Genomic DNA, 120,198 nt, shown 5'->3' on the forward strand with positions numbered 1-120,198 from the left:
TAATCAAATGTATTTATTAGTCTGCTCAGTGGTCTTCTCGGTGCACCCTGGCTGTGGCCAAGAGGCTCACGGCATCGTTCTGCTGAAGGGTTTTGCTTTCCTTACTAGTAAAAGTGCTTGCTGCAGACAAGCCAGTGCTGTCAATCATCAGTGATGGAGTTGAAGACATGCAATATCAGTGGCCAGAGTGGTATATTGAGCCACTTGGCCACACCAAGGGTGCCCCAAGCACTGAGTCTGTTGGTCTTGTCAAGGTGGCACCAAAAACCCTAATTAGCAGAATAGAGGCAGTAATTAAAACATTAATGATACGATTTTTATAGGGGTGTTATTCCCTTCAAGGCAATGTGCTGAGCTTATAATGTCAGTTTGGGCTGAATGACATTCTTTAAAGGGTTATTCCCAAGATAGTAAGTTATCCCTTTTCCGTTGGATGATGGTACTCTCAATCATCCTAAATATGGGGCCCTGGAACCAGGGATGCTTGACCTCCGCGCTATTCATTGTCCTCTGTTCTTTATTTCAGTCCCACATAGGATGAATAGAATGGAGGTTGAGCTTACACACATCCGCTCCATTCAAGATGGAGCCCACTTTAAGGTAAATGAATGCACAGAGAAATAATAAATAGAAGGTGCCGATAATCAAACTTTCAAATTATCCTGCTTTCTCGCCAGCACATCATCCAATTTAAACAGGACATGGGCTGCCGAGAACAATGACAGTTGACCTCTATAAAACGGCCATTAAATGACCACCAATCGGCTTGCATGTAGCTAATAATTAAATGCCCCCTAAATGGCCCCATACACATTAGGCTAATATCAGCCAAACCTGCCGATATTGACGGATTCGGCCGACAATCTACCGTACGTGGGAGCCTCAGACTATCTAGTATCGGGCTAGATATCGACTAGACATGCATTTGTTCTGCTGGAGATAAGCCGCCATACTTGACTCTCACACAAAGATAACAAGACCACTCGGTCGAACAAGCGCTCTTGTATATAGAAGAGCTTGCCGAAATGGCTGCCTGTCGAACAATCGGCCTAAGTATCGTTCTGCCGAAAGCCGTCTCATGTGTATGGTAGGCTGTGTTTCCTGTGCTCATATGAACAGTACCCAAGCAATAACGCTGATCTGTAATCACTGATTGACGATCTCTTCTTGTAATCGGGTAGTTCCGCGATAAGTTGTGAATGGCTTCCTTTGCTTTACAGATAGGACATATCATCGTACTTCATAAACTGTACTAAAAAGTTCCCGTTTATAGAAAATTACTCTACAGAATTTGGATTTTTTTTAAAATATGGCTAACAACCCTGCAGGTCCAAATGTGACACCGATCAAAACCAAGTGACTTGTAACCTGGTATCTCTTTGATATATGGCCCTCGTTAGAGCACGCTTATTGAGCCACGGAGCATAAAATGGCGCCATGAAGTGTGTAAATTGACCATAAAGACTCTAAGTAAGGACACGGCCCATTAAGTTATTCTCCAAAATCTGTGAAAAGGCTTAACCACAACATCTTTATGGAAATTACGTGTTGGGTAGAGTCTGTCTGTCTCTACTCTAAGGAGCAGTGCAAATAATGAAGGTCGAAGGAAGCTTTAGTGCGGCATCATTGACTTATAAATTATAATGACCAAATAATATTCAGGTGATTTACCCATGAAACTAAAGCAAGAGGCATAAGGAAAAAAAAATAAAAAAAACAGAATTAAACTGGAAAATCTAACTGTTTAATTAATGTATTTCTCTGGTAACAGACTCCGGAGCATTCGTGTAATGTGGGGATCCAATAGAGGAGATGTTCTCCAGCACCGATGGAACGGTAGATAAAACTCAGCCTTTAATCATATAGGATAAAAAAAAATGGCAAAATGTGCACATATTAATTTTATTGTTTAATTCTTACGCATTTCGGGTCAAAAAAGCCTTAATCACAGATTTGATTAAGGTTTTCTCTACCCGAAACGCGTAAGAATTATGGTTCTTTTTTTAACTCGTGCACATTCAGCCAATATTTTAATTCCACATGATTAAAGGCTATGTTTTAACTATCTTTCCCCTAGTGCTTGAGAACATCCTCACTTTTGGACTACTGAGAGCTATTTGACCTGGAAGCCAGACCATTGCATACTCCTGTGCACCACACCCAGACCCCAAACTGTCTACCATGGGATTCTTAGTGATCTCTTAGGCTGTGTGCACACGTTCCGGATTTTTCAAGTTTTTTCGCGTTTTTCGTAATAAAAACGCAAAAAAATGCTCACATTAAGCATCCTATTAAAAGAATGCAATCCGCATTTTGTATGCACATGCTGCGTTTTTTTTTCCTGAGCGGAAACGCATTCCGGAAAAAAAACGCAGCATGTTCATTAATTTGTGGAATCGTGGGGATTCCGCACACATAGGAATGCATTGATCAGCTTACTTCCTGCATGGGGCTATGCCCACTATGTGCAAAGTAAGCGGATCATGTGCGGTTGGTACCCAGGGTGGAGGAGAGGAGACTCTCCTCCATGGGCTGGGCACCAGATCACTGTTAAAAAAAAAGAATTAAAATAAAAAATAGTGATATGCTCACCTTCCGATGGCCCCCGGAGTCCTCCCATCTCTCAGCAGTGCACGCGGCGGCTTCCATTCCCAGGGATGCTGTGTGCGAAGGACCTGGGATGACGTCGCGGTCACGTGAACGTGACGTCATCCCAGGTCCTTCGCACACAGCATCCCTGGGAACGGAAGCCGTCGCATGCACCGCTGAGGAGATTGGGGGCCGTCGGAAGGTGAGAATAACCATTTTTTTAATTTTTTTAATTATTTTTAACATTAGATTTTTTTTACTATTGATGCAACATCAATAGTAAAAAGTTGGTCACACTTGTCAAAGACTATTTTTGACAAGTGTGACTAACCTATCAATCAGTTTTCCAAGGGATGCTACAGATCACTCGCAAAACGTTAGCATTCTGCAAGCTAATTATTCCTGTAAAACGCTAGTGTTTAGCGGGAATACGCATGCCAATTCCGCATGCGCTATTCCAGCTGCAGGAGTTGCAAAATTGACGCGTAAATTTCCGCGGAAATTCTGCAACGTGTGCACTTAACCTAATACTGGAGTGGTGACTTAAACTAACACTTTTTCTAATTCATTGCAATGTGGGGTTATGCCCTGGTCACCAAATTGTAAGAATTTTAAAATTTCAAAAAGTAGAAAAAAAGAAAGTAGCATCGAAATTTTCCAAGATCCAGAGCAGTTCAGTGGGGGAACCCATCTGGATGTCCCGGATTTCCAGATGGGTTCCCCCACTTTGGCCTATCTCGGTGGTGGCATGACGCTGACTTGATACAGTTGTTTTCATTGGCGGAGCAGGGGGCTTCAGGTTAGCCAACCACTCTCAGATATATTGGGTGTCCCTATAGTTATAACGACCCGCACAACACAGCGATCAGATTATTTATGGGGATCGGTAAATGGCATAAAAAAATGGAATGATTGATATTTTTTCCTTGTTATGACCATAAAGAATGTAATAAAAATGTAACACTGAGGCCGTGTTCACACGTAGCGCAAATGCTGCGTATTTTCCACTATATTTTTTCCTGCACGTTTTCTGCAGGTGTCCGCACCACACGACACAATAACAATCCTCTCTCGTTACTGTGTGCTTGTTGCCTTTCTTTTATGCGTGTTCCCCCATATTTGATGCATTTTTGGTGTTAAATGTGAATATGCGTTTTTAATGCTTTTTTAATAGTACAGAAAAGTACTTAAAAATGCAGAGGTGTTTTTTTTTTCCCTTGAATTTTTTTCAGGCTCCACATGGAGAAAAATGAACCAAAACCCCATAGTTCAGCGGTGTCCTTAGACCACAGAGGGTGGAGATTTCATGGAATCGCATCCACTGTGCTTGGTCATTTAGACCTTGTTCACATGTAGGGTAAATGCTGCGTATTTTTTTGCACAGAAATTCTGAAATCTCTTCCTGTGAGGAGAGAAAGAAAAAGAAAATAGGTGTAAATTGCACTTGGATGTCATCCGAGTGCAGTCCAATAACTGCAGATGCCGGCAATCGAGAAGATGGAGAAATTACTTTTTCCGTCTCCTCCGCACTTGTGATCTGATTCTCTCATGCGAGAGGATCGGAGCACAGAGCACTGAGACTCAGATCAGACGCTGACAGAGTGTCATTTGCATAATTGTCCCGATTCTCTCACATGACAGAATTAACGACCGTGTGACCTCGGCCTAATACAGCGGCTATAGGAGGCAAACTCTGCAACATTTTTAATCAAACCCAATTGCATAAATGATTTTTAGCCATGATTGCATGCACTCAACTAAGAAAGAAAAGGCTGTCCCCAAAGATGGACAACCCCTTTAAGTAGCTTATATATGGGACCCATAATTACTTCACTGTCACTAATAACTAACACTGTAATAATAATAATAATTACATATAATAACAAAATTATAATAGCAATAATAAATCGTAATAAATTGTAATAATAATATCAATAATGAAAATAATAGCAATAGTATATTATAAATAATAATAATATAAATAATAAATGGTAATAAATAATAATCACTATGGTAGTAATAATAATAATAATAATAACATATAATAAAAATAATAATAGCAATAATAAATTGTAATAAATAATAATAACAACAACAATAATACCAATAATAAAAATAATAACAATAGTATATGATAAATGGTAATAAATAATAATGCCTATAGCAATAATAATAATAATAATAATAATAATAAAATAATAATATCAATAATAAATTATATTAACAATAGCAATAATAATAATAATGATGATGATGAAGATGATGATGATGATGATGATGAATCGTACCAATAGTAATTATAACAATATCAATAATAAATTATAATAAATATTAAAGCAAATAATAATAGCAATAATAAATGTAATAATAATAATGAAAATATTAACAGTTACAAGAATAATATCTCATTTTCATCTCCATTCGTATTCCCTGCCTTCTGCTCGTGAAAGATGAAGCAGTTTTTCTGTGAATTGAGTCCCAACTCCGCTTTCCATCGTATCACTATTATTATTAATTCTCTCCAGTTCTAGGTTATTATAGCCCTCGTTTATTTGTCGTTTCCTCTTCTGTGACATAAAGATCAGAATCATCAGCATAAACCGCCATAATTACTGACTATAACCATAAATATAACACCAGCGACTCGCTTTAATCAATGCAATTGGTGCAATATACAGGATGACTTCAGATACAGGGATAATTGTCCAGAGATTTATGGTGATCAAGTTATTATAAGAAGGTGATTCCTAAATCGATGGCTGCACTCTGCTACTATTATCAGTCTCACGGTTACTGTTATTTTCTTTGTTACTACATAAGCACATTTACAAAAGCAAGAAAGAAATCCCCAGAGGAGAAAATGATATCACCCAGGGGCTCCTTAGAGCCAAAAAAGGTCTTGCCCAAAGAATAGCAAGAAATTGAGCTGACGTCTTTAGGACTTAGCGCCCATTCAGACGTCAGTATTTTCCACGATTATTCTGGTCAGAGTTTGATCAAAGTGTGGTCCAAGTGTCATCAGTGGAAAAAATAAATAAAATCTCCATCTTCTCCTTTCTGACAGTCCATGAAAATCGAACCGCTTTTTTCATGGATCCATAGATTTGAATTGCAGATTTTGAACCAACACTTGGATCAAAATTGGACATGTCTTTGATATTTTCCACTGACCACTTGGTCAAAGAGAATAATCAGACACATGCTCAACCGCATACTGTAGGTATAGAATATCATAGGTACACGTACTATCACGAAAACCATGGATAGCTCTCGTAAGAGAACATCGGGCGAGTTAACGAGCCTTTATGCACGGTACTATACAACTGCTCCATGTTTTGAAATGGCACCTATAGACATGGGCAGTTGCCCTGTGTGCAACATTATAAAGCCCCCCAAACACTGGTTATTATACAGTGGTTCAGCTGGCAGCTATCTCGCCCAACTCTCCATTTCACGAGAGCGCTCCCTCTGTCATGTGCTCCTGTAATCTCAACAAGTCAATACCCAGCACTTTCGGTGGCACTCGGAACTGCATGTATTTCTATGCAGCCGCACGCTCCGGTCCCGAGTGCCGGCGACAGTGCCGGGTATTGATGCAAGAGACTGGCGCGAATTTCTCGCATTGCACACGCAAATGTGACCCCGGCCTCGGAGAAATGCTAGACTCTGGCGTTGGATTGTCTCTTAAAGAACACAAGGATTGAAAGTCCAAAATCTGACACGTCAGATTTTTATATGTCAGGGAAGAGTCGGGAGCCCCTATACACATTACACAGACGGACTAACCTGTTGATGTGAGTGGATTCTGCTCACGTGAGTCTAAGGTATATGAGGTCCTTTGAGGGTGGAATATAATTTTTAAAAAAGAGCATACATTCATGGCCGAAAGTGTTGGCACCGTTGAAATTGTTCCAGAAAAGGAAGTAATTATCCTAGAAAATTATTCCTATTACACGTGTTTTGTAATACACGTTTATTTCCTATTTGTGTATTGGAACAACACAAAAAAATTAGAAAAAAAGGCAAATTGGACACAATATCACACAAACCCCTAAAATGGGCTGGGCAAAATTGTTGGCACTTTTCCAATATTGTGGGTAAACAACTTTGTCTCAAGCATGTGATGCTCAATCACACTCACCTGTGGCAAGTAACAGTATAAAAATCACACCTGAAACAATCAATCTTTGCATTATGTGTCTGTGTGTGCGCCACTCTAGCATGGAGAACTGAAAGAGGAGCAGAGAACTATCTGAGGACTTGAGAACCAAAAATGTTGAAATATATAAACAATCTCAATGTTACAAGTCCATCTCCAGAGATCTTGATATTCCTTAGACTATGGTGTGCAATGTAATCAAGAAGTTTACAACCCATGGCACTGTAGCTAATATCCCTGGACCTCAGTGGCAGGGAAAAATTGATAAAAGGTTACAGCGCAGGATAGTCCGGATGGTGGATAAGCGGCCCCAATCAAGTTCCAAAGAATTTGAAATGCAGGTTAAAGGTACATCATTGTCAGCACAAACTATCCTTCGACATTTGAATGAAATTAAATTATATGGCAGGGGACCCAGGAAGATCCCACTACTGACATAGAGAAATAAAAAGCTAGACTGCAATTTGCCAAAATGTATTTGAGTAAGCCAAAATCCTTCTGGGAAAGCATCTTGTGGACAGATGAGACCAAGGCACAGCTTTTTGATAACGCACATCATTCTATTGTTTACATAAAAGAGAATGAGGCCACAAAGAGAAGAACACAGTGCCTACAGTCAAATATGGTGGAGGTTCAAATATGTTTTGGGGTTGTTTTGTTGTCTCCGGCACTGAGTGCCTTGACTGTGTGCATTTGGATAAAGTAAGTGTAAGGCCTCGCCAACATGAGCATATACAAAGTTGGTCCCAGTCTCATCCAGGAGAGTGGGTGATTTTTTTCCCACTTGTCATCCGTATACAATCCGTTTTTGACTCAGAAGCCATTAATCTTTTACTGGACCATTTACAGTTTCTTATGCTACAGAATTGTAATGTTTCCTTACAAATCAGACACCATACTGATGGTCCACATGGCATGTGATTTTTTTTTCTCACACCCGTTCGATTGTTTCCTCAGATTCCAGCTGAGAAAAAATCTGCATATCTGCACTGCCTCATTGAACAATATTGGTGCGAAAGCAAACAAGTGTATGAAGCGAGGACGAGCCCACTCGTCGATACGATGTTTTGTAATTTTAATGGGGCAAAATGGGGTGATTTGAACTTTTGCGATATTTTTATTTTTTCATACTTTTAAAAACTTATTTTTCACTTTTTACTTTATGTAATAGGACACTTAGGAGACTTGAAGCTGCAATAGTCTGATCGCCTGTGCTTTGCATAGCAGCATGTATAGTGAAAATCATGGTATCCTATGAAGAGCATCTAAATGCTGGCTTTCAAAATAGTTTCGTAATGATAGGTCCAGAGGTCTTCAGTAGACACCCGGCTGTCATGGCAATCTATGCGATCATGTCTTGGGCGCGCCAATGGGTGGATGGAATGACGCTCACCCCTGCTGGCGCATGTTAAATGCCACTGTCAGAGATTGACAGCAGCATTTAACAGGTTAACAGCCGCAGGCAGAGTTTCGGGGAAGGATACAGGAAAAGATGTGGGCTCAAAGTGTGAGCCAACATCAAATTCAGGGACACGACTTTTGACTTGCATGTACGTCAAAATTAATTAAGGGGTAATTTAACAGCTTCAAAGTTTAGAAACCATAAAGCAGATAAAAGGTGTTTATTCCAAATGAAGCTCTCTGTTCTGTATAGTTCAAAATATAGAGAAAAGACATTGGTGGCAGAGCAGCAAAAGTCAATGACAAGGTCGGCAGCTAAACCGTTCTGGGAAAAAGTCCACTAGGTTTTAACTGACGTGCAGAGGCGTAAAAACCTTGGTCACAGCAGTCGCGACCAAGTTCAGGCCATTGCGTGTTGGGGTCTGTGCAGGCCAGCGGTCTACAGACGACTGCAGAAACTTTAAATGGATGTCCATTCTTGGACACACATCCAAATGAAGTGTATTGAGGTGCACAGACTCATCGGAGGCCAGCAGTTGATGTTGGCATGCACATGACTGGGGGCAAATGCTAGAGATATCATGTGCTCCTGTAGCTTGCCCTCTGAAGTCATCTGCCGGGTTCAGAAGAAGACGCCGGGCTGCAGGGGAGGTGAGTATAATGGTTTATTTTTCTCTGTAAATTAACGAACAGTGGCATATATATGTCAGGATAAAGGACATATTACCAAGATGGGAGATAAAAATATATACATACATATATATATATATATATATATATATATATATATATATCAGCAAGGTGCCCAGGATAAGGGACTTATATACCAGCATGAGGGATATACAGTATATATCAGTATATATATAAAAAAATAAAGGGAACACTTAAACAACAGAATATAACTCCAAGTAAATCAAACTTCTGTGAAATCAAACTGTCCACCTAGGAAGCAACACTGATTGACAATCAATTTCACATGCTGTTGTGCAAATGGAATGGGCAACAGATGGAAATTATTGGCAATTATCAAGACACCCTCAATAAAGGAGTGGTTCTGCAGGTGGGGACCACAGACCACATCTCAGTACCAATGCTTTCTGGCTGATGTTTTCATCACTTTTGAATGTTGGTTGTGCTTTAACACTCGTGGTAGCATGAGATGGACTCTACAACCCACACAAGTGGCTCAGATAGTGCAGCTCATCCAGGATGGCACATCAATGCGAGCTGTGGCAAGAAGGTTTGCTGTGTATGTCAGCGTAGTGTCCAGAGGCTGGAGGCTCTACCAGGAGACAGGCCAGTATACCAGGAGACGTGTAAGGGACTGTAGGAGGGCAACAACCCAGCAGCAGGACTGCTACCTCAGCTTTTGTGCAAGGAGGAACAGGAGGAGCACTGCCAGAGCCCTGCAAAATGACTTCCAGCAGGCTACAAATGTGCATGTGTCTGCACAAACGGTTAGAAACTGACTCCACGAGGATGGTCTGAGTGCCCGACGTCCACAGATGGAAGTTGTGCTCACAGCCCAAAATCGTGCAGGACGCTTGGCATTTGCCACAGAACACCAGGATTGGCAAATTCGCCACTGGCGCCTTGTGCTCTTCACAGATGAAAGCAGGTTCACACTGAGCACATGTGACAGACGTGACAGAGTCTGGAGATGCCGTGGAGAGCAATCTGCTGCCTGCAACATCCTTCAGCATGACCGGTTTGACAGTGAGTCAGTAATGGTGTGGGGTGGCATTTCTTTGGAGGGCCGCACAGCCCTCCATGTGCTCGCCAGAGGTAGCCTGACTGCCATTAGGTACCGAGATGAGATCCTCAGACCCCTTGTGAGACCATATGCTGGTGCAGTTGGCCCTGGGTTCCTCCTAATGCAGGACAATGCCAGACCTCATGTGGCTGGAGTGTTTCAGCAGTTTCTGCAAGATGAAGGCATTGAAGCTATGGACTGGCCCGCCCATTCCCCAGACCTGAATCCGATTGAACACATCTGGGACATCATGTCTCGCACCATCCACCAACGTCACGTTGCACCACAGACTGTCCAGGAGTTGGTGGATGCTTTAGTCTAGGTCTGGAAGGAGATCCCTCAGGAGACCATCCGCCGCCTCATCATGCCCAGGCGTTGTAGGGAGATCATACATGTGGAGGCCACACACACTACTGAGCATCATTTGCTTGTCTTGAGGCAGTTCCACTGAAGTTGGATCAGCCTGTAACTTCATTTCCACTTTGATTTAGAGCATCATTCCAACTCCAGACCCCCGTGGGATATTAGTTGTGATTTACGTTGACCATTTTTAGGTTTTATTGTACTCAACACATTCCACTATGTAATGAATAAAGATTTACAACTGGAATATTTCATTCAGTGATATCTAGGATGTGGGATTTTAGTGTTCCCTTTATTTTTTTGAGCAGTGTATATACAAGAATGGGGTATATATACGAGGATGGAGGACATATATATATATATATATATATATATATATATACAGTACAGACCAAACGTTTGGACACACCCTCTCATTTAAAGACTTTTCTGTATTTTCATGACTATGAAAATTGTACATTCACACTGAAGGCATCAAAACTATGAATTAACACATGTGGAATTATATACTTAACAAAAAAGTGTGAAACAACTGAAATTGTGTCTTATATTCTAGGTTCTTCAAAGTAGCCACCTTTTGCTTTGATGACTGCTTTGCACACTCTTGGCATTCTCTTGATAAGAATTTAGATTCCACAGTGTAGATCAATTTCTGGTAATTAATTTTTCACTGTGTTTGGATAAGACTTCATAAAAAATTGTCCACTTTTTCGCTACTCTAATACGCCATGGATTTTTCACCCGCAAATCAAAACTTTCCAGCGTATCCACCACGTAGGGCAGCTAGGGTGGTTTATAAATCAGTAAAGCCTCCAGTTTGTTTTCTGTAATTACTGGACCTTTTCGCACTGGAGTACATGCACCGATAGAGCAAGGGTTAGCCAGGTGTCGACAGCATGGATGACACGTGGAACAATATACAGTATTTAATTATGATCCATAAATTCTATAAATATCATCGGGGAAATTCCAGGTAAGAAATCTCTTGTTATATTCAGATTTCTTCATATGATTTACACAGGACTGTAAACTATGTGCAATATTGTGCCGAATGGCCTTTAGTCTCGAACTAGATGGCAACTTCTGCTGCGCGACTTATGTAAGCCGGGAACGTGGTGCTGCACCACAATGGGAAAACACAGTAGCAACCAAACCAGCAGGAGCAGGAGCTGAGCCTGCTCCACACTGTGCAGGTGATGGCACCCGAGAATAAAATGTGCTTTCGAATAATATTGGAGGTATTTCCGATCACAATATTTTACCACTTGCAGCTGTCAACCGGGAGAGCAGTATTTAATTTAAGAGGTCGAAAATGGGATGGCACCTGTTCTTTTGACCATGCCACCCGAACGGCATGATAGAGGAGTACTAATGGCATTGTCATGGAGGCTGGAGATTTTTACATTGTTGAAGCTTGACCTGTAGCTGGACGTCATAGGAGATTGGTAATGAATGATCCAATATTAAAATACTATGGACATCGCAGGTTCAAGCCTACTAAGGGGATTAGAAAAACAAAAGCATTAAAAATTTGTCAGACATCAAATAAAAAGGCTTTTCTTGCTTTTTCTTTATTTGATGTCTTATTACTTTGCCAGAAAACTTTTAATCTATACTTTATTTTATGTTGTTTTTGCACTTGGTATGTTAATTGTTGTGGTGCAACTATGTTAAGATGATCTTCATTTCCCTTAATTTTCCTTCTCTCCTCTTCCTCCCTAACCCCTTTCCTCTTTTCCTTTGTTTGGTTGCCTTCCTTTCCCTTCATTGCTTTCCTAACCCATTATCCCCTATACTGTAAAAATCCCCGTAATAAAAAGAATTTTGAAGAGAAAATATGTGAGAGATCAAATCAATCAACTTTTTCCAAAATGTAAATACGGTAGCAATTAATTAAAAATATACAGTGGGGCAAAAAAGTATTTAGTCAGTCAGCAATAGTGCAAGTTCCACCACTTAAAAAGATGAGAGGCGTCTGTAATTTACATCATAGGTAGACCTCAACTATGGGAGACAAACTGAGAAAAAAAAATCCAGAAAATCACATTGTCTGTTTTTTTATCATTTTTTTTGCATATTATGGTGGAAAATAAGTATTTGGTCAGAAACAAACAATCAAGATTTCTGGCTCTCACAGACCTGTAACTTCTTCTTTAAGAGTCTCCTCTTTCCTCCACTCATTACCTGTAGTAATGGCACCTGTTTAAACTTGTTATCAGTATAAAAAGACACCTGTGCACACCCTCAAACAGTCTGACTCCAAACTCCACTATGGTGAAGACCAAAGAGCTGTCAAAGGACACCAGAAACAAAATTGTAGCCCTGCACCAGGCTGGGAAGACTGAATCTGCAATAGCCAACCAGCTTGGAGTGAAGAAATCAACAGTGGGAGCAATGATTAGAAAATGGAAGACATACAAGACCACTGATAATCTCCCTCGATCCGGGGCTCCACGCAAAATCCCACCCCGTGGGGTCAGAATGATCACAAGAACGGTGAGCAAAAATCCCAGAACCACGCGGGGGGACCTAGTGAATGAACTGCAGAGAGCTGGGACCAATGTAACAAGGCTTACCATAAGTAACACACTACGCCACCATGGACTCAGATCCTGCAGTGCCAGACGTGTCCCACTGCTTAAGCCAGTACATGTCCGGGCCCGTCTGAAGTTTGCTAGAGAGCATTTGGATGATCCAGAGGAGTTTTGGGAGAATGTCCTATGGTCTGATGAAACCAAACTGGAACTGTTTGGTAGAAACACAAATTGTCGTGTTTGGAGGAAAAAGAATACTGAGTTGCATCCATCAAACACCATACCTACTGTAAAGAATGGTGGTGGAAACATCATGCTTTGGGGCTGTTTCTCTGCAAAGGGGCCAGGACAACTGATCCGGGTGCATGAAAGAATGAATGGGGCCATGTATCGTGAGATTTTGAGTGCAAACCTCCTTCCATCAGCATGGGCAGGGCATTGAAGATGAAACGTGGCTGGGTCTTTCAACATGACAATGATCCAATGCACACCGCCAGGGCAACGAAGGAGTGGCTTCGTAAGAAGCATTTCAAGGACCTGGAGTGGCCTAGCCAGTCTCCAGATCTCAACCCTATAGAAAACCTTTGGAGGGAGTTGAAAGTCCGTGTTGCCAAGCGAAAAGCCAAAAACATCACTGCTCTATAGGAGATCTGCATGGAGGAATGGGCCAACATACCAACAACAGTGTGTGGCAACCTTGTGAAGACTTACAGAAAACGTTTGACCTCTGTCACTGCCAACAAAGGATATATTACAAAGTATTGAGATGAAATTTTGTTTCTGACCAAATTCTTATTTTCCACCATAATATGCAAATAAAATGTTAAAAAAACAGACAATGTGATTTTCTGGATTTTTTTTTCTCAGTTTGTCTCCCATAGTTGAGGTCTACCTATGATGTAAATTACAGACGCCTCTCATCTTTTTAAGTGGTGTAACTTGCACTATTGCTGACTGACTAAATACTTTTTTGCCCCACTGTATATATCTCATGTGGTGAATGCTGAAATATTAAGGTTTTATTTTAAATTGCTGTTTTTTTTGTCACTTTACCTCCCATCTCACCCCCTTACAAAAAACGGAATGAAAAATAATTAAAAAAAATCAGAAAGTTGTATGAACCTTAATAAGTACCATAAAAACTACAGTTTGTGTTGCTGTAACCAAGTCCCTATATAATTCTGTCACCCAAGAGATAAAAAAAAGTTAAGGCCCTCAGAACATCACAGTGGAAGCCAAACGTCTTCTTTAGCAATATACTGTATATAGTAAATACAAATATTGACCAATAATTTTTAAAACAAAATAAGCATAAAAACAAAAATCTTAAGCCAACATAAAAAAAACAATCAATGAGTCCTTCCAGACCACAACCTGTCCTCAAAACAAAACAGATAAAAAATAGATATGGAAGAATAAAACTGTTATTGCTCTTGGAAGACTAGAAATAAAGTGGGAAAAAAGTGATCTGCTTCTCTGAGGGTTTAGCTGAAAAGTAGACCAACACTAGGCTGACTTCTGTGGCACAGGCTGCCCAGCGACTTGCATATTAAAGGGAACCTGTCACCTGATTTTGGCGGGACAGGTTTGCGGTCATAAGGGCGGGGTTTTCGGGTGTTTGATTCACCCTTTCCTTACCCGCTGGCTGCATGCTGGCCACAATATTGTTTTGAAGTTCATGCTGTGTCCTCCGAAGTACACGACTGCGCAAGGCAATCTTGCCTTGCGCATGCGCAGTATGCTTTGCCCAACTGCAGGCAAAGCCGAAAAGCATTAGTGCGCATGCAGCCAGTGGGTAAGGAAAGGGTGATGCAAACCTGTCCTGCCAAATTCAGGTGGCATTCAATTCCCTAATGACATAAGCAATTTTAGTGGCATTCAAAAGCTACAACTTTTGGCACCTCCTATGCCTATGCATTGTATCTAAGGGGTAAGGTTTCTACTTGGGGAGAGTGACAAGCCAGGCCTCGTGTCACAGAGTGAGGAGACTTATATGCCATGCATGCTCCTCTGCGAAATTAACTATGCAAATTGCCTCTTCAAAGAAGAAAAATTGCTATTTCCAATAGGTGGCGCTATAGAGTTCAATTCTTCTTCCTGTCTGAAGAGGCAATTTGCATATGTATTGTATTACCTAACTGACTGTCATCGTCTTTCAGGTTGAGCACCTTATTTATCAAAAACATGGCTTCTCTCTTCCAGAAACAGCGCCACATCTGTCCAAAGGTTGTGTCCGGTGTAACAGATTACCATCACTGTAGCTAATCAGCAATACCACTTACCATTTGTAGACAGAGGTGGCGCTGTTATTAGTGGAAAGCAGGCACAGTTTTTTCTAACCCTGGACAACTCCTTCTGTTCTCTGCGTAGATAGACTAATATTATAGTTGTCTCCAATTAGGCCTCGTTCACACGTCAAGTTTAAACACATACAGTTAGGTCCATATATAATTGGACAGAGACAACATTTTTCTAATTTTGGTTATAGACATTACCACAATGAATTTTAAACAAAACAATTCAGATGCAGTTGAAGTTCAGACTTTCAGCTTTCATTTGAGTGTATCCACATTAAAATTGGATGAAGGTTTTAGGAGTTTCAGCTCCTTAACATGTGCCACCCTGTTTTTAAAGCGACCAAAAGTAATTGGACAGATTCAATAATTTTAAATAAAATGTTCATTTCTAGTACTTGGTTGAAAACCCTTTGTTGGCAATGACTGCCTGAAGTCTTGAACTCATGGACATCACCAGACGCTGTGTTTCCTCCTTTTTGATGCTCTGCCAGGCCTTCACTGCGGTGGTTTTCAGTTGCTGTTTGTTTGTGGGCCTTTCTGTCTGAAGTTTAGTCTTTAACAAGTGAAATGCTGCTCAATTGGGTTGAGATCAGATGACTGACTTGGCCATTCAAGAATATTCCACTTCTTTGCTTTAATAAACTCCTGGGTTGCTTTGGCTTTGTGTTTTGGGTCATTGTCCACCTGTAGTATGAAGCGACAACCAATCAGTTTGGCTGCATTTGGCTGGATCTGAGCACACAGTATGTCTCTGAATACCTCAGAATTCATTCGGCTGCTTCTGTCCTGTGTCACATCATCAATAAACACTAGTGACCCAGTGCCACTGGCAGCCATGCATGCCCAAGCCATCACACTGCCTCCGCCGTGTTTTACAGATGATGTGGTATGCTTTGGATCATGAGCTGTACCACGCCTTCGCCATACTTTTCTCTTTCCATCATTCTGGTAGAGGTTGATGTTGGTTTCATCTGTCCAAAGAATGTTCTTCCAGAACTGTGCTGGCTTTTTTAGATGTTTTTTAGCAAAGTCCAGTCTAGCCTTTCTATTCTTGATGCTTATGAGTTGCTTGCACCATGCAGTGAACCCTCTGTATTTACTTTCATGCAGTCTTCTCTTTATGGTAGATTTGGATATTGATACACCGACCTCCTGGAGAGTGTTGTTCACTTGGTTGGCTGTTGTGAAGGGGTTTCTCTTCACCATGGAGATTATTCTGCGATCATCCACCACTGTTGTCTTCCGTGGGCGCCCAGGTCTTTTTGCATTGATGAGTTCACCAGTGCTTTCTTTCTTTCTCAGGATGAACCAAACTGTAGATTTTGCCACTCCTAATAATGCAGCAATTTCTCGGATGGGTTTTTTCTGTTTTCGCAGCTTAAGGATGGCTTGTTTCATCTGTATGGAGAGCTCCTTTGACCACATGTTTACTTCACAGCAAACCCTTCCAAATGCATGCACCACACCTCAAATCAACTCCAGGCCTTTTATCTGCTTAATTGAGAATGACATAACGAAGGGATTGCCCACACCTGTCCATGAAATAGCCTTGGAGTCAATTGTCCAATTACTTTTGGTCCCTTTAAAAACAGGGTGGCACATGTTAAGGAGCTGAAACTCCTAAACCCTTTATCCAATTTTAATGTGGATACCCTCAAATGAAAGCTGAAAGTCTGAACTTCAACTGCATCTGAATTGTTTTGTTTAAAATTCATTGTGGTAATGTCTATAACCAAAATTAGAAAAATGTTGTCTCTGTCCAAATATATATGGACCTAACTGTACGTCAAAAAATGGTACGGTGTCATTAGTGTTTTGGATCAGTGTGTCATCATTAAACTGTCCGTATGTTTTTACCATCATTGCTTTTTTCAGGGAAGGACAAATAAATAAATTCTGATATACTTTGCAATGTTAAAAACATACAGCAGACGGATGGCGAATAGGTGCCATCCGTGTGCTCTACGTGTTTTTCACCGACCCATAGACTTGTATTGGCCCTTTTCATTCATGATACCAGAGAAGCACGGACTTGTCTCCATGAGTTTTGTGTGGACAACCTGTCCGTGAAAAAACCCGGAAATGTGAATAGAACCATAGATTATAATGTGTACGTCTTCTATCCGTGGAAAAAACGAACGTGCAACACGAAAGTTTGAATGAGGCCTAAGTTATCAAAACCTACCAATTTCTGCAGAACCAGCAACCTTCTCGTGTACTGATTGTCCATATATTTGGAGGGTAGTCAGAAGAGAGGCCCATGAATTTACAGATAGATGGATATCATAAGAAATTTAATCTAATACCCCATCGTTTTCACCTTTTTGGAGATTACTATACATTTCTAGTTCTGATTTGCAGTGGAACATCGGCATTGGCACCGTTGCACATCACTAAATGAATTTACAGAGTCAAAACCAGAAAATTCTTAATTGAATAGACAAGTAATTGACGTGGACCCTTGTATTGTACAGGCAAATGATCCCAAATCCTGATCTGAGTTAAGTGAGTGGTTTGACTTGTGCCAGGTGCCACATTATTGTCCATCCTGTTCTTCTGGCCAATATTCCCCACCTCCACCTTTCACTCCTCAAGACCTCCCTGCCCCCTCCAGTTGTTTCACCTTCATAGACTATCAGGCTCCTAGATATCTGAATCTAGCCTTACAGACAAAGAGGTCCAGCCCTTATTCCTCTAGGACATCCTTTCATCCCTGGTTCCACCTCACACCTCAGTCTTGGGAGCAGTTTGTCTGCTATTGTTCAAGGGTTTTCAGGAACTGGGATAGTCAAATAATAAAAACAAAGAGCCAATTGCTTTCCTCCATATCATAAAATGCAAAATATTTCCCATCCCCTCCGCTCTCTTGCCATTCATGGCTTTTCTTGCAGTATATTCTGGTTCAAAGGAAAATACTGAGTTTCATTAAAGACTCTAGGGTTAACACAGACATTTTTTGAGGCGTTCAAAAACGATGAGTTTTTCAAGCAGAAACCATTTTTGAAAACTATTTCCTATAGTATTGTTACTGAAGAATTTTTGAATTGTTATGGATGAGGTTTTTTCCTTATGCCCTTTTTGTAGTCTTTTACTTGGCAATCAGGATCAGCCTCGAAGACATAACGTGCATTTTTTTGCAAAAATAAAAAACTCAAAATTCTCTTCATATTAACAGCATAGAGGATTTTCCATAGACATGAATAGGTAGAGTTTTCTCAGCGTTTTTTTATAGCAGTTTTTGAGGAGAACTCTTGTTGATATAGAATTAGGCTATGTACAAAGTTTTACGTGGGATGTTTTGAGCAAAATTGAGAGAAAACTCAAAATTTTTCAAATCGCAAAATGCCTCAAAAACAGTGCGTTTCCACTCAGGTTGTGCTCTGAAAACTCAGCAAAAAAGACTTCGTGTGGTCATAGCTTCAGGGTATGTGCACAAAACAGCTTTTTGAGGAGGATTCAAAACAATAAGCTGCCTGAAAAACTGCCCCGTAAAATGAACATAATGCACAAAAATGTCAATATGATACAGCTGCAGAGTTTCTGAACGGTGGCAAAGCCACCTGCGAAGTTGAATCGGGAAAAGGACCATTGGTGTTTTCCTGAAGAAGTTTCACCTGGGAAAACTTGGCCCCTGTGGCGGCATCTAGATGACACCATAGGCACATCCCCAAAGGGGGGTGTTAACACTTAGTCATTTTGCTGAGTTTTTGTATGGAGCGTTTTTTTGTATGGAGCGTATCTGCACCATAAGACGTAACAACAATCTTCTCTGACCTTGCGTTTTTTTTGTGGCATTCTTCCCGTTATTTGATGCTTTTTGGGGGGCAAACAGTGTTTTTAATGTAGCGCAGACAATCCTTGAAATGAAAATCCTGAAAATGCATCTGCATTTTTTTTTATCTTTTTTTCAGGATCCTCATAAAGAAAATGCACCAAAAACAGCATAGTTCATAGTGTCTGTAAAAAGGCAGTGGTCTGAAGATTTCATGAAATCACCACAGCACAAAAACACTGAATTTACGCTACATGGGAATACGGCCTTGAGCCTTATTTTTACAGCACTATGCACAGTGTTAGACGGACGCGAGACGGTAATGTTTGCCGGTCAACAGTCCTTTAAAGGGAACCTGTCACCCCCCAAAATCGAAGGTGAACTAAGCCCACCAGCATCAGGGGCTTATCTACAGCATTCTGTAATGCTGTAGCTAAGCCCCCGATGTATCCTGAAAGATGAGAAAAAGAGGTTAGATTATACTCACCCAGGGGCGGTCCTGCTGTGGTCCGGTACGATGTGCGTCGCGGTCCGTTCCGGGGTCTCCCATCTTCTTACGATGACGTCCTCTTCTTGTCTTCACGCTGTAGATAAGCCCCTGATGCCGGTGGGCTTAGCTCACCTTCGATTTTGGGGGCGACAGGTTCCCTTTAATAACCTGTTTATGCAAAGAGACCACACTTCTGATGTGCACTGAACAATCTGTAATAAACCATTCAGTGTGCATAGACTGTCATTGTGAATCTCGACAGCACAGATCCAGTTTACACAGGACAATGTGCTGCCGATAATAATGATCTTCTTTTGCGCAAGCCCAAAAAATCATTTCACAAACGAACAGCGTTTTTCTAATTCGTTGTGTGATCAGCAGCCTCTTTACGCCGCCTGATTATCATGAAACGAGCTTTCACGATAATCATACAGTGTAAATTCCCTTTAAGGCCACGTTCACACATTCAGTATGTGGTCAGTATTTTACCTCAGTATTTGTAAGCCAAAACCAGGAGTGGGTGATAATACAGAAGTGGTGACGTGTTTATGTTTTACTTTTGCTCTGATTGTTCCTCTCCTGGTTTTGGCTTACAGATAGTGAGGTAAAATACTGACCAAATACTGAACGTGTGAACGTGGCCGAAGACAAGAGGCTCGACGTGGTGTACCTTTAATAAAAATATGGTAGGTATAAAAATATTGGATCATTATTTTTTATAAAAAAGAAAAAGAATTAAATGGAAATCAAAACCAAGATTATATAACGAAAGTCTGTGCCAGCTAGAAACCTGTCGGGGACAAATAGCAAGAGGATTCCGGAAGATCTCAGCTAATGCTCTGGAGTGCCGAAGTGGCACATTTTTATCAGTTATTAGACCTGGTCAAAGTATCAATGCGTGAAAAGAAAGTTCTTTAACTGTTTCTCACCTGGTGCATCACATTCAGTAAAGTCACAGACATGTATTCATAGAATGTTCTATCACAGAGGCCTTCTTAATCGTGTAAGAATTTTGTTGATCAAAAAATTCTGTATACTTTAGGAATATATATATATATATATATACATATATATATATAATATTCAACAAAGTCTCATAGACATTATATATATATATATATATATATTAGATTTTATATATATAATATAAAATGTATTACATATAATTTTTGACAGATATAACAATATATAATATAATATATAATATTATAAATTGCTATATACATACATACACATTATATAATTATATATACATAGATATTATTTTGATGTATCCCAAAAAACTATATATAATATATATATATATATATATGTATATTTATATATATATATATATATATATATAAATATAATGTATGTGTGACTATACTGAATATTATATATTTATATTTTTTATAAAGCATGTAAAAATTTTGGGGAAAAAAATTCTTACACGATTACAAAGACGTCTGAGATATAACAAACTGACGGCTATTAATTTATTACAAGAAGTAGAGTATTTGTATTAAATTCCCATAATTTAGTTCTCTATGACTTTATCTGGCAACTACGTTGCTGACTGCCAAGCAAGAATTACAAAAATTGCATGATCTAGTTACATGAAGACATACAATAAAAAAAAAGAAAAAATCTAATATTTGGAGAGATACATGGACATTATTTTACTATCTATTTAAAAATAAAATGTGACCAGAGAAAACATTTACTGGGGGGATTAGGGACGCTCTGCTGTTTTCACTTTGCTAGACAATAAACTATTTTTCTTTCTATAGTTTCTAGTATATAAAAAAGAAATTCTAAATAAAAGGAATGAAAGTCTTATTTGGAAAATAATTTTGTGTTCTTTGTCATCAGGGTTTTTATGGCCACTGTTTTGTTTTTTTTTTTGTAGATTAGGTTTGTACACAGCGAAGTATGTGCTCTGTGCTTTATATAGTAAAGGGGAAAAATGAAAAAAAAAAACTCACAAAATAAAAAAAAAAGAATAACACAAATAAAACAATAATCGTTCTTCTCAAACCTTAATACTCAAATAGTAATAGTATTATTATTATTATTATTTTATGCACATTATGGTTTCAGAAGAACGATTATTGTTTTGTTATTTGTGTGCAGGATTTTTTGTTATTATTATTATTATTACTAAAGCATCAACAAGTAAAACTTCTAATATTACTACTATTAAGATTATGATTATTATTATATTTTTGCAATTAAAAATAATAAGGTTTTTCACTCATTTTTATTTCATTTTACAAATATTAATTGCTTTAAGTGTTCTTACAAATTTTCAACAAAAGCTTAGTCATAAGAATTCTAATTTTCTATGTATGCAGACCAAATATTTCAAATAAGTCAATTTGAGATATTTCACATAATTTGACTATTAATTTTTCAAATTAAGCTTTAGTTTAGAGAAACTTTTTTTTTACGTTTTGTGAACGGTTCATGTGTACACTACACTGCACAGCACAACACTACACTGCACAGCACAGCAGAGCACTGCACGGCATAAAACAGCACAACACATTACTGCACAGCACAACACAGCACAAAACAGCACTGCAGTGCACTGCACAACACAACACAACACAGCACAATGCAGCACAACACAGCACTGCACTGCACTGCACAGCACAGCACAGCACAACACATCACAACACAGCACTGCACAAAACAGCACTGCAGTGCACTGCACAGCACAACACAACACAGCACTGCACAGCGCAACACAGCACAACACATCACTGCACAGCACTGCAGTGCACTGCACAGCACAACACAGCACAGCACTGCACAAAACAGCACTGCAGTGCACTGCACAGCGCAACACAGCACAACACATCACTGCACAGCACAAAACAGCACTGCAGTGCACTGCACAGCACAACACAGCACAGCACTGCACAAAACAGCACTGCAGTGCACTGCACAGCGCAACACAGCACAGCACTGCACAAAACAGCACTGCACAGCACAATGCAGCACTGCACAGCACGGCACTACACAGCACAAAACAGCACTGCAGTGCACTGCACAGCACAACGCAGCACAGCACAAAACAGCACAACACAGCACAGCACTCCACATAGTCAGCCAATCGGTCAATTCAGATGGACCAGTGTTGGATGTGATTTTTTTGCACATATGAAATGTAAGGAAAATCATTGTGAAATGGATAATTTTTCACACACTCTTCTGAACCCACTCTATATTTTAGGGTCTGTTCTCACATAGCTTTTCTATGCATTTTTTTCTGTGCATTAAAAGCTATTTATTTAACTATAAAATGCAATCTATGAAAACGCTTGCAGGTAGAATGCTGCGGAAAATGAAGTGCATTTTTGATTCTTCCTTGACACATTTTTTGGTTCATTTTTAATGGTCTTTTTTGGTGCTAAGCCATGCTGATTTCAAAGGAAGAAAAGAACAATAAAAATGTAAAAAAAAATTGGTGTGTTGCATTTTTAAAAGAAAAAATGCACCACAGTTCAAAAACTGTAAAAAAAATTGCACTACGTGAATGAGATTTTAGAAATCTCATTTATTTTGCTGTTACTGTAAAAACCTGTTTATTCTGCACAAAAAAACAGACAGAAAAAATGCATAAAAAAGGCTACAGCTAAACAAGCGCTGAAAATACAATATTCTCACTAATAGAGACCATTCACATACAGTGATTAAAAAGTCCTGTCCTGAATCCTCTGGGGCCAAAAGCAGGTGGTCGTTTAACTGCGATTTGCATACTTCTGGCCACATTCCGACTAGACGTGTCCAGCATGGCTCAATGCTCTTGCAAGGAGAAAGGCTGGGCACGTCTAGTGAGAAAATATTCAGAAAAATTCCCACGCTAGAGTTCATATGAGTTTATGCCAGCAGGGGACGCTGCACTGCAAGTCTAGGTAGCTACGTTCCCCTGCTTCCATTCATTCCCCAGTTTGTACAGTCTGGAGCACAGCTGCATTAGCAGGCTTCTGGCTGTAAAATTATTTAACCCCTTCTGATGGATTTACAGCGTGGGACAAGACTGAACGACGGAAGGTATGGGATATTGTTGCTTTTTTATTTTAACTTTGTTTCAGGTGACAAGGGTCTTCAATTGGATTAAGAGTATAATAAACTATTACAACACCTTGTGTCTTTATTTCATTAAAATACTTTTTTCCTAATGTGTGTGTGTGTTTTATTAACCATTTACTACTATTGGATTAATAATGGATAGGTGTCTTATTGACGCCCCTCCATTATTAACCAGACTTAATGTCACCTTACAATAGCAAGGTGACATTAACCCCTTATTACCCCATATCCCACTGCTACAGGGGAGTGGAAAGAGAGTGGCCAAGTGCCAGAATAGGCGCATCTTCCAGATGTGCCTTTTCTGGGGTGGCTGGGGCAGATGTTTTTAGCCGGGGGGGTGGCAATAACCATGGTCCCTCTCTAGGCTATTAATATCTGCCATCAGTCACTGGCTTTACCACAATGGCGGAGAAAATTGCGCAGGAGCCCACGCCAGTTTTTTACGTGATTTAACCCTTTATTTTAACAGCTACAGGGATATGAAATGGTTTACTGTATGTAAACCATGTCTCATATCCTGTCAGGTTTGTGAAGGAGATAGCAAAAGCCGGCAATTGAATTACCGGCTTTTCTGCTATCTATCTCTGTATTAAATATAAATAGATATATATAGGTGTCTCACTGACATATATATATATATATATATATATATATATATATATATATATATATATCTACTATATAAAGCTGAATGTGTGTGTGTGTGTATGTGTGTGTATGTCCGGGATTGGCATCTGCACCGTCGCAGCTACAGCCACAAAATTTTGCACAGTCACACGTCTGGACCCCGAGAGCGTCATAGGCTATATTGTGAGGCAAAATTTTAACCCCACGCGTTCCAATTCACCAAACAATTTTGACCCTATCTACATAATGGGGAAAAAAGTGAAAGGAAAAGTGTTGGAAGCGTCGCAGCTACAGCAACAAAATTTTGCACAGTTACACGTCTGGACCCTGAGAGCGTCATAGGCTACGTTGTGAGGTGAAATTTTAACCCCGCGTGTTCCAATTCACCAAACAATTTTGCCCCTATCTACATAATGGGGAAAAAAGTGAAAGGAAAAGTGTTGGAGGCGTCGCAGCTACAGAAACAAAATTTTGCACAGTCACACGTCTGTACCCCGAGAGCGTCATAGGCTACGTTGTGAGGTGAAATATTAACCCCGCGCTTTCCAATTCACCAAACAATTTTGCCCCTATCTACATAATGGGAAAAAATGAAAGGAAAAGTGTTGGAGGCGTCGTAGCTACAGCCACAAAATTTTGCACAGTCACACGTCTGGAACCCGAGAGCGTCATAGGCTATATTGTGAGGCAAAATTTTAACCCCACGCGTTCCAATTCACCAAACAATTTTGACCCTATCTACATAATGGGGAAAAAAGTGAAAGGAAAAGTGTTGGAAGCGTCGCAGCTACAGCAACAAAATTTTGCACAGTTACACGTCTGGACCCTGAGAGCGTCATAGGCTACGTTGTGAGGTGAAATTTTAACCCCGCGTGTTCCAATTCACCAAACAATTTTGCCCCTATCTACATAATGGGGAAAAAAGTGAAAGGAAAAGTGTTGGAGGCGTCGCAGCTACAGAAACAAAATTTTGCACAGTCACACGTCTGTACCCCGAGAGCGTCATAGGCTACGTTGTGAGGTGAAATATTAACCCCGCGCTTTCCAATTCACCAAACAATTTTGCCCCTATCTACATAATGGGAAAAAATGAAAGGAAAAGTGTTGGAGGCGTCGTAGCTACAGCCACAAAATTTTGCACAGTCACACGTCTGGAACCCGAGAGCGTCATAGGCTATATTGTGAGGCGAAATTTTAACCCCGCACGTTCCAATTCACCAAACAATTTTGCCCCTATCTACATAATGGGGAAAAAGTGAAAGGAAAAGTGTTGGAGGCGTCGCAGCTACAGCAACAAAATTTTGCACAGTCACACGTCTGGACCCCGAGAGCGTCATAGGCTACGTTGTGAGGTGAAATTTTAACCCTGCGCTTTCCAATTCACCAAACAATTTTGCCCCTATCTACATAATGGGAAAAAATTAAAGGAAAAGTGTAGGAGGCAAATTGACAGCTGCCAGATGTGAACAAGGGGGACTTAAAGAATGAGAGCGATGGCGCCAAAGAGTATATACCGTACAGTTGCTAAGGTGGGGCCTCGACATGGGATACTCACCACACACGGGGATATGAACACACACAAAATGCGCCACACACTACCACGTGCTTGAACACATATTACCCTCAGCACACATAATACACCAACCTCGCCACATAAAAGTCAAAACACAAAAGTCGCCACTCAAAACTCGCCACGCGCAGAACTCGTCACATGCAAAAACTAGGCTCTTGCAAAACTCGCCACAAGTGCAAAATTCTCCTCATGAAAAACTCGCCACACGCAAAACTTGCACACGCGGAAAAATTGCCACATGCACAAAAGTTGCAATACATGCAAAAGTTGCCTCACACAAAACTTGCACATACTCAAAAGGCACCACACATAATACTCGCAACGCGCAAAACTCGCCATGCGCAAAACTTGCTGCACACAACTTGCTACACTAACCTGTCACATGCAACTCGACACACAAAAAGTTGCTACACGCATGTTGCTACACAAAACTCATCTCACAAAAGTCGCTACATGCATGTCGCCACACACAACTCAACACACACAACTTGACAAACGAAACTCGCCCTAAAACACACACAAGTCAGGTATTATCCTTCAAAAATAAAAATCTGATTAATAAGCAGACAAACTACAACAATTGCACCATATAGGAAATACGGCAGCTGTCAGTCACATGACCTGTCTATTATGTGTATGTGTGAGCTAATATATACTGCCAGGGGGAGGGCTTCCTGTTGGCTGGGGATTTATCAGGCTGCCAATTTAGCTTACAAATACTGAGGTAAAAATACTGAGCAAATAACGTGTGAACGAGGTCTAATACAAGAGGAGATGACACACAGGTACATACTATATACAGGGGAGATGACACACAGATATATACTATATACAGGAGAGATGACACACAGGTATATACTATATAGAGGAGGAGATGACATATAGGTACATATATATACAGGAGGAGATGACATACAGGTATATACTATATACAGGAGGAGATGACATACAGGTATATGCTACATATAGAAAATGACATGCAGGTATATACTATATGCAGGAGGAGATGACACTCAGATATATACTATATACAGGGGAGATGGCACACAGGTATATACTATATACAGGAGGAGATGACATACAGGTATATGCTATATATAGAAGATGACATTTAGGTATATACTATATGCAGGAGGAGATGACACTCAGATATATACTATATACAGGGGAGATGACACACAGGTATATACTATATACAGGAGGAGATGACAAACAGGTATATACTATATATAGAAGGAGATGACATTCAGGTATATACTATATATAGGGGAGATGACACACAGCAGGTATATACTATATACAGGGGAGATGACATACAGGTATATACTATATACAGGAGATGACATACAGATGTATACTATATATAAGGGAGATGATAAACATGTATATACTGAGGTGATGAGGTGAAAATGAGAGGTGTGAGGTGAAAATGAAAAGGTGTGAGTGCAAAATGAGAGGAGTGAGGAAAAATAGTGGAGTGATCAGAAAATGACAGATGTGAGGTTGAAATGACAAGTGTTAGGGGGGAATGAGAGGAGTGAGGGAGAAAATGAGAGGTGTGAAGGAGAAAATGAGAGATGTGAGGGGGAAAATGAAAGATGTGATTGGGAAAATGAGAGGCGTGATGGGAAAATAAGAGAAGTGAGGTGCTATAACTAACCACAGATATTTACTATGCCCAGGCAACGCCGGGCTCTTCAGCTAGTATATGTATATATACCTATTCTATGTGTATATATCTATTCTATTCTAACCTGTCAGTGTGATTTTACTGTACACTGCACTGAATTGCCGGCTTTTCAAACGACACCGGTGCGTAAAAATCGGACAGCACTCGCATGGTCGGAGTGCTGTGCGATTTTTTTCTCGCACCCATTGACTTACATTGGTGAGTCTCGTCCGAGAATTGCAGCAATACGCAGCATGCTGCGATTTTTTTCTCAGTCCGATTTCAGCTGAGAAAAAAATCGCAGATGAGATGTCACCCATTGAATAACATTGGTCCGAGTGCAATCCGATTTTTTATCAGATTGCACTCGTCCGTTTTTCTCGCAAGTGGAAAAGATGCCTTAGAGGTGTACATGGATCCGTTTACCTCTTAGGCCCCTGTGTGGCTGAACAGATTGCACCACTGATATGTTCACCACTGGAACTCATTGACAGCATTAGGTCGCATTCACAAGTTGAGTATTTGGGCAGTTTTTTACCCCTGTATTTGTAAGCCAAAACCAGGAGAGGAACAATCAGAGGAAATGTATAATGAATACACTACGACATTCTTACCCACTCCTGGTTTTAGCTTACAAATACTGAGGTAAAATACTGACCAAATACTCAATGTGTGCACGTGGCCTTACTTGTAGAAGGTCAATCTGACTGGAATTATCAGCCTAAAAATAAAAATTACCGATGCATCTTTCACTGTAGATAAAAGTATTGTATTATTATGCAATATTCAGAAATGTATTTAGGATTGGCAGATTCGAAATGGGCCCTGTGCCACCCTCACATGCAAACCCTATGGTGGCTGATTCTACTGGTAGTCTATTCTCTTATGGAAGCAATAATAAAGTATTATATTGTAACGTTACATGAGGGTAGCCATGGGCGAGGTACTCATCTCTTTCACCCCAGCACGTAAAATGAAAGTGGGGGTCCTGACTGAATGTTTTGAGTGTGCTGTGAGGGCGCTTCGCCCATGCAGGTCACATGCAACCTGTGTTGCTGGATGGCCAGGACCAGATGTTTCACAGTTCAATGAGAAAGGCCACCAGGTCAAAATAAACCTTGTGCTGCACATTACCTTGTTGAGGGTTACATACAGTAGATAGAGGGTACATATCTTCTCAAATGTTTCCATCATAATGCTTAACATTTTCATCACACAAATTCAGTTCCTTTCTTTTTCCTCTCTTTTCTTGAACCCTCTCTTCACTATTCCTCACTACCTCACCACAACATAGCTCGACACTACAGTTCAGCTAGCAAGAGTCCTTTGCTCAACCCACGGTTCTGTGTCTTCTTTCCTCCCTAAGGAATTATGGCACCAGTGTGTCCAGTACTTATCTTCTCCCTCCCTGGGCATTTTCTTTGTCTTGGGTACTCTGTCCTGTCTAGGACCATTACTGTTACCTTTAGGAGCTATAAACTCTGGGCCATACTACTAGGCGTCCTCCCCTGGACCCGTCTCTGGTAAATCACTCTGTCTCTCAGTCACTCTTCCTCATTTCTGCTCCAGATCATGCTATCTATTTCTCCTGGTCTCCTCTCATTAATAGGGACACCCATGAAATACGGAACTGCTCACGCCAGACCTTAAGTCTGTTCTCTGTGCACTCCGGGCCCTTTCTGCCTTCCTGACAGGAACTGTCTCTTGTCACTTTAGCTTAGCCCCTCCCACTCTCAGTTAGTCCCAAACATTAACTCTTTGGGTCCCTACTCTCAAGTAATTCACAATACTAACAACATTAACTCACAACAGAGTTCACATTACAGAATAAAAACGTTCACATGCTCTTCAAGGAGGAACATGGGCAGTATGTCCATCTTCTTACAGTATTATGGGTCCATGAAAATAATAAAGTCATATAAAATGGTAATGGATCTATCCAACTGGCAGAGTTGATTGACAAAATAGTGTTTCCGATATAAATTTGCCCTAAACGCTACTGGGCATCCCTGAGACTCTAAAATAAACTGTCTAGTTTGTCTACAACAGTAACATAATTATTAGCGATGAGCGAATATACTCGTTACTCGAGATTTCCCGAGCACGCTCGGGGGTCCTCCAAGTATTTTTTAGTGCTCGGAGATTTAGTTTTCATCGCCGCAGCTGAATGATTTACATCTGTTAGCCAGCATAAGTACATGTGGGGGTTGCCTGATTGTTAGGGAATCCCCACATGTAATCAAGCTGGCTAAGAGATGTAAATCATTCAGCTGAGGTGATAAAAACTAAATCTCCGAGCACTAAAAATACTCAGAGGTCACCCGAGCGTGCTCGAGAAATCTCGAGTAACGAGTATATTCGCTCATCACTAATAATTATATACTGTACCGATACTCAATACATTATAAAGATAATGGACTATACTGAAGTCAATCATAAACCTGAGGAATATGACACACAAGAATACGGTTTGCTCCATATATCCTATTTTATTCAAGATATGGAAGGCTGTTAATACGTTGTCACTATCTCAGTATATGGATGAGCTTGACACCTGCTGTATTTCAATGCACATAGATAAACCCCTCTGCACAGTGCCCTAATATGAAATTTATAGGTAAAGTAATATCTCAGACTGCAGAATCACAGTAAGAATAGAGTAGCCGGAGGAGCTGGAGGCCATTTTTGGAAAATAGAGGGGTGACCAGAAATCATCGATTCCACACCAGATGGACTAATTAGGAGGGCAGGGTACCGTTACTTAATTAATTAAATGGTTCATTACATTAATGAAAGCGTTATTCCCACCTTTAAAAGTTTTCACCCATAGATGGGAGAGGTGATAATAACTTGCTGTTAAGACCACTGGAACCTCCACTTATTCCAAGAATGGAGCTCTGAAATGTCCCATCTGAGTAGACTGCTGACCAGACGTGGACACCATTGCTCTATTCATTCTCTATGGAACTTTTGTCAGTTCCACATAGAAAAAGGTAAATTTACCCTGGTTAAAAAAAATAAGCTCAGTGAGCAGGAGATATCTATAAATCCCGTCCACTCAGCTGGAAGTGTAAGGCGCTGCATTTTTGACTCATCAAAAACTCATTGTGTGAACAGGGCCTCAATGTTTTAAACAGCTCTGGTAAAATGAAAGCTGCTCTGTGATTGGTTACTAGGGGCAACAAAGTCAGTTTTTCTTTTAGAGAGAATAATTTTTAGGTAAAAGATAAAAAAAAAAAGAAATCCTCTAATGATATTACTATATGTCTTGAAAATAAAAAAATAAGCCCCAGTAATACCAGGGAAGGTAAAAAATGAAGTCCTCCCAGCATACCCTTGTGCCCCATATTTGAAAAGGGGTTTCCATATCAATACTCCAAATGTGGAAGTTTCCTTTCTTCATTTAGGTTGTAATGTAACGATGGTGGAAGGTTTATGTACCATTTTCACTTTAATTCATGTCAAATTAGTAGGAAGGGATATTGGCCAGAGTGTAACTATAATAGGTGCAGGGGTTGTAATCGCATCTGGAGGCTATGGGGGCCCAAAAGGTTCCCTTGCCCAATACAAAAAAAAATCTAGCATATTAAAAAAGTTTGGTTTGGGTACGAGAGCGATACCTGAACCCCATTCAATCTGTAATTCACATTAGCGATGCCACCGTTCTCCGTGCTAGCCGCAACACAATGAGCAAAGCGTGAGAAGCTCTGCCTATGACCGGCGGTAACCTCTGTGATATCACCGCCTGTCACAGGCACGCAGCGCTTCTCATGATCTGCTCAGTTTGGGCCGGCTGGAGTGGAGAGTGGTCGCATTACTGATGAGACTGTTCTCCAAGCCATCATGATCTTTGTGGGACAGATATGAAATATCTTCTCGCCAGACAGGTGAGAAATATGGTGTTTTATTATATTTTATTTTACAGTAATAAATGGGTAATAGAGGGTGGGGAGTTTTTATTTCAAATAAAGGATTTTTATTCTTGCTGTATCTTTATTACAATCTGTCTACAAAAATGGAAGCAGCAGACCATGGTAGAGTCAATCCACGTGCAGTTTAATTGCCCATATGGTGACGTTTCGGTCCCAAAAAAGAGTGTGGACCTTTTTCAAGCCTTTTTTCACACTTTTTTTTGGGACCGAAACCATATGGGCAATTAAACTGTAAGTGGATTGACTCTACCATGGTGTGCTGCTTCCATTTTTGTGGATATACTTACTAGGATTGGTACATACAGTGGGGCAAAAAAGTATTTAGTCAGTCAGCAATAGTGCAAGTTCCACCACTTAAAAAGATGAGAGGCGTCTGTAATTTGTAATGTCATCATAGGTAGACCTCAACTATGGGAGACAAACTGAGAAAAAAAAATCCAGAAAATCACATTGTCTGTTTTTTTAACAATTTATTTGCATATTATGGTGGAAAATAAGTATTTGGTCAGAAACAAACAATCAAGATTTCTGGCTCTCACAGACCTGTAACTTCTTCTTTAAGAGTCTCCTCTGTCCTCCACTCATTACCTATAGTAATGGTACCTGTTTAAACTTGTTATCAGTATAAAAAGACACCTGTGCACACCCTCAAACAGTCTGACTCCAAACTCCACTATGGTGAAGACCAAAGAGCTGTCAAAGGACACCAGAAACAAAATTGTAGCCCTGCACCAGGCAGGGAAGACTGAATCTGCAATAGCCAACCAGCTTGGAGTGAAGAAATCAACAGTGGGAGCAATAATTAGAAAATGGAAGACATACAAGACCACTGATAATCTCCCTCGATCTGGGGCTCCACTCAAAATCCCACCCCGTGGGGTCAGAATGATCACAAGAACGGTGAGCAAAAATTCCAGAACCACGCGGGGGGACCTAGTGAATGAACTGCAGAGAGCTGGGACCAATGTAACAAGGCCTACCATAAGTAACACACTACGCCACCATGGACTCAGATCCTGCAGTGCCAGACGTGTCCCACTGCTTAAGCCAGTACATGTCCGGGCCCGTCTGAAGTTTGCTAGAGAGCATTTGGATGATCCAGAGGAGTTTTGGGAGAATGTCCTATGGTCTGATGAAACCAAACTGGAACTGTTTGGTAGAAACACAACTTGTCGTGTTTGGAGGAAAAAGAATACTGAGTTGCATCCATCAAACACCATACCTACTGTAAAGCATGGTGGTGGAAACATCATGCTTTGGGGCTGTTTCTCTGCAAAGGGGCCAGGACGACTGATCCGGGTACATGAAAGAATGTATGGGGCCATGTATCGTGAGATTTTGAGTGCAAACCTCCTTCCATCAGCAAGGGCATTGAAGATGAAACGTGGCTGGGTCTTTCAACATGACAATGATCCAAAGCACACCGCCAGGGCAACGAAGGAGTGGCTTCGTAAGAAGCATTTCAAGGACCTGGAGTGGCCTAGCCAGTCTCCAGATCTCAACCCTATAGAAAACCTTTGGAGGGAGTTGAAAGTCCGTGTTGCCAAGCGAAAAGCCAAAAACATCACTGCTCTAGAGGAGATCTGCATGGAGGAATGGGCCAACATACCAACAACAGTGTGTGGCAACCTTGTGAAGACTTACAGAAAACGTTTGACCTCTGTCATTGCCAACAAAGGATATATTACAAAGTATTGAGATGAAATTTTGTTTCTGACCAAATACTTATTTTCCACCATAATATGCAAATAAAATGTTAAAAAAACAGACAATGTGATTTTCTGGATTTTTTTTTCTCAGTTTGTCTCCCATAGTTGAGGTCTACCTATGATGTAAATTACAGACGCCTCTCATCTTTTTAAGTGGTGGAACTTGCACTATTGCTGACTGACTAAATACTTTTTTGCCCCACTGTACCTGGGAAGCTTTTGCACCCTAAGACTACTTTTTGTGCTGCTTTTTCACTTACTCTTTTCTTTATTACAATCTGACTATGGGGTTCGTGATAGGGGCATTTTATAGACATCTCTCCATTACTAACCTGTGGGTTTGAGATCACCTGACAATAGAAAGGTGACATCAACCCCCCCAACTATTACCCCACCTGCCACTGCACCAGGTCCAGTGGGCAGCTGCATGCTGCTATTTTTAGGCAGGGAAGGCAATATCCATAGTCCCTTACCAGTCTGAGAATACCAGCCCCCAACTGTCTGCTTTAGCTTGACTGGTTGTCAAAAATGTGATGGGGAACCTACACCATATTTTTATTATTTATTTAAATAATTAAAAAAAATGTGTGGGGACCCCTCTATTTTAGATAATCAGCCAAGATAATGCTGACAGCTGTGGGCTGCAGCCCACAGCTGTCAGTTTTGCCTGCGCTGGTTGTCAAAAATAGAAGGGACCCCATTTATTTATTTATTGCACAAGCGCCAGCTGGTGACTACTTCCATCATTATACACCTGCTCTTGCTGCTATCAGCGAGAGCAGGCGTATGATGATGAGAGTAGTACTCTCATCAGTCGATGCCTATGACCGGCGGAACCTTTCTACTGCCTGTCGGAGCTGCTGGCTCACACGTTGTCATCTCTGTGGCAGCATGGGAACCGCAGCACTCTGATCGGTGGTAATGAACTTATCATCAACCAGAGCCGGTGTTTTTCGCGCTATCACGCAGATGGCAGCATGGGAAGCACCCGATGTTTTGGGCTGCCGAACTCGAACAGTAACTCGGAGTTCGTGGAGAAGTTTGGGGTCCGTATATCGACACTAGACCCCGAACTTTACTGAACAGTGAATGGTGTCAATCACATGCCTTCAAATTTTCACAAACCAAGAGGTCCGCCCAAAACCATTGATCCGAGTATCGAACTAAAATCAGTAATGGAAGTCTATGGATCAGTGGAAAAAAATCGGACAGAGCACAGATGCCAATTTCAATTTCAATTTCAAGGACTGACAAGAGGAAGTGGAGAACTTTTTAAAAAAATAAATTTTCACGTACGAGAAAAACTGATGAGACTCGGACCAAATTCACTGATGAAACTCAGTAAGTTTTTCGCATACTTCACTGCCGTGAATGAGTCCTAATACATTTTTTTCTTGCAAAGACACCTCCTGGTCCCCTAAGGCGCCCATGCCTGTGCGCAGCTGCTGCCTTTGCATCCCACATAGCTAAACAATTTTCCTATATACATATGTTCCAGATGTGTACATAAGCATATTGTAGTTGCGAAAGAGTTAACCTTTGCAATTAAATTCCAATAGGAATCTAGGATACTTTATAGCTCAATTCAGTGTAATTACTGTTAAGCCTGTAACTATTATTATCATTACAACCGATTGTAGTATTTTTATTGTCCTTTATATATACAGTACATATAACTGTACATTTGTACCCAGAGCACAAACTTCATTGAAGTGGATAATTGTTATTGACACGATAAATTGTATCATACAGTTCTGCAAATTACAGCAAAATACTACACTCCGTAGCGCAAAAATGTAATTTTGCTTTTATCTCTATTTTTAAAGAAACCGGCATTATGATAAAGAAAAAAACAGAATGAGAAAGAGAGAGAGAAGCAGGTAGATTCTAGTGTGGGAATAGCTATAGGGGTGGGTGAGTTTAGGATGTGGCAGGTGGGTCTGTTTGATGTGGACAATTTACATTAATGAGCCTCATCAACCTCTGCGTGACCTTCAATAAAGTTATTGGCCAGGAAGAGTGGGACAAGCAGTCTGTTCGCTTTTCAATGGTCTTCCAGGAGGAAAAGGTCTTGCTTGTATCTATAGGATAGTAACAAAAGAACATACAAACACACAAACAAACAAAAAAGTGCTATAAATGGGAAGCAGGATCTGTTGTTTGGATGTTTGTTGCAGCTTTTTAAGTGTTAACTAGATCTGCGACATTAGGCTAACACGTTACTTTTTGCACAATGTCCAATGCAGATGATCTTATTCAACAGGTTTCCAGAAACTTGTCCCTACTTATTAGCTAAATGAACCATAATAACAGAAAGTGACATGACCCCAAGGTGTTATACCCAGCCTGACTTTTCGGTATTGACTGCATTAAATAAATAGAAATTCCCTGATAATGATGACTGCCATGATTTGATGGTGAACATGGGACTGCTCCTCAACACAAAGAAGACAAAGATGTTGACTACTGCCAGGTACGAACGAGGTACATTTGAGATGGACGGCGACGAACTAGAAGTTGTAAAGGTCTTCAACCTACTGGGATCAATGATCACTCAGCGACGACACCGGAAGTCAATAGAATAGCTATGGGCGACTCAACAATGAAGTCACCGGACAAGGTCTTCACACTGAGGAACATTTCACTGGCGATGAAGACACGGCTCATACATAGTTTGCTTTTTTTCTGCTGAATCATATGGATGCGAAACCTGGACGATAAAGAAATAAGACAGAAGAAGAAAAACGCCTTCAAAATGTGGTGCTGGAGAAGGATATAATCAATACTATGGATGGCAAGAAAACAAACAAATCAATTAGAGAAAAAAATCAAGCCAGACATGTCAGTTAAAGCAAGGATCACCAAGCTATGACTTGTCTACTTTGGACATATCACACAAAGAGACGGACATCATGATCAGAATAATAAAATGAAAAATCTATCTATCTATCTATTATCTATCTATCATCTATCTGTTATTTATCTATCTATCTATTATCTATCTATCTATCTATTATCTATCTATCTATCATCTATCTGTTATTTATCTATCTATCTATCATCTATCTATCCATTATCTATAATTTATCTATCTATAATCTATCTATCTATCTATCTATTATCTATCTATCTATCTATCTATTTATCTATTATCTATCTATCTATCTATCTATCTATCTATTATCTATCTATCTATTATCTATCTATCATCTATCTATTATCTATCTATCCATTATCTATAATTTATCTATCTATAATCTATCTATCTATCTATCTATCTATCTATCTATCTATCTATCTATCTATCTATCTATCTATCTATTATCTATCTATCTATCTATTATCTATCTGTTATTTATCTATCTATCTATCTATCTATCTATTATCTATCTATCTATCTATCTATCTATCTATTATCTATCTATCTATTATCTATCTATCATCTATCTATTATCTATCTATCCATTATCTATAATTTATCTATCTATAATCTATCTATCTATCTATCTATCTATCTATCTTTCTATCTATTATCTATCTATCTATCTATCTATCTATCTATCTATCTATCTATCTATCTATTATCTATCTATCTATCTATTATCTATCTGTTATTTATTTATCTATCTATATATCTCTCTATCTTGCCAAATCAGACAAAGTGATTTTCTGGATTTGTTTTCTCATTTTGACTCTCATAGTTGTGGTCTACCTATGAAGTCAATTACAGGCCTCTCTCATCTTTTTAAGTGGGAGAACTTGCACAATTGGTGGCTGAAAAAAATACTTTTTTTCCCACTGTATCTATCTATCTATCTATCTATCTATCTATCTATCTATCTATCTATCTATTATCTATCTTATAATCTATCTATCTATCTAACTATCTATCTATGTATCTATCCCCTTATCTAGCTATGTATCTATCTATCTATTATTATTATTATTTATATAGAACCATTGATTCTATGGTGCTGTACATGAGAAGGGGTTACATGCAAATGACAGATATCACTTACTGTAAACAAACTAACAATGACGGACTGATACAGAGGGGCGAGGACCCTGCCCTTGCGGGCTTACATTCTACAGGATGGTGTATCTATCTGTCTATCTATCTATCTATCTATCTATCTAGAAGAAAAAAAACAAATCAGCACTTCCAATGTGAACACGTGCAAGCTGCAAACTGCAACACAGAGATAAAAAAGACCACAGCAGCACATGTACATGAATCGGCCATGTGAAAACACAGACAAATATACATTTCACAAAAATATTTTTCATAAAAATTTTCTCAAAAAAATTTTTTTCATAAAACTTACAGTAAAATGGAGATTCTTAGCGCATAAATTGGCCAATTCATGTATGCCCATCAACCACGGCAAGGTGATCTCCCCCTGATGGGTCCTAACTCTACTGTACATGCCACTCTTGGGCCACCAGCCTACAACTGCGCTAAGAATCTCCATTTTACTGTAAGTTTTATGAAAAAAAATTTTTTAAGAAAATTTTTATGAAAAATATTTTTGTGAAATGTATATTTGTCTGTGTTTTCACATGGCCGCTTCATGTACATGTGCTGCTGCGGTCTTTTTTATCTCTGTGTTGCAGTTTGCAGCTTGCACGTGTTCACATTGGAAGTGCTGACTTGTTTTTTTTTTCTTCTATTTGTATGGATGTGGCAACATCCAGACTTATCTTGCACTTCCCCCATTGACGTTACAGGTGGCGGTAATTAACTCTACCTGCCCATAAATTGTAGGTTTAGCCCAGAGTGACATGTTTGTCCGAAGTTGTAGGCTGGTGGCCCAAGAGTGGCATGTACAGTAGAGTTAGGACCCATCAGGGGGAGATCACCTTGCCGTGGTTGATGGGCATACATGAATTGGCCAATTTATGCGCTAAGAATCTCCATTTTACTGTAAGTTTTATGAAAAAAATTTTTTTGAGAAAATTTTTATGAAAAATATTTTTGTGAAATGTATATTTGTCTGTGTTTTCACATGGCCGATTCATGTACATGTGCTGCTGCGGTCTTTTTTATATCTATCTATCTATCTACCTATCTATCTATCTATACCCAGATTTGCTTTTGGCTTTTCCACCCCAGTTTGACGCAGCTCCGCCAGAATAGGTGGAGTTGGGGAGGAGCCGGGGCAGGATGAGGTGTGACTCCAGCCAGTACATTAAATTCTGCAAAGGTATTGGTGTTTTTTATGCCATAAATGCTATTCCAGTCTCTGATTGGAGTAGCATTTTTGGCATGGTGCGAGGAGGTGCCGTGTGTCATCTGTGTGCTGTCCGTGTTTAACATTGCAGACAATAGGAGAAGCTTTGTACTGTATTTATTTTTTCATCCATCTGTAAGATACTAGCAGGAATGCGGGATGCAGTGATGGGCACGAGGCAGAGTAAGAGTTAACAGATTTTATATATATAAATGTCTCAACAGTAAATACTCAACGCAAGACTCCACGAGTAAAAGGGTGCAAACATACAGGCCCACAATGTGTATATAGCAATAAAGTGACTACAACGGGTGAAATAACAAGCTAACTTATCAGTCTCTGGTTCCTGGACGATGGTGGCTGGAAATTCCCACGATGGCGCCGTACGTGACGCGTGAAGTCCCTGAGCCGGTCCTGAAGGAAAGTGTAGCACTGTGTCTGTACGGCGACAAAGCGTCCTGTTCTTCTTTCCTGTGGTCTTGTGATCCTGGAACGAGGTGCTGCACAGGGAATGGTCTGCTGCACGGCTAAAGATGTATAAAGTCCTGGACTGGAGGCCGCAGTCTCACCACTACGAATCGCGTGCAACGCCGGACCAGTGCCACAAAGTGTCAGATGTACCGACTGGTTAGTGCTGTGGAGGTCGGACAGTAACGGGAAATTGGTCTCGGGGATGCACAGTCTATGTGCGTGGGGGAAGGAGCACTGCAAAGCAGTCTAGTCAATTGGCATCGGTCAGCGGAAAGCGAGTCAACCTTCTCCTGTAGGCCACGCTGGGTAACCGCCAAAAGCCCCGTTTCCGCGCGCACAGTCTCTTTTATATCACACCCGCCCCCAGCAGTCAGGTGCAAAGGTCTACTCCGGTCAGAAAGTGCTTCACCTGGCAACAATGTTGGCAGTTCTGGCCCAGACACGCAAGAGAGACTACTATTCTGGTTCATCTTCCTACACATCCATGAAAATAACTGATGACTCTGATGGTAAAAGCGGACACAAGGATGGCACACTGATGGTAAAAACGGACAAACAGATATCAAACTGATGCACAACACTGATGACACTGGTACCATTTTTTCATGTGCGTGTTTAAACATGGATATGTAAATGCAGCCTAAGGGTAAGTTCACACTGAGGTTTTCTTTTAGGGGGTTTTGGAGCTGAAACTTTCCAACTCTCCATTGGTTTTTGGAGAGTTTGGGTAACGGTGGCTGTGTTTTTCCTGAAACATCTTCTTTGCCATCTTTTTTTGTCATTTTTGAGGCAGCTTAGCCAATGGTGTCTTTTTTCGTCATGTGATCATTCTTTTTTACATTTATTGACTACTTTTTCTGACAGAATCCACCTGAAAATGACATTGGGTGCACATTTCGCAGTCGTTTTTGGAGCAGAAATTGTGCAGAAATTCTCCAATTCCTCCTCAAATCTTGGGCCCCCAATTTTGTCAAAATGATTAAACAAAAAAAAATGGTGAAAAACACTTGCAAAAATGAAAATTTGCAAAAATGTAGCTACTTTTTGGAAAGTTCACAAAAACTTCAAAATGGGCTGAGTATAAACTGTGCAGAACAAGGCATGGCAATACTCATCAAATTCATCAAGAGATGTAGCATTTGTTACACCAGTTCCAGACACGCGTAGCCTTTCTGGTGCATCTCAAGAAGACGCATGCCATTGAAAAGATACATCAAATTCATTAAGTGGCATGCACTTATTAATGAATTTGGCGCATTCTATTCCAAAACGCCCCTTCATTAACACGGGCATATATGTGGTACTCCAGAGTCTAGTTGCCACGGTGACATTGCCTCCCTCAGAGGGGTGATGTCATGCCTAGAGGCAAGAAGGAGTCCCCATGCCAGGTAAAACACATCATGCATCGCGATTCCTGCTCTGGGCTAGAGGGGGGAGCTCTAGACCTGACTTCAGGGGAGCTGTTCTCTCTGGTTGGGAGGAGGAGTCAGTTAAGTCTGCTGGCCTGTTAGTCTGGGGAGAGGGAAGGGACAGGAGTGGAGACAAGGACTCTGGGGAATTGAAGCTGCGTCAGAAATTACCCCGGAGCGAAGCGCTGACAAAAAGGATGCCAGAGTCCTTGGCTGTGCGGGTGCTGTACGCCCCGACAGCCGAATCTGGAAGGCAGGGAACTGCAAGCTCCCTGGCCACACTGAACACCAAGAGGCACCGCAGAAGACCAAGACCCCGGGGCTGCCAGTGAAAAGGCAGTGCCCATGATAGGCTCACGCTGTCTGCCATACAGGTTAAAACCAATACGCAGGAGAGGGCCGCAGCTTAGCTACAGGCAGCAGGGACCCAGAAAAAGCACAGCAGGAAGGTCCCCAACCCCACCTGACAGGGTTGATCCCCTGAATGCCTCCATTCTGGCCGGACTCCTTCTGTCATCTGTAACTGGTACCCCGGATTGCATTTTCATCTACCATGAAGTAAAAGGTAAAGAAAACTGCACTTCTCTGTGTCCCTTACTTATTCTCTACAACCCAACGTTCACCACCACCTGAACTGCCAAAAGTATATGCCCTGGGGCTCTGCTCTACCCGTGGGGAGCTGTACCATCTTTGCTGCGTCACCATCGGCTCCAGTGGACCTGAACCGCAGTGTAGTCCACCGATTGCTGAACACCACGGGTGGCGTCACGACTCAATCCCATATAACTATCCCCCATTTTATGACACAGCCAGGGCCACGGAGACGGATCACGGCCCCATGACCTCCCCCAAGGAACTGTCCAGCCCGGTTCCGAGTACTCCCCGGCCCTGGCGGGCGTGTCATATACACCACCAGTCTTAATGAATCAAGTCCTTGGATTTTACGCTCACCTTCCTCTCTAAAGACCCAATGTAAACATACTCTAAAGGCTCATTCAGACTTCCAGTGATGTTTCTCAAACACAAAAAATGACTAGATTTTAAGAGTTTCATCAGTTTTTTTCATATTTTAAAAAAATGATGGAGGTTTCTCAAGCTTCTCCTTTTAAACAGTCCCTGAAATACAGACAGCACACTGATGGTATCTGATTTTTGTCTGATCTTTTTCATGGACTTGTATTGGCAAGTTGGGTATGTGGCTTTGATCAAAATTGGCCATGTCTCCTTTTTTTGGTGTGAACCATTAGGTCCATAAAATTTACAGACCCATGAATAATCTCATAGAATGAATACCTATTAGTCTCTATCTGTGAAAAACATGAATAGAACTTGTACATGAAAAGCTGACATCTCAAGGAGCTTTAACAGCAGCTGAATTTATGAATGGGCTACCTGTGGTGTCTGCAGTGGCATTGCCAGATCCTTATAGAATATAATGCGTCAGGAGGATCTCTTAGATGACTGCTTTCAAGTGAAGTATACATGAATCAGCAGTGTGGTCTTATGCTGTTTTGTATTGAGCGTTATGACGCCCAAATGATGCTCCACAACCCAACAAGAGAAGTTTGAGATGCATTTAGTAAGGCACATACTGTATTTGGTAATTGAGTGTGCACAAAGAGTGGTATGACAAATAACTAGACTTGTTGTGTGAGCTTAGACTAGACTAGAGGTCTAGGCCTGGGACAGCCATAAGGAGCTAAAAATGTTAAAAATATAGTGAGGACATGGATATGCAGAAATCGTGAATGAAAGACAACATACTGAGACCCACTGATACGACACTGGAAGAAGCCAGAGAGATTTTAACACCGAAAGGGAAACTATGGTTCATGGGAACCAGTGGTTATATAAAGTGCAAAGAGTATCGTAACAGCCGGAGACAAGTACAGCGCGTAGTGAGGACTGGTTGCCCGAATGCCTGGCCAAAGGTCATAGCAGAGAGCTCTCTGTATGTGTGTGGATTGGTGGACTAAAGGGGAAGTGTCTACAACTGTCCTAACCCTTTTACACTGAACCATAAACCATTGAGAGTAGTAAAGCTTCCTTCTACTTGAGAGGAACAACTGTCACTAAGTGGTTAAGAGTGATGGACACTGTTCTTAGAGGAAAATACTGTTCCCTATTGGAAGCAAAAGTTTATTTGTATATTGTGTTTCCATTGTGTAAGGCTAGTTTCACATTTGCGTTAAAAAACGCAGCGTTTTTAACGCAAACGCAGGTGGTGCAAAAAACGCATGTAAACGCGTGCAAACGCTGCGTTTTTTAGACGCATGCGTTTTTGCATGTGGTAAAAAAACGCGGCATTTTGACGCATTTACATGCGTTTTTGAAACGCATGATGAGAAGTGTGTGACAGCTGCCAATCATCAAAATCAACTAGAAATCCCACTATAAACAGAAATAGCTAGGGTTAGGGTTAGGATCCCTAGGGTTAGGGTTAGGATCTCTAGTAACCCTAGGGATCCTAACCCTAACCCTAGGAATCCTAATCCTAACCCTAGGGTTAGGGTTAGGATCCCTAGTAACCCTAGGGATCCTAACCCTAGGGATCCTAACCCTAACCCTAGGGCTAGGGTTAGGATCCCTAGTAACGCTAGGGATCCTAACCCTAACGCTAACCCTAACCCTAGGGACCCTAACCCTAGGGTTAGGGTTAGGATCCCTAGTAACCCTAGGGATCCTAACCCTAACCCTAACCCTAGGGATCCTAACCCTAACCCTAGGGATCCTAACCCTAACCCTAGGGATCCTAACCCTATCCCTTAGGGTTAGGGTTAGGATCCCTAGGGTTAGGGTTAGGATCCCTAGGGTTAGGGTTAGGGTTAGGGTTTGGGGGTGGCTTATCGGTGTGTATTCTTGTGTTTTTCTATTGAAACGCATGCGTTAAAAAACGCTTGCAAATGCATGTGCTTAAAAACGCATGCGTTTACATAGACAGCAATACGTTTTTTTGCCGCAAAAAAACGCATGTGTTTTTTTGCGGCAAAAAGAAGCCGCTAGAAATTACTACAGGTTGCATTTCCGCAACAAAACGCAAGCATAGAAACGACGCATGCGTCGTCAAAACGCGGCAACACGCATGCAAAAAAACGCATGCATTTTTAATGTTAAGTATAGAAAAAAACGCATGCTTTTTTTGCGCTAAAATGCAGCGGCAAAAAACGCAAATGTGAAACCAGCCTTATAGAGAAATCAGTACGGCAACTTGTGGTGACTCTTACAAAAATCCAAGTATTTGCAGTTTGCACATTTGTACATTCATAAGCTATGTGTGATTGGGAGGAATATCTGGAGAAACTTAAGCGGCCCAGTGGTCATGAAAGCCACCAGAGATGATAGGGACATTTTGGAACAGACAGTGGTTCAGCACCCTGAAATACATGTAGGATAATTTGAGCCATGGATATATTAACCCGCGAGTCAGCTTTTTAGGGCAAGTAAGGGTTATATTAAGCAACATATAAGAGGATGGGTAGTTAGTTGGGTCAAAAGTTTAAGCATTTGAGAAAGGGAGGTGGTTTCAAGAAAAAGCAGGCCTAAATAAAGTTAGTGAGAAGGATGGGAGGCCTTCAATCAGTACGGAACTACCATAGGAAAAGGTCTCACCATGTCTATTTAGAAGCAGGAGAATTCAAAGCAACGGGGATAAATAGATAAATATACGGTTGTTCTTTCAGTTTCATCTTAGCTTTGCAGTGGGGAAGGAGTTCTTGGAGTTGATGTAAATGGTGGTGGGGTTGTACATCAAGTAGGTGGCACCTCCAATTGTGATTGGAATTTGGTAATGGCCTGGCAGAGTTTTTGGGACTCTTCAAGGTGGGGTCCCTTGGGAGTTGGTGGTATGAAATAGTTTTTTTTCCAGCTATGAAATGGCCCATGAGCCTGGGTCATGGATGGGGATAACTCTGGAAGATTACAATATTCGGATACCAACAGAGTCTTTGGAGCTCCAGGAACCTCCTTCATCTGAAGTTATTTATTTATTGTTTTGTTTGTTATAATAAAGGAAAACTTGGCCAATTTAAACCTAATGACGGGTGTGTTTTTTATTTGGGAAAAACAGCAAATAAAGGGTAGTTGAAGGTCAGCCTCTACAATACTGGAGTCAAGGTATTGTTCAATCAAAGTTCAATAAAAAAAAAACAGCCGCCATATTGGTAGCAACCTGACCTCCTAAGGGACTAAAGGTTTGGCACACTGTCCTCTGGCCCTGGTAAAGAGACATCATTATTCCAGACAAAGTTACCGTATCTTACTGTCCTGCAACTGATTCCTCTGTTCAAATGCAAGTTTTCCTCAAAAAGTGTCTGCAACATTGCAGCAGGGGTGGAACAGCATTTTCATAGATGCATTAGCCCAATATTAAACCTCTGTATTAAAAGGCTTGCCCAGAATGAAATGAAAAGTGCAATATTTCTATATTATCCAGTGTTTATTCCTCTGTATTTCTCGTACGGTGGGTGGTCTTGTGACCGCATGTATATGTTTTGTATACTAGTGGCCGCATGCGAACTAGTCTGATCTTCCTTTTATCAATTCTCTTCGAGCGAGACTAGTCGACTGCAAATCGCATACATTAGATTACAATGATCATCCACACTCATGGGAAATACAGGGGAATCACAGTGTGGACACTGCTACAATTTGGTAGTCTGCAGACACATAAAGTGACTGTAAAATTTTTGTTTCAGCCCAGGTACTGACATCTGGAGGAGGCTTTACTGAGGCTCATTTGACGCAGTATTTGCATAGTTTCCTCCTAAAAAAATCAAAATCTTTTTCTTATTGGTGGTTTACTAGTCTGTATTTAAAAAGGATTCTACCTTTTTTGTACTAGATATCAACTCTCCTTGCACCGACCTCCTGTTAAGCTGGTGATAGACATACAGGTGCTTCTCACAAAATTAGAATATCATCAAAACGTTAATTTATTTCAGTTCTTCAATACAAAAAGTTAAACTCATATATTATATAGAGTCATTACAGACAGAGTGATCTATTTCAAGTGTTTATTTCTGCTAATGTTGATGATTATGACTTACAGCCAATGAAAACCCAAAAGTCATTATCTCAGTAAATTAGAATACTTTATAGCACCAGCTTGAAAAATGATTTTAAAATCTGAAATGTTGGCCTACTGAAATGTATGTTCAGGAAATGCACTCAATACTTGGTCGGGGCTCCTTTTGCATCAATTACTGCATCAATGCGGCGTGGCATGGAGGCGATCAGCCTGTGGCACTGCTGAGGGGTTATGGAAGCCCAGGTTGCTTTGATAGCAGCCTTCAGCTAGTCTGCATTGTTGGGTTTGGTGTCTCTCATCTTCCTCTTGACAATACCAAATAGATTATCTGTGGAGTTAAGGTCAAGCTAGCTTGTTGGCCAATCAAGCACAGTGATACTGTTGTTTTTACATCAGGTATTGGTACTTTTGGCAGTGTGGACAGGTGCCAAGTCCTGCTGGAGAATGAAATTTTCATCTCCAAAAAGCTTGTCAACAGAGGGAGCATGAAGTGCTCTAAAATTTCCTGGTAGACGGCTGCACTGACTTTGGTCTTGATAAAACACAGTGGACCTACACCAGCAGATGACATGGCTCCCCAAACCATCACTGGTTGTGGAAACTTCACACTAGACCTCAAGCAGCTTGGATTGTGGCCTCTCCACTCTTCCTCCAGACTCTGGGGCCTTGATTTCCAAATGAAATGCAAAATTTACTTTGATCTGAAAACAACACCTTGGACCACTGAACAACAGTCCAGTTCTTTTTTTCCTTGGCCCAGGTAGGACGCTTCTGGCGCTGTGTCTTGGTCATGAGTGGCTTGACACAAGGAATTCAACACTGGTAGTCCAGGTCCTGGATACGTCTGTGTGTGGTTGGTCTTAAAGCAATGACTCCAGCAGCAGTCCACTCCTTGTGAATCTCCCCAAAATTTTTGAATGGCCTTTTCTTAACAATCCTTTCAAGGCTGCAGTTATCCCAACTGCTTGTGCACATTTTTCTTCCACACTTTTTCCTTCCACTCAACTTTCCATAAATATGCTTGGATACAGCACTCTGTGAACAGCCAGCTTCTTTAGTAATGACCTTTTGTGACTTACCCTCCTTGAGGAGTGTGTCAATGAAGAGAAGGAGGTCATTGGCCCAAATCTCACGATATATGACCCCATCCATCCTCCGTTCTATACGGTGCAGTTGTCCTGGAGTTGATACCAAAAAATTCTATTTTGGTCTCATCTGACCACATGACCTTCTCCCATGCCTCCTCCGGATCATACAGATGGTCATTTGCAAACTTAAAACAAGCCTGGACATGTGCTGGGGGAGCAGGGGGACCTTGGTTACCCTGCAGGATTTTAATCCATGACGGGGTAATGTGTTACTAATGGTAATGTTTGAGACCTTGGTCCCAGCTCTTTTCAGGTTATTGACCAAGTGCTCCCATATAGTTCTGGGCTGATTTCTGAACTTTCTCAGATTCATCCTTACTCCACGTGGCGAGATCTTGAGTGGAGCCTCACACCGAGGAATATTGACAGTCATCTTGTGTTTCTTCCATTTTCTAATACTTGCGCTATCTGTAGTTGCCTTCTCACCAAGCTGCTATCCGATTGTCCTGTAGCCCATCTCAGCCTTGTGCAGGTCTACAATTATGCCCCTGCTATGCTTAGATAGCTCTTTGGTCTTAGCCATGGTGGAGAGGTTAGAGTGTGATTGAGTGTGCGGACAGGTGTCTGTTATACAGGTAACGACTAACGAGTTCAAACAGGTGCAATTAATACAGGTAATGAGTGCAGAGTAGAAGGCTTCTTACAGAAAATCTAACAGGTCTGTGAGACCCAGAATTCTTGCTGGTTGGTTGGTGATCAAATACTTATTTCATGCAATAAAATGCAATTTCATTATTTAAAAATCATACAATTTAATTTTCTGTTTTTTTATTTTTAGAGTCTGTCTCTCACAGGTGAAGTGTACTCAGGGCCGCCATCAGGGCATGATGGCCGTGACTGGCGTATGGGGCCCGGTGGGCAGAGGGGGCCCTTAGCGCCGACGCTGCAGCTGTTTAAAGCTATTGACGTGCAGGCGCGGGCCCGCACGTCAATAGTTAACAGCCGCCAGCCAATCTGAGGCTGGCAGCTGACGTCAGACGCAGCGTGCGTGCATGTCGCCGGCGTCTGACATCACTGTCAGTCGCCGGCGAGTGCACGCTGCAGCTGCGTGGAGACTTTGCCTGCCGCAGGAGCACGGCCAGGTAAGAAGAACTTCTTTTTTTTTTTTTTTTTTGTTCTTGAGAGCGGCGATCCGGGGGGCCCAGGGAAGAACGCTGGACACAGGGGCAAAACGCTGGACACAGAGGCAAAAAGCTGGACAGAGATGGGGCAGAGTGCTGGACAGAGATGGGGCAGAGTGCTGGACAGAGATGGGGCAGAGTGCTGGACAGAGATGGGGCAGAGTGCTGGACAGAGATGGGGCAGAGTGCTGGACAGAGATGGGGCAGAGTGCTGGACAGAGATGGGGCAGAGCGCTGGACAGAGATGGGGCAGAGTGCTGGACAGAGATGGGGCAGAGTGCTGGACAGAGATGGGGCAGAGTGCTAGACAGAGATGGGGCAGAGTGCTGGACAGAGATGGGGCAGAGTGCTGGACAGAGATAGGGCAGGATTGGACAAACATGGGGCAGGATTGGAAACAGATGGGGCAGGATTGGAAACAGATGGGGCAGAATGGAGACAGATGGGGCAGGATTGGAAACAGATGGGGCAGGATTGGAAACAGATGGGGCAGGATTGGAAACAGATGGGGCAGAGTGCTGGACGCAGATGGGGCAGGATTGGAAACAGATGGGGCAGAATGGAGACAGATGGGGCAGGATTGGAGACAGATGGGGCAGGATGGGGAGATCATATGGGGCAGAATGGATACTCATGAGGGCAGGATGGGAGCACATATGGCTGGAGCCTGGAATGAGACACACGGGGGCTAGGATGGCGAATATTACCATAGGGGCTAATTAAGGGATATTATTATTGCAGTGATGCATTTATTTTATTTTTTGAGTATATTGTTTTAAATGGGGGGCGGTCCTGTTACTGTGTAGAGTGATACTATGTCGCCTTCTTCATGTGGTGTAATGTAGAGGCTGGTAAAATTAAGAAATGTGTTCTACAAGCGGAACTCGAGATAACTGTGTTATTTCCTGCAGAGACGAGTCCTGGCTGGATGAAGTGATGGCGGTCTGTGCTGGATGAAAGATGAAGGACTTCACCTAGAGACGTCACTGGTGAGTCGGTGTTACCTATACACTGACACTCTACACTGTATACTATATACAGAGGTCCTGTGTACAATGTCACCAGTGATCACTGTATTACCTATACATTATATACAGAGCTCCTGTGTATAATGTCACCGGTGATCACTGTATTACCTCTACACAGACACTGCATACTAATTACAGATCTCCTGTGTATAATGGCACTGATGGTGATAGTATTGTGGGGGTTTTTTTTTATTACTGATCAATATTGTAGTATTCAGTCATTGGTGGTAATATGTGGTCTGGTCATGATGTGGTGGTATTTGTTCCTTGTATTTTATATTATTCGATCACTGTGGTGGTAATATGTCATCTGGTCATAGTATTGTGGTATTTGTTCCTTGTATGTAGTATTATAGGCCATTTTAAAAATTGAAAAATAAATAAAAATATACCTAAATTGTATTGCATATTTTAACAAATATTTAATAGGTTACAGCAGAGTAGGGCCCGGCCAAAAGTGTCTACCGTGTTATGGTGGCGGCTTAAAAAATCTTTTGGCCAAAACAAAAGCTGCCGGCTATATGTGTGATCTGGTGATGGGAACTGTCAATGTGTGATAGGTGAGAAGTGGAGATTTTCCAAGAGAGAGCGGTGGGACTGTGGACAGTTCGTGGGGTGGAGCCTGGAGGCGGGGCTGGGGTGGAGCCTGGGCGGAGTCTCAAGGGGGCCCCGAAAATTTTGCCAGTATAGGGCCCCAAAATTTCTAGTGGCAGCCCTGAGTGTACTTACAATAAAATTTATAGACCTCTCCATTCTTTGTAGATGAGAAAACTTGGAAAATGCTTATTTTTCCCACTGTATTTTTTAGGCTTTTAAATGCACTAGATATTGCTCAGTATTTCAAGCAGAAGCTGTTTCAGAAATCTCAAGAGTCTTTTTCTTTGACCATTTTCTGAACGCTTTTGCAACGGTTTTGGCCTCCATTGGTTTTTGGAGAGTTTTCCCATGGTTTTTGTGAAGTCTTTTACTATTCATTTTTTCCCACTCCATTAAACAATGAAAATAACCCTAGTGTTTTTTTAAGCAAAAACTATTGAAAAATTCTGTAAAAGACATCTGGAATCTTTAGAACTTTCCCACTGACTTGTACTGTAAAGCACAGAGTCTCTTCCTAGTGGAAAAAACACCAGAAGAATGGACATGTCACTTCTTTTTACCACTTGGGAATTTCAGAAACTTGAAGTGGAAAAGGGAGTCATAATCCTGAACATTTGCACAGCCAGTCATTTTGCATATGTGAATGGGATTGCGTGTTCTGACAGAGTTTAGGCAGAATCCAGCTGAAGAAGATCTTGTGTGTGCATACACTTGCTGGGTTACTTGCTCCTGTTTTGATAATCCTTGGTTTTCTGCTGCACATCTACCAGTTCTTTGATGCTGAGCTCTGTATAACTCCGCCCACACCACTGATTGGTAGTTTTCTGTGTGCACTGTGCATAGACAAAAAGCTGCCAATCAGTGATGGGGGCGGGGATATGAACATGGAGGACTACGTGGCAACAGGTTTACTAGTCCTGTAGTGATAGAAGGGATATCACAGTGTAGAGGTGAGTCGCCCGCCAGGGCCGTGGAGTACTCGGTACCGGGTCCGGTCAGCTTACAGGGGGATGTTACAGTGGCGGTGACCCAGTCCGTGACCCTGGGCACCCATGTTAAAGGAATTGTCTTTAAAGGAATTTGTAATAAAGTTTGTTCGTGAGCTTGACGCCACCTGTGGAATTCGGTCAGTAGGGACCGACGCTGCTTCAAGGGGTCCTCTGGGGTGATGGTATGGCAGCTACATGGTATAACTTCCCACAGGTGAAGTAGGTTCCCAGGGCTCCCGGAGTAGGTGAAGATGGTGAATGGTGCAATAAGAAATGGAGTACACAGGTTTGCAGTCTCTTTACCTGGTTTACTGTAGGCTTCAGGCAACCGCAGTCCAGGGCACCAGATCACAGGTACAGGCAGGGTCTGGCCAGCTTGGAAGCGGATCCAGAGTCCCCTTTACCAGGTGGAGATGAAAGCCTTCCTCAAAGCGCAGTGGTGTTGTAGTCCCTTACTGCATATGGCTTCTGATAAGGTCCTCACAGTTCTCTCTGTCCCCCATATAGTTTAGGACACAAACCTGTATGACAGGTGACTCGAGCCTTTTTACAGGATCTCTATCATGACCTGGGCTCTATGTGCCACTGTGCCTCCTGGGTATTAAGGCGGACAGATGATTTATAATCCAGCTGTCCTGCCGGTTTCTGCTGTGCTTCCTAGAGTCCAACACAACCTTGGTTTTCCGGCTACTGGTATCTGCGCTTTCCAGGGAGGTAGCCCAGTCGCAGCTGTCCTCCCTTGGTGTCTCTTTCCTGTGCTCCACTCTCCTGCACGCTCTCTAACACTGTTCTTCCTTCTTAGTTCTCTTTCTCCAGGAGCTGAAGCAACTCTGGTTGCACAGTCCCTTCAGTCCTTCCGACACTCAATGTCCGACTGCTTTCTCCTCTGTCCTCTGACAGGCTGACTGACTTCCTTTCCCTCCAGACTAGAATTTAGGGAAGTTCCCCTTAATCTGGGTTCAGAGCTCCCTCTTCTGGTCTGGAGTATGAACATGTGTGTTTGTGATTGCCTTATAAAAGAGATCTTTCATCGCTTCCAAGCGTGATATCACTCTCCCCGTGAGGAAAGCAATGCCACTGTGACGACCAGGACCCTGGGGAGTCACATTGCACATGTAAACACGAGAAGCAATTAAATAAAACTGAAAGGGAGAAGATACAGATTAAATATTAGAAAAAGTTTTTAACAGTGAGGATGCCACGAGAGGTGGTGAGTTCTCCTTCAATGGAAGTCTTCAAACAGAGGCTGGACAGACAACTCTCTGAGATGGTTTAGTGAATCCTGCGTTAAGCCGGGGGTTGGACACGAAGACCCTGGAGGTCCCTTCCAACTCTATGGCCGGGTTCACATTGCGTTAATGGCGTACGTTAGACGGACTACGTTACACCGTGGCATAACGCGGTGTAACGCAGTCCGTTAACGCCGCCATTAATTCCTATGTCGGACGCATTGCTAGCGCACACCCACATTGGCCGTGCGCTAGCGATGTGCCATCATTGAGTGACGGACCCTGAGACGCGGGCTGCAGCGTTTCCGGGTCCGTCACTGATAGCGCAGATAGGGCTAGCAGATGCTCTATCTGCGCTAGCGCGATGGAATGTCGGCACTTGCTTTAACAGCAGCCCATTAACGTATGTGTTGAACAAGCTGCTGTTAACGCAGTGTGAACCCGGCCTAACATTCTATGATTCTATGATAATCTCCTGCTGATAAAACTGTGATTTTATGAAAACTACAGGGTCTCCGTCTCTACATTATGCTGCAGTTAGATTAGGTGGTAAAAACCTGATGGCAGATTTCCTTTAATTTACATGATGGCCCAGAATTGCTTTTTTGGCCTTAGATTAAAAGTAGAAACTAGACCAGTATTCAGACTACTGATATAGAGGGTAAATTAAATCACAAAGTTTGGTCTCACACTGAATTAAGGTACATTGCAAGTCACTTTATTTTTTTAGTGATACCACTATTTTTGCATTGGTCTTTTAGGTGTTAATCAGAGGAATTTTTATAATCTCAGGCAGATAACTGAGCAATATCTCATTGCACTTTACACATTGGCAGTGTATCCAGCACAGTGACTGAGGTGAGGCTGTCAGGTTACTTACTATTCTAATCCCTTAGCTCTCCCATCTCTCAGAGTTTACTAGTCCTTGGCCTTCCGAGGCCTTTTGGTTTGGATAAATGGGCAATGTCAGGTTCCTTTTCTCCACTAGAATTGGAATTCCAAGCAATCTGCGTTATTGACAATTTTTTCGCGAATCACAATAGTTTCATAGGTTTTAAGGTTGAAGGTAATAATAATTTAATAACCATTTTAGTTCTATAGTGCTAACATATTCCGCAGCACTTTACAAACAGACATAAATCCTTCAAATTCAACCCTCAACCTAATGTGTTAATCCAGGGGAAGACAAAAAGCTCAAGAGGAAGATGCTTATTGCTCAATGTTAGGAGAAAACTTTCTTCCCACCTAAGGTAATTTCTCGACAGTCATGATGTGTAGGCGTGCTTGATCCAAACACTCATGAATCATTGAGAGGCACATGCCACTTAATGAATCAAGAGTGCCGGAAAAGTGGTGTACACCTCCTTGTACGCCTTGCACAAATCTTACTCCAGTCCAGGACTGGAGTTAGATTTGTTGCATAAGGAACATGTCCACTTGTCATGATTTTGATGAGAAGGGGTTTCCATGCCCTGCGGCACCACCCACTCTGTTGGAGCTGAGCTAAAATGACATAAGAACATCATAGGTGGCAAATTAGACCAACCTCGCATTGTGCTAAAATTTTGTGACTTTTCAAAGCTTTTTATCCCAAAATCTTGGTGTAGAACAAGAGTCCCCAACCTGTAGCTCGGGAGCCACATGGGGCTCGTGGTCCCATGAATTGTGGCTCGCAGCTGTCTGCCTGCTTGGTGCATTAGCTCCAGATTTAGTAAACCGGTATGAAGAGCTCATCTGAAAATGGTAAACTTTGTGAGTAGCCCTGCACAGAAGAGCAGATCTGGGTACACATCTACAGGTCTTGAGGGTTTAGAGATAATTCTGGTATGGAACGCTGGAGACAGCATGATACTACCGGTCAGAGGAGGCGCTTGAAGCTGGATGTGATTGTGTTGGGAGTGCGTGATGGGAGAATACTGAATTTGGTGGGGTGTGGTGGAAACCCCTGGATCTTGGTATACTGCTTCAGGGGGATTGGTATGGAAGAGCTTTGGTTATCATTATACTCATAATGGGGGCTTTTTTGCCACTACTACAAGGGGGACAGGAGCTGGATGTGGCTCACGACCCTCTTACAGAGCTGAATGTGGCTCTCAAGGTCGGAAAGGTTGGGGACCACTGGTGTAGAAGCTTTGATGAATTTGGCCCTTGGTGTCTCAAAATTAAAAAGTACCTTCAAAAGGTAAGAGGCAGGAGAGAACAAATGTTGGCCACAGGCGGAGGAGAAATTGTTCTGCCATGTTGTACATTTTTGGTCATCGTGAGATTTGGTCTTCATGCCAGATTGTGAAGATTGAACTGCGCAATGTGCTAAATCAACAGAAGCGCAGATCAAGTGATGGAGCAAGTCAAGAGATGGATCCCTGATTTGTGCTATCATCCAAAACCACAATCGTCACAGACCAACCAAGAAAGACAATGCAAATTGCAAAGTTTATACACGGTGAAATTTTTGTAATTGAAATATACCTGTGACTGTCTGAAAGTTAGTTGGGAACTTTAGAAACTTACAAAAAAGGGGCTATGGGAAGCAATAAAAAATGAATAGAGATAACAAGAACAAGCAGAAGCTGTAGTTTAATAGCCAGTGAAACCCAATGGCCATTTCCAGGTGTCTCTTCCTGTATGTGAAGGACCCCATTCATTATTATGTTGAGTTGACTATAGAAGAGTTCTGTGTGGGAGACAATGGAGCCATAAAGATTGAACTGATAAACTTTATTCTTCTTGTTTTCTCCATTTTTTTTTTTAAAGCTGCTCATATAAAGTCAATGAGAAAACATTCGGAGCTCAATATTTGCTCTTGAAAACAAAGATTGAAGCGGAAGTTTTTGACCAACAGTTATAATGTACCAGTGTCCAGGATGCATGTGGTGCATTTACACTAAGCGAATGTGACCGTTAAATGACCACTGGTCGACTAGGCAAGCAAATTGTTCAATATTCTGTTTAGTCAGGTTGATCACACCTTCATGCCCACAGAATACCATTAATGCAATCACTCTGTGTGCATAGAATAGCACTGTTCTCGGCAGCACATGTGCTGTTTACACAGGATGATGTGCTGCAGAGATCAATGATTTTTTAAACAAACTTAAAATTAATGTCACCAGATGGAAGAACATTTTTATCATTCTTCAGGTGAATGGCAGCCTGCTAAAACAAGCGAAAATGGTCATTTACCAATTATCGCCTGTTTAAACAGGCTGCCAATCATCTGAAGAATGAGAAAAACGCTCTTCCATCTGGTGAAATTAATTTTAAGCTTGATTTTTATGCAATCTTAAAATTAATTTCACCAGATGGAAGAGCATTTTTCTTATTCTTCAGGTGATTGGCAGCCTGTTTAAACAGGCGATAATTGTCATTTCCCAATTATCACCTGTTGAAACAAGCTGCCAATCACTTGCAGAATGAGAAAAACGCTCTTCCAACTGGTGAAATTAATTTTAAGCTTTATTTTTAAGCAAGCTTAATATTATTTTCACCAGATGGAAGAGCATTTTTCTCATGTGTCAGATGATTGGCAGCCTGTTAAAACAGGTGATAATTGGGAAATAATTGTTCCTAGAAATGCTAGTTCCAAATAATTGTCCAGTGTCATAAAGGCTTCTATACACATTGAATAAAAACAGTTCAAACCTTTCAGTTTCAGTAGGATTGGCCAAATGTCTAATGTGTGTATGAAGACCACTTGACTTTCCCACAATAAATGATGTAGGGTGGAGAAAAGGATCCGGCCTTGCAACGTCTCTCTCACTGGGCAATCACGTGATCGATGGGTGTGATGTTATCGGTGCAGGACTGGCAAGGATCACTGGAGCGGTGGTGCTAGAAAGAAGGGAATTAAACAGGTAAGTAACGGTCATTAATTATTTTAGAACAATTTCAGATGTTGGATAACTTTTTAAAAATCCCCGACAACTTATTAAAAGGTGCTTTAAAAGCACTCTTGTTAGATCCCCCATCCCCTATATATGCACACTCAGTTTAGAGCAATCCAACATGTGAGAGCCAGGTCCTCTTTCATATTAGATGGTCATCTTTTCCTGTTGAAATTGGTGGAATTTGTCAAGTCCACTGCCCCCCATACATTTAAGACTAAAGTCAGCCAGTGTTGGGGGAGGTCAGATGACAACCAATGTGCATAGGGACCTTCTAACTCTCCCCTCCAACAAATGATGTCAAGGGAGATAAAGGTCAACCAGAACCCTTTAGTTAAGCTGGCATACTTTAAATGGCTTTAGGCCGAAAAATCGTTTAGCCAACAGCTGTCTCAGCCGAATCCTCCGAAATGAGAGCGCTCAGTTGAGCACTCTTGTGTTCTCTATAATAAAGCTGCTGAATTACGTCAGCCGATGGCATATCTAAGTGCACAATCGGACATGTGTGATGGACATCTCTTAGGACCATCAGTTGGCCGGCGCCCCCATATTACACAGTCTGCCAACCCGTCGACATTGGTGGGTTTGGCCGACATAAATCTAACGTGTATGGCCAGCTTTAATTTCTCCCCTTTAAAAACACTTGAACCTTCAGCCGAGTGTTCCAGCAAACAAATGTTCGACTTACAACTATCTAATGCAGAGGTCTCAAACTGCATTCCTCTAGGGCTGCAAACAGGTCATGTTTTCAGGATTTCCTTGTACTGCACAGGTGATAATTTAATCACCTGCACACATAATGATTACAGCACCTTGTGCAATGCTAAGGAAATCTTGAAAACATGTATGGTTTGCAGCCGTTGAGGAATACAGTTTGAGACCCCTGTTCTAATGTGTGTGGAAGCACTAATGTGTATGGGGCAGAGCCGGACTGGCCATCTGGCAATTCTGGCAAATGCCAGAAGGGCCTGTCTGGTCATGGGCTGCCTTGTCTGCTACATTGTTAACAGAATTGGTGTTCTCAAGACACCCATACTGTTAAGAATTGTGATGGAGCACAATGTTGCTGACTCCGTCTCTTACCCCAGCAGGCCACAAGTATCATTAGCAATATTGATCTTGTAGAAAATCTCCCTTTCCTCCATCCAGGGTAATATTAGTAATATATCCCATCTGGTTCATGGGGACGGGGACAGCATGGGCCTGGGTGATTTCAAATGCCAGGGCTGAATTTCAGCCCCAGTCCGTACCTGGTATGGGGCCTAATGTGCATGGGGTCAAAGGGGGCAGTTGTACTTTTTACTGTTCAGCTACATCCATGAATGCATTTCTCAAGTGCTTAAAGAATATTATGGCTTTTTCTAATTGAAATACAACAGTATTCCCCAGGTTTCCTCTCTACAGAATTACAGCAATTTCGTGATCTCAAGTCAATTTGTTTAGCCTGTCTCTTGGTGGGGCTCTTCTCAAGAAGTCTAAAGGTACCGTCACACTCAGCGACGCTGCAGCGATATAGACAACGAGCCGACCTAAACTAGATCGCTGGAGCGTCGCTGTTTAGGTCGCTGTAGAGACGTCAAACACAGCAGCTCCAGAACGATGCAGGAGCGATCCAGTGACGTAACGGTGACTCACTTATCGTTCTCGCTGGTTGTTAGCTCCATGTCAAACAGCCGGAGTGTACCAATTCGACACACATCTAGGGGCCCTATGCTCGTTGCTGGCATCGTTGCTTTTGAAGTCAAACATAACGATACACGCCGACCTGGTGACGAAATAAAGTTCTGGACTTCTAGCTCCGACCAGCGATGGCACAGCGGGATCGAGATCGCTGCTGCGTGTCAAACACAACGAGATCGCTATCCAGGACTCTGCAACGTCACGGATTGTTGTCGTTCTCTTTGCAAAGTTGCTGAGTGTGACCGTACCTTAAGGTTAAACATCTTATCTAATCTTAACTAAACTAATGACATACCCCCTATTGCTTTTGGACCAGTAGCCCATTGTACATCACTGCATGGAGCAAAAGCAACAAGCTTCTTGAGTGTGATAATCTCATTAATCCATGTAATGCAGGCAATGTACACTTACACAGCAATTAATTTATTTTCAACATACTTGGTGTGAACAAAGACCTGTGAGATTTTGGATGAAAGGAAGAAAGGAAGATGGTGACACCCTCCTAAATACTGTATATGTCCTGTAACAAAGTCAAAGTCCTCAAACATCCAGAGTTTATCCCATCTGATATGGAACAGTCATTGCTGATCTACACAATATTTGATGAAGAAACAACATTTTTTCCAAGAAAATAATAATAATAATAATAATAATTTTATTTATATAGCGCCAACATATTCCGCAGCGCTTTACAAATTATAGAGGGGACTTGTACAGACAATAAACATTACAGCATAACAGAAATACAGTTCAAAACAGATACCAGGAGGAGTGAGGGCCCTGCTCGCAAGCTTACAAACTATGGGGAAAAGGGGAGACACGAGAGGTGGATGGTAACAATTGCTTTAGTTATTCGGACCAGCTATAGTGTAAGGCTCAGGTGTTCATGTAAAGCTGCATGAACCAGTTACCTGCCTAAGTATGTAACAGTACAGACACAGAGGGCTAATACTGCATAAAGTGTATGAGAACATGATGCGAGGAACCTTTTTTTTTATTTTTTTTTTTTTAATTATAAATAGGCCACACAGGGATCGTTAGGTTAATGCATTGAGGCGGTAGGCCAGTCTGAACAAATGAGTTTTTAGGGCACGCTTAAAACTGTGGGGATTGGGGATTAATCGTATTAACCTAGGTAGTGCATTCCACAGAATCGGCGCAGCACGTGTAAAGTCTTGGAGACGGGAGTGGGAGGTTCTGATTATTGAGGATGCTAACCTGAGGTCATTAGCGGAGCGGAGGGCACGGGTAGGGTGGTAGACTGATACCAGGGAGGAGATGTAGGGTGGTGCTGAGCCATGGAGTGCTTTGTGGATGAGGGTAGTAGTTTTGTACTGGATTCTGGAGTGGATGGGTAGCCAGTGTAATGACTGGCACAGGGTAGAGGCATCGGTGTAACGGTTGGTGAGGAATATGATCCTGGCTGCAGCATTCAGGACAGATTGGAGCGGGGAGAGTTTTGCAAGAGGGAGACCGATTAGTAGAGAGTTACAATAGTCCAGACGAGAATGAATAAGTGAAACAGTCAGAGTTTTTGCAGAGTCGAAATTAAGAAAAGGGCGAATTCTAGAAATGTTTTTGAGATGCAGGTAAGAAGAGCGAGCCAGTGATCGGATGTAGGGGGTGAATGAAAGGTCAGAATCAAGGATGACCCCAAGGCAGCGGGCATGTTGCTTTGGAGTAATGGTGGAACCGCACACGGAGATGGCAATATCAGGCAAAGGTAGGTTAGTAGAGGGAGAGAACACGAGGAGTTCAGTTTTTGACAGGTTTAGTTTCAGATAGAGGGAGGACATGATGTTAGAGACAGCGGTAAGACAATCACTGGTGTTTTCTAAAAAGGTCGGTGTGATATCGGGAGCAGAAGTGTATAATTGGGTGTCGTCAGCATAGAGATGGTACTGGAAACCAAATCTACTGATTGTTTGTCCAATAGGGGCAGTATACAACGAGAAGAGTAGGGGGCCTAGGACTGATCCTTGAGGAACCCCAACAGTAAGGGGAAGGTGAGAGGAGGAGGAACCAGCAAAACATACAGTGAAGGATCGGTCAGAGAGATAGGAGGAGAACCAGGAGAGAACGGTGTCCTTGAGGCCGATGGAGCGGAGCATAGTGAGGAGGAGCTGATGATCCACAGTGTCAAATGCTGCAGAGAGATCCAAGAGAATTAGCATGGAGTAGTGACCATTAGATTTAGCTGTTAGTAGGTCATTAGAGACTTTAATGAGGGCAGTTTCAGTAGAGTGTAAAGAGCGGAAGCCAGATTGAAGAGGGTCGAGAAGAGAGTTATCTGAGAGATAGCGGGTAAGACGGGAGTGGACCAGGCGTTCGAGGAGTTTAGAGATGAAGGGAAGATTAGAGACAGGTCTATAATTAGCGGCACAGTTTTGATCGAGGGATGGTTTTTTAAGTAATGGATGTATGATGGCATGCTTAAATGAGGAGGGAAAAATACCGGAAGTGAGGGAAAGGTTGAATATTTTTGTTAGGTGAGAGGTGATAGCCGGGGAAAGGGACTGGAGGAGATGTGACGGAATGGGGTCACTGGTGCAAGTGGTCGGGCGCGAAGATGCAAGGAGCCTGCTTACTTCTTCTTCTGTAACTGCCATATTAAAGATCATTATGATGTAATTTTTGAATTCTCCCATATTAGATTTAATCATTTGATATCTGATGCCAAAAATGTGTTATGAGGGAAAACTCCACTATATAGCCAAACAAGAAATCAATAATAACTCAACCATTTAATAAAGCAATGAGGACATTAGGGAAGCACATTGGCACCATTGTGGTGGTGATGTGGCTTTTATTATGGCTATCAATGATTATGCGGATATTGTAGCCTTCATAGTTTCATTGTGGCAGACTGATGGTGGTGGTCAATGATAGAGTTAATTGAATTTATTTAGTAACTAATCAAATTTGTTACGAATTTCACACCAAAAAATTGGATTTTCCAAAATTTGAATCTTTCATGATTCAGTTCACTCCTCTCCAGTAAAATAGCGGCCATATTGCTGTCTTGTGCCGAATTATTTTTTGGGCCAGAAGGAGTTGTTGCTTTGGATCTTCAAGTATTCATTAGAAATCACATCTGTCTGAGGCCCAATTAAGCCTCATGTCACTGACTAGGCCTAATGTGGTCTGTGAGAACAGGAAGATCCGTAGACTGGAGGCCAGAATATCCGGAGGCCAAAAGATCTGAAAACTGGAGACCAGAAAATTCAGAGAAGATCAGAGGACCAGTGAAGGAACAGTGCTGAGAAGCAGGTCTAAGATAGGTGAGGATAATCGTTATTGTTTTAAAACTCCTCCCCTACATTTATTATGCTTCAGGGTCTGGAAAGAAAGCATAATAAATGTCTATTTGGGTCATTTTTAATTTGTGTCAATGACGAATCAATTTGGTTCTTATTGCATTTTTCTGAAGATTAAGATAATTCAAATCTGAAACTAATTTTTTAAAATATGCCCATATCAGAGCAGGGTCAGGCGGGTAATATGTCCTAGGTAGAATGATCAAAACATCTGATATTCAAACTTGCTAGGTTCAATTAATTAAAAAAGTATATATTTGCTTCAAAGCCTCATATTGCCTTGGTCTATAGCCATTGCCACTTTTACCATACATTTTGTACATCACTATTCAAAGGAAATAAAAATGTTCAGTAGATAGATTTACATAGGTGCTTACTGATTTCAGTCACAGGTGATAGACCCTCCAGGGCCAGCACTATTTTAACCATTGTGGATTATTGAGCAAAACTATTGTGGAGTATAGAGCCACTGGCTCCCTTCCCCGCTTTGATTCTGTCACTTTTCGTGGACAAGCCAAGAGTCGGGGTAGTCAAGGCGTCCTAGACCAAAAGCCAGGAGGGTATGTCATAAATAGATGAAGAGACAAAGGCATAGTCAGGTAATGGTCCGAGGTCACACTACCAAGAGGAAAGCAGATCAGAGCAAAGGGAACAGGAAAAATGGGTGGTCAGAATGAGGTCCCAAGATCAGACAGCAAAAAATCCAAGAGCAAAACACAAGGCACAGAGAGACAAACTACACAGAGCTGAATATATGTCTGGCAGAGGTTTGGGACTGACAGTTCAGCTAAGTAACTGGGCAGTTACCTAGAACAGGGAACATCTGAAGGCAGCCCAGAACCTCCCAGTTTGAGATTGGCTGGCTGAGCTGTCAATCAATACATAGACAGTTCAGCACACCCGTGCACCAGTCTGGATGACTGAGCTGTCAATCAAAGTACTGACAGCTTCAGGACGCCCCTGCACCAGATTGCCCAGCTGAGCTGTCAGTAACTGCATCCCAGACACATTAAGGGTTGGAATCGTGACACCTGCACTTACATTTTTAATACTAGCGTGATGATCACTGTAGGGGCAGACCGTGGTGGCACAATGGGAGCATTACTTCTAGATGGAGGACACATAAGAGGACAATATTAATTTATAGAGGCTAATAAGAAAGCATAACTACTGTATGGCAGCCACATAACCGGACATTAGTTTATAGGGTCACATTAGAGGACACTAATACTGTATGGAGACCACATAGGGGGCAATTTTACTCCATGGTAGCAACATAGGGTGGGATTAATATATATGGTCACATAGGAGAAGATTAATAATGTAGGGGGGCATCATTTATGAGGGCCAAATAGGGAAAGATATTTAGTGCATGGGACCACAAATGGGAATATTACTACTATATTGGCGCCACAAAGACGAATGCTACACCTGTGTAGGTGTAATAGGTGGACAACACGATTGAATGGGTTTCACAATGGGGACAATTCTAATGTCAGTGTGTTACATTTTGCAGAGATGAGTCGTGGCTGCAAAAATGATAATGGAATAAAATAGCATGCGGCAGCACACTTCAATAAGTGAATGTATAAATTCTACTTTTTTTAATACATGCAATCAGGATCAAAAAGTACCGTTTCTCCTTGCGGAGAGTGACATGTTAAGCATGCCGAGATGAGGAGACTTAAAGCCAAGAGAGGAAGAGGACTAGAACTCTAGTGCCACCTATTGGAAGTAGCAATCCTAACAGTCAATGCCGACCCTTTAACGAGCTTTGTCACATGATTTAGGATTAAAGCCAAAATAGAATCTCAATCTGCAGACACTGTGTTTCGGGGTATTGCCCCTCATCAGTGCAAAGTGTGAAATCTGATTTGGCTGTGTGAGAGGCGTCTGACTGGGATTCAAGAAGTACCGTCTCTCCTTGTGGAGAGTGACATGTTAAGCATGACGAGAGGAGGATACTTAAAGCCACAATGCGGGAAATATGCAAATTGTCTCTTCAGAGAGGAAGAGGACTAGAACTTTGGTGCCACCTATTGAAAGTAGCAATCCTAACAGTCAATATTGACCCTTTGATGAGCCTTGTCACATGACTTAGGATAAAAGCCAAACCAGAATCTCAATTTACAGACAATGTGTTTTGGGGTATTGCCCCTCATCAGTACAATGTGTGAGATCTGGTTTGACTGTGTGAGAGGCGTCTCACTGGCATCCAAGAAGTACCGTTTCCCCTTGTGGAGAGTGACATATTAAGCATGCTGAGATGAGGAGACTTAAAGCCCCAAAACACAGTGTCTGCAAACTGAGATTCTGGTTTGGCTTTTATCCTAAGTCATGTAGCAAGGCTCGTTAAAGGGTTGACATTGACTGTTAGGATTGCTACTTCCAATAGGTGGCACTAGAGTTCTAGTCCCCTTTCTCTCTGAATAGACAATTTGCATTAATACATGTAATAATCGTGGGGAACTTAGTTAACATCTTTTAACCAAGCTATCTGTTCTTTCAACCAGGACGAGGTATACTCTATATAGATGATCCCGGAATCTTTTAACTCACCTTTAAACATGTCTTCAAATGGACAGGGGAAGATAGAAGATGAAAAAGAAAAGAGAAAACTAATTTTTTCCATAGGAGACATAACAAGTGGGTCTCTGGTGTTATTTGTACTGTTTATACTGATATTTTCCACTATATAGTCATTGTATGTGTGACACCCCAGGAATCCGGTTGTCACAGTGGCATTGCCTGCCTCCCAGGGAGGATGGTGCCATGCCTGGAAGCGAGAAGGAATTCCTTTAGCAGGTAACACTTACATACAACACTTTCCTGACTCCAGGCCATAAGGGGGAGCTCTAGACCCAGTTTCTTCCCTATATGTTCTGGTCTAGAGGAGGAGACAGAGTTCAGTCTGTGAGAGACAGTGAAGAGAGAGGAAGCAAGAGGAGAGAGAAACTGGGAGTGGAGCTGCGATTGAGCTCACTCCCAGGATTAAGTGCAAGAAACCAGGCACCTGGTTCGAGTTTGTGTGGGAACTGTATGCTCCACAGCAGAGACTGGAGGGCAGGAGATTGCAGGTCTCCTGGCCACAACTTGCACCCGAAGGCACAGCCACAGATTAGAGGACGGAGTCACCACGAGAGAGGGACACCTGTAAAAAGGCTTGAACTGCCTGCCATGCGGGTAGTGTTCCACCTAAGGGACAGATTGAGAGAAAGACTTGAGGAGAACTACAAGCATCAGGAACCCAGAATTCATCGCAGAAAGTAAGGCTTCCAAACCCACCTGGCTAGGGGGATTCTGAACCGCTTCCAGGCTACCCGGATTTAAAAGATCACCTGTAACCTGTGCCCTGGACTGCAATTTCACCAGTGAAAGGTAAATGAACAGGAAATCCTGTGTCCTCCAATTTTTTCCTGCACCCCAACATCAACAACCCCTCATAGACTGTCCTGGTAGCCCTGGGGCCTCCGCTCCACTTGTGGGGAGCAAAACCATCTAAGCTGCATTACCATCGGCCACAGAGGATCCCTTTAAGTAGCGTCGGCCATCTCGGGCCAAGTACCACAGGTGGCGTCACGAAAATTACTACATTAGACTTTATTTCCATTTCCATTCATACCCTTTAACTGGACGCCCAGGGCTACCGACCGGGTCACTGCCACTGTGACCACCCCTTCAAGAACTGTGCCGACCTGGTACCGAGTATCCCATGGTCCTAACGGGCACTCCATATGCGGGTAATATTAGTGTTCGTACAGTGATGTTTAGTAATGATCGGTATGATGGTAATATATGGTCATGGTGTGGTGGCATTATTGGTATATTAGTCTAGCTATAGTGGGTTTTGTTAAATAACAGGATGGTGGTTATATTCGGACATGATTTTTTTATTATTATTTTAATCACTTATATAGCACCACTAATTACACAGCACTTTACAGACATCATCATGGCAGCCACTGTCCCTATTGGGGCTCACAATCTAAATTTCTGATCAGTATGTCTTTGATGTGTGGGAGAAAACCGGAGAACCCAGAGGAAACCCTTGCAAACATGGGGAGAAAAAACAAACTTTTTCCAACTGTTGTGCTTGGAGGGATTTGAACCCAGAAGCCCTGCACTGCGATACTAACCACTGAGCCACCATGCTGCCCTGTGTTCGTAATATATAGTCATAGTGCGGAGACACATTTTGTCATTGTATAGAAATAATATTGGTGTTAGCATAGTGTACTTTGTTCAGTAATAATATGGGAATAATATTTCTTAATCGCTAAATACATGACTGTATAAGTTAGAAGTATAACTTAAATTATTTTGTTATTTTTCTGTCAGATTTATATATTTTATCTGTGTTATTTGTTATGGGCTAACACAGACTCTATCAAAGTCACTGGAGCCCGCGCATCTGAGTTACATCCTGGCAGTGGGGAACCCAGCTCCAAATTTTGCTTTGGGGCCCATACGTCATTAGTTATGCCACTGTGTACATGTACAGAAAGCAAAATGTGGCAGCCGGTTACAGTATAAGCTTGAAAGCTTGTCAAATTGGACTGGTAAAACAGGTGTGCAAAAATAAACATTCACAGTAGAGATGAGCAGATCTTTTCCATTCGAATTTGCTCAATTTTCCCCCAAATTTGATTTGCGGCGAAGAAATTCACAATAAATCTCAATACAGGAAAGCTTTTAATTGTTCAAAAAATATACATGAGGAAGATGAGAGAAAGAACCCCACTAATCATAAGAGCTCACACTTAACAAGCCAGAGAGAGGTCATTGTTGACCATAAGATTTCACAAAAGATCTGTTCCCTCACAGATTTCTCCTTCCATACTGTTTCCTCACACATTTCTCCCGCCATACTGTCCCCTCACACATTTCTCCTACCATACTGTTCCCTTACACATTTTTCCCCTATACTGTCCTGTCACACTGCCCTGCAATACTGTTGCCTCACACTTCTCCTCTTACTTTTCCCTCACACTTTTGTTTCCCCAAGCATTACCAGTGTAAGACATGTAGATCAGAAGAGTAGACTGTCAATCATTACATGTCTCACTCTTTTAATACCCCTTTTTATGTGTAATAAACTGTGGAGGCAGATTCTCAGGGAAATTTATGTATGGCCCATAAATCTTAACAGCTAATTTACCTAATTTACATATTAAGAAAAATGTGGATTATCCTCGAATAAGACAATGGATCATCATCACAGATATCATTTTATGTGACAGAAGTGGGTGTAGGCTCACTGCGCCACAGGTTGGCCTTACCCCAGAGGGCAGTGACTAAATTAGCAGCACAGGGTCAGAGTACCTTGCTCGAGTCAGTTGCGGAGAGATCAGACTGATTGGGGGAAAACTAGCCAGGCTGCTAACAGGAGAGTCAAATCAAACATGCAACAACGTGGATACCTAGAGACAGACTACAACTAGGAACCTATGCTCAGGCAAAGGTGAGGAGGAAGTAGCTCCCAAATATATCCCTTGCCTGGCAGGGGATATGCTGGGGAATACAAACACTGCAGCACACAGCAGGGCTACATTACTGCAGGATCTAGCCTCGCCTCCCTATAGCCATGTGGTGACAGCAGGAATAAGCATCAGAGTTTGGAAGTGCTACATCAGGACTCGGCCTGACACAGGGGAAAGAAGAGCAGCAAAAATGAGAAAAGCATATACAGAATGGGAGAAATAGACTGAACATAAGGAAACAGTGCGATGCAGCAGCAAAAAAGCCAAACACAATTGCATTAACAGATGCTACAGTCTAGATCACGTGAAGTTATTATTCCCCTCTACTCCTCATTGGTCAGACCTCTTTGGTCAGACCTCATCTGGAATACTTTGTCCAGTTCTTGGCACAACATTTTAAAAGACAAGAACAAACTGGAGCTAGATCAATGAAGAGCGACCATAATGATGACCGGTCTGCAAATAATGTCCTATGAGGAACAGTTAGCAGATCTGGGAATGTTTATCTTGCAAAAGAGAAGACTGGGAGACTTAATAGCTGTCTACACACATCTGAAGGGCTGTCACACTGTAGAAGGATCAGCTTTATTCTCATTTGCACAAGGAAAGACTAGGAGCAATGGGATGAAACTGAATGAGAGGAGACACAGATGAGATATTAGAAAAAAACTTTTTGACAGTGAGGGTGATCAATGAGTGGAACAGGCTGCCACGAGAGGTGGTGAGTTCTCCTTCAATGGAAGTCTTCAAACAGAGGCTGGACAGACATCTGTCTGGGATGATTTAGTGAATCCTGCATTGAGCAAGGGATTGGACCAGATGACCCTGGTGGTCCCTTCCAACTCTACCATTCTATGATTCTATGACAGTACCTCCCTTATGTCCCCCCTTTTTATGCTACACCGCAGAGGAAACCTTCCAAGAATGATAAGGGTGCAGATATTTTCACTAGGTTTATTCCTGGGGCACTTACACTCTGGAGAGGCGGTTACAAAGTCCTGAATGTTCTTGGCCTGCTTGGATTTGTGACCCCAGGAAAGAATTCTGCTCTTCCTAGTCAAAGCAAAGATCTTATCCAGAGAGATGTCATTTACAAGATCAGGAGCCGCTTCAATAATCTTAACTGAGTTAAAGATGTGCTGAATCAGATGCAGATTAAGATAAGAGACTAGTCTCAAGGCACCGTCACACTCAGCGACGCTGCAGCGATATAGACAACGAGCCGACCTAAACTAGATCCCTGGAGCGTCGCTGTTTAGGTCGCTGTACAGACGTCAAACACAGCAGCTCCAGAACGATGCAGGAGCGATCCAGTGACGTAACGGCGACTCACTTATCGTTCTCGCTGGTTGTTAGCTCCATGTAAAACGTTGCTGGCATCGTTGTTTTTGATGTCAAACATGACGATACACAACGACCTGATGACGAAATAAAGTTCTGGACTTCTAGCTCCGACCAGCGATGGCACAGCAGGATCCAGATCGCTGCTGCATGTCAAACACAACGAGATCGCTATCCAGGATGCTGCAACGTCACGGATCGTTGTCGTTCTCGTTGCAAAGTTGCTGAGTGTGACGGTACCTTCAGGCATGAAAGGCAGGTCTGAAGGTATGGCAGACTTAATAGCTGTCTACACATATCTCAAAGGATGTCACACTGTAGAAGTTTTGGTCAAGACCTTGGCATGGCAGTTGGTAGAACATGATGGTCCCCATTGAAGCACCAGAGCAGTGGACCAGTCAACAAACGGCACCTGTAGATGAAACCATGGGACCCAGGAGAACAGAGTTTACAGATCTAGATAGCACATAGAAAGAGATTCTTTCGGGAATGCTGGGTTTCAATCTGCAGGGTCACTGGCAGTCGGATATGACGAATAGTCTCTGCCTGAGGTTGTCTGTCAATGGAGACAGTAGCTAGGGGAAAATCAAGCTGTAGGAAGCTGAAGCTGAAGAACCATGTCCAGATGGATGAAGTTGGCAGCAGAGCCAGAGTCTAAATGTGCTGCTGTGAAGAGAGACCTCTCTTTCCAGACCCAAAGTTTCGTAGAGCTAGCTTTCAAATACAGGGTCATCTCTCCGATTATCCCAAGACGCTGAAGGCCTCTGGGTCTCACTGGGCATTGATGAACATTTATGTCCCTGGCTTCTGCAGTACATGCACACATTGTCTCTATACATACTTATACATACTTGTGCTTGTTCCAGAGCTTGTTCATGGAAATTGAGATCAGTCCTACTAGACAGGTGTATAAGGGCATCCAGAGAGGAAAGCAAATCTCTGCCTGTCATCTCATCCCTAATATGACCAGACCGTCCCCGGCAAAAGATTGACACCAGGGCTTCTTCCTTGTAGGTCAATTCCGCCACCATAGTACGGAAACGTAAATCATACTGAGCCATGGTGCGCATGCCCTGTCTTGGAGATAGCAGGGATAAGGCAGCAGACAATGTGCATCCTTGTTCCTTGAATACTGTTCAGAACATCTCCTTCAAATTCCTTATACCACGGTTCTTGGGACCATCATGCTCCCAAATGGGGTATGCCCAAACAACACAGAAACCATGAATGCAATCTTGGTCTGAAGAAAAGAGATAGGGGTGGAAAGTGAAGAGGATTAGACACTTGTTAATAAAGTCACAGTTCTCCTCGGGGTCCATCAAAGCGGGAGGCAACTGGAAGCTGGAGCTTAGCTGCACCACTAGAAACTGGAACCAGAGGCGGATCCTCAGGAGTAGTCAATAGTCTGGAGGAAGGATGACCTGTCACAGATGAGACGGGGGACAGATTGCCTGCATCAGCAGGTTTTACTCTTGATGCTCACGTTGAAAACGGGCCTCCTTGTACAAGATTTGTACAAGAGATTTGGAGTCACTGGATCCTGATTTGTCAGCGGAGTCCATGTCCTGAGCTTACTGTGACCAAGATGGGTGTGGACCCACTGCATCATGAGCAAGGCTTACCCTTCAGGGTCATGACTAAGCAACTATCTGGTTTTTGATAGAGCCTCTAGTGGCAAGGCTAGGCTTGGCCCGGTGTCAGTCCAGAGCAGTCCCTGGACTTGCTGCAGCTCACCCATCGATCTGAGCAGGTATGTAGAGTACAGGAGGGTGAGACAGAAGCATAGTCAGATGGTCTGAGACCATGTAGAGACAGTAAGGATATATGGCAGAATTTTGAAGTGCACAGTGCATGAGGACTCAGTGTACAGGGAGAAGCAGAGCGGCGAATGCAGTGAGTAGGGCAGCGCTGAGAAGGCATGAGAGTTGCCGGTGTGACATTTTATTCAGCTTCCTTTGACCTACATGCCCATATACATGGTGTAAGAGGGTTTATCTTACTGACAGATGCCCTTTAAGAATGGAAATGATGATGACAAATAGGACAAGTTCATCCAGACAAAGCCTTGCAGAGTGATGGCTATATTGCCTTTGCAGCTATGGTTGGGATTCAGCATGAAAGTTCTCAGATTCAAGCTATTATTAGTAGGATGAATTACCAGAGCAAAATACATTGGAAGTTGACGGTAAAACACATGTTCAGGATCTTTCATCTTTCAGATGTTGAGATGGTTTCTTTTGACGAACAAAGCTTCACCGAAGAAAATGTTCCTACACGCGGATGAAGAGGAAATGTGACAGCCATCTACTGAGTAAGATAAACAGTGGTGACTAACGTCTTAGGGTTCACTCTCATGTTTATAACATTAAAGTTTGATCATGACTCTTCTGTTGGTGAATGACCCTTTCGAATTAAAGACAAGTCTGGTTGCATAGTTTTTACCACCATCGACCCAATGTTTATCTAATTTATGCAGGACAGTCTAGTCTTGTGATGCTCGAGGAGTCAGTATTCTGTGGGACGTTACGGGTCCCTATCTGATTTAAAAGTATGGATCTGACTCATAGGCCATCATGGTTCACAGTGCAAACTGTGCACAATTTTAATATTAAGCATTCACCCCCCCCTCATGAATGATAGGTGGAGGCACTTTTATGAGTATTTTGCACCAATGCTACCTTCCCTGCCTACATAATATGTGACAACTTACATAGAATAACCAGGAGCCCTAGAGATGTATTTTACACTCGGCAATGGAAGTCCTGTGCCTAAGACGGCAGGTTGCATGGGGCATCGTGAATAAATAGGATTTTTTTTATTTTACACCCCCACCTCTTCTTTGAGCTTGCTGGACTGACATATTTGGGTGTTCTAGGTGGACAGTGAAGGTCAATTCACATTGTGCGCATCATGCATGAACTGGAGCGATCTTTTTATTGGTGGAGCAACAGAACACTAGTGATGCTTCCATAACCAGAGCTCAGTCTGTACACATGCAGTGCAGCATTCAGTGCTGTGCACAGTGCAAACAATGCCAGAGCTGTCTCAAGATCATTCCAATGTGTGGGTTAATCAGCATATGGAGCACCCGCCAGGGCTGTGGGGTACTCGGTATCGGGTCCTGCTGTTCAAAGGGGGATGTCACGGTGGCTGTGACCCAGTCCATGGCCCTGGGTGCCCATGTAAAAGGGAAAGGTTTTTAAAGGGATAAAGTTTATGTTCGTGACGCTACCTGTGGTATTCGGTCAGGGTGACCGACGCTGCTTTAAGGGGTCTACTGGGGTGATGTTATGGCAGCTAGATGGTATACCTTCCCACAGGTGAAGTATGTCCCCAGGGCTTCCCAGTATGTAGATGGTAGTATGATGAGAGGTGCAGGGAAGGAGGGCACAGGATTGCAGTCTCCTTACCTTACTTACTGTTGGTTTCAGTAGCCACAGTCCAGGGCACCAGATCACAGGGCAGGTAGAGTCCGGCCGGTTCGGAGGCAAGTCCAGAGTCCCCTTATCCAGGTGGAGAATAGAAGCCTTCCTTTGCACTGTAGTGGTGTAGTCCCTTACTGCTAAGCTTCACATAAGGTCCTCACAGATGTTATCTCTCTCTCTTTTCCCCGGTTAGGATAGGACAAAACCCGTATGACTGGTGACTTGAGCCTGTTTATAGGATCTCTTAGATGACCCAGCTCTGTGAGGTATCACCGTGCCACCTGGGTGTGGGTGCGGACAGGTAACGTGCAATTAGCTGTCCTGCCGGTCTCTGATGTAAGGCGTGGAGGTCCTCACAACCTTGGTGTTCCGGCTACCGGTGTTTCTGCTCCTCAGAAGGATGCAGCCTGCTCGGGGCTGGTCCCCTTCTGGTATCCTCTCCTGTGATTCCTCTCCTGCACGCTCTCTGCAATCAGTTCTGCTTTCAAAATGTCTCTTTCTGAGAGCTGCAGCTCTGGGGGCATGCACAGCTCCGTAAACCCTCTGTCTTCCTCAGACGGATGTCTGGAACTTTCTATCTTTCCCTACAGACTACCAGTTATATATATATGGGGAGTCACCTAATAAATAGGATCATAAGCTCCCCCTGGTGGCCTGGAGTGTGAATGTGTTGCATGTTTGTGGTACCTGGTTACAGTTATCCTTTCTTGCCTCTGAACATAGCATCACTCTCCCCGAGAGGAAAGCAATGCCACTGTGATGACCAGGACCCTGGGGAGCCACACTTATGTGATCAATTGCACATGTTCAGATCCCCTTTCCCTACACATATACTGTACATACATCATAAATCCTTAACAGCACAGGCTGCACTGCAAGGGTACTAAATGTGCTCTGATTGGTGAAGCAGCACCAGTATTCTGCTGCTCCACCAATAAAAGGAGCACTACTACCCATGTATAATGCGCTTGGAACCCAGATCTACCCCCGCTATTTGTACACCACTGTCTATACCAGATTCTTTGCAATGAGAAATCAAGTGGTCGGGGATGGGGACCGTTAATACATCATTGGCTGTGGGATGGGCGGTGTGTATATTCATGTGTACGATGAGTGCATATACTATAGATGACTGTGCATTACTGCATATACATTGTGCACTACTGAGAGTGCCTACATGCACATGTATCATATCAATATATGGTCTCCTGGAACTCGAAAGTGGCTGTGGCTTTGGATTGTCTAAGTTTTAGACATATTTATAAATAGTTTTCTATCAAATATGGTGCAAAAAACCTGGAGCATATATATTAGCCAGAGGCGTACCATTCATAGCGGCAAAAGCACATGTCCACTATGGGGCCTGTGAGTCAAGGGGTTAGACATCGAGTGGTTCCCGCCTGTTGTCACAATTTCACCAGTATCCACATCCTCAGGATGCGTATACCATTGAATGGAATGGTGGATCAGGAAGCCAAATGCTTTGTGATAACCAGTCAGTCTGAACCACTGTGTCTTAGACTCGGCATGCGGTGCAGAGTCCTCACATGGCATAGACCTGAGCAGTACACCCAGGGATTGAGAGTAGGTGACCATCGTTTGTTTTTTTTATGTCGTTACTTGTGGGGACGTTATACTGAGTAAGGGGCTGTGAGGGTGTAGAAATCGCAGGAACGCGGGACGTCACCATGGACAGGAGGCAGACCAAGAGTTAAGGTATTTATTTAACAAAGAACAAAACTCCTCGCAGGGAGTAGGGGTTGAAGGGTAAAGGTAAGGAATGGGGCAGAACTGAGAGGATGGCAAGGTAAGATAGGGACGAAGGCAAGTTCAGTAATGAAGAGGTTCAACTTATCGGACTGTAGACTTCTGATGTGAGGAAGTTCAAGCTTCCAACGGAGGCACCGGAGTCTCTGATAGGCGGGAATCCAACGGTGGCACTGACAACAGCGGCGCAGATAATCTCGTCACAGTCTCTCGGAGGTAGGAAGATTTCCCGTGCTCAAAACGTATCTAACACGGTACTGAGTCCAGTATGGGGAACCGCCGGAATGGGACTTCGCTCCGCGATGTACACAAGTCCTTTGTAGAGAGGCTCTGACCTAGCCATCTGTCTCTCTCTCTTTCTGCGTCGCACACTCAGTGCAGTCTCTGCCTTCAACTAGGGTCACATCCTAGCGTGGAGGGTAGCGGGGACCTGACAGTCGGTCGTCCACAAATGGTGGACCTGTATACAAGGGTCTGTCAAGTATGTGGTCAATCTTGGGCAGAGTATGTGTGGTACTCACTATCACGCCGGGAACGGCACTTGGCTTAGCTCGGCATGGCTCCACACAGCTCCGTTCTGCTGGCACGGCTCTGTATGGCTCTGCAGGCACGACTCTGCTCTGCTGGTTCAGCTCTTCACTGCTGGCAGGGCTCTGCTGGCACAGCTAATCCCCCAGCACTACAGCTCCTATCTTGGACAGCAGCAGCACGGCCTGTCACAGGCCAGCACTCTCAGGTGGGGAAAGCCAAGCGTGCTGCTCACCACTCTGTGCGCTGCACTTACCTGGCGCCAGCCCCTCTTGCAGTGCGTTTCTTCTTATACTCCTGTGGCTTCGTGTTCTTTCTAGGCTCTCCCGTGCCCCCTCCTGTCAGCAGGAAGCCCTATCTCTCTACTCATTCTCTTCTTCAGCAGGGGAACGTCTGCCTCTCTCAGGCTTCGCCCCAGAAACAGAGGATGCAGCCTTTTTAGTTCCAGACACAGCATGCAGGTACCCGTGGTCCGGTCCACCTCCTTACAAAGGCATTATACTGAGTGGAGTGAGGGACTGTGGAGGCATCATACTGAGTGAGGGGCTGTGAGGTTGTTGTACTTTGTAAGGAGCTGTGGGTCATCATACTGAGTGAGGGGCTGTGACATCATTGTACTGAGTGAACAGCTGTGGGGCATCACACTGAGTGAGGGGCTGTGACATCATTGTACTGAGTAAGGAGCTGTGGGGCATCATACTGAGTGAGGGGCTGTGAGGTCAATGTACTAAATGAGGGGCTGTGAGGGCATCATACTGAGTGAGGGGCTTGAGGTCAATGTACTAAATGAGGGGCTGTGAGGGCATCATACTGATTGAAGGGCTGTTGGGGCATCAAACTAAGTGGGGGCATCGTACTGAGTGAGGGGCAATGGGGGATTGTACTTAGTGGGGGCTTTCGGGCCATCGCATTGAGTGAAGGGCCTTAGGGGCCATCATACTGTGTACGGAGCAATAAGGGCCATCATATTGAGTGGTGGCCATCATAATATATGCAGTCCATGATACTGTGTGTGAGGGAAGTACGGGCATCATACTGTATATAGGGAGGTGTACCGAGTCAGTGGTCCCTCTTGCGTGTCTGGGCCGGAACTGTTGGGACTGTCACCAATATTCCAGGGGGAAGAGGTTCCTGACTGCCACAGTTCTGAACACCTGACTGGTGGGGGTGGGTCCGACTTAATTAGCGGTGTGAGCGGGAAGACGGAACATTTGGCAGGGACTGAGCTTGTGATCAGTGAGACGGTTGACTCCCTCTCAATCGACCCACGCCAGCTAGTTGTGCCTGTATTCCCGGCTAGCAAGACTGCTAACACGTGCTACCCTGAGCCCAGAGAGACATCTGCACCGGGTAGTGACCAGGGTAGAGTGCATACCATGGCTCCACTTACCACCAAGGAGGCACCGCTTATTCCCATTCTCGTGGTGCCTGCTGAGGACCGGACAGCACCTGTGTCCGTTGGACTGTGTGCTTTTGCTGCGGCCTTGTCTACAGATCTTTCTGCTTCTTCCACTGTGCCGCCGACCTTCATCTCTAACCCACTGTGTTCCCGGATCAGACGACCACGTGCCGAAGGACCCGGAGGATTCGTTGTCGCAAGGAGACAGTGCATCGCCCTTCTGCGGGACCGTATCGGAGACATCTCGTGCTGAGGGATCTTCCAGCCACCTTCATCCAGTGCACAGAGACTGATAAGTTAACCTGTTATTATCTACTGCATTTGACTTTCCCCTATCCACAAGTTCAGATCATTTACCCCCCTGCTCGTACCATCACTGTTTTATATAAAGAACCTGTTAACCCTTGCTCTGCCTCCTGTGTGTCACTGCATCCTACGCACCTGCTAGTACCTTACATGTACATGTGAGGGGACTGTGGGGTAAATTGTAGATGGGAGGATTCACTATGGGGATATCATACTCTGTGAGTGTCGGGTAACCTTGTACTCTATAATGGAAATGAACGTGTATGGCAATCAGGCTCGGACTGGCCCACCGGGGAACCGGAGGATCCTCCGGTGGGCCCTGGCACTGACACCTGCTGGCAGGGCCTCCCCCCGCTCCAGGGCCTCCCGCCGCCCGCCTTGAATACTCACCCTGCCTGCTCCAGCGATGGTCTCGGAGTCTGCACTGCAGCTCGTCCTGAACGAGCTGTCACGTGACACCGCTCATTAAGATCATGAATATGCGCATATTCATGATCTTAATGAACGGTGTCACATGACCGCTCAAGCAGGAAGAAGGTACTGCGCCGGCGCCGCCGCCTGGAGTCGGGACAGAGCGCGAGTGATGTCGGCACGGCCGTGCAGTGGGACAGGTGAGTATGAGGGACGGAGGGACGGGGGGGATGAAGGAGGACATAAGCCGGCGCGCCGAGCAGGAGCGGGTGCGGAGAGATAAGCCTGCATACAGGGGGGAATATACGCCATGCAGGGGGGAATATGAGCCATGCAGGGGGGAATATGAGCCATGCAGGGGGGAATATGAGCCATGCAAGGGGGAATATGAGCCATGCAAGGGGGAATATGAGCCATGTAGGGGGGAATATAAGCCATACAGGGGGGAATATAAGCCATACAGGGGGGAATATGAGCCATGCAGGGGGGAATATGAGCCATGCAGGGGGGAATATGAGCCATGCAGGGGGGAATATGAGCCATGCATACAGGGGGGAATATGAGCCATGCATACAGGGGGGAATATGAGCCATGCATACAGGGCGGACTATGAGCCATGCATACAGGGGTGGAATATGAGCCATGCATACAGGGGGGAATATAAGCCATGCACACAGGGGGGGGGGATATGAGCCATGCATACAGGGGGGGGGATATGAGCCATGCATACAGGGGGGAATATGAGCCATGCATACAGGGGGGAATATGAGCCATGCATACAGGGGTGGAATATAAGCCATGCATACAGGGGGGAATATAAGCCATGCATACAGGGGGGGGATATGAGCCATGCATAGGGGGGGAGATATGAGTCATGCATACAGGAGGGGGTAATATGAGCTATGTATATGGGATAGGAGGGAGATGAGCCATGCATACAGGAGGGGGGTCATTATACAGTATGGAGCATCATGTGTGGCCAATGGACATTATACAGTATGGAGCACTGTGTGGCCGTTATACAGTATGGAGCATCATGTGCGGTCATTATACAGTATGGAGCATCATGTGTGGCCGTTATACAGTATGGAGCATCATGTGTGGCCAATGGACATTATACAGTATGGAGCATCATGTGTGGCCGTTATACAGTATGCAGCATCATGTGTGGCCATTATACAGTATGCAGCATCATGTGTGGCCATTATACAGTATGGAGCATTATGTGTGGCCATTATACACTATGGAGCATCATGTGTGGCCATTATACAGTATGCAGCATCATGTGTGGCCATTATACAGTATGGAGCATCATGTGCGGTCATTATACAGTATGCAGCATCATGTGTGGCCATTATACAGTATTGAGCATCATGTGTGGCCATATTTTTGTTTGCTTATAATTATTGTATATAAAACAGTGTGATCAGCAGTGCTAAATAGCTGCGGTTGGGACGTGGATATGGGTGTGACTAGTTGTGAAATGGGTCTGGTCAGAGGCGTGGCCTAAAATTTGCCGCGGCGCACTACGCGCGCCGCAAACTTAATGCCTCCTTCCCTTCAAAAGTTGGGAGGTATGGTACCACATTTGCCAGATGACGGCAAGTGCCGCAAATCCCATAGGGAATGAATGAGGCCGAACGCAGTGTTGCCATAAGTGATCCGTTACGCGGCAGATGCAGAAAAACTGCCCGATCTCCTGCAAAAGGCGACTTTCACATAAGCGATTCTTGCCAAAGTCACTGCCGATAGTGTCATACTCACCAAAAGGGGAGGCAGCGCTAAAAGTGCCTAGGGCAGCAGAAACTCTAAATACGGCCCTGGGGGGCTACATTATATTCTGTGGGGGGACTGCATTATACTCAAGGTACTACATTATATTATGGGGGGCTACATCATACTATATGAGGGGTTACAGTATACTCTATGGGGGGCTGCATTATATTCTGTGGTGGGGCTGCATTATTCTCTCAGGGGACTACATAATATTATGGGGGCTACATCATACTATATGAGGGGGCTACAGTATACTCTATGGGGGGCTGCATTATATTCTGTGGTGGAACTGCATTCTCTCAGGGGACTACATTATATTCTGTGGTGGGTGGCATTACACTATATGGGGGGCTGCATTATACCCTATGGGGTGCTACATTATATTCTATGGTGGGGACTGCGTCATACCTGAGAGGGTTGCATTATATTTTGTGGGGTGCTGCATTATATTCTATGAGAGGGGACTGCATTGTATTTTATGAGGGGGCTACATTATATTCTGTGAGGGGGCTACCCCAACCCTTGTTACATTATTAAGACGTGAACTACCTTATATTATACCCTGATATTAGCGCTTTTTACCGCACAATTGGTGGTCTTGTATCTATTTCTATGTAGCTACATAGTGGGCCCCAAGAATGATTTTCTCTGGTGGGCCCAAGGTGCTCCAGTCCGACGCTGATGGCAATCTTTCAGTAACCTTAGATCCTTAAAGGGACGGGAAAGATAAAAGGTACATGGGCAGTCCATAATCAGGAACAAACCATACCATGCTGATACTTCCCTCACCCTTCTCCAGTCTCTATTCCCCATTTGTGTCATTGGCAGGAGCAACAGCATGCCTAGGTTCCCTCATGTTCACTCCTATCATATTGACATCAGATAAATAAATCTTGAATGAGGTTTAGTTAATTGAGAGATTTTGATCAGGAAAATTCCCAGGCTTATGTTTTAGTGTTCACATATTAAACTAGAGGAAATGATTGACCGTCGGGGTCATTGGTTAAGAAATGTTCCAAGAACAGGGAACAAATCTGGAGGATGCATCATAGACATAACCTCATGACAATCACATACTTAACACATGCCTTAGTCCTCTTGTGGATCAATGTTCCCTATTTAGCCTTAGTGGTTTGATCACTACTCAACATAGTGGAATTAATGAAAAATAGATAAAATATCTTATTCCCCCGAATGTTTTATATTATCTGCCCTTGAAAGACTCATAGATAAAGAATAGCGCCACCTAGTAGTCAAAAATACCAAAATGGTAAATGTAAGAAAAATCAGGGTAAATGGCACTTTGCAACCCTTGGTATGAATCCCAGTAGATATGAAGCAATCTTAGAGTTATGTGGCAAAGAAGCCTTTAGGATTCCTCAGGAAGCAGGTCTTAGGGACAATTATTTTCTTGCACCTCCTACAGCTACACTCCTGAGCATTAATCATATGTTTGTACAAAAAAAAATATTACACTGGCTGCATCACAAACTACTATCCTATAAAGCCTTGCACACTCTCAGTACGGCCAAGTCATTGGTTAACAAGATAAAGGAAATCTGTCACCGGATTTCAAATTGCATACTGTATACATCAGGGGTGTCAAACTGCATTCCTCGAGGGCTGCAAACAGGTCATGTTTTCAGGATTTCCTTGAACTGCACAGGTGATAATTTAATCACCTACACAAATAATGAGATGGTGATTAAATTATCACCTGTGCAGTACAAGGAAATCCTGAAAACATGACCTGTTTGCAGCCCTCGAGGAATGCAGTTTGACACCCCTGGTATACATTGTTAAATAGATCCCTTATACCTGATGAGGCTGGTGTACTTACTTTGATAATCTTTGATTCTTAAAGATTCCCATTGGTTAAAAAGGAGTTAAATGGGTTTTCTAGGCTCACTAGAGTTTTCTGCACATTATGTGACTGCAGACTGCCAAATCGTGGATTCCCTTTTATCCCTAGTGCAAAAGGGTGGTCAAAAGACCATAAGTATGTGACTTCCATAGTTGCCAACTATAATCTCCTCTGCTCCTCTGCTTCTCATAATAGTGCTCCTGGCAACATGGTGACTTAGTGGTTAGAACTGTTGTGTTGCAGCGCCAGGGTCCTATATTTAAATCCTACCAAGGAGAACATGTGCAAGGAAATTTGATGTAATCTCCGGTTTCCCAGTGGTGTAACTAGAGTACCATTGGCTCTGGTGAAAAAAAATTTGTACCTGGGCCCAAATCTTCATGTTGGTCATATGTATGGACATTTGTAGTGTTCTACATCCTAAAAAGACATAAGTGTTCACCCTCCATGTAACAATGTCCCCATCCTGGCACCTTCCTATAACAATCTCCTCCGTCCTGACCCTTTTCTGTAATAATTCCTCTGATCCTAGGCCACTTCCTCATATAATGTCTCCGATCCCGTCCCCTTTCCTGTAACCATGTACCAAATCCTGGTATAAGGTCCCCCATCATGGGCCATTTCCTGGCATAATGTCTCCCATCCTATATGTCCCCCATCCTGGTATAGTGTCCCCAAATCCTGGGCCCCTTCCTGGTATAATGACCCCTGTTATGTTTGCTAATGACAGGTGTTATGAAGGCAATCCAGAAACACAGTGTGCTTAGCGATCAGAGCGCACACAGTGATCTGACAAATACCCAAAAATACAAGAACGAGCTCTGAGACGTGGAAACTCTGTAGACTGCACACCTGATCCTATCCTAAACACAACTAAAAGCGGCTGTGGATTGCGCCTAACAACTACCTAGGCAACTCGGCACAGCCTAAGAAACTAGCTAGCCTGAAGATAGAAAAATAGGCCTGACTTGCCCCAGAGAAATTCCCCAAAGGAAAAGGCAGCCCCCCACATATAATGACTGTGAGTAAGATGAAAAGACAAAACGTAGGGATGAAATAGATTCAGCAAAGTGGGGCCCGATATTCTAGGACAGAGCGAGGACAGTAAAGCGAACTTTGCAGTCTACAAAAAACCCTAAAGCAAAACCACGCAAAGGGGGCAAAAAAAACCCACCGTGCCGAACTAACGGCACGGCGGTACACCCTTTGCGTCTCAGAGCTTCCAGCAAAACAAAAGACAAGCTGGACAGAAAAAAAGCAACAAAAAAAGCAAAAGGCACTTAGCTATACAGAGCAGCAGGTCACAGGAACAATCAGGAGAAGCTCAGATCCAACACTGAAACATTGACAAGGAGCAAGGATAGCAGCATCAGGCGGAGTTAAGTAATGAAGCAGTTAACGAGCTCACCAGAACACCTGAGGGAGGAAGCTCAGAAGCTGCAGTACCACTTGTGACCACAGGAGTGAATTCAGCCACAGAATTCACAACAGTACCCCCCCCTTGAGGAGGGGTCACCGAACCCTCACCAGAGCCCCCAGGCCGACCAGGATGAGCCGCATGAAAGGCACGAACAAGATCGGAAGCATGAACATCAGAGGCAAAAACCCAGGAATTATCTTCCTGAGCATAACCCTTCCATTTAACCAGATACTGGAGTTTCCGTCTAGAAACACGAGAATCCAAAATCTTCTCCACAATATACTCCAATTCCCCCTCCACCAAAACCGGGGCAGGAGGCTCAACAGATGGAACCATAGGTGCCACGTATCTCCGCAACAACGACCTATGGAATACATTATGTATGGAAAAGGAGTCTGGGAGGGTCAAACGAAAAGACACAGGATTGAGAACCTCAGAAATCCTATACGGACCAATAAAACGAGGTTTAAATTTAGGAGAGGAAACCTTCATAGGAATATGACGAGAAGATAACCAAACCAGATCCCCAACACGAAGTCGGGGACCCACACGGCGTCTGCGATTAGCGAAAAGTTGAGCTTTCTCCTGGGACAAGATCAAATTGTCCACTACCTGAGTCCAGATCTGCTGCAACCTATCCACCACAGAATCCACACCAGGACAGTCCGAAGACTCAACCTGTCCTGAAGAGAAACGAGGATGGAACCCAGAATTGCAAAAAAATGGAGAAACCAAGGTAGCCGAGCTGGCCCGATTATTATGGGCGAACTCAGCCAACGGCAAAAAGGACACCCAATCATCCTGGTCTGCAGAAACAAAACATCTCAGATATGTTTCCAAGGTCTGATTGGTTCGTTCGGTCTGGCCATTAGTCTGAGGATGGAAAGCCGAGGAAAAGGATAGGTCAATGCCCATCCTACCACAAAAGGCTCGCCAAAACCTTGAAACAAACTGGGAACCTCTGTCAGAAACAATATTCTCAGGAATGCCATGCAACCGAACCACATGCTGAAAGAACAAAGGTACCAAATCAGAGGAGGAAGGCAATTTAGCCAAGGGCACCAGATGGACCATTTTAGAAAAGCGATCACAGACCACCCAAATGACTGACATCTTTTGAGAAACGGGAAGGTCAGAAATGAAATCCATCGAATGACCACGGTGAGTCATTGGACGTGGTATATCTCGATTTTTCCAAAGCGTTTGATACCGTGCCGCACAAGAGGTTGGTACACAAAATGAGAATGCTTGGTCTGGGGGAAATTGTGTGTAAATGGGTTAGTAACTGGCTTAGTGATAGAAAGCAGAGGGTGGTTATAAATGGTATAGTCTCTAACTGGGTCGCTGTGACCAGTGGGGTACCGCAGGGGTCAGTATTGGGACCTGTTCTCTTCAACATATTCATTAATGATCTGGTAGAAGGTTTACACAGTAAAATATCGATATTTGCAGATGATACAAAACTATGTAAAGCAGTTAATACAAGAGAAGATAGTATTCTGCTACAGATGGATCTGGATAAGTTGGAAACTTGGGCTGAAAGGTGGCAGATGAGGTTTAACAATGATAAATGTAAGGTTATACACATGGGAAGAAGGAATCAATGTCACCATTACACACTGAATGGGAAACCACTGGGTAAATCTGACAGGGAGAAGGACTTGGGGATCCTAGTTAATGATAAACTTACCTGGAGCATCCAGTGCCAGGCAGCAGCTGCCAAGGCAAACAGGATCATGGGGTGCATTAAAAGAGGTCTGGATACACATGATGAGAGCATTATACTGCCTCTGTACAAATCCCTAGTTAGACCGCACATGGAGTACTGTGTTCAGTTTTGGGCACCGGTGCTCAGGAAGGATATAATGGAACTAGAGAGAGTACAAAGGAGGGCAACAAAATTAATAAAGGGGATGGGAGAACTACAATACCCAGATAGATTAGCGAAATTAGGATTATTTAGTCTAGAAAAAAGACGACTGAGGGGCGATCTAATAACCATGTATAAGTATATAAGGGGACAATACAAATATCTCGCTGAGGATCTGTTTATACCAAGGAAGGTGACGGGCACAAGGGGGCATTCTTTGCGTCTGGAGGAGAGAAGGTTTTTCCACCAACATAGAAGAGGATTCTTTACTGTTAGGGCAGTGAGAATCTGGAATTGCTTGCCTGAGGAGGTGGTGATGGCGAACTCAGTCGAGGGGTTCAAGAGAGGCCTGGATGTCTTCCTGGAGCAGAACAATATTGTATCATACAATTATTAGGTTCTGTAGAAGGATGTAGATCTGGGGATTTATTATGATGGAATATAGGCTGAACTGGATGGACAAATGTCTTTTTTCGGCCTTACTAACTATGTTACTATGTTACTATGAAATATGTGTCCAAGGCCTCTTTGGGACCGGCAAGGGCAAAAGCAACCCACTGGCACGAGAACAGCAGGGCTTAGCCCTAGCACAAATCCCACAGGACTGCACAAAAGTACGTACATCCCGTGACAGAGATGGCCACCAGAAGGATCTAGCCACTAACTCTCTGGTACCAAAGATTCCAGGATGACCAGCCAACACCGAACAATGAAGTTCAGAGATAAGTTTATTAGTCCACCTATCAGGGACGAACAGTTTCTCTGCTGGACAACGATCAGGTTTATTCGCCTGAAATTTTTGCAGCACCCGCCGCAAATCAGGGGAGATGGCAGACACAATGACTCCTTCCTTGAGGATACCCGCTGGCTCAGATAAACCCGGAGAGTCGGCCACAAAACTCCTAGACAGAGCATCCGCCTTCACATTTTTAGAGCCCGGAAGGTACGAAATCACAAAGTCGAAGCGGGCAAAAAATAACGACCAACGGGCCTGTCTAGGATTCAAGCGCTTGGCAGACTCGAGATAAGTCAAGTTCTTATGATCAGTCAATACCACCACGCGATGCTTAAGCTCCTTCAAGCCAATGACGCCACTCCTCGAATGCCCACTTCATGGCCAGCAACTCTCGATTGCCCACATCATAATTACGCTCAGCGGGCGAAAACTTCCTGGAAAAGAAAGCACATGGTTTCATCACTGAACAATCAGAACGTCTCTGTGACAAAACCGCCCCTGCTCCAATCTCAGAAGCATCAACCTCGACCTGGAAAGGAAGAGAAACATCTGGCTGACACAACACAGGGGCAGAACAAAAACGACGCTTCAACTCCTGAAAAGCTTCCACAGCAGCAGAAGACCAATTAACCAAATCAGCACCCTTCTTGGTCAAATCGGTCAATGGTTTGGCAATGCTAGAAAAATTACAGATGAAGCGACGATAAAAATTAGCAAAGCCCAGGAACTTTTGCAGACTTTTCAGAGATGTCGGCTGAATCCAATCCTGGATGGCTTGGACCTTAACTGGATCCATCTCGATAGTAGAAGGGGTAAAGATGAACCCCAAAAATGAAACTTTCTGCACACCGAAGAGACACTTTGATCCCTTCACAAACAAAGAGTTAGCACGCAGGACCTGAAAAACCATTCTGACCTGCTTCACATGAGACTCCCAATCATCTGAGAAGATCAAAATGTCATCCAAGTAAACAATCAGGAATTTATCCAGATACTCACGGAAGATGTCATGCATAAAAGACTGAAACACAGATGGAGCATTGGCAAGTCCGAACGGCATCACTAGATACTCAAAATGACCCTCGGGCGTATTGAATGCAGTTTTCCATTCATCTCCTTGCCTGATTCTCACCAGATTATACGCACCACGAAGATCTATCTTAGTGAACCAACTAGCCCCCTTAATCCGAGCAAACAAGTCAGATAACAATGGCAAGGGATACTGAAATTTAACAGTGATCTTATTAAGAAGGCGGTAATCAATACACGATCTCAGCGAACCATCCTTCTTGGCTACAAAGAAGAACCCTGCTCCCAATGGTGATGACGATGGGCGAATATGTCCCTTCTCCAGGGATTCCTTCACATAACTGCGCATAGCGGCGTGTTCGGGCACGGATAAATTAAATAATCGACCTTTAAGGAATTTACTACCAGGAATCAAATTGATAGCACAATCACAATCCCTATGCGGAGGTAGAGCATCGGACTTGGGCTCTTCAAATACATCCTGATAATCAGACAAGAACTCTGGGACCTCAGAAGGGGTGGATGACGAAATCGACAAAAATGGAACATCACCATGTACCCCCTGACAACCCCAGCTGGATACCGACATGGAATTCCAATCCAATACTGGATTATGGATTTGTAGCCATGGCAACCCCAACACGACCACATCATGCAGATTATGCAACACCAGAAAGCGAATAACTTCCTGATGTGCAGGAGCCATGCACATGGTCAGCTGGGCCCAGTATTGAGGTTTATTCTTGGCCAAAGGTGTAGCATCAATTCCTCTCAATGGAATAGGACACCGCAAAGGCTCCAAGAAAAACCCACAACGTTTAGCATAATCCAAATCCATCAGATTCAGGGCAGCGCCCGAATCCACAAACGCCATGACAGAAAACGACGACAAAGAGCATATCAAGGTAATGGACAGAAGGAATTTGGACTGTACAGTACCAATGACGGCAGACCTAGCGGACCGCTTAGTGCGCTTAGGACAATCAGAAATAGCATGAGTGGAATCACCACAGTAGAAACACAGACCATTCAGACGTCTGTATTCCTGCCGTTCAACTCTAGTCATAGTCCTATCGCACTGCATAGGCTCAGGTTTAACCTCAGGCAGTACCGCCAAATGGTGCACAGATTTACGCTCGCGCAAGCGTCGACCGATCTGAATGGCCAAAGACAAAGACTCACTCAAACCAGCAGGCATAGGAAATCCCACCATGACATCCTTAAGAGCCTCAGAGAGACCCTTTCTGAACAAAGCTGCCAGCGCAGATTCATTCCACTGAGTGAGTACTGACCATTTCCTAAATTTCTGACAATATACTTCTATATCATCCTGACCCTGGCACAAAGCCAGCAAATTTTTCTCAGCCTGATCCACTGAATTAGGCTCATCGTACAGCAATCCGAGCGCCAGGAAAAACGCATCGACACTACTCAATGCAGGGTCTCCTGGCGCAAGAGAAAATGCCCAGTCTTGAGGGTCGCCGCGCAAAAAAGAAATAATAATCAAAACCTGTTGAATAGGATTACCAGAAGAATGAGGTTTCAAGGCCAGAAATAGCTTACAATTATTTTTGAAACTTAGAAACTTAGTTCTATCTCCAAAAAACAAATCAGGAATAGGAATTCTTGGTTCTAACATAGATTTCTGATCAATAGTATCTTGAATTTTTTGTACATTTATAACGAGATTATCCATTGAAGAGCACAGACCCTGAATATCCATGTCCACACCTGTGTCCAGAATCACCCAAATGTCTAGGGGAAAAAAAAAAGTGAACACAGAGCAGAAAAAAAAAAAAAAATGATGTCAGAACTTTTTCTTTCCCTCTATTGAAAATCATTAGTTTGGCTCCTTGTACTGTTATGTTTGCTAATGACAGGTGTTATGAAGGCAATCCAGAAACACAGTGTGCTTAGCGATCAGAGCGCACACAGTGATCTGACAAATACCCAAAAATACAAGAACGAGCTCTGAGACGTGTAAACTCTGTAGACTGCACACCTGATCCTATCCTAAACACAACTAAAAGCGGCTGTGGATTGCGCCTAACAACTACCTAAGCAACTCGGCACAGCCTAAGAAACTAGCTAGCCTGAAGATAGAAAAATAGGCCTGACTTGCCCCAGAGAAATTCCCCAAAGGAAAAGGCAGCCCCCCACATATAATGACTGTGAGTAAGATGAAAAGACAAAACGTAGGGATGAAATAGATTCAGCAAAGTGGGGCCCGATATTCTAGGACAGAGCGAGGACAGTAAAGCGAACTTTGCAGTCTACAAAAAACCCTAAAGCAAAACCACGCAAAGGGGGCAAAAAAAAACCACCGTGCCGAACTAACGGCACGGCGGTACACCCTTTGCGTCTCAGAGCTTCCAGCAAAACAAAAGACAAGCTGGACAGAAAAAAAGCAACAAAAAAAGCAAAAGGCACTTAGCTATACAGAGCAGCAGGTCACAGGAACAATCAGGAGAAGCTCAGATCCAACACTGAAACATTGACAAGGAGCAAGGATAGCAGCATCAGGCGGAGTTAAGTAATGAAGCAGTTAACGAGCTCACCAGAACACCTCAGGGAGGAAGCTCAGAAGCTGCAGTACCACTTGTGACCACAGGAGTGAATTCAGCCACAGAATTCACAACAGACCCCCATCCTTTGACTCATACTGATATTATGACCCCGATCCTGGGCCCCTTCCTGGTATAATGTCCTCCATCCTGGGAACTTTTCTGGTATTCCCTTAGACACACATTCAGCTAGCACTGGAGGGCCCCTCTCCCGCAAGGGCCCGGTCACACCCTGCTCTATGACCGTGATCGTTATGCCCCTGTGGTTTCCTCCCACGCTCCAAAGACATTCCATAAGGAATTTAGATTGTAAGCCTTAATTGTGACAGTGATGATGTGAGTAAAGCACTGTGGAATTAATGGCGCTATATGTGGGAGTAAAATAAATCTGTCATGTAACCAACCGTGAAAACTGCATGCTTGTGGTCATGTCTCCACCCACTTGTGCTGGAGACAGGTGAAGTCCTGACAGTATGTACGTTGTAAACTTTCATGATTTGGCAGTCTGCAGTGACTGCAAAAAATTTCTGTAGACCCTGGAAAAAAAAAATTTAATTTCGAGGATTTAGCAACATGGAGGTTGCTTAGGTAAGTAAAAGGCTGCTCCAGGACAGACATCTATACATATAATCGCCAGTTAAGACTTCCGGCCGCTTTCCCCGAATCCCATAAGGCACTGCGGCAGTGTCACTTGTGCAGTCGCAGTTCGTGACACTATGCAGTGACATATGAGTCGTCTGCCAGGGCCGTGGGGTACTCAGTACCGATACTTAAAGGGAATGTCACGGTGGCTGCGACCCGGTCCGTGGCCCTGGGCGCCCAAATAAAGGGGAAAGTCTTTAAGGGGCTTTATGAATAAAGTTTGTGCTAGTGACGCCATGTGGTATTCAGTCATTGGGACGGACGCTGCTTAAAGGGGTCCACCGGAATGATGTTATGGCAGCTAGATGGTATAACTTCCCACAGGTGAAGTAGGTCCCCAGGGCTCCCGGTGTGTAGATGAGGATGGTGAGTGGTGCAATAAAGAACGGAGGACACAGGTTTGCAGTCTCTTTACCTGGCTTACTATAGGCTTCAGGTATCCACAGTCCAGGGCACCAGATCACAGGTACAGGCAGGGTCCGGACGGCTTGGAAGCAAGTTCAGAGTCCCCTCTACCAGGTGGAGATGAAAGCCTTCCTCATAGCGCGGTGGTGTTGTAGTCCCTTACTGCCTATGGCTTCCAGTAAGGTCCTCACAGCTCCTCTCTGTCCTCCATAAAGGTGGGACACAAACCCGTATGACAGGTGGCTCGAGTCTTTTCACAGGGTCTCTATCATGACCTGGGCTCTATGTGCCACTGTGGGTACTAGGGCGGACAGGTTACATGTAGTTCAGCTGTCCTGCCGGTTTCTGCTCTGCCTCTTAGAGTCCGACACAACCTCGGTCTTCCGGCTACCGGATTCTGCGCTCTCCAGGGAGGTAGCCAATTCGTTGCTATGCTCCCCTGGTGACACTCTCCTGTGCCTTTCTCTCCTGCATGCTCTCTACAAACTGTTCTTTCCTTTCTTAATTCTCTTTTCCCAGGAGCTGCAGCAACTGCTCTCTTCTCTGTCCTCTGACAGACTTCCCTCTCTACTGATCACCCTGTACCGACTGGCTACTTTCCCTCCAAACCAGAATATATCAGTAGGGAAGCTCCCCTGAAAACCAGGTTCAGAGCTCCCCCTTCTGGCCTGGAGTGTGAACATGTTGTGTGCTTTGAGGTTACCCGATAGAAGACATCTTCCCTTGTTTCCAAGCGTGATATCACACTCCCCATGAGGAAAGCAATGACACTGTAACAACCAGGACCCTGGGGTGTTACACATACACTATGCAGTGACATACATGTCTTCGCTATTCCCACGCAGGTGCAGTAACAGGCGTCGTTACTACACATGCACGGGAATAGCGATGACATGTATGTCACTTGCGCCTACACAAGTGACATTCATGTCACCGCTATTTCCGCGCATGTGCAGTAACAGCCACAACTGCACGCTCTACCCGCTCTACCCGTGCATAATGTCGCGGCTGTTACTGCGCCTGCATGAGGAATAGCAGTGACATTTCAACACTCTCCCGATGCGATAGCATCGGGCCTATATTTAGTAGGCTATAAGTTAGACTAGGTGTGGACACACCTTTGGTGCAATTTCTCTAGGCGTATAGGGACCCATAAGATAAGGGTGTCTACTTCTATAAATGACCCATATACTGTTCTAGCACACTGTTATGTCTTTGTACACCTGCATCAGTGTTTGTGACTGTAGTCGGGTCTCTTCCCCCTTCCCCATTCATAAGTCCATTATAAGCCCTATTTACTCCTATCCCAATTCCCCCATCCCTTCATTGTCCTCTTCCCCACCTCCTTCATTGTCATCTCCCCCACCCCATCATTGTCCTCTCCCCAACCCCATTTTTGTCCTCTCCCCATATTCATCATTGTCCTCTTCCCCACCCCCATCATTGTCCTCTCCCAACCCATCATTGTTCTCTTCACCACATCCATCATTGTCCTCTCTCCATCCCCATTAGTCCTCTCCCCCACATTCATCATTGTCCTCTTCCCCACCCCCATCATTATCCTCTTCCCCACCCTATCATTGTCCTCTGACCCCACCCCACTCACTGTCCTCTCCACCACATCCATCATTGTCCGCTCCTAATCCCCATTATTGTCCTCTCCCCCACATTCATCATTGTCCTCTTTCCCACCCCATCATTGTCCTCATTCCCACCCCATCATTGTCCTCTTACTCACTCTCATCATTGTCCCCTCCCCCACCCCACTAACTGTCCTCTCCTCCACCCTATTATTCTTCTCCCCAACCACACCTCAATGTCCTCTGCACCATCCCATCATTGTTCTCCCCCACCACACCTGTGTCCACCAGCCCAATCATTGTTCTCCACCATCCTCATCATTGTTCTCCCTCACCCTCATCATTGTTCTCCCTCACCACACCTGTGCTCTCTCCCACCACACCTTAGTGTCATCCCCCCATCACACCTTAGTGTCCTTTCCACCACCCCATCATTGTTCTCCCTCTTCACACCTGTTTCCGCTCCCTCACCACACCTGTGTCCAATCCATCAGCCCAATCATTGTTTTCCCCCACCCTCATCGTTGTCCCCCACCATCATCATTGTTCTCCCCCAACACACCTGTCCTCTCTCCCATCACACTTTAGTTTAGTGTCATCTCCCCACCACACCTCAGTGTCCTCTCCACCACCCATCATTGTTCTCCCTCTCCACACCTGTGTCCTCTCCCCACCACACCTCAGTGTCCTCTCCAGCAGCCCCATCATTGTTGTCCCTATCATCATCATGGTTGTCCCCCCCTCATAATTGTTCTCCCCACCACACCTGTCCTCTCCCACCACACCTCAGTGTCCTCTCCACCAGCCCCATCATTGTTCTCTTCCACCCTCATTAATGTTGTCCCCAACACAACTCAGGGTCCTCTCCCCCAGCCCCATCATTCTTCTCCCCCATCACCTCTCAATGTCCTCTCCTTAGTGTATTATTTAAAAAAAACCAAAAAAAAAAACACATCACCACTTACCTCTCCATTCGTTCCCCAGCAGCATCGTCGTCACTGACAGCTTTCTCTCTCTGACACAGGCGCACGCTACTTGCTGATGCCATCAATCCTGTGTTAGGAAGAAAGTGTTGGGCAGGAAGCAAAGGACGGATCCCTGCAGCTCCACTGCCATTTTCTCCTGTAGATAGTGGAGCTACAGTGATCGCTCACTGCTCACCGCAAATGAGGACAATCTGGTCATAGGCTCAAGAGACCCTTGCACTCTAAAGGTACCTTCACACTCAGCGACGCTGCAGCGATACCGACAATGATGTCGATCGCTGCAGCGTCGCTGTTTGGTCGCTGGAGAGCTGTCACACAGACAGCTCTCCAGCGACCAACGATCCCGAGGTCCCCGGTAACCAGGGTAAACATCGGGTTACTAAGCGCGGGGCCGCGCTTAGTAACCCAATGTTTACCCTGGTTACCAGCGTAAAAGTAAAAAAAAAAACACTACATACTTACCTACCGCTGTCTGTCCCCGGCGCTCAGCTTCTCTGCACTCCTCCTGCACTGGCTGTGAGCACAGCGGCCGGAAAGCAGAGCGGTGACGTCACCGCTGTGCTTTCCGGCTGACCGACACTCACAGCCAGTGCAGGAGGAGTGCAGAGAAGCAGAGCGCTGGGGACAGACAGCGGTAGGTAAGTATGTAGTGTTTTTTTTTTTACTTTTACGCTGGTAACCAGGGTAAACATTGGGTTACTAAGCGCGGCCCTGCGCTTAGTAACCCGATGTTTACCCTGGTTACCAGTGAAGACATCGCTGGATCGGTGTCACACACGCCGATCCAGCGATGTCTGCAGGGAGTCCAACGACGAAATAAAGTTCTGGACTTTCCTCAGCGACCAACGATCTCCCAGCAGGGGCCTGATCGTTGGTCGCTGTCACACAGAACGATTTCCTTAATGATATCATTGCTACGTCACAAAAAGCATGTGTGAAGGTACCTTAAGAAACAGGCCAGATTGCTCTCAGTACTAGCTGCCCTGCAAGGTTCTCCACCACCTCTGGGCCCAGGTGCAGCTGCATCGGCTGCACCAGCGGTATGTCCGTCCGTGTATATGGACCATGGGGTACTCGGTACCGGGTCCTGCGGTTCACAGGGGGATGTCACGGTGGCTGACCCAGCCCGTGGCCCTGGGACGTCCATGTAAAAGGGAAAGGTCTTAAAGGGGAATGTTCGTGATGCCACCTGTGGTATTCGGTCAGGGTGACCGACGCTGATTTAAGAGGTCCACTGGGGTGATGTTATGGCTAGGGTTGAGCGAAACGGGTCGTTCATTTTCAAAAGTCGCCGACTTTTGGCAAAGTCGGGTTTCATGAAACCCGATCCGACCCCTGTGCGGGGTCGGCCATGCGGTACACGACTTTCGCGCCAAAGTCGCGTTTCAATGACGCGAAAAGCGCCATTTCTCAGCCAATGAAGGTAAACGCAGAGTGTGGGCAGCGTGATGACATAGGTCCTGGTCCCCACCATCTTAGAGAAGGGCATTGCAGTGATTGGCTTGCTGTCTGCGGCGTCACAGGGGCTATAAAGGGGCGCTCCCGCCGACCGCCATGTTACTGCTGCTGATCTGAGCTTAGGGAGAGGTTGCTGCCGCTTCGTCAGAAGCAGGGATAGCGTTAGGCAGGGTCCATTAACCACCAAACCGCTTGTGCTGTAGCGATTTCCACTGCCCAACACCACCTTCGGTGAGCAGGGACAGTGGAAGCTACATTTTTTTTTTTTTTTCCCCCTCAGCGCTGTAGCTCATTGGGCTGCCCTAGAAGGCTCCCTGATAGCTGCATTGCTGTGTGTACGCCGCTGTGCAAACCAACTGCTTTTTTCAAAGCACAAATCCTCTTGTTCCTTCCTTTCTGCACAGCTATCTTTTTGGTTTGTACACACTTTTTATTTAATTTGTGCATCAGTCCACTCCTTATTGCTGCCTGCCATACCTGGCTGAGATTACTGCAGGGAGATAGTAATTGAAGGACACTCCCTTTTTTTTTTTTTTTGTGGGAGATTAAGATTGACATTTCTGCTAGAGTGCCATCCCTGTCTGTGTCATCTCTCACTCAGTGGACCATAGAAAGCCTATTTATTTTTTTGCTTGATTTGGGTTATAAAATCTACCTGAAAAAATCACTACATCAATCAGTGGGAGAAAAATATTGGCCTCAGGGCTTGTGTGCCACTCCTGACTCCTGTGTGCATCATCACTCACTCAGTGGGCCATAGAAAGCCCTTTTTTTTTTTTTTGCTTTATTTGGGTTCTAAATTCTACCTGAAAAAATCAATAAATCAATCAGTGGGAGATTAATATTGGCCTTTGGGCTTGTGTGCCAGTCCTAAGCGTGCCATCTCTCTCTCTCAGATAGTGGGCCATAGAAAGCCTATTTATTTTATTTTTTTTTTATTGGGTTTATAAATTTTCCCTGGAAAAAAAAAAAAAAAGTGGGAGATTAATATTGGCCTCTGGGCTTGTGTGCCAGTCCTGAGCGTGCCATCTCTCTCACAAATAGTGGGCCATAGAAAGTCTATTTATTTATTTTTTTTTGGTTTTATAAATTCTCCCTTAAAAAAAAAGGGAGATTAATATTGGCCTTTGGGCTTGTGTGCCAGTCCTAAGCGTGCCATCTCTCTCTGTCTGTCAGATAGTGGGCCATAGAAAGCCTATTTATTATTTTTTTTATTGGGTTTATACATTTTCCCTGGAACAAAAAAAAAAAGTGGGAGATAAATATTGGCCTCTGGGCTTGTGTGCCACTCCTGACTCCTGTGTGCGTCATCTCTCACTCAGTGGGCCATAGAAAGCCTTTCTTTGTTTTATTTGTTTTCTAAATTCTCCCTGAAAAAATAATTTTATTTTCTTTGGTTTCTAAATTCTTCCTGAAAAAATCATTTTATTCTATTTTTTTTTTCCTAAAGTCTCCCTGAAAAAAAAAAAAAAAAAACAAATCAGTGGGAGATTAATATTGCCCTTTCTGCTTGTGTGCCAGTCTTGACTCCTGGGTGTGCCATCTCTCTCTCTCTCTCCAATTGTGGGCCATAGAAAGCCTATTATTTTTTTAGCTTGATTTGGGTTCCAAAATCTACCTGAAAAAATCACTACATCAATCAGTGGGAGATAAATATTGGCCTCTGGGCTTGTGTGCCACTCCTGACTCCTGTGTGCGTCATCTCTCACTCAGTGGGCCATAGAAAGCCTTTTTTTGTTTTATTTGTTTTCTAAATTCTCCCTGAAAAAATCATTTTATTTTATTTGGTTTCTAAATTCTTCCTGAAAAAATCATTTTATTCTATTATTTTTTTTTTCCTAAAGTCTCCCTTAAAAAAAAAAAAAAATCAAATCAGTGGGAGATTAATATTTACATTTGTGCTTCAGTGACAGTCCTGCGTGTGTGGCATCTCTCTCATTTGTTGCCACCAACAACAGAGTGTGTAACATTGTGCCTGATTTTCGTTGTGGTCTCACTCACCTGTAAAGGGGTAGCTAAATCATACTGAAGTTATAGCTCACCGTGTAATTTGTGTGACAGCAACAAATACCGTTAGTTTGTTTACGTTTTTAAAACAATGAGGAAGTATGGTGGAAGAGGTCGTGGCCGGGGGCGTTCATTGTCAGCTGGTAATGAGGGTAGTGGTAGTGGTGGAGCATCAGCTGGTCGTGGGAAAAAAAATATTGCACCTAAGTCTGGAGCTGTGGAGCCAGGTTCGTCGTCTGGCTACACAAGGCCTCGAACGCTCCCTTTTCTGGGAGTAGGAAAACCGCTTTTAAAGCCGGAGCAGCAAGAGCAAGTTTTGGCTTATCTTGCTGACTCAGCCTCTAGCTCTTTTGCCTCCTCTCGTGAAACTGGTAAATGTCAAAGCAGCGCGTCGTTAGTGGATGTTCACGGTCAGGGACAAGTCGCTTCCTTGTCCTCTTCAGCAAAAACAACAACAGAGAAGAATGCAGCAGGCGACACAACGGGTTACTCCATGGAGCTCTTTACACATACCGTCCCTGGCTTAGAAAGTGAAGCAGTTAACAGTCCATGCCCATTACAAGTTGAATCTGACATGGAGTGCACTGATGCACAGCCACAGCCAGACTACTATGCTGGTCCTTTGACTCAGACCACAACATTGCCCTCACAGGGTGCTGATCAAGAATCAGACCCTGATGAGACTATGTTGCCCCATCACGAACGCTATACCACCGACCGACACGGTGACACAGACGAAGTTGCACACGAGCTACAAGAAGAGGTAATAGATGACCCAGTTCTTGACCCCGATTGGCAGCCATTGGGGGAACAGGGTGCAGGCGGCAGCAGTCCTGAAGTGGAGGAGGAGGGGCCGCAGCAGGCATCAACATCGCAACAGGTTCCATCTGCCGGGCCCGTATCTTGCCCAAAACGCGTGGCAAAGCCAAAACCTGTTGGAGGACAGCGTGGCCATCCGGTTAAAGCTCAGTCTGCAATGCCTGAAAAGGTATCCGATGCTAGAAAGAGTGCAGTCTGGCATTTTTTTAAACAACATCCAATTGATCAGCGCAAAGTCATCTGTCAAAAATGTTCAACTACCTTAAGCAGAGGACAGAATCTGAAAAGTCTCAATGCAAGTTGCATGCATAGACATTTAACCACCATGCATTTGCAAGCCTGGACTAACTACCAAACGTCCCTTAAGGTTGTAGCACCCTCGGCCAATGAAGCTAGTCAGCAACGCAACATCCCTTCCGGCAGTGTAGGGCCACCATTTTCCGCACCACCTGCAGTATCTGTGCAGGTTTCTTTGCCAGGCCAAAGCAGTCAGGGTCAGGGAATCACCAGTTTCGTAGTAGGAAACACTGCATCTAGGGCACCGGTGGCAACAATACCATCTCCCACCGTCTCTCAGTCTGCCATGTCCACCGGCACCCCCGCTAGTTCCACGATCTCCAGCTCTCCAGTCCAGCTCACCCTACATGAGACTATGGTTAGAAAAAGGAAGTACTTAGCCTCGCATCCGCGTACACAGGGTTTGAACGCACACATAGCTAGACTAATCTCGTTAGAGATGATGCCCTACCGGTTAGTTGAAAGCGAAGCTTTCAAAGCCCTGATGGACTACGCTGTACCACGCTACGAGCTACCCAGTCGACACTTTTTTTCCAGAAAAGCCATCCCAGCCCTCCACCAGCATGTTAAAGAGCGCATCGTCCATGCACTCAGGCAATCTGTGAGCACAAAGGTGCACCTGACAACAGATGCATGGACCAGTAGGCATGGCCAGGGACGTTACGTGTCCATCACGGCACACTGGGTAAATGTGGTGGATGCAGGGTCCACAGGGGACAGCAAGTTTGGGACAGTTCTGCCTAGCCCACGGTCTAGGAAACAATTGGCTGTAGCCGTTCGCACCCCCTCCTCCTCCTCTTCGTCCTCCTGCAGAAGCGAGAGCTCGTCCACAGACCGCAGTCGCACAACCACTCCATCCGCAGCTGCCACTGTTGCACACCAGGTCTCCCATTGTGGGGCAGCTACTGGCAAACGTCAGCAGGCTGTATTGGCTATGAAGTGTTTGGGCGACAACAGACACACCGCGGAAGTTCTGTCCGAGTTCTTGCAGAAAGAAACGCAGTCGTGGCTGGGCACTGTAGATCTTGAGGCAGGCAAGGTAGTGAGTGATAACGGAAGGAATTTCATGGCTGCCATCTCCCTTTCCCAACTGAAACACATTCCTTGCCTGGCTCACACCTTAAACCTGGTGGTGCAGTGCTTCCTGAAAAGTTATCCGGGGTTATCCGACCTGCTCCTCAAAGTGCGTGGACTTTGCTCACATATCCGCCGTTCGCCCGTACACTCCAGCCGTATGCAGACCTATCAGCGTTCTTTGAACCTTCCCCAGCATCGCCTAATCATAGACGTTGCAACAAGGTGGAACTCAACACTGCACATGCTTCAGAGACTGTGTGAACAGAGGCGGGCTGTTATGTTTTTGTGGGAGGATACACATACACGGGCAGGCAGTAGGATGGCAGACATGGAGTTGTCAGGTGTGCAGTGGTCGAAGATTCAAGACATGTGTCAAGTCCTTCAGTGTTTTGAGGAATGCACACGGCTGGTTAGTGCAGACAACGCCATAATAAGCATGAGCATCCCCCTAATGCGTCTGCTGATGCAAAGTTTGACGCACATAAAGGATCAGGCGTCTGCAGCTGAGGAAGAGGAAAGCCTTGATGACAGTCAGCCATTGTCTGGCCAGGGCAGTGTACAGGACGAGGTAGCGGGCGAAGAGGAGGAGGAGGACGAGGAGGATGATGGGGATGATTATATTTTTAATGAGGAAGCTTTTCCGGGGCCACTGGAAATTGGTGGCGCGGCAAGGCCGGGTTCTGGTTTTTTGAGGGACACAAGTGACGTGGATTTGCCTGAAACTGCCCCTCAACCAAGCACAACCGCAGATTTGAGAACTGGAACTTTGGCCCACATGGCGGATTATGCCTTATGTATCCTCAAAAGGGACACACGCATAACTAAAATGATGAATGATGACGATTACTGGTTGGCCTGCCTCCTTGATCCTCGCTATAAAGGCAAATTGCAAAATATAATGCCACATGAGAACTTGGAACTAATATTAGCAACCAAACAATCAACTCTTGTTGACCGTTTGCTTCTGGCATTCCCTGCACACAGCGCCCGTGATCGTTCTCACACGAGCTGCAGGGGCCAGCAGACCAGAGGAGTTAGAGGGGCAGAAATCAGAAGTGGCGTTGGCCAGAGGGGTTTTCTGACCAGGTTGTGGAGTGATTTTGCTATGACCGCAGACAGGACAGGTACTGCAGCATCAATTCAAAGTGACAGGAGACAACATTTGTCCAGTATGGTTACAAACTATTTTTCATCCCTTATCGATGTTCTCCCTCAACCGTCATTCCCATTTGATTACTGGGCATCAAAATTAGACACCTGGCCAGAATTGGCAGAATATGCATTGCAGGAGCTTGCTTGCCCGGCAGCTAGTGTCCTATCAGAAAGAGTATTCAGTGCTGCAGGTTCAATACTAACAGAAAAAAGGACTCGTCTGGCTACCCAAAATGTAGATGATCTAACCTTCATTAAAATGAACCACAACTGGATTTCGAAATCTTTTGCCCCACCTTGCCCGGCTGACACCTAGCTTTCCTATGAAAAGGTCTTGCCTGTGGACTATTCTGAATGCCTTTTCCAATCTCGTAATTTTCTGCACCTGATTGTCCAGCATACGACATGTTTACACCTCACTAAATGGCCAAACTCCCCACACGGGGCCGTGGTATCGACACTTGGCGACAGCACCCGTGAGAGTGCAGTTTGTCTGAAGAGGTGGGTGAGCCCGCTTTTGGTCGACGGCACTGCCACTGGGTCCCTCCTAGTACAATAAAGTGTCTCTGGCGGTGGTGGTGCGCACCCAACGTCAGACACACCGTTGTAATATGAGGGGCCCTGGGCCTGTACCGCCGGCCACAAGACAGTTTCCCCCCACCCCAGCTCAAACAGTGCTCTACCACTTGCAAAATTATCTCACAGCTCCACCAATGTTTAGTCTATGCGCTGACATCCTTCAATGCCTGCCACTGACAATACCATTGTATTGACATTTTTGTTATGTTAGGCCTTCGATGCCTGTCTGTGGTCACTCCTTCCACTAGGCCTCCACTGACCACACCACTGCTGCCCGTGTACCCCTGTAACCAATTTAAAATTGCCTACAGCCATGTGTTATTATTTGAGGCCTTCGATGCCTGTCTGCGGTGACTCCTTCCACTAGGCCTCCACTGACCACACCACTGCTGCCCGTGTACCCCTGGAACCAATTTAAAATTGCCTACAGCCATGTGTTATTATTTTAGGCCTTCGATGCCTGTCTGCGGTGACTCCTTCCACTAGGCCTCCACTGACCACACCACTGCTGCCCGTGTACCCCTGGAACCAATTTAAAATTGCCTACAGCCATGTGTTATTATTTTAGGCCTTCGATGCCTGTCTGCGGTCACTCCTTCCACTAGGCCTCCACTGACCACACCACTGCTGCCCGTGTACCCCTGGAACCAATTTAAAATTGCCTACAGCCATGTGTTATTATTTTAGGCCTTCGATGCCTGTCTGCGGTCACTCCTTCCACTAGGCCTCCACTGACCACACCACTGCTGCCCGTGTACCCCTGGAACCAATTTAAAATTGCCTACAGCCATGTGTTATTATTTTAGGCCTTCGATGCCTGTCTGCGGTCACTCCTTCCACTAGGCCTCCACTGACCACACCACTGCTGCCCGTGTACCCCTGGAACCAATTTAAAATTGCCTACAGCCATGTGTTATTATTTTAGGCCTTCGATGCCTGTCTGCGGTCACTCCTTCCACTAGGCCTCCACTGACCACACCACTGCTGCCCGTGTACCCCTGGAACCAATTTAAAATTGCCTACAGCCATGTGTTATTATTTTAGGCCTTCGATGCCTGTCTGCGGTCACTCCTTCCACTAGGCCTCCACTGACCACACCACTGCTGCCCGTGTACCCCTGGAACCAACATCAGAAAATATAAAAATAAGTATTTTGCTTATAAAAAAGAAAATACTGGAGAGATATCAAATGCAGACATTTTAACATTAAAAACAAACACATACAACAAAAATCTGGTACAGTACTAAAAATGGCCACCAGCTACAATAACTTTCTCCTGCAAGTAGTTAACTGAAAGGTTTTTTCAATTTTAAACACAGATATGGCATCCACCGAGTGTTGTCCTGTCGCGTCTTCTTTATATTATTGCCAAGAAGATGCAAAACAATGAAAATAATAAAATCATTATTTACCAAAAAAATAGAGTAAGTCAAAACCACATTGCAAATAAACATTCATTACAAATAAAGAAGCAGGGCGCGTCCGAGGGTGAGTATATACCTAATAAGAATATAATCACCCTCGGACGCGCCCTGCTTCTTTCCGACAGCCTTCCTTCCTAAGAATCAGCCCTTCCGTGGTGTAGAGAGAGGGTTTGTTACACTCCAAGGTGTTCCCCAGGTTGCCTTTCCTGAGCTTCGATCTTCCGGCTCTCGTTTAGTAGTTGTTGGAAACTACGCTGCATTGGGCCTACAAATTGGGTATGGGGTGTAGAGAGATGGTGTGTTCCACTCCAAGGTGTTCCCCAGGTTGCCTTTCCTGAGCTTCGATCTTCCGGCTCTCGTTTAGTAGTTGTTGGAAACTACGCTGCATTAGGCCTACAAATTGGGTATGGGGTGTAGAGAGATGGTGTGTTACACTCCAAGGTGTTCCCCAGGTTTCCTCTCCATTGCTTCGATCTTCATGCTCTCGTTTTGTAGTTGTTGGAAACTACGCTGCATTAGGCCTACAAATTGGGTATGGGGTGTAGAGAGATGGTGTGTTACACTCCAAGGTGTTCCCCAGGTTTCCTCTCCATTGCTTCGATCTTCCGGCTCTCGTTTAGTAGTTGTTGGAAACTACGCTGCATTAGGCCTACAAATTGGGTATGGGGTGTAGAGAGATGGTGTGTTACACTCCAAGGTGTTCCCCAGGTTTCCTCTCCATTGCTTCGATCTTCCGGCTCTCGTTTAGTAGTTGTTGGAAACTACGCTGCATTAGGCCTACAAATTGGGTATGGGGTGTAGAGAGATGGTGTGTTACACTCCAAGGTGTTCCCCAGGTTTCCTCTCCATTGCTTCGATCTTCCGGCTCTCGTTTAGTAGTTGTTGGAAACTACGCTGCATTAGGCCTACAAATTGGGTATGGGGTGTAGAGAGATGGTGTGTTACACTCCAAGGTGTTCCCCAGGTTTCCTCTCCATTGCTTCGATCTTCCGGCTCTCGTTTAGTAGTTGTTGGAAACTACGCTGCATTAGGCCTACAAATTGGGTATGGGGTGTAGAGAGATGGTGTGTTACACTCCAAGGTGTTCCCCAGGTTTCCTCTCCATTGCTTCGATCTTCCGGCTCTCGTTTAGTAGTTGCTGGAAACTACGCTGCATTAGGCCTACAAATTGGGTATGGGGTGTAGAGAGATGGTGTGTTACACTCCAAGGTGTTCCCCAGGTTTCCTCACCATTGCTTCGATCTTCCGGCTCTCGTTTAGTAGTTGTTGGAAACTACGCTGCATTAGGCCTACAAATTGGGTATGGGGTGTAGAGAGATGGTGTGTTACACTCCAAGGTGTTCCCCAGGTTTCCTCTCCATTGCTTCGATCTTCCGGCTCTCGTTTAGTAGTTGTTGGAAACTACGCTGCATTGGGCCTACAAATTGGGTATGGGGTGTAGAGAGATGGTGTGTTCCACTCCAAGGTGTTCTCCAGGTTGCCTTTCCTGAGCTTCGATCTTCCGGCTCTCGTTTAGTAGTTGTTGGAAACTACGCTGCATTAGGCCTACAAATTGGGTACGGGGTGTAGAGAGATGGTGTGTTCCACTGTAGAGAGATGGTGTGTTCCACTCCAAGGTGTTCCCCAGGTTTCCTCGCCAATGCTTCGATCATCATGCTCTCGTTTAGTAGTTGTTGGAAACTACGCTGCATTAGGCCTACAAATTGGGTATGGGGTGTAGAGAGATGGTGTGTTCCACTCCAAGGTGTTCCCCAGGTTTCCTCGCCAATGCTTCGATCATCATGCTCTCGTTTAGTAGTTGTTGGAAACTACGCTGCATTAGACCTACAAATTGGGTATGGGGTGTAGAGAGATGGTGTGTTCCACTCCAAGGTGTTCTCCAGGTTGCCTTTCCTGAACTTCTATCTTCAGGCTCTCATTAAATTGTGGTTAAACGGAACAACTGCATTTGGCGTACTAGTTGGTTTGGGGCCTACTATCGGTGTCTGCCGCTCCTTGCTGTTCTCCTGGTTTCCTGTCCTGAAATTCCGTTTTCAGGCGCTCGTTAAGTAGTTGTTAATGTTAGACTGCATTTGGCCTACTAGTTGGGTTGGGGCCTACTATCGGTGTCTGCCACTCCTTGCTGTTCTCCTCCACTGAACAAAGCTGTGCCGCCTGTTTACTACTGTTGCCAATTTTGAACTGCATTTCGACTACTTACTGATTTGGGCCTACTCTCTGTGTCAGCCTCTCATTCCAGTTGTCCTCCACTGCAATGCCCCCTGATTAGTCCTGTGTTACCAATTTTGAACTGCATTTAGCCCACTTTATTCTTTGGGCCTATATCTGTGTTTCCTCCTCATCCTGCCCATTGCCCAGCCAGTGATAGATGAGTCTGCTGGTACATTGACCCATAACGCAACATTTCCCGTGCACGCTACACTGCAAGATTGTGACCCTGCTGAAAGTCAGGTCCCCCTTCCCGCATACCATACCACCTTACACGGGGACAAACAGGAAGGTGCAGATGAAAGTGCAGGTTCCTTCATCAGGTGGGGGGAGGAATACTAGTTGGCGACGTCACTGGCACAGGGCCTCTCATGGTTTGCAAAAGTGTTGCTGCCGGTGGGAGGCGCCCCCGCCGTGCAAACACACCGCTGTACTTTGAGGGGCCCTGTGCCAGTGCCAATGCCAACGAGTGGGCCCCCCCTGCTTGCTCAGGTTCACAGCACTTGCAAAGTTGAAATACTTACCTCTCCCTGCTCCACTGCCGTGACGTGGTCCAGATTTCCTGGGCCCACTAATTACTTGAACCAGCCCTACCCACCACAACTTTAGCCAAATGACCCCCAATTTCAAATGCCTTCCAATTATAATAAGGTAAATTACGCTTGACAAGCTTCATTAAGAAGAATGGATGGTTTTGACATTAAAATGGGCACTCTAGGTGTTTTCCTGGCCCCCACTCACTGCCGACTATGCTGCCCCATTGACTTGCATTGGGTTTCGTGTTTCGGTCGATCCCGACTTTACGTCATAATCGGCCGATTTCACTCGACCCGACTTTTGAGATAGTCGGGTTTCGCGAAACCCGGCTCGACTCTAAAAAGGTCAAGGTCGCTCAACTCTAGTTATGGCAGCTAGATGGTATTACTTCCCACAGGTGAAGTATGTCCCCAGGTCTTCCCGATGTGTAGATGGTGTATGGAGAATGGCGCAGTGAAGAACGAGGACACAAGGTTGCAGTCTCTTTACCTTTTACTGAAGACTTCAGCATCCACAGTCCAGGGCACCAGATCACAGGGCAGGCAGAGTCCGGCCGGTTTGAAGGCAAGTCCAGAGTCCCCTTATCCAAGTGGAAATCAGTAGCCTTCCCTTGCGCTGCAGTGGTGTAGTCCCTTACTGCCTATGGCTTCACATAAGGGTCTCACAGATGCGGTGTTTCGCTCTCTCTGTCCCCCATATAGGATAGGACAAAACCCGTATGACTGGTGACTTGAGCCTGTTTATAGGGTCTCTTAGGTAACCCGGGTCTGTAGGTGTCTCCGTGCCTCCTGGGTATAAGTGCGGACAGGTAACCTGCAATTAGCTGTCCTGCCGGTCTCTGAAATAAGCCGTAGAGGTCCTTACTTCCTCTACCGCTACCAGGATGTTGCGCCTCAGAAGGAGACAGCTTGAGCGGGGCTGGTCTCCTTCTGGTATCCTCTCCTTTGCTTCGACGTCCTTCACGCTCGCTGCAATACAGTTTTGCCTTTCAATGTCTCTTTCTGGGAGCTGCAGCTCTGAGGGCATGCACAGCTCCTTTAACCCTCCATCCTCCTCAGACTCTGGTCTGGAACGAACTAACTTTCCCTACAGACTGCCAGTTATATATATATATATATATATATATATATATACAGCGTCGGACTGGAGTACCTTGGGCCCACCAGAGAAAAATCATTCTTGGGGCCCACCATGCAGTTTAAAAATACCACACAGGATAGATCCTATATACCACACCACACATGAGAGCTGACAGATCCTCTATATACTACACCACACGGGAGAGCTGACAGATCCTCTATATACTACACCACACAGGAGAGCTGACAGATCCTCTATATACTACACCACACAGGAGAGCTGACAGATCCTCTATATACTACACCACACAGGAGAGCTGACAGATCCTCTATATACCACACCACACGGGAGAACTGACAGATCCTCTATATACTACACCACACAGGAGAGCTAACAGATCCTCTATATACTACACCACACAAAAGAGCTGACAGATCCTCTATATACTACACCACACGGGAGAGCTGACAGATCCTCTATATACTACACCACACAGGAGAGCTAACAGATCCTCTATATACTACACCACACAAAAGAGCTGACAGATCCTCTATATACTACACCACACAGGAGAGCTGACAGATCCTCTATATACTACACCACACAGGAGAGCTAACAGATCCTCTATATACTACACCACACAAAAGAGCTGACAGATCCTCTATGTACTACACCACACAGGAGAGCTGACAGATCCTCTATATACTACACCACACGGGAGAGCTGACAGATCCTCTATATACTACACCACACAGGAGAGCTGACAGATCCTCTATATACTACACCACACAGGAGAGGGGACAGATCCTCTATATACTACACCACACAGGAGAGCTGACAGATCCTCTATATACTACACCACACGGGAGAGCTGACAGATCCTCTATATACTACACCACACAGGAGAACTGACAGATCCTCTATATACTACACCACACAAAAGAGCTGACAGATCCTCTATATACTACACCACACAGGAGAGTCGACAGATCCTCTATATACTACACCACACAGAAGAGCTGACAGATCCTCTATATACTACACCACACAAAAGAGCTGACAGATCCTCTATATACTACACCACACGGGAGAGCTGACAGATCCTCTATATACTACACCACACAGGAGAGCTGACAGATCCTCTATATACCACACCACACGGGAGAGCTGACAGATCCTCTATATACTACACCACACAGGAGAGCTGACAGATCCTCTATATACTACACCACACAGGAGAGCTGATAGATCCTCTATATACTACACCACACAAGAGAGCTGACAGATCCTCTATATACTACACCACACAGGAGAGCTGACAGATCCTCTATATACTACACCACACAGGAGAGCTGACAGATCCTCTATATACTACACCACACAGAAGAGCTGACAGATCCTCTATATACTACACCACACAGGAGAGCTGACAGATCCTCTATATACTACACCACACAGGAGAGCTGACAGATCCTCTATATACTACACCACCCAGGAGAGCTGACAGATCCTCTATATACTACACCACACAGGAGAGCTGACAGATCCTCTATATACTACACCACACAGGAGAGCTGACAGATCCTCTATATACTACACCACACAGGAGAGCTGACAGATCCTCTATATACTACACCACACAGGAGAGCTGACAGATCCTCTATATACTACACCACACAGGAGAGCTGACAGATCCTCTATATACTACACCACACGGGAGAGCTGACAGATCCTCTATATACTACACCACAAAGGAGAGCTGACAGATCCTCTATATACTACACCACACAGGAGAGCTGACAGATCCTCTATATACTACACCACAAAGGAGAGCTGACAGATCCTCTATATACTACACCACACGGGAGAGCTGACAGATCCTCTATATACTACACCACACGGGAGAGCTGACAGATCCTCTATATACTACACCACACGGGAGAGCTGACAGATTCTCTATATATATACTACACCACACAGAAGAGCTGACAGATCCTGTATATACTACACCACACGGGAGAGCTGACAGATCCTCTATATACTACACCACACGGGAGAGCTGACAGATTCTCTATATATACTACACCACACAGGAGAGCTGACAGATCCTCTATATACTACACCGCACATGAGAGCTGACAGATCCTCTATATACCACACCACACAGGAGAGCTGACAGATCCTCTATATACTACACCACACAGGAGAGCTGACAGATCCTCTATATACTACACCACACAGGAGAGCTGACAGATCCTCTACATACTACACCACACAGGAGAGCTGACAGATCCTATATATACTATACCACACAGGAGAGCTGACAGATCCTCTATATACTGCACCACACAGGAGAGCTGACAGATCCTCTATATACTACACCACACAGGAGAGCTGACAGATTCTCTATATATACTACACCACACAGGAGAGCTGACAGATCCTCTATATACTACACCGCACATGAGAGCTGACAGATCCTCTATATACCACACCACACAGGAGAGCTGACAGATCCTCTATATACTACACCACACAGGAGAGCTGACAGATCCTCTATATACTACACCACACAGGAGAGCTGACAGATCCTCTACATACTACACCACACAGGAGAGCTGACAGATCCTATATATACTATACCACACAGGAGAGCTGACAGATCCTCTATATACTACACCACACGGGAGAGCAGTAATGTAGGTCCAGCGTGTGTAGTAAAATACTTACCGGTGGCCATATTCCACTGCAATGAAGACACAAGCAACGACACAGCGGCAGAAGACGGCGACTGCTGCGTATTTTATTACACACAGGGAAGCTTTCTGTTGGGGGCGTGACATTGTTTTTATTAGTACGATTTTGGGATAGATGTGATGTTTTTATCATTTGTTATAGCTTTTTTTGTGGAATTGTGGCGAACAGAAAAAAGGACATTTGGCATTTGTTTCTTTTTACGGTGTTTTCTGATCAAGTTAATTGTTTTTATAGTTTGATCGATGGGACTTTTCTGAACCAAGCAATACCAAATATTTGTTGTTTTTTATTTTTAACATATATTTATTTTCAATGGGATAAAAAGGGTGATTTGAACTTTTAGGAATTTTTTTATTTTCTTTTTACCTTTCACTGGTACAGTTAGCCCCCTTAGGCTATGTGCATATGTTGCGGATTCTCTGCGGATCCGCAGTTGATTTACAGTACAATGTAAATCAATGAGAAAAAAAAAAATGCTGTGCACACTTTGCAGAAAATCTGCTGCGGAAACGCTGCGGTTTAAAAGAAGTAGCATGTCACTTATTTTTTGTGAACCTGCAGCGTTTTTGTACCCATTCCATTATAGAAAACCGCAGGGGTAAAAACCGCAGCAAATCCGCAAGAAAACCGCAGCAAAAACGCACAAAAACCACAGCGGAACCGCACAAAAAACGCAACAAATCCACAAGTGTGTTTTCTGCCAGGAGAGGCAGAATCCGCACCAGAAATTCCTAAGCCTAATCCGTAATATGTGCACATAGTCTTCGAGGACATGAAGATGCGATCATCCGATCACATGTGTTATTATATACAGTGATGCCACAGCATCCCTGCATATAGAAGAAATTATGGTCTCCGTTAAAGCTCGGCTACAGGAAGAAGACCCCTGGCTGTCATTAAAACCCATCGGCGACCCACGATCACCTCATGGGCACCAATGGGTGAGAGAATGATACGCACGCAAGCTGGCATGTGTTATATGCTGCCGTCAGAGATTGGCACTGGCATTTAACACGCGCCATACATGTAAGGCAGATGTCGTAAAGGTGTTAATCACCTGAGGACCCCCTTCACCACTGTCACCCAATATCCTATGGGCCCCCTCCCCCACTGTTTCACCTCTATTTTCCTATGGGCCTGCTCAGAGAGTGAAAGGGGAGCCACAGTAAGGGCATGTGCACACGATGCGGATTTTGCTGCGGAGATTTTGCTGCGGATCCGCAGCGTTTCTGCAGCTGTGGGTCAGGAGGAGTTTCCCATGCGTTTACAGTACCATGTAAACCTATGGGAAACAGAAAACGCTGTGCACATGCTGCGGAAAAAAACGCACAGAAACGCAGCGGTTTACATTCTGCAGCATGTCACTTCTTTCTGCGTTCTCCGCAGCGGTTTTACAACTGCCCTTATGGAAAACCGCAGTTGTAAAACCGCAGTGGAAAACGCAGAAAAACCGCGGTAAATCCGCTATAAATCCGCAGCGGTTTTCCACTGCGGATTTATCAAATCCGCTTCAGAAAAATCCGCAGTGGACCCAGAATACGTGTGCACATAGCCTAAAATAGAGGTAGGGGAGGGGGCCCACAAGAAAATTAGAATATCACTGTGGGCCCCCTCCCCTGTGTCACCTTTAGGATGCATGGGGCCCCCTCCCCTAACTGCCTCTACTCAGGGTGCCGGCATCATATAGTTATTACTTACAGTCACACTGACTGCAGCCATCCCTCTGCTCCACTGCTGCTTGGGTAGGACAGCTGACCAATCACAGCACAGCTCCTTGCCTGAGCTTTGCTGTGAGCTCACACAAAGAAAACAAACGCTGATTGGCTGAATTGCAGCCAATCAGCGTTTACACTGCTGCCCAGGGCATTTTTGAAGAGGAGCAGAGGACAGAGCACAGGAGACAGGTGACTGCGGGTGAGCTGTGTGTGCTGTCTGCTCTCAGCCTCACAGTCAGCTGTTCCTCTGACTGCTGGCTGTATTGAGGGTCGGCACTCTGCAAACACCGCTCTCCTGGCAGAGGAATGGCAGCGGCAGCAGGTGATGTGAAGGAGCTGCTCCTGCACTTCCCATCGCCTGTGCAGTCTGCCAGCCGCTGCGGTGCCGGCTATATAATAACGTGCGCACTGCTGGGTGCACGCTATTAGCATGATGCAGGGCAGGCACAAATGAGGGAAGCAGGAGCTGGGGGCGGGGCCCACCGGAGGATTCTCCGGTGTCCCGGTGCCCCAGTCCGACCCTGTATATACACAGTTAGGGCCAGAAATATTTGGACAGTGACACAATTTTCGCGAGTTGGGCTCTGCATGCCACCACATTGGATTTGAAATGAAACCTCTACAACAGAATTCAAGTGCAGATTGTAACGTTTAATTTGAAGGGTTGAACAAAAATATCTGATAGAAAATGTAGGAATTGTACACATTTCTTTACAAACACTCCACATTTTAGGAGGTCAAAAGTAATTGGACAAATAAACATAGCCCAAACAAAATATTTTTATTTTCAATATTTTGTTGCAAATCCTTTGGAGGCAATCACTGCCTTAAGTCTGGAACCCATGGACATCACCAAACGCTGGGTTTCCTCCTTCTTAATGCTTTGCCAGGCCTTTACAGCCGCAGCCTTCAGGTCTTGCTTGTTTGTGGGTCTTTCCGTCTTAAGTCTGGATTTGAGCAAGTGAAATGCATGCTCAATTGGGTTTAGATCTGGAGATTGACTTGGCCATTGCAGAATGTTCCACTTTTTGGCACTCATGAACTCCTGGGTAGCTTTGGCTGTATGCTTGGGGTCATTGTCCATCTGTACTATGAAGCGCCGTCCAATCAACTTTGCAGCATTTGGCTGAATCTGGGCTGAAAGTATATCCCGGTACACTTCAGAATTCATCCGGCTACTCTTGTCTGCTCTTATGTCATCAATAAACACAAGTGACCCAGTGCCATTGAAAGCCATGCATGCCCATGCCATCACGTTGCCTCCACCATGTTTTACAGAGGATGTGGTGTGCCTTGGATCATGTGCCGTTCCCTTTCTTCTCCAAACTTTTTTCTTCCCATCATTCTGGTACAGGTTTATCTTTGTCTCATCTGTCCATAGAATACTTTTCCAGAACTGAGCTGGCTTCTTGAGGTGTTTTTCTGCAAATTTAACTCTGGCCTGTCTATTTTTGGTATTGATGAATGGTTTGCATCTAGATGTGAACCCTTTGTATTTACTGTCATGGAGTCTTCTCTTTACTGTTGACTTAGAGACAGATACACCTACTTCACTGAGAGTGTTCTGGACTTCAGTTGATGTTGTGAACGGGTTCTTCTTCACCAAATTAAGTATGCGGCGATCATCCACCACTGTTGTCATCCGTGGACGCCCAGGCCTTTTTGAGTTCCCAAGCTCACCAGTCAATTCCTTTTTTCTCAGAATGTACCCAACTGTTGATTTTGCTACTCCAAGCATGTCTGCTATCTCTCTGATGGATTTTTTCTTTTTTTTCAGCTTCAGAATGTTCTGCTTCACCTCAATTGAGAGTTCCTTTGACCGCATGTTGTCTGCTCACAGCAACAGCTTCCAAATGCAAAACCACACACCTGGAATCCACCCCTGACCTTTTAACTACTTCATTGATTACAGGTTAACGAGGGAGACTTTCTAAGAGTTAATGGCAGCCCTTAGAGTCCATTGTCCAATTACTTTTGGTCCCTTGAAAAAGAGGACGCTATGCATTACAGAGCTATGATTCCTAAACCCTTTCTCCGATTTGGATGTGGAAACTATCATATTGCAGCTGGGAGTGTGCACTTTCAGCCCATATTATATATATAATTGTATTTCTGAACATGTTTTTGTAAACAGCTAAAATAACAAAACTTGTGTCATTGTCCAAATATTTCTGGCCCTAACTGTATATATATATATGGGGAGTGACCTAATAAATAGGGTCAGGAGCTCCCCTGGCGGCCTGGAGTGTGAAATGTGTTGCATGTTTATGATACCTGGATGCAGTTATCCTTCTTTGCCTCCAAACGTAGCATCACTCTCCCCAAGAGGAAAGGAATACCACTGCGACGACCAGGACCCGCATATATTTCCTACCTTATCTCTATCACTCTACCTGTGTTCTCCGTTACGCTAATGACCTAGGATAAACATCCTCCATAATCCAAACCTTCCACTCCCGTCTCCAAGACTTCTCTCATGCTGCGCCAGTTCTCTGGAATGCACTACCCAGGACAATTCAATGAATTTCCAATATCCACAGTTTTAAACGTGTCATAAAAACACACTTCTTTAGACTGGCCTATCACAATCCTTCATTGATGTAACTATTCCCTTTTTGCCCTTCCAAAATTATCCTTAGAATCTGGTCCCTCGTAGCATCTCTTCACATACCCTCCATGCACTTAATAGCACTGTGTACCTGTACTTGTACACATACTGGCTGGTGACCAGTTCCTGCAGCATTACATGAACACCCCATTTATTATCTTGATGGCTGGACCTGACATGACCAGCACTTTTTACCATTTCTCTTTCGTGTCTCCCCTATTTCCTCATACATTGTAAGCTTACGAGCAGCAGGGCCCTCACTTCTCCTGGTATCTGTTGAATTATTATGTGTTACTCTGTTGTATGTTTATTGTCTGTACACTCTGCATTGTAAAGTGTGAAATATTAATAATTATTAATATTAATTAATTCTGATGCTGGGCCCCTAAACAATCGTAAATGAATGAAAGAAAAAAACGAGTAGAAGATATAAGAAGCCCCTTTGAATCGTTATGGAATCGGTCAATTAGTGCGGCCAAGGAATGTGAAAAGATTGAGATGTTTTGCCCATATCTGCATTGCCCTGCAGCGCCACCTAGTGGGTAATAACAGTTAATGAATTGCACAATAGCGCTACGTTTGCTGGTATTATGTCCGCATGACACATGTTGTCCAAAGTTCTTTTCATATAGATAAGGTTGAAGTGTACACAAGATTGTTCCTTAAAAAGATAATCTAATGTACACATGAAAGAGTGTGGCCAGTTAGGCCAATAATTTAATTTAGGTGGGGGCTACTTATTCAAGGGGTATTGTTAGTACTTTCAGAAATAAAATACATATGAAATATGGATTTAGGTATTGTACCAAAAAAAACACGATAATGTTTTAAAAACGGAGTGGTGGTCATATATGTAAATCCTGATTAAAGGTCATGGGGCGTGATAATATCTACAAGGCAAAGGAATATGCAGAGTCCTGAAGGTTGGAAAAAGGGGAAAAGGGAGAAGAAGAGTAGTAAACTATTGATAGGGGTCATTATACGTCTCCACGTATAATAAAATACATGTAGGAAAGAGGAATACATACTGTGAGGTAATTTTTTACCTCACCCTGTCCTTTTTCTGTGCCCACAAATATTGTTCCCAGTGAAGCCTATTAGTGGGAACACTAATAGTAACATAGTAACATAGTAACATAGTTAGTAAGGCCGAAAAAAGACATTTGTCCATCCAGTTCAGCCTATATTCCATCATAATAAATCCCCAGATCTACGTCCTTCTACAGAACCTAATTGTATGATACAATATTGTTCTGCTCCAGGAAGACATCCAGGCCTCTCTTGAACCCCTCGACTGAGTTCGCCATCACCACCTCCTCACGCAAGCAAGGAACATGTAATGTTCTTACATTGTCCTCCTAAATACAGCATGATGTTCCCATAGTACATTCAACCCTCCCATAGTGCCCCCCCCCCACACACACACAGTATAATCCTCACACCGTACATAAACCCCCCTCACAGTATATCTTCCACATCCCCCCATAAACAGCATAATGCATTCCAGAGTGCCAACCCCACACTATATGATGCCTACAATAGGCCTCAAAACAGTTTAATGGCCCTGAAGTACATTTCCCCCACACAGTATGATGATCCCCATAGCATGACATACCCCCCACACAGTCTTGATGCCCTCCAAGCACACAGTATGAAGTCTCCACAGTGGTCCTCACTCAAGCATCCCACCTGTTTCCTGTCACTTCCTGTCACATCTCTGCTCTGAACTGGTCTCTGCTGCCCAGTGACGTGACCTGAAGGTTCTGCAGGTCAGTCAGTATTTGGTGGAGCAGGGAGCTGATGGTTCTCTGCTTCACCATAAGGACTAGAGGACACAGATAAAGTTGAAGTCAGGAAATATCCCCGGAAACCTAGGAGAGTGGAACAGCTCCCCAAATTTATGACTGTCCTGGTAGATTCAGGGTTGTAATGCTACACCTCGGTCGGTCGGTGAGGGCCTTACACCAAAAATTGTTGTAGTCAGCAGGCTAAAAGACGCCTGCAAAGTATGGAGAAGATGTGTGGAAACAGCAGCAAGGGCAACTGACAAAGTGAGGAAATGATGGTGAACTATGGCGTAGTGAGAAAGAAAAGACTAGCCCATCATGGGTGGAGAACCCACAGAGTGGTAGGAAGTATAGCCCAGCAAGCCTACTAAAAGGACAAATAGTAAGAGAGAAAGAAGTTTTGAAAAAAAAAATGTCCCATTGTGGCAGGAGTGTACAGAAGAATGTCACGAACAGAAGGAAAATCCTGCCCACTGGGAGCCAGAGGAAGAGAGCAGAGGTGGTGACACAATGTTGGTTAGTGAAGAATCAATTTCTGCTGCTTAAAACCTCTTGAAGGCAAGATCCGGAGCTGCAGAGGCGAGATGACAGGGAGAAGCATTCTTACACTATCAAACACTAAGGAAGGAGCAGCAGGATCCAGCGTGGTCTTGGTGTGACCTAGTGACAGACATCATGGCTAGTCATGCAATGCTTGAAGGCGAGATAAGCCACTGTGGTAATGGACAAGGAGGAGGTCGTGGACATATCACCCGCCCAAAACCAGGAGCAGGAGTCCAGTAACGCTGTAAATAAGTGAAGGATGGCTGGCACCCCCCCCCCCCCGATGAGATTTGCTGGGGTGAGGAAGCACTAAAGTGCTCAGATGCTCATTGCTCGAACCGAGAAATTCCTAATTCTCAGTTGCTTGTTTCGAGTAACGAGTATAATGGGAGTCAATTGGGAAATCCGAACATTTTTCCAGCAGACCCTGGGGGAAACAAGGAGGAGGTCTGGGGAGCAATGAAAATGTTAAAATGAATGAAAAAAGTGCTGAATGGAAGGAGAACAGCATTGGGAAGACCCCTGGAAGCATCTCTGGCTCCCAGGTCACTGCTGAGAACAATGGTGTCACACTTTTACTCCACTAAATCGACGAGAAATTGGAGTTTACAGGAAAAATGTTAAGAAGCATTCTTTCCTGTATAAAAATTTAAGTAAACCAAAATTGAACATTTTAATAAAAAATTGGAAATTTCAGTGTAATTTATGAAGGCAGCAAGAACTGCCAAAAATTTGATGGAAGAGGCTCTCAGATACGCCCTGTATTAGACATAAATGAGGTCCTCATTGACTTTCTTTTCAAATTGTCATGTAGTGGTATTGTCAATGTGCCATCAGGGAAATGTAGCGTCACTGGCCACAAGTGCTTGTCCACGTGTCGGTCGTTAAGTGGACAATCCCAGTAACTGTGCTTATAAGGGCACAGGTAGCCACACTGGGAGAAATAGTGGTGGCTGGGGACTAAGTATTGAGAAACAGCTGCCACCATGAGTCGGCGGGAATCCCCTGTGTCTACAAGCCTAAATGGCAACATTTTCATGGCAAGCAGCCTGGAAATATGCCCGTTTAGCATTTGGGACTCTTGGGTGGGTGGCTAGGAACTACAGATATGACAGGAGACCTTAGGTTCACTTCAACAGATTCGGCTTTACTGTGCAATTCATATACATGTGATTGCAGCACACACACAGAGTAAGACAGAATCCCCTCCGGATGATGTTCCCGTTGTCCAGTGTACTATTAGTCCTTGACTTCATTCCACCAGACCTGCCCCCACCTCAGCAGCTCCTGTTGGTACCAAGGACCTACTATTTGGCATAACAGCTTCCCTAAGGCCCATCATCTTTCCCTTTCACTGAGACCTGGCCGAAATCTTCCTTACAGGAAGACAGATACTGTATATGGCACTCAATAGCTTTTTGCAGCCATTAGGTCCAAGACTGCTCTGCCGTCCTCATGAAGCTTAAGATTTGTTCACATGCCGTTTGGAGACTAGCATTGACAGGTCCCTTTTGCATCTGCTGTATCCGCTTTCTTGGAACCTGCTGTCACTATCTAGCACTTCCTTTGAACCCCACTCACACACTTGACTCTGAACTTGATTCTCATTCTGACTCTACACTGACTAAAGCAGGACATGATTCTCTTAATAACTTATCTAACCCCTCCCAAATATTGGGCTAATCCCAAGCTGTTAACTATTTACTACACTGTGTGATAAAAACTATGTCCCTATCCATTATAATGGTTCCCCAAGTGGACAGACCTCCCCAATCCCCTGTAACAGCCTTGAGGCAGAGCCTCCAGGAGAATGGAGACACAACTGGCCATAAGGATATAATGCAACACTTTTTATCAATCATATAACATAACACATTATCATATAGAACTTCACATGAATTCCTTCTTGCCACAACGTCTTCATCTACCCCCCCTACACTTAGGTCTGGGGTAGAGACAGCTGAACACTGTGCTGGGACAAGGATTTGGAAGTGCCTGATTATGGTTCTTCAGAATGTGGACAGGTGCAGGGCAGTAGGCATCTGCGCCAGTGTCATGGACAGGGGATTGACAAGCACCTAGCACAGGGGAAAAGGCAGTGGTGTCCCCGTTGGCAACAATTATGGACTCAGGCCTTCGGCCCACCGAGTTGGGTACTTAGATGACATGTACCTGATCATGTTTTTAGTGGTTAGGCTCTTAGTGGTCAATCCCCTGCTGATCTTAGCATGGCACATACCATTTTTTTGTCTCAGAACTCTCTTTCAAAAAGTCCCAGACTGAGGAACACCTAACTCTTTTACAGAGAAATCTCAAGTGTCAGTGATCTGTGGAACAGTTGCCCGCCATCTCCCTCTTATCGCCCCACTGCCTCTTCCTGCCTGCTTCAGTGCTGCCTATCACACAGCCTCAGCGCTGTGGACCTCAAGTTGGATCAGTGACTTTGTCCTCCACCACCTTGTCTTCCACTGTCACACCCTGGTCCTCCTGATTTGGTGACTTATCAATAACTTGATTTATTGGCAACTGTGTCTCATCATCATCTACCTCCTGAGAAAAACTTTGCTGTTCCCTACTGTCATCTTCTTGTGACAGTGGCTGCTCTAAGTTCTGTGCATCATCAAACAGCATGTCCTCATGTCACTCTTGGAATATGCAGGGTGAGAGGCCACAATGAAAAAAAAATGTGGTCATCTGTAGCAGGCCAAGTTTGTTTTAAAAATTTACAACCACCAAAATTTTACACAAAACATGTTAAACTGTATGGATGACAATAGTCAATTTTTTAACAAAACTGTTGTTACCTGTATCAGGCCAAAGCGTGGTTTAAAAATTTAAACCACCGTAATTTTACACAAAGCACGTTATAATGTATGAATGACAATGGTCAACTTTTGGAGCAAAAAAAATGTTGACACCTGTAGCAGGCCAAGCGGTTTTAAAATTTTTAAACCACCCTAATAAACTGTATGGATGACAGTATAGTAAAAAAATGTATTGCTCCCCCCTCAAAAAATATGGCCACATGCAGCAGCTATGTATTTAATAATGGACTGCAAAGCTCACACCATGCAGAATGTATCGCACAGAACCAGAAAAAGATTAGCCTTAGAAAGACTGTTAGCATGATGGTTCAGCATCGGCACTAGTATCACCACTAGAGGATTCTGATTAGTTGAACTGTGCACACACAGGCCTGAACAACTACTCTCTCCCTCCAATCACAACTGTCCCTGAGCTGTGCAATGGCATCATTATGCCGAGCATGCCGGCACCAGTCCTTTTATAACCTCTGATGAGGTAATGCAGCCAGCCAATCACATAATTGCCACTACTAAGATGGCCACAGCATTGCAAAGACTAGCAGGCAATCCCTGCAAGTTTATTGACTGTGTAACAGGTGCCAATTATGCAGGGCGCAGATCTCTTCTTCTTCCATGACTGGTTTTAAGACTGAGAGTAAGCTAAATGCAGTGGGAGAAGGAGGACAGTGCTTGGTGTGAGAGGATTGGGAGAACATTTCTTGTCGGATATGGTCAATTTTTTCTTTGAAATAATTGGCCAGATTGTTAGCGTGGAGATCCGTGGCTGGGGCCTGCACTCTTGGATTGCGTAGGGAAAGAAAATTGTCAAAAAGACGTTTAGGATAGTGAGGTGACGAGGGTGTTGAAATAGGTTTGTTTGGAGAGGTGAAGGGCAGAGTTGTATGTTTTAATAATAAACTTGTAATGGATGAAATCTTCAGGCAGATTTGATTTTCTCCACAGATGTTCGGCACACCTGGAGCACCGCTGTAGGAAACGTGTTTGCAGCGTGTGCCAGGGTTGTCACCTTCTGTGCCGAGTTATTCTATGAATAGGAGGTGCACCTTCATCCAGAGCACTTTTCAGTGTTTAATTGTAATGTTTCAGTGCAGAATCAGGACGGACATGAGATGGAGAAGATAGGGGCCAATGATGACTACAAATTCTTCAGAAGTTTCTGGATGTTAATGGCCTATATATTTTTTTTAAGTGTGGAAAGTGGGGGTGTCCTGAGCAGGATGACAGTTCCTGACAGAGAATGAAAGAAGGTTGTGGTCAGAGAGTGGGAGAGGGGAGTTGGTAAAATCGTACACTGAGCAAAGCCAGGAGAAGATCAGATCCAGGGAGTTTCTGTCTTCATGCATAGGAAAGTTAGTAAGCTGTGAAAGGCTGAATGAGTAGATTACAGATAAAAGGTGAGCGGAAGATGGGGAGAGGGGACATTCAATGGGGATGTTAAAGTCTCCCATGATGAGGGTGGGGATGTCACAGGAGAGAAAATGTGGAAGCCTGGTGGCAAAGTGATCCAGGAACTGACATGAGGGACCTGGAGGATGATACACAACCGCCACTCGCATGGAGAAGGGGATGTAGAGTCTGACAGCGTATACCTCAAAAGAAGGGAAGATAATGAGGGTACTTGGGAGATAACCTGAAAGGTACATTTGGTTGCTAGAAACAAACCAACGCCTCCTTCTGGTCTGTTGTCCGATCTTGGGGTATAAGGGAAATGTAGTCCAGTGGTTAGCAACAGTGCTAACCACTGAGTCTCCATGCCCTTTATGTGGAAGTTATTGGCGAATAGGAGCAGTCTAGAGATTGGCGCCAAACACAAGAGGCAGGTAGTTAGCACCTACCTGTCTGTCAGTTCTTAGGTCCATAGTAGAAAAAAAATAGTCCTGGATAGCCCCTTTAAATTTTAGAGACTGTCTACACATAAGTAACACCTCTAGGAAGTGTTTTATGCTCTTACTTAGAACAAAGAAAAATGGAGGAGAAATGATGACTGCGAGAAAGTTTGTGACATTTTGATATGTGAAAGCACAGAAAGAAGGGCCTTGTCGGTAAAGTGTTATAGGGGGTTTGTCCATAAAAAAAATATCTTTTGATCTGTGTCAATTAAACAGACATATAACTTACTAATGTATTTATATTTAAGGTATCTATTACAGTTGCCACTCACTACCCATGCTGCAGAATTGGCTCTATCAATGTGCTGTAACTGTAAGTGCTCCTTTCACCGCCATGATATCAGCAGCTGCAGGGAGGACATCATTTCATTTTCTCCCAGAGGCTGCTGCTCCAGAAAACTAGTCATAATTAAAACACTATTTACCAGCAGATTACCACTATACTGTATCTGCAAGTAAATAGGGTATAGATTTCCATGAAGAATGTCTGATCTGTTGAATTTAATTGGAATTGAATCTGTTTGGAGAAAATAAGAGCGGTGCTGGAAAAAAGGGGTTTGTTACCTCTTTTCCATAAACCCAATAGTTCCAATTATTTATGTCTTAAGGCCCCTTCACATTAAGCGACGCTGCAGCGATACCGACAACGATCCGGATCGCTGCAGCGTCGCTGTTTGGTCGCTGGAGAGCTGTCACACAGACCGCTCTCCAGCGACCAACGATGCCGGTAACCAGGGTAAACATCGGGTAACTAAGCGCAGGGCCGCACTTAGTAACCCGATGTTTACCCTGGTTACCATCCTAAAAGTAAAAAAAACAAACAGTACATACTTACCTACCGCTGTCTGTCCACGGCGCTGTGCTCTGCTCTCCTCCTGTACTGTCTGTGTGAGCACAGCGGCCGGAAAGCAGAGCGGTGACGTCACCGCTCTGCTTTCCGGCTGACCGACGCTCACAGCCAGTGCAGGAGGAGAGCAGAGCACAGCGCCGGGGACAGACAGCGGTAGGTAAGTATGTACTGTTTGTTTTTTTACTTTTAGGATGGTAACCAGGGTAAACATCGGGTTACTAAGCGCGGCCCTGCGCTTAGTTACCTGATGTTTACCCTGGTTACCAGTGAAGACATCGCTGGATCGGTGTCACACACGCCGATCCAGCGATGTCCGCGGGAGATCCAGCGACGAAATAAAGTTCTGGACTTTGTTCAGCGACCAACGATCTCCCAGCAGGGGCCTGATCGTTGGTCGCTGTCACACATAACGATTTCATTAACGATGTCGTTGCTACGTCACAAAATGCAACGATATCGTTAACAATATCGTTATGTGTGAAGGTACCTTTAGAAAGCAAGCCTTGGTGCTGGCGTCATAGCAATTGTGTTGTAAGAAGCGCGGATAATAAGTCTCATGACCGTTCTATAGGAAAAGAGTAAAATGTTTTTCTTACACCGTCTGGATTGTTGTTTTTTAATAATGAAATCCAGGCTGCGCTCTGGTATGCAGTGGAAGGGAACTTGGTCTGAGCAATGGCCAAACATGTGGAAAAAATAGCCCTGGCAATGTTAGGACTACCACTCACTCATGCAATACTCAAATGTATTAAATAGTCTCCAAAATAATGAAATGTTATTTGTAAACTATTGTTTTTTACATTTAGATGTGATCTTTAGACTGTGCTCCAAGACAAAACCTTAATAAAGTGTTTGCTACTTAATCAGGTCTATGCGTAATAAATAAAGATGATGGGGATTATTTGGCAAGGGTAACGGGGCAACGAACAGTGATTTTAATAAATTTGTGATGTTAGTAATGTGTTTTTTCTAAAACATTAGGACTCTTAGATGCCTTTATAGAGCCAATTAGAAACTAACAAAAGGTTCCAATGCACTCCCCATAGTCCTCCATAGAATACAATGCACTCCCCATAGTCCTCCATAGAATACAATGCACTCCCCATAGTCCTCTATACAATATAATGCACTCCCCATGGTCCTCCATACAATATAATGCACTCCCCATGGTCCTCCATACAATATAATTACAAGAGTCCTAAATTGTATTACATAATAAAAAAAAAATAAAAATAAATATGTATTAAATAAATATCATGATATGAATATAAAAACTATTGCCAACAGTTTTTTCTAAGCACAAGTAACACAAAAACCTGATTTAATCAATAAGACATTTTCTGATTTTAGCTTCTCTTTCACTTCTTGCTCAGCTGATTAGAAGATCTGGGGCAGGCGAACCCCAACTCAGCGGGTGGCGTGACACATCCATTGGGATGGCCAGTTTTAGGGCTTAAATTGTAAAAAATTATAGTCTTTTCATTTTTTGTACTACTGAATATATTGAGCAGGTTCCTTACAATTATTTCCCCTTCCAAATAAAAAGTACGAGTGGTCAGACTGTAAAGTGGAGAAGGGTTATTTATTTTATTTTTTTAACATACTGACTTTGACCCTGTGTATGTGGACTTGGGCACAGTGTACAGGAGCACCATGTGTAGAGGGCATTCTCTGCCCCAGGGACCATTCTTTGGGTTGCATCATTTAGAGCATCTTAACATTTTTTCTAATATATTGAATTGAGAGTTTGTTTACAGTAGTTTTTTGGGGGTAGAGAGTATATTGCTAGTACATACTTCTCTTTTGTATTATCCACAGCCTTACCTGCTTCAATTTGCCTTCTATCACAACAATAGATCTGCTATCTGACATCAAATTTCCCTTCCTTTAAAAGATGAGATGACTCTGATGACCATGTCCCAGGCAACACAGTAAAGCTGCATAGGACAGGAGATGTCAGACTATTCAGCTTGAAAATAAGGATATTTCAGAATAAAATATGTGATGATACATTCTCTTTAACACATTGTCATCTAAAACATCTTCGGCACAACGTAGTGTCACATCAACATAAGGTATCTGTAACAGCAAGTTGCATGAATTAAATCTTCTTTATTTTCTATTTTCATGTAAATCGTCTTCACTTTGCATGTTTCCGGTGAGATTAACTCTACGGGCAGAGAAACCGAACTGCTTAATTTTTTTTAGGAGGCAGAGGAATGCTTTGTGATGGACCCACCCATAGTGAGGTCAGCTTTATCAGTGATGACCTCATCTGGTGCCCCTCCTATGAACCCGCTGCCCAATGTTGATCAGACGGCTTCCACATAAACCATCTGCTTTCTGTGTTAGTCTGAAGTGACTAAGGTTTTGCCGCTGAATAACATCCAAGAGACATTTCACTGTTTTAATGTTTGTACCGTTTGTTCCATCAGAGACATGTACGAGTTTAGGAAACACAAATTACCAAGGGCAACGTAGTGAAACGGCTTATATGTGTCAGTAATATTGATGACTATTAGTGATGAGCAAACGTACTTGGATAAGGTGTTATCCGAGCATACCATGTGCTAACTGAGTGTCTTCAGCGTGCTCGAAAAATATGTTTGAGTCCGCGCAGCTGCATCTGTTCCGGCTGTTCGACAGCCGTAACATATGCAGGGATTGCCTATTAAACAGGGAATCCCTGCATATGTTGCGGCTGTCAAACAGCCACGAGACATGCAGCCTCAGGGACTCAAACATATTTTTCGAGCACGCCGAAGACCCTCAATTAGCATATGAGCATGCTTGGATAATACCTTATCCGAGTATGTTCGCTCATCACTAATGACTATCCTTAGAATCAGCTGTCAATATTTGAGTGGTGGGTCCCAATACCCTGCTACCCCTCCCAATGAGCTAAATCAAAAACTATAATAATGTTAGTCTATCCAAGGCACAGTGCCACATGTACGGTTGGGTTGGTGCCTTGTGTA

General features: G+C 43.9%; 1 long non-coding RNA gene across 1 annotated transcript; it reads left to right on the forward strand.

Annotated features, from left to right (window-relative positions):
- Nucleotides 1-52,040: 52,040 nt before the first annotated feature.
- Nucleotides 52,041-119,184, forward strand: LOC138673933 (uncharacterized). The gene is made up of 3 exons (XR_011320378.1): nucleotides 52,041-52,055; nucleotides 62,592-62,724; nucleotides 119,039-119,184. It is a non-coding gene; the product is annotated as an uncharacterized lncRNA (long non-coding RNA).
- The last annotated feature ends 1,014 nt before the right edge of the window (nucleotides 119,185-120,198 follow it).

Source organism: Ranitomeya imitator, chromosome 4, assembly GCF_032444005.1.
Source record: "Ranitomeya imitator isolate aRanImi1 chromosome 4, aRanImi1.pri, whole genome shotgun sequence".
In the NCBI taxonomy this organism is placed as follows: Eukaryota; Metazoa; Chordata; class Amphibia; order Anura; family Dendrobatidae; genus Ranitomeya; species Ranitomeya imitator.